General features: G+C 42.5%; 7 protein-coding genes across 8 annotated transcripts; 4 read left to right on the plus strand and 3 right to left on the minus strand.

Moving 5' to 3' along the window:
• Window positions 1-8,423: 8,423 nt before the first annotated feature.
• Window positions 8,424-12,897, plus strand: LOC311165028 (purpurin; the record flags this gene model as incomplete). Its single annotated transcript, XM_084224734.1, has 4 exons — window positions 8,424-8,540; window positions 9,969-10,105; window positions 11,493-11,605; window positions 12,671-12,897. 4 exons carry the CDS (start codon window positions 8,424-8,426, stop codon window positions 12,895-12,897), a joined length of 594 nt encoding a protein of 197 aa, XP_084080860.1.
• A 3,841-nt stretch (window positions 12,898-16,738) lies between these two features.
• On the minus strand, window positions 16,739-61,867 carry IDUA (alpha-L-iduronidase). Of its 2 annotated transcripts, none has more exons than XM_084225965.1 (14): window positions 61,448-61,867; window positions 58,160-58,300; window positions 30,394-30,476; window positions 29,696-29,803; window positions 28,979-29,074; window positions 28,221-28,423; window positions 27,614-27,793; window positions 25,666-25,882; window positions 24,874-25,089; window positions 24,146-24,267; window positions 22,775-22,900; window positions 22,102-22,178; window positions 21,221-21,321; window positions 16,739-19,643 (listed from the first exon to the last, which is right to left on the minus strand). In XM_084225965.1, exons 1-14 carry the CDS (start codon window positions 61,582-61,584, stop codon window positions 19,543-19,545), a joined length of 1,908 nt encoding a protein of 635 aa, XP_084082091.1. In that variant the 5' UTR covers window positions 61,585-61,867; the 3' UTR covers window positions 16,739-19,542. The 2 variants fall into 2 exon arrangements, with proteins under 2 accessions (XP_084082091.1, XP_084082092.1); XM_084225966.1 differs by lacking the exon at window positions 61,448-61,867 and adding an exon at window positions 56,929-57,121 and having other exon boundaries at window positions 58,160-58,270.
• Window positions 43,374-52,592, plus strand: SLC26A1 (solute carrier family 26 member 1; the record flags this gene model as incomplete). The annotated part of the gene is given in 4 exon segments (XM_084225964.1): window positions 43,374-43,463; window positions 49,095-49,103; window positions 49,105-49,746; window positions 51,072-52,592. Coding segments are annotated over 4 exon segments (2,262 nt in total).
• A 21,239-nt stretch (window positions 61,868-83,106) lies between the features above and the next one.
• Window positions 83,107-91,891, plus strand: CHRNA6 (cholinergic receptor nicotinic alpha 6 subunit; the record flags this gene model as incomplete). The annotated part of the gene is made up of 6 exons (XM_084225318.1): window positions 83,107-83,185; window positions 85,275-85,414; window positions 86,545-86,589; window positions 87,635-87,744; window positions 87,888-88,872; window positions 91,769-91,891. 6 exons carry the CDS (start codon window positions 83,107-83,109, stop codon window positions 91,889-91,891), a joined length of 1,482 nt encoding a protein of 493 aa, XP_084081444.1.
• Window positions 91,892-96,646: 4,755 nt separating this feature from the next.
• Window positions 96,647-108,003, minus strand: CHRNB3 (cholinergic receptor nicotinic beta 3 subunit; the record flags this gene model as incomplete). Its single annotated transcript, XM_084225388.1, has 6 exons — window positions 96,647-96,781; window positions 98,048-98,930; window positions 99,144-99,253; window positions 103,725-103,769; window positions 104,810-104,961; window positions 107,961-108,003. The coding sequence occupies 6 exons, from the start codon at window positions 108,001-108,003 to the stop codon at window positions 96,647-96,649; spliced, it is 1,368 nt and encodes a 455-aa protein (XP_084081514.1).
• Window positions 108,004-122,431: 14,428 nt separating this feature from the next.
• Window positions 122,432-129,130, minus strand: THAP1 (THAP domain containing 1). The gene is made up of 3 exons (XM_084225389.1): window positions 128,869-129,130; window positions 128,309-128,504; window positions 122,432-124,370 (listed from the first exon to the last, which is right to left on the minus strand). The coding sequence occupies exons 1-3, from the start codon at window positions 128,937-128,939 to the stop codon at window positions 123,903-123,905; spliced, it is 735 nt and encodes a 244-aa protein (XP_084081515.1). The 5' UTR covers window positions 128,940-129,130; the 3' UTR covers window positions 122,432-123,902.
• Window positions 129,131-132,239: 3,109 nt separating this feature from the next.
• Window positions 132,240-134,337, plus strand: LOC311165218 (transcription factor Jun-like). Its single transcript, XM_084225035.1, has one exon. It carries the CDS (start codon window positions 132,249-132,251, stop codon window positions 133,539-133,541), a length of 1,293 nt encoding a protein of 430 aa, XP_084081161.1. The 5' UTR covers window positions 132,240-132,248; the 3' UTR covers window positions 133,542-134,337.
• The last annotated feature ends 9,842 nt before the right edge of the window (window positions 134,338-144,179 follow it).

The following is a 144,179-nucleotide window of genomic DNA, read 5'->3' on the forward strand; positions in this document are numbered from 1 at the left end:
AAATTTGTGGAATAAAATCATCTGGCTGATGTGGTGCAAAACATAGTGCCCAGGAAAAGCAGCAATGTGAGGGCCATTTATGGGACTGTGTCCAAAGCAGTGGGGGCAAACCCTGCTGGAAAGCAGGAAGAGGGATGGGACATGCTGAGGGTGCTCAGGCTGCTCAGACGCTTTGTGTTCCTTCTACATGGGAACAGTGTTTTTCCTCCTTAGCAAGGAGCTGTGGGGATGGGAGCTGCAAGTGTCTAATCTAATTTGATTAGACATTATCCTTGCAGGGCGCTGTATTGACAGCTATACTCAAACCTTTCTGACTCACTCATCTGCTGGCATTACGAGATTGCAGCTTATCTGATTTACCACATAATATTCTCATGCCACCTGCTTCTGTACAAGAATAAGATTTCCTGCCTGCAGCCATGGGAGCCCAGTGAGGATCAGAGCCATGTCCCTCGCCCCTCCTGGGCCAGGGACTTTTTCTGTCCCCCAAGTCTCACCCCCTCCTTCAGCTGCACATGGATTGTCACATGGAAGACTGGCATGCAAAACCTTATGGTCCTTGCTCATCATCATCCCCCTGTCCTTCCCCTCTGTGGCTCTCCAGGGACCTCTAGGTGCCACAAGAGCCCAACCTTGCCATCTGGGATCTCGCCCTAGACTCTGCTGGGCCCCAGTCCTGGTCTGTGGTCCCAGCTAGTGCAGCCACCAGTGGGTGGGATACTGCCCCAGCTTCCCTGTCCGCACACGTGGTCAGCTGGTTGGGGCTGGAGTGCACCTGGGCCATGGGGATGGCCCAGGCTGGGGTGCAGAGGTCAGGGCTACCCTCCATCCAAGAACCTCCTCCAGCCTGGGCAAGCACCAGGTCCTGCCCCTGGAGCTGCTTGGAGCCTGCCAGAGGCGCAGGTTGGCAGCCATGGGGACAAGTGTCAGTGGGGCACAGCTTGGGACGTATTTATTGTAGTGCAATCTGACTATCACACAGAGACACAGCAATCTGACTCACACAGGAGCACAGCAGCAGACTCTGGCTCTGCAGGAAATGCACTTGAGCAGTAGCTGGTTTTGTTAGAGCTGTATTTCTTTGCTGGCAGGACGGCTGATAGCTGAGTTGTAGCCAGATCATGAAATGTTTGCAATAATGTTGACTCCACCTTGTCATGACAAAGGAACATCAGCCCTCAATTTACTAATTCCTTTGGAGAATTGTCTTAAAAGTAGCATACAACTTTTTGTATTACATTGGTGAATTGCAATTTCGTATTACATTGGTGAATTAGAGATTTCCATCTGGAGGTTCTTGTAGAAGGGACATGGGAGCACACAGGTCAGTTTGGTGTTTGTCAAGTCTGATTGTTACTATTCTGAGAGATATTTCTGAGGAAATGTGTCTCTGCCATGCCAGAAGACTGGAAATGTACCTGACCCTGTAAGTCACCACAGGCTGGATATGCCTTCTTGACTTCCTTCTCCTTCTATATGTTGTAAGTATGCACAGATTCTCTTAATTTGATGGAGAGATGGCTCTGATGAAAAATATAACAATATACCGTAGCAGTGGCAATTTCTGCCCAAGTGTACCTGAGTTTATTGTGTTTCAAAGGACAGATTGTATCCAAAGCTCTTAGCACAAATCGCTGGACCTTGAATAAGAAGATTACTTCATTCATCAAATGTTCTATGAAGATGAAGGACTAAAATGATCTTTAAACTCTTCTCAGACTAAGCCATGTGCACAAAATACTTCCTTCCTAAATTTCTTCCCACAATGCTCTGGGCATGGAATTAAGGGAAGCACAGAGGTGTGGGACAGATGAAGACTCTTAGAAGGAGCATTAATGGCACAAAATATGTGCTCAGATGTACCCAGAAGTAAGTTTGCTTATGCAGTCTCCTGAAAAAACAGTGAAGAAAAGAGAAGATGCTCAAAGATTTGCAGAAGTTTGCAGAACAAGAGGACAGCGTGACAGATGAGGGAAATTAGTTGTGGGAAACAGTGTCACAAGGGGGAAAAAAAGAGAGCAGGATGGTCAGGAGAAAAGGAAGGAAGCATGGAAAATTACTCTAACTTCAAGAGTAATGGAAGAGCAAGTAATGAGGAATTAAAAAGGGCTACTGAGTCTATAAAAGGCTGTGGAACCAGAAGGGTGGGAACAAGCATAGCCACCACGGGTAAGAAGAATTCACACCAAAAACACACAAGAAGAAGCTGGAAGTGTCTGTGTAATCTCCATGCACCTGCCAGAGTAGCATAGAGAGGTTTGCAGCACTGGCAGACACAAGGCAGCAGCAAAGAGGAAGGAAGTACTCATATTCCAGTGACCAGCAGCAGGAGTGGTCATACAGGAGTGGCCAGAGCTCCCCTCCAGGCACAGGATTGCAGGCAGTCCTGCAGAGGTTTTGGTGATGCTGGGCCACACGCTGGCCTGTCTCCTCTTCCTTCTCTTTGGGCAGAGGGATACTTAGTGTCCAGTTCCTACAGCCAAGGTGGCTGCTTGGTGGTATTTTTAATGGGCCTCTCTCTTTGAGGCAACCTCAAAATTCTCAAAGTTTCCAGCTTGTTACTCTGTCTGAAGCAGATGTAAGCTTGATCTTCAGGTTGAACATTCCAGTTGTAAATTTACAGAGTGGTAACGCTGAGATTGTGCTAGAACTTCTGGGCTTATCTGTAAAATAAATAATTTTTCTGTGAAAGTGATGAGAATTGTGCCATGAAAACATGTGAAAACATGTTGATGGAAGGCTGGGGCCTTTCAGCTTTAAAGGTCAGCTGATTAAAACATAAAACATAAAACAAATCCTCCATGAAAAAAAAAAGTCATTCTGTCATTTCTGACAGTTTACAGTACTCTTCTGTTTCCCCACGCTCCGTGCTTCTATCCATTTCTCCTGCAGAAGAAGCAGATATGGAAATCTGAAGTATGTGAAAGCCTTTGCTTATTCTCTTAGCTCTGTGGCTCACTAATCAGCCTCCTGTTCACAGCTGCCCTCCCCCTGGAGCACAGAAAGGTGCTCTGACCTAAACCTTCCCTCCTTGCACCCTCTGTGGCACATGGGAGCTGTGTGCTCTGACCCCTTCTAAGGCCAGGGGCCCGGCCAATGGCTTTTGGCTGCGTGCATGTACAGATTTCCTTGGCTTTTGTAATTTGTGCTTCTGGTTTTAGCTTTTAAATCCATCATCAGGGCTGGCATGGTCATCCTGGCTTACCCATAACTACTCTAGCTCCGTGCCAGCAGTACCACTTTCGTACTGCACCCTGAGATGCGTGCTATGTAAGGAGCTGTATATATCCCATTGGAGTAATCTGATGCAATAATCTGGAGGCAGAATTTACTGTCTGGAACATGTGGACACGTGGTGTCCTGTTACATCACGCTTTGCAACCAGTTAGAGCCTGCTTTTTTTTTTTTTTTTTTTTTTTTTTTTTTTTTTTTAAACTGTTTCTGTTGCAGGAACAGAAAAGAAAAGATAATAATTCACTCATGGTTTATACCTTCAGGGATATTCACATGACCTCTGTGCCTCCTTCTTTTTGGAAGACATCCTGGGAATAACAGCAGGGATTAAATTAACTCTGTTCTGTTACCTCATTTCGAAATATGGGAGAGGGTAGTGCTGCCTGAAGGAAACAACCTCCTTCCTCTTGCCTTCCCCTTGGCTTCCCCCAAGAGAAAAACAGGATCAGGCCACAGAGATATATCAGAGATCTTTTCAAGTGTAAAGACCTTATCTCCAGAGAACTGAGCACCTTTCCTCTTTGAAGGTGCCTCCCTCCTTGTCCATGATGAAATGGCAGGCTCTCCAATCTCCTTGGGCTGAAAGGGCTGGTCTTTGCCCTCCAGGACCTGGCAGCTTGTCATGAAAAAGGCAAACCTTGTATCTTTAAACAAATGTTGCAATTAAAATGAACGAACCCGCGAATGTCTGGAAATGGATCCGTCCAGCAGTAATAAATATTAGATAGGTATAGAGATATGTCAACAGTATGCCTCATGGTAAGTACTGGAAAATTACAAACAAAAAGTTCATTTTTTTTATCTGAGGGCCCCAAATAGTCTCTTTTTCATGAGGATGTCTTAGGCCTGAATTGTCTTTTGGTAGAGATTAGCAACAGGCCATTGGGGAGGAAATCCAGCAGCTCGCTGACCGAGCTGCAGCCACCATCTGCACAGTTGTGCAGAAACCAGCAGATGGCACAAAACCTTAAATTGCTCCTTTGTCCAGCAGATCATCGTGTGGTAAAATCCCGCTGAAAGACAGATTTTAGCCGGCTCTGCATCACCCTGTTCTACCGAGGCAGCAAGATATGGAGGGGTTTGGAAGAGAGACTGGAACTTAATTTTCCTGGCAGGCTCTTGCCAAGGCTCTGAGAAAACCATTCTCTCCAGGCTGACTGCCCATCATGACAGAGAAGTTGAGGCTTCTTGACATCTGTTGCTTTGAGCAGCCCTCCTATTTCAGTTAAAAACACGGTGGAAAGTGTGAAAGCCTTTTTCTGACATGCGTCATGTGCGCAGGAGTGTGCGAGGCCCTGCTGTGTCAATTGTCGGTCAATGCATTCAGCAAGAATTACACTATCATTTTTCTGAAGGGAAAGGTGTATCTCAGTTCCTGTCATTTAAAACGGTGAGGTATTTGAGTATTGCCTTGAAAGTCCTAAGGCAGTGATTTATGACGCCTTCTTAACCTAATTATATAACACACCCAAGAATCTTACCCTTGAACCCCAGAAGAACAAACTTCAAACAATTTCCTCATCTGTATTGCACCACTCACTTCCTTGGAAAAGATCCATATTTCTGAGCAGAAGTCACAGAAACTGAAAACCTCTATGTCTGCAGCCGAAATGTAGTGTTCCACTGTGGGGAGGACTTATTTCTTCCGTGTCCTGTGCCAGCGAAGGAGTGGAGCAGACTATCACTGCTCTCTCAGCCAACCTGGGACTGGGATGTGTGCTCTCCAGCAATGGAGGCACTGCCTTGTCACCTCCCTGAAAAACAGCCCGGCGTCAGCAGCATGAATTAGATGGAAAGTGGGAGGATCAAGTGCCAACAGGTCATGGCACAATAACCACTGCAGAAGCTGTCAGGGGCAACTCAGAATGCACCCGCCTGCTCTCCAGTGCCCTGCAAACAAACCCACAATTTGGTCACCTGCTGGACAGTGGGGAACTTAGTGCCTGATGCAGGAGCATTTTTAGAGCTCTCATCCTCTGGCACTGGCTGCTGAGCTAGCAGCACAAATTACTAAATCTGAGATGGCAGTGCAACTGCAGCGATTCCCAGAGCAGTTTACCCAATGCTTATTCCAATAATAAGGCAAAAGGGGGATCAGCTAGGTGCAGGAAATCTGAAATTGCTGGTGATATACTTCACAGGATAAGGAAGAAGATAAGATTAATCATCTCATCTGCATACCTGTTTTGCTGCATGTCATTAAAACTACCATTAAAAGTTACCCTTGTGCTGAGTTCAGTACACTGAACAGTCAGGCTATCTCTTCTACTAAAAACCAGACAGTTTTGGTGAGCAAGTCTGGAACACGCTCTTGAGTATCTTCTTCGACAACCAAGCATGTCTTCGGGCATCTTTGTTTTATAAAATCTGTTTCATGTTACATCAAATTCAACAAACCCACAAATATGTTTCAATACTTTGATTCCTCCTATTTTTTCCCCTACACCCACTACAAATGGCCATAATACTGCAAAGATGAAGGTAAATTTGATTTTGTTTTCTTCTTGCTCTAAACAGCAAATAATGTAGTGACAGATGTTATGCTCACCAACCAAAATCTTGTGCTGTGATTAGCTATTATTAGCATGTGTCTAATCCCCAGGGGATTAAGTGGTTCATCTAAGCATGGCTTCAAGTGTCACCTATGTCTCACATGGACATAAACTAATCTCTTTTGTTGGAAACAGATGAAGTGATAAGTGTTTGGAAGCCTTCTGATTTCCAGAAAACGGTTTGTTTACAGTTTGTTCTCTGTCAAATCCCCATGTCTTTCATGGGTGATAGAGAGTATTTCACACTCAGTGTCAGTCCCTTTAAAACCTGATGGGCATCTAGCCCTGAAGTGCAGTTTAAGTTACTTTTTATGCGACTCTCTAAGTGGCCCAGCTGTCCCAGTTACCATGATCTCATTCCTGCCTGGGCTTGCCCAGGTTGCCTCTGAAGACACCCAGATGGCACGAACAGGATAGGTTCAGTCACTACCCTGTGTGCAAAGTACCACTGCCTCCTTCTAAAGTGTAAATGGAACCTGCACAGAGACCAAATCCAAGTTGCCTCTGGCAGCAAGTAAGGACAGCTTTTCCCAGGCAATGGGCAGCCCTAGACCGAGCTCACACCAGCTACAAGGCAAAGTTATGTGCTTCTGTTCAAGAAGTGCTGGGCAAGAGGCTGTAAGTGATCACTGGAGCAAGCCCAAAACGTGCAGAAGGCTTTAGCCTCCCTCTGGAAGTCCAGACTGCTGGGTCAGAATCAAAAGCTTCAGGACTTCCTGGGCTGACTCCATAGGAATTAGGGTTGTCCCTAGTGGTTGTGTCCAAGGCTCCCCAGCACTCAGCGCCCCATGTGAGGAATAACTGCTAGTGCCATCAACTCCCACTTGAATGTCTGAAGTCTTAGATCTCCTAGGTGAGTTCAGGAGCAACCTTTGCAGTTAGAGAAATTATTTGGGCACTTGAGAATGGCAGGCATGGTTTGCTGTCAAAAGTACTCTTCTAGTGGTCTCTGCCTTCTTGTCTTTTTCTGATGTATTGTATTCCCGTGAGAGGCTACTAGAAGGAACATTTTGGGAAGGAGAGAGCTGTAGTATTTATGTAACTGGAAATGGTGACAAAATTAGCTAGGAAGAATTTACAAAAAAATGTTTCACTGCACAGGAGAACTGAGGACTCTCAAGATTCTGATATGAACATGAAAGCTAAAGTACATTTTTGCACTTTTTTGTCCCATCCCCGATGTAGGTAATGCATAATGTCTTCCTGCTCTTGAAAGGATCACCTTAATTTGATGATACAGGTATGAGAAAAGCCAATTATGTACCTGCTCCATGCAAGTTGTCAAAACACGTGCCTATGCAGATGCGTGTGTATAGCCCAAGTGTTTCTCTAATTAATGCTCTGTGCTTATTCTCCTAACATGTGTTAGAGGCAGAAAGACTTCAACGAGACAAAGCAGTAAAGCAGTGGTACAATCAAATCATCAGATTTATTAGCTTTCTGGGCAGCTTTTTCCATTATGTAAAAGCTGTGTTTGTATTAGTATAGCAGTCAGACCCACCAGTGTGAGGATTACAGTTGGTTTTTACATAATGGATTATCCAAGATTAAGTGTTTTATTCAGGCACACGAGCAAAAATAACCAATTAGTGACTTTGCAGATTCCTTATTTAAAGGGAGCTGGAGGGCAATTGACACAAAACCCTCCTGCTACCTGAAGTCCAAAGACTGAAGCAGAGTACTCTCAAGGATCTCCAGCATCTCTACTCACCAGGTAGGTCTCCCTTCAGCAGAGGTGGATGAGACTGGCATATCTTGCAGCAGGAAAAAGCAGCTTGCATGGCAGCAGCTAGGAACAGCCTACTGTAGCTGCATGGGTGTTTGGGCTCTGGGGTGGTAGCTCAGCTAGGATGGTGCTGACAAGGGATAACTGTTAGATAACTGTTTTATCTGAGCATCAAGATAGGTGTTCAGTGTCAAATACTCTGCAAGAATGTATAATGAAGGTTCTCTCTTCCTGGAGTCTCAGAAACAAATATGCTGGGATATGGATGAGGTGGGATACCCAAGGAGAAAAACAGCCATGGGCACCTAGTTGTTGTGCTGCAATCACAGATCAAGCCTCTAGAAAATTAATATTATTTGTCATGTTTGTGGAAGGAATGGTCAGAGGACAGCCAAGGTGTATTATGCCATTAGAGTAGGCTCCTAGGAAAGGCCTGTTTTGGTAAGCAGAACTGGAGATAAAGAACACGGCTTTGCTGCCTTGACAGCAAAGTGGACACTCACTGTGAAATAATTGGAAACAACACCTTTACAATGTACAGTGCTTTACCAGAGGTCATCAGAACATTTTTCTTCCTGTGAAAACAAAATTCAAAACATTTCAATTTTTTACCAATTCTTACTGACCTTATCCATAGTCTGGCTTGATTTATAATACAAAAATACAATTAATAGTGTTATCACTTCTGGCAAGCAAAATACTCCTCCAAAATAATTGCCATTGATGTTCAGTTTTGGCTGAATTTAGGCACCGCAATGACTCAGTATCTATGGAAGAACTGGTTGTCAGTACCAATGGAAGAGCTAGTATGGAAAGAAGCTAGTCTTAAAATGATGGAAATGCATCTGTAGCACTAGCTATGTCCATCTACTGCATGAAATAAGCCCCCATGTTTGCTTTTGTCTTGCAGAATGAAATACGCACAGTATGTTTTCCTGGCCTCGGTCTTCTACACTGTTGAATATAGCCTAGCTCAGACCTGTGCAGTGGATTCTTTCTCTGTGAAAGACAATTTCGATCCAAAAAGGGTAATTACAGTTACTTCAGTAGTAAACATGAAGAAAATTTGCATGTAAACTGTTTTTCCAGGTTATGGGTTTTGTTCATCTAAAGGGTTCTTCACCAAAAAGCGAGCTTCTTTTGTATTCTGTCCTGCTGATGCTGTTTCTGTAGTTTTCTCAATACTGTTTAACCTTCTGAACATTACAGTAAAACTGGCCTTGAAAGCCAGGGATGTTACTGGAGCTCATATTTTGTTAGCTTGGCACAACTTTGAGCTTCGAGCAGTTCCGTGAAAGGAACAATTTAGATCCACATCAGAGAGGAAGCTCAAGCTCAAGCCCTAGGGTACTTGCACCCACCACTAGTCATTCTTGGGAGTCATAGCGAACAGAAATCTTAGCTGGTCGGGTATGCTGAACACTGATTCCTGTTTAAACACATCATTTATGCTTCTGAGGAGAAAATGAGGGCTAACCTGCTGTTGGAAAGGTCCAGACGAGTGTCAGTACAGATGTTAACTAATGGTCAGCAAACACCACAACTCTAGGGGCAGCTGGGATGTGGCGAGCACTTCGCCTGTACAAGATTGGCTTTGCAGGAAACAAATCATGTCTGGAGAGCTTTGGGAATATCCCAGTTTAAAAAGTCAAAGTTTTTCTTGGGCTCCTGTATTTGGGAATCACGGCCTTGCAGGCTTAAGCACATAGCTTGCCTAACAGATGTCATTAGCTTCACTGCAGAATCAATTTTAACACAGTTTCTGTTCTTCTCAGCATTTCTACTGCTAATGTTAACTTTTAAGGGTCTTCCTCTCTGTCAGTCATCTGTTAAGATCTTGTTTTCATTTTACTAGATACTTCTTGTACATTTTCTGGGGCCCATTTTTTGCATGGACATATTCTTTCCCTTAATCTCACTCCATTTCTCTCAGCTATTATTATCCCCAAAACACCCTCTTCATGTTTTGAGCATGTAGTCATCATTTTCTGCTTTGCTGGGTAGACCCTTTTCCCCATCAGAGATCAACTGTGGCCTGCAGCAGCCACAAAGACTGTCTCCAGCCAGTCCTTGTCCCTACAAATTGATATTGTTGAACTTGGTATGGTGTTCCATGGAAGAGAAGGGGCTTGAACAGGAACAGGGAAGAACCAGTCTGACTCTCAGTAGATGTGTTAGGATGGGAGATGCTTTTGGTGTGGGGTCACTGTGACAGGAATGTCTCACTTCACAAGGACTACACAGAGCAGCGCAGAGCTGCTAGACACACTTCTTCTGGCACAGAGACAAGGGTTTGTCAGGCAGCACTGCAGCATCTGTGTGCTACATTCCCTCCCAAACTCAGACTGGCATTTAGCAGGCAGTGGGGAGTTAGAAAGGCACTTTGATCACAGAATTGTTTCTGTACTAATCTTGCCATGGTGGCTAATGCAGATATTAATACATTTTCATGACAGTATGCAGGGAAATGGTATGCCCTGGCCAAGAAGGATCCGGAAGGCCTTTTCCTTCAGGACAACATCTCTGCTGAATACACTGTGGAGGAAGACGGCACAATGACGGCATCCTCCAAAGGCCGAGTGAAGCTTTTTGGGTGAGTTCTCTTGACTTTCAGATCTAGCTGCTGTCATGAGGTGCTGGATGAGGGGGACAGGGATGATGATCTACCCTGAACACACAACATGACTGGAGAAAAGCTTTCATCAAAAAGGGAAGCTTAGCCAAAGCATTAGATTAGAAGCTAGAGGTTAGACACTTTTGAGCCCTGAGATTCTTCACAGCCTGGCTCAGGTTTGGGTCCACCACAAAACTACTGCCTAAAGTTAATAATTAAGTCAAATCTTGATTGATGGAATGGTTAGATAAATTAATTGCAATCAAGTAAAGGAGCTAATGAAGGCTGTCAAGATGCAAGATTTCTGAGGAAAACCTGTGGTTAACTCTTAGAGGTAATTGCAATGCCTGAATGGACAGATGGCAGGAAGCTTAGAGTTTTGCCTGTTGATCACGATTACTGCAAGGAATTACAGCATGTAAAGAGATTAAATAGCTTTCTGAGTGCAAAAGAGAAAATCTGCAGCTTCCAATATGCTAGCACTAGCAGGTGGCTATGAACCTTGAACATCTTAACAGTGCAGAACTCCAAGATATTTTGGGAATGGGCAAATGAGGTTTTGCAGGTACGCCGTACTGCGCAAGGGGGGAGATGCCTGAAAGGACTCTTCAGAAAATAAGTGAGGTCTCAAGGCTGCTGCAAATTGTATTTCTGCAAAGTCCCGATAAGGGGAAGCCCAGCCTGAGCTAGGAAGGGAATGAAGACCCTTCACTGTTTAACTAATCCAGGTAATGCTTGACAAACACTGTTGAAATGTGAATAGCATTCAAAGGAAACAAATAGCAAACAGAGAAGGGCATTGTAACAAATGGACACGCACAGGGTTCTCAAAGGCTCTGTGACAGCTTTTCACCAGAGGAGCTGTAAATATTACTGTGCTTGTAACAGACATTCCTGTGCCCATATTGCCAGGAAGGGATAGACAGGGGAGAGCCAAGTCCCTGCCTCTTCCTAGGCCACAGCTACCGACCCCAAAAGAGCCCAAATGCAGGTGAGCTCACCCTGCAGACTGCTAGCAGGGAGCCAAGAAACAGCATCCATTATTGTGCTTGGTGGCTATCTGCTTGTACAGGAATGGATGGCAAAAAGCTTTCTGAACTGAAGGAGGGTCAGGGTACTGCTCCAGGCACAGCATAGCCATGCAGCAGAGTTGGGGGCCAGAGAGCAGCAGCAGTCACTGGCTGTGATTGATGTGTGTTTGGGGGGGTCACAGATTTGCACTACTTGATGACATTACTTAGTGACTTTGCATTAAGAAAGGCCATGCCTGACTGAGGCAGTTGTGCCCAAGCCCTGAGTGAAGGACGCCCATTTGAAGTTCTCATGCTGCCAGGTTTTCCATTGAACTTTATGGATCTCATTGCAGTTTCTGGGTGATCTGTGCTGACATGGCTGCTCAGTACACAGTACCTGACCCAACCACTCCAGCAAAAATGTATATGACCTACCAGGGACTGGCCAGCTACCTCTCCAGTGGTGGTGAGTTAAATTCTCCAGCCCCTTGACACTTGTCAATTGCTTACAGCTGTCCAGATGTGCGTTTCCACATCTAAGCAGGAAAACCAGTTAAGCTCAGATTGTTCCAAGCTCCCCCTGAAATATCCTTTTGGGGGGTGGGGGGGGATGCTTTATCCAAGCAGTGCATTTCATCTCCACAGAACGGGCAGCATCCAGAGACTCCCCACAGATCCTTCTGATACACTATATATGTTAACAAGGAGGCTTACAGGCATTGGGCCACACACCATGGGTTCTGTACAGCCAATTTTGTACAACCTAGGGGAGCCATACTTCCTGGGGCCCACTGTGGGCATTGCGGAAGTGCTGAGGTCAGTCACCCCTAAACTCCTCATAGAGGAGTCTTGTCTCTAAACAGAGACATGTAGACCCACAGCTGCACCCCAGCAACAAGACTAATTTCTCCTCAGAGAGACACAGCTGGACTAAAAGAAATGGAGCTGTTAACTCAAGTGCACCTTTCAGAAACTGCTCATGCTGAACCTTACATGCCCTTCATAGCCCATCCTTTGTGCCCAAGCCTCCCACAGCTGCAGTTTCTCAGCTGTGGAAGTTGGGGAGGACTACTAAGGTGTAAGAAAATACATTCCCTTAGTACTGGCAGATAAGCCACACCAAAAAGAACTAAGTTGAGCAAGGCTAGAAAACAGGAGGAGCGTTTTACTGAGGCTTCCTGTATAGGAAATGTAATCTGTACTGTATGTCCTTCCTTCCACCGAGTTTGAGCAAGCAATGCAAAGAGGTATTTTGTTATTGAAAATCTAGAAAATCCTAGTCCTCCTAATACCTCTAGCCTAAGAAACAAAAGGTGAAAACGCACTGAGCATCACGGAGAAAATCAGTGTCTCAGGACATCCTGTGCTTCTCCCAGTTCTTCCCTTCATGGTGTGGAGATAAGCTGGATGTGTGACATGATTATAGAGCCTTTGGAAAGCTAACCCTGCCATGAGTTTGCCCCCTCCCTGCTGAAGGATCCACCTCCCCTCTGTGCCCACTGTGACAAACCTGTGTGCTCTGTTGTTTCAGGGGACAACTACTGGGTAATTGACACTGACTATGATAACTATGCCATCACCTACGCCTGCCGCAGCCTGAAGGAGGATGGCTCCTGTGATGATGGCTACTCCCTGATCTTCTCGCGCAATCCCCGTGGCCTCCCCCCAGCCATCCAGCGCATAGTGCGCCAAAAACAGGAGGAAATCTGCATGTCTGGCCAGTTCCAGCCTGTGCTCCAGTCAGGTACTTCAGGCTAATTAGCAAACTCACTGAGTTGCACAGTAGGTGACTGCATTTGCTGTTAATGTGACAGAACAGCAAATGTAGTTGTTCTTTTTCAGCAACCTTTTCCTCATGTTAGATCTAAAATGAAAAGAGCTACAAAGGGAAATCCATACAGGAACAAGAGCCTGCTACAGGCTGGTTCTGCAGACTTAAGATTGCTACTTACCAGAATCCTGTGCGTTGAAACTGGTACACTATCAGATGAAGATCAGCCTTGTTACTGCAGTAGACAGTACAGGGATGGATGCAACAAGCTGGTGCTCCTGCACTTCAAAATGCTTGTCTTGGCCACTTGCATAATAGCATCTTACCTTGGGTCTGTGCAGTGTCCTCCAGGAAAAGATGAAAAGGTGCCTCCAGGAAGGACCATTCTCACACTCCATTCCATCATGACCTGTGTCCTGTATGGCAGTGCAAGTCAGCAGTTGCTCCACATACATGCAAACAGACCATGTCTAAAGCCCATTTTGGGAACATTTTTCTGGAGGTACAGGAATTGATCTTCTAGTTCAAATGCTGCCCATGAAATAGGCAAACACAGTTTCAGGGCTCTGCAGAAGGCAGAAATTCTTCTTTGTTGGCAGTTGAGCGCTCACACTCTTCACAACCTCACTACCTAGCCTGGAAGCTGACCCTTTACTAAGCCACATAACACATGTGTTCTGCACTGTGGGACAAGGAATGGCAGCTAAAACCTCCTGAACAGCACATTGTTGTGTCAGCCAGTCTTCCACTAGAGAGCAGGTACTGGCATCACCCAAGGCCATGACATGGGCATCCCTGCCCCATAGCCCTCCCTGTCACACAGGGAAGGCAGCTGGTTGGCAGGGTCATGGCTGGGTCCTCAGGAAAGCCAAAAGCCCATGGCTAGCTAGGAAATGCTGCCTGTGTCTGTGCTAACAGACAGAAATGCAAATAGCAACTTTTGCACCCTAGTCTTGTACTGTGATTCAGAAGTACGCTAGGAAGGTTGTAGTTACAGCTTCAGTGGAGACTTAATGGCTGTTAAAGCACTTTGCAAATTTACTTACATAGACTAAAGTTTACTTTTCTTTCTTTCCAGGGGCCTGCTAAAAGTACGCTTCTGATCCTATCCTTAAGCACAGAAACCAGACCCCTTGGTCTTGAAGTTGCCACTCAACTAATAATTTTAAAAAATCATAGTATGGAATAGTGTGTTTTTCCTGAAAAACACATGAAAATATTGGGGGATCTTTAAACAGTGTGCAATATAATAGTGATATTTGAATTTTCAAGGGAATACTTAATGTGGCATTTGTCAATAAATATTTTGGAAAAAAAGGCACCTCTGATTTTTATTGCCTGGTTTTTATTGCCTGTTGGCCTGTCTGCTGGGGAGCAGACGCACTGAGGATGCTCACCGAGGAGCAGTGAGACAGCAGCCAAGGGTGCTCCCAGCACAGGTGGGGGGCAGTGTCACTCCCCAGCACTGAACGGGGGGGCAGGGCAAGGATGGTGAGAGAGGCACATCCCCTGACAGGGCTGACTGTCAGACAGAAGCATGGTGACAGGGTTAAGTCTGGGATTCCCCTAGAAAGTCGAGCCAGCAAGGGCAGCAAGGCACAGGAGAGTATGCAGGCACATCAGTGAGATGGCTCCAGCTAAAAACAGGACTTAAGAGCACATCTGAGGCAGAGCTACCTGCAGCAAAGTTCCTAAGTGGAGAACCACAAATGCAATAAAACAGATGCTACTTTCAGTAACACTGGACAATGCTTGAAATGAACGGGTGCTTGCATTTCTAATGGCATTAACAGTAATTTGCTCCTCTCTGCCTTCATTATGCAGTTTTTGGTATCTGAAAGGTATAGAACTGGAAGATATCGAATAGACTGGGTTTATGGCAAAGAATTTCACAGACAGAGAAAACTAAAAGAAGAGTACCTGGAAATCTCCATGTAGAAAAAGAGTAACCTGAGTCAGCATTATTGGCATGTATTTCCCAATGCTTTTAGTAAAATCACAGTCACCTTGTGTTTCCCAATAATAAAAATATCAGTCTAGAACCCTGCTGAACCCTGCAGTTTATCAACTACATAAATTTTTACAGGTTATGATTACCAAGCACAAAGGTAAGACCAAGCTGAACAACCCCTACTCCTGAGGTTTCCAAAAGGTGTGTGGAACCTTTGGCTGATGTTGACTGAAGATCTTTAGAGCAATACACTATTAAACAGCTTCTGCAAGATGTTTGTACAATCTTACCCACAGTAACCAGAAAGAGTATAGAAACCAGAGACACTCTCCAGGACCAGACACACTCTCCCAGGGATGCAGTGAAGTCTCTCAAACTTGTATTTCCCAAAATTTCCTAGCAATACTCGTAAGGCTCTCAACCTGCTTGAACAAATGTGTCCTTGCTCTTAAGGTCTAGAGAAAGCTACCCTGACAGAGAACAAGACTGGGCGCTACCACCTAAAGCTAAGGACAGAAACAGAGGAGCACTAGCAGGCACTGCTAACAAAACCCCACACAGACAGAGAACTACTCAGTGTTGAAAAAATATCAGCCTTTTCTGATGGACTAAGTGCAAGGTCAGTGCATTGATTGAATGTTCTCCACTTCCACCCTTCTCCCAGCAGGAAGTATTGGGGTGGAATCTGTGACCTTAGGACTTGTGTAACAACTGATTAGACAGCACTAACCCTTAGCTGAAGTAGCATGGCCTTTGGCCAAAACTGTCAGACCAATACTACCAGTCTTAGAGAAGTGGGATTTTTAATGTCTATGGCTATACTAATTGTATGACCAGAGCAGATGAGAGTTGTAGCAAGAAGATACAACCAATATGCAGGACCTAGTGCATTAGATTCTGCTTGGTGCAGTCTGTCCAGACAAGACAGGCAATGAAATTCCTCTTTAGCCACAAGAGGCAAAGCCTGCAGGATCATAGAAATATAGAGCTGTTTCTGGTTGAATACACCCTGGTTGAGTTCACCTGCCCCAGGAACTGTACCTTGGGGGAGCATGTATCCATCAGGACCACAAGCAAGTCCTCATTGTGTGATGTGGTAAGTTAACGAACAGATGGGAGTTACATCATATCCATTTTTCTGTAATGACTGCAGGAAATGTGAAAGACAAGGTAGGATAGGGCAGGTAGTCATGAGTGTATTATGCTGATGGAGCCTTACGCTTCTCTTGAAATTCTGTTGAGTTCAACATGAAACACCTCAGGTATATCTAGAGGCAGACATCTTCTGTCTGCTGTTTGAGCTGTTTGATGAAAAGCAGACTATTTATCCTGGGTTTTAAGTGTGTGTATAGGTCCCAAGTCATAATCTCTGTCCTGCACAAACTTTCCACTAACAAGACAAAATAAAAAAATTGTTTATTCATTAAAAGGACTGTTGTTTTGTCCTCAGAAGGTCCTTTAGTGCTGGCAGAAAGATGATGACTGCGCAACAGCAGGAGGGACCCTGCAAGGATATTGTCCTTCACACATCAGTGAACCTCCTCCAGCAAGGACACTGCAAGTCCTGATATCAGACACTATGATACCACCTTGAGTTTGATCAGTTTTCCCTGGGCTGTGGTAACTGAGGCAATCTATGCATTTAAGTTTCTACTTCAGCCTCGACATTTTTTATGCTTCAGTTATATGAAATGTTGGAATTTCCACAAGTCGAGCTATTTTACCCCTTGTGCTGGTAGCTATAGTGAGCAGCTGTGTGGTACTTGGTTGCTGGCTGGAGTCAAAACATGACAGTCCTTGAGAATAGTCTTTACAAGATTGAGCTGTAAGCAGTTTCTGCAACACAGTGACCAGATCTTGTTTTTACAGGCTTCATGTGAAAGATTAATAACCAGTTTTATTTGCTCTCACAAAAGATGTTAACAAATGTAGCATATACACAATTAGACAATGTAAAATACTCAGCTGAAAGGTTCTTTCAGTTGCAAAACGGTTATATAGCCTCACAAGCTTTTGTTTGAAGCGCAGGCAAATAATCCCATGTTGCAGTTGCAGTTACATATTTTTATTTGGATTAATGAATAGCAAAAGACATACATGAGCGCTCTGCAGCCTTGCTTTGGTTATGATACTACAGAACTGCTAAGCACCTGCTATTCACACCTGGTGCTATGGATACTTGGCACTTCTGAAAACTCAAACTGTAATGGCTGATCACTACATGTAACAGAGGAGATTAGTTAAACATGCAATTTTGGAAACACTATCAGAGTCAACAACAGATGGTTACAGAAATCTTAAGTTTCAAGTACTAAATAGCGTTTTTCTGTAGATATTAAATGATAAAAGAAAACGCCATTTCAAAAACTTTTATAATTTTTTAGAAATAAACTCATACCTGGTAATACCAACTTCTCTTCTCTCTGTAATTGTTAATACATGCTCATTTCTTAAAGGAATGAGTTTATATCATAGCAGCAAAGAAGATTTTCAGAAGAAATCTTCTATTTTTCATGGTTTGCACATCTATATATTTTCATCCCTGCATAACAAAATCAACACTATTCACTACAGCTATGTTTCTTCTAGTTTTTTTTTTTTCTTTTTTTTTTTTTTAATACACCTGTAACTAGTACATAGTCCTTGGTTTGATAAAGTCTGCTATATTCTGATTGCCAGGGTGGGAAAATTTTAAAGCAGAAGGGCTACTCAGGTAGGACATCTTAACACACTAAACTGTCCATTCAAGCTCCTACATCTTCCCCTGCTCCAGACACACTAAAATCTCTCAAGACCCTATACTTAGTATTTCTCTAAATCATTTTATTTGTTGTTCCACCTCATACTAGCAAAACAATATGTGTTAACTGCTAGATTTTACTTAACTGTGTACACTGGTTCTTCACTCAAGGGAAATTATCACAAGTTTAAAATGTATTTTTACTATCTCCATGCAAGTAGGATGTCTGAGTAACTTTTTTTAAATTGAGAGGGTTTTCAATTCAGTAGGACCTATGACCCTTTTCTGTTCTGCCTGTATGGACAAGGAATTGGAGGAGTAGGATGTGACAAGTGCCCCTTATTAAAACTCAAATGAGGCAAGAACTATTTCATCTGAATTCTGTGACAGAATTAATCTTTAAGGCTAATTTTCAGTAAAAGCACTTCAACAGTAATCAGCAATTACTGAGGAGATACAAGGCCACATTTCACATGCACTGACTTTTTGCATATGTTTCTTTTCTGTGCTGTAAGAGTTGAGGGTATTTGAGGTAGTTCAGCTCTCTCCTACTGTGCAAACTTGGGCACGTCTTTTTTTCTGAGATCTGAATGTTTAATCAAATATGCAGTTTTTGTTGTTATGTTGGTGAGGTGGCTGATGTCAGCAAAGAGAGCAGTAGGGGATTTGTTTGTGTGACAAAGTCACTCCTCTTATGGAAAACACTCCAGCTGTTTTCACTGGCATTATCCTTCTCTCTGCAAGCCTGTTAAAGGCACAGCTCAAACTGTGCCAGTTGTGAAAAGAGAAGAATAAAGCAGCACCCCTGCAATTTCAGGGAACTTTGCTGTTTACATAAAGTGTTTGGCACCTGCAAGCACAGCCAGTGGTGATCTGTAGCCCGTGATCTAGGGCTATCTAGGGCTACAGGCTTGTGCACATGCTTTGCAAAGCACAGGAGCTCAAACTGTTCTTTGTTAATTTCCTAAGTGTCCTAAGTAGTGGCCCTGCTATATTCTAGAGTGTGCTGTGCTACCATATGAAGACACAAAAGGCTCTAACTAGTGTTTCAGCTTTCTCCTGGCCATGCAGAGCTGAGTGACCACTTAGTCTGTGAGGGGAGGTGTTAGCTGTGAGGGCTGAAGGACACAAGGCTAGGTGATGGCAATGGAGAGAAAGAGGGACTTTGAGAGTTAGAGCCTCTACCACAAACAGGCAGCAGCTGATGGCCAAAGTGCAAATAGGTGACTTGGGCAAATGCACAAAAGAGAAAAGGCAGGGAAGTCTGGATGCTAGGGCTTTCTGTGCCTTCTCCCCTCTGAGAATGAGCTGATATCCCTGCCTCTGCCTATGGGAAACAGCTCTGGCATCCATGTAATGGTCACAAATACTGAGAGAGCTGGCTGGAAACCCCTCTGTGAGAGAGTGAAAAACCTCATACACCTGAAGACATGGCAAGTGTTCTGAAATAACCCTCTGTGACTAACCAGCCAAAGGAACTAAGGGATCCTTTACTTCATGTTCTCAATGTGTCTTGTTGCTGTGCACTTTTCCATCAAACCATTAAGTCAAGATAGGCTGGCAGCTAAGGCAACCAGTTCACTCTCAGACAGGCCCTCCATGTGTCTTTGCTACCATCCTTACCCACACAGTGAAGCCATGGTTGTGTTCCTGCTACAGTTTGTGACCTCTACAAATTTTAGCTTGCCCTGGCCATTAGCTCAGTGAAAAAAGGGGAATAATAGTTGTGTTGGCAATTGTGGTTGTGTGATTGTTTCATAATGCTGTCTTTTGTGATGTGAAGAGTTAACAGGGGTAGTTGCTTCTAACTTGCGTTCCTAACTTCATCAGGTCATTTCCATATGCCCTCCTCAGCCTGGGAGGAGTTTATTTTTCTGGGGAGTTGTCATTTGCAAGGAACATACACCACTCTGACACCAAGCCAGGCACCACTCTTCAGCATCACTTGAAAGCTTCAATGTACCCCACAGGAAGAGAGGACAGGCCTGCCTTCCCCCAGTAGTCAATGGCACGCACTCTGTAGAAACCGGAGACTGAGCATCCTGCAAATGAAAAGGTTAGAAATGGTCACTGTGAAAGGCTGACAACTGTGGTACAAGGAGGATGTGAAGCAGGCACTACTCCTGTAAAATGTAGGTTCGTGGAACAGACTGGAGAAATCAGTTCTGTACCCTTTGTAAGTGTGTCTGTGCCTGTCTGATTAAAAATGATAAATTCCTCGTGGCCAAGTACTGACTTTTTTATCTTGTTTCACCAAGGATGTCCTCTTTACTTACTAGGAGTGGCAAGTACAGCTACAGGACTGCTTTCCCAGCAGTTCCTTTGGAAGAAGGCTGTGACATCTGCAACACAAAATTAGTAATTTCCTTTTTTTCCAACTTACTTTTCTGCCTGAATTTTGCCTTTGGAACAGGTTATGTGGGGACAGTTTCAACAAAGAAGCAGAACAAGAAGCACGCAGGCTGATTGAAAACCCTCTGCTCTACCCAAGAAGCAGCACCACTTACTTTAAAGGTATGTGAGCTGATCTTCTGTGGTTTTGCTGCTTTTTATCCTCGATCCAGTTCAAAGAACACAGTTTTCCCTAGCAGAATCTTTGAACACACAAGCAATATAAATTTGGGGGTATTTTATTTATTTAATTGATTTTTATATGTGTTTTAGTGTTTTTATTCTAGAAAAAAAAAGAATGCTAGAAATAATGGGTGAGGAGGAAGTTCCTAGCAATAAGGACTGCTGAGACATGATATTTTTTCAAGCAGTCTTTTTTGTTGCTGTTGGTTTTGAAACAAACTATAAAAACTGGTATATATTATAATAATATAATAACGAATAATAACTTCAGAGATTTGTCATAGCCAAGATTTACAGTCTTTGCTTGCCTGTGCCACCCTAACATTGCAATAATAGCTCTGAACTTTTATTATGCCACCACTGCTGATGTTAAGGCTTTCTCAGGGTAAGATGAGCCCTTCTTTCTGGTAAAGAAAATCTCAACAGCTTTTTAATAGTATCACTATAAGGCAAGGTTTCACTCAGCGCTCATCAATGCTTATCATCAATATTTGCTGGATGGTCATGTTGCAGACTAGACAGCATTTGCTTAAAAAAGAAAAAAACAAAACTAACAAACGAAAAACCAACAACCACCACCCTCCACCTGCAGATAAACAAAAAAAATACCCAAATAAAACATCAGTATCTTCCTTTGCTTGGATATTTCATCTGAGTAAACTTCTGTTGCAAGGTCTGGTCATGGCCTTTTGTGGGGTTTTTTTTATCATTTTTGAATATTTTTACACCAGCTACAAAAGTGCTTCCTAACTTCTCGGGGAACTTGCCAGGCCTGCAGCTCAGCGACTTGTTTTTGTGACAAGGAATTACCCATGGCATACTACTAATAATGTCCTCATGACCACTTGTTGATCTCTGCTTGTCCTTGAGAATAAGCCTCTTACTGAGAATACGAACCTAAAGGAGGGGGATGCGCTTGTATTTGTGAAGGACTGTGTGTTACCAGGAAGTTATCTAACTTCAGTAGTTACTAAACAATGGTTCACACACTCATGAGTGGCAATATCACATGACAGATTACCTAATGTGAGTACTCTTGCCATACCTGGACTGTAGACCCAGAGAGTGAATATTGTGTCTTTGGCATTAATCCGCTGGTACACTTTTCCGTCTGATGAGAATTCCACTTCAAATGTCTTTATACACCTAGAAAAGAGAATCAGAGAGGTTTGTAATTACAACTGATAATGTGAGAACTATCAATACTATGAAAAATCAGGGCTATCTCAACAAGATGGACAAAAATAAGAAATATTTGGTTGATTCATTCCTACCAAATGTAGGATGGAACGAATTGGCACTATTAGGAAAAACCAGGGCTCCAACAGCCTCAGAAAAACACCTACACTGACTTGCTGCTTTGGGTATATGCAGCATCACAAAATGTCATGCATCTTTCACTCAGACATCAGGCTTATCAAGAATGAAGAATCTAGGGAGACTGGCTTCAAAAGGACCTAAGTCCCTGCTTCCTGAGGCAATCTGTTTGTACACTGGATCACCTTTCAGAGTTCACCTACAGAGGGTTCCCAGCTGAGTCCAGCTTGCTGAAGAAAGCAGCTGGAGGTTTTCTCTTCCGGTTTACATCCCTTACAGAGATGTCTAAGATCCCACTTAGGCATCTGCTGATAATCTAACTTTTACCATAACTCTTCCTGTCTGCTATGCTGAATAGAATCCCCTTAGAAATGCCACTGAATGCTGGTGATCAACAGGCAGATTCCTTTGATCAGGCAGCAAATTAGGCAGGGTTGCTCTTCACAGTTTGTGCACACAGGTCCTACAGTTCATTTTTTCAGACAAATGCACCGTATCATCTATCAAGAAGCAACAATTAATTAATTTTTGAACTTGTTTTACTCTGTAGGGCTTGTGGAAACTTAGGGAGTAGTTATGTTGTATCAATTTTATTTTAAAGCTACTTACTTTGACTTAACACAGTTGTCATCCCACAGCACAATGACCTGCCCCTTTGTGAGAGGGATCAAACGAACACCAGTCACCTGTCCAAAGAAACAAGCCCACGTAAAAAAACTGTACAAACCAATCAGCCAGGTCAAATTTCTGATTTCTGTGTTCATCCTTCCTTACTAATTATTTCCTTTGATTTTTTTCCATTGAGATCAGGAGTAAGAACAAAATTCTTGGCTCTATAGCTTTTTGCAGCCTATGTCTCCCACTTGTCAACCCTGCAGAGGACCTTCAGAGGCTCTGGGGACCACTATGAACATGGGTGAGCAGCTACAGACATCTAATATGGCAGCCATGAATCCATTTCAGCTTTAGCTGTCAATTAACTTGTCAATCCTTGTACCATACCATGTGATTTTTAAAGAGATATGCACTTTTCAGTACTGTTTTACTAATTTCCCACCATGGGAACTTCCATTCATCTTAGTGATAGCTCCTATCAGTCACTATGTAACACTTAATCTTGAATTAAATCTTTGAGAGCCTTCCCATCAAAAGAGAGAAGAATGCTTTATTTACTAATTCTTACACTTTTAACAATAAATTAACTCAAATGGTCTTCTTCTAAGATTTAAGCCAGGAAGCAGTTTCAGTTTTGATGTATCTAATGGCAGAATACAACACATACTTGATCAGGAGCTGATCTGGGTCTTGCACAGATGTGGATAAGAAAGACTGAGGGAACGGGGAAGTCTTGCTTCAGCGTCAGGATGCCAGCTTCAGGAAATGGGAATGGACCTGTTACCAGTGGGTCCTGCAGAGCCAAAGAGTAGCGTTGTGAAAAATCTTTCCTTACAGCACCTAAAGACCAACTGTTAAACTAGTGTAAAGTGCTTGTGTATTTACTTTAGGACTCTAGATTTCCAATACAGTTGGTACTTCTAATGCTTGCAGGCATCAAAGTTCTCCACACTGGGAGACTCTATACTCACCTGTTTTCCAGCTCTTCAGGAAACAGAGGGTTTGTCCATCTCACAAATGGGGTTGATCAGAAATGCCCTTAGGCACAATCTGTCACTTCTGTAACCTCCAATGGATGCCTTTCAGGCTAGAGGTCTTTACAAACCATGACCCCATCTCTTCCCAGCATGCAGAGCAAGCTACTGCTAGCTACAACAACTACACAGCTGGTCTCTGGGGATAAGGCTGTACCAGATAGCCAAGAGCATCTAAAATCTTGCTGCTGCCCTTTTTAAGGAAGAGATGATGTCTCCTACAATATCCCACAGGCCTTAGCAATACTTAGTTGGGGTGACTGGGAAGAGAAGACACAGTACTGTTTACTGAAGTCAGAAAGCAAATACTGTCTGTGGGCCATGAAGGGGCTGAAGATGAGCTCTGTTTATAACCTGGGAGTCTGAATGCCTTGGGGAAACTTTGGGAGGGGGAGCTGAAGTGACAGGCTGCTCTCATATGCTCACAGGCAGTATGTAATCTCTGCATGGCTTTCATTCATAGGGATGAGAGGACTTCTCAGAGAAGACTTGACTCCTTAATTATCTCTATGGTGCATTCAGCACTAGTGAGCTTGAGGGAACTATCAGTCTCCCTGTGAGCCCCTCAGTCGTCTGAACTTGCACTAGGCAGTTTTCACCTCAGGGAGGTGTTTGTTTTCTAATATTAAGGGGGTTCATTTTAACTTTCTAATGCAGCAATTTCGCCATTCTGTATTATACAGAGGGCCATGTGACTTACTTGGGGAGATGGAACAAAAAGAGTCTCAAAGCCCACTGAGGATTCAGAGAGAAGGCAGAACTTCCCCAAGAGCAACAGTGCCTCCTTATTTTATGGGTAGACCCAGAGTGAAGAGGTTGTATAACAAACACGAAGGCATAAGTTATGCATGAGTTACACTTTTCTGCAGGACTGCAAGTGAATTTTTGTGTGTATATGAAAAGTCAGTGACTGTGGGCTAAGGAAATTTTTCTTAGAGGCCTGATTTGTTATCTTTTTCACAAGCACTTTACCCATACAACTTCAAGCAAACACATAATCCTACCTCGGCATCCCTTATTTGCTGGAACTGTTCTGGAGAAGGAAAGTCAGGGCTTCCTAGGTTCTTCCACTTCAGATAGGGATTGGTTTGGTTGTTATCCATGTAATATGTCACATACACCATCTCTGTAGGAGATGAGACAAACAAAACAAGTAAATTCTTTACTTGTATTTAAAGATTAATAAGAATACATTTAGCAGGTGTGTAAGTATGCCTTTTCAAAAGTGATTTCAGCACTTTGGAGCCTAACTTCCACTGGAAAGTCCCATGGCTAGCACTCTCATGAGGGCATACAATTTACATTTGCCAAGTTTACCTTTCAAATTATTACTTCCACAACCAGAACTAAAATCCTCTTTTTGCATGCATTTGTTGGGTAACTGCATCAGCTGTGCAATTGTGTGTTCATGTTGGCTGTCTTGGAGTCATCTCATTAAGGGAACTGCTGCCTGGCATTATCCAGCCAAGTAAATTGAGATCAGTAGTTTTCCAAAAAGGTAGCACTTGGCAGTTGCCATTAAAGGCAGCGTCAAAGTGTAAGCATAAGGAATGAACCTTTCAAAGAAGGACAGACACCGTTATATCTCAGAAAATCCAGGAGTGCACTAAAGATGACACAGGAAGTTAGGAAATGAAATTCACTTTTGTAATCTAAAGCAACTCAGTAGAAGTTTTCCAGCTGATATTCTGTCTTAAACTTAACATGAGCTGTCTACATGATATTTGTTTACCTCTTTCTTTAGGGAAGTGGGTGGCATTCACTATGACAGTGCTGATGTTGGATGAAGTCCTGTTGTCCTCACTTGAATACATCAGTACTGTAGCTTGCCAGCTGTCCGAGGGCTGTGTTTCACTTGGGGTGTGCACAGATGCCAGCACACCAACTGTGCTGTTTTGAACACTTTCATCTCCACGGATCTTCACTTCAGCAAAAATCTGCTTTTCTCCTTTAAAAAAAGTGACAACTGTAAGCATCACTGTTAGTCAGTCCTGTGTCAGAAGCTGCAGGGTCAAAGCATGCAAACAGACTGAGCATAGGTGAGCTATGTTCTACCTTATTCTACCAGTTACAGCTTACAGTCAGATTTATTTCACAACAGCAGAGTATGTACATACTACAGCAGTTTTTATGCTTAGCAGTTCAGCTAACAACATGTAAACAGGTGACAGTGAATGAAGTTCTCCCTGTAATATGCTGCATGAGTCTTCCAGCTACAAGGATTTCTTAAAGACACTTGCAGCCTGATGGGATGCACCCCTTGCATCACAAGAGAGAAGTACCAGTCAACAAAAAATGAGTAGTTGGTACACAGAGGGTTGGTACACAAAGCAGTAAGTTAAATCATACAGGTAACAGACTCACAGGAATTTCTTCTGAGCTGTCAATCTGTCTGAGGAAATGAAGTTTCGTTTTCTTAACACAGCTAGTAAACAGTGAGTAGGGGAACTCATGCTTTTATGAATAGCAAGATGGCTGGAACTATCTTAGGCAGGAGGGGTTACTGACGTGGTCTTTACCATACCTAGCAGTGCCAGCAAGCCCATGGCAGTCAGCACTGGTTTCCGCACCATCTGGACGTGAGGTGGCTTTGTGTTGTTCATCTGAAAACGTGCTGTCAGAGTTCGCTGGGTGAAGTAATGGGGGTAGTAGCTCAAGAAGGCATTGTCATTACTCAGCAACGAGTAGTTGATGGTGTTGTTGGCTTTGGAGATGAGCAGGTTCTGGTGCTGGATGATTACCTGCAAAGTCATAGAGAAAATGAACCTTCACCTTGGAGAAAAACCAGCAAACATGCAGTAGTCCCTGTATTTTTTTTTAAATCTTTACAGTATTCTGTAAAGAACTGTCCCTCTGCCTTTTAGAAAAGACTGAAGAAAATAACTGTTTATCATAAGTCTTGGAAAAACTGTACTTTAGGTAATATATTAATCACTGTAAAATCTGAAGTACCTGGATGGTTTTTCCAGTAGTAAGTCTGAAATTATTAATACTAGAGCTCTTCACATATAATGAACACATCTCCCTGTCTATTGCACTACAAATTATGCCTCTCTGTCTTGAATACTTAATTAGTAATCAGGATTTACAATCTGAATTAAATCTAAATGGTTCTCCAAACCTGAGTTACTTTGTACCCACTACATCAGTGTCTGTGAGCTGGTTCTGGATTCTGTTTCTCAATTAGTCATTTTTCCCACTTCATGTTAACTTGGAATTAATTCTTCTGGTGTTTCACTGGTTACTGTGCTGCTCTCCCAAAAACCATCCAAGTTCCCAAGTTCTCTGCTTATTAGATTGTGCCTGAGTATCAGAATTAAGCACAACTTCAGAAGGCTGACAACTGAACATTCTCACAATTGTCTCTCTGAAGGAGAACAGCTTCTATACAACCAAGTTAATTTTCCACTGGATGTGTCTTTCTTTTACCCTTTGTATCACCACATCTTTATAAACACTGCTACTTTGTCTTGCAATGTCTCTGCGATGCAGTCAATGACTTGTTGCCTTAGGCAAAGATGGCTTGTATATGCAGTCCAAAGGAACTGGAAACCTTTGTCTCCTCAGGAGCAGCTGAGAAGATGCATCTTTTATCTGGGTGACATACACGCTCTTGTGTTTGGGAATTATTCCTTTGCACAGGAGCACTTGGCCTCTATGTGCTGTTTAAGGTAGCGGCTCACAAAGCACCAGACCTGCAGTGGAAGTTATTGCTTTGCAGGGGAAGAGCTGAGCTTGCTCTGGGGCCAGGGTACAATTACTGCCGAGGCAAGAATGTTGAGCACTCTCTTCTCCTTCTGCTTTTCTGATCAACATCAGTAATTACTAGCTGTAATTAATAAGATCATGTGTATAGCCAGTATCCCAAACCAAAGAATGGACTATGCTGAGGGCTCAAGGCTCTTCTTTATTATACCTGATGTCTCTAGATGAGATAAAATTCTGAAGGAGCTGGGAAATAATTCTCACATACATGAGGTGACAACCAGCAGTACTAACACCAGAGCAGCAGTATTACATGGAAAGGGCATGTGTGGGAGTAATCTTATCAGACGGATCTAACTGGGGGACTGATTACATTCTCAGTCCTCTAGCACTTCTCTGTCAAGTTCTCAGTTTTGTTCTCGGTTGGATTTTTTTTTTTGTTTTGTTTTTTTAAGGAAAGATGAAGAAAACTAAAATTAAATAAATTTACAAATTATATCAAGTTACTAAAACCAATTAAATTAAATAAATAAAATTATATAAATAAATTAAATAAAAACCAATAAATTAAATAAATTTACAAATTATATCAAGTTACTAAAACCAGACTATTCAGGGAAACCCCCACTGTATCAGCAGGGAGATCTCCTTTCTTAGGATCTACTAGTCTGAGTAGCTGCTTAAAAATTAACTGTTAAGTCTACTTTTTCAACTGTAAAAACACATCAGGGGACACTACTGTGCCAAAACTACCAATGAACTCTTACCTTTACAACCATAGCTGCATAGGTCACATCAGCTCGCCAAAGCTGTGGAATGGACCATCCAACCATTGGATCTGCTTCATCATTATATATGGCAACAGAAGAAAAACTTGGAAACAGCTTCTGAATTTGTTGAACTGCTTCTACTTCTTGTTGCAAGATGTAGAGAGAATTCCCATCACCCTGCAACAATATTTCATATCTGCTTAGTGGTAATGAGAAAAAAGTGGTAAACATACAGACATAACCTAGAGTCATAAACATAAAACATATTCTGAAAACATATTCCTTGGTCACCAAGCTGCTGTGGACCAACAAAATTAGTATTTTTACCTCATCTACTAGAGCATGTGCTACTTGCATGAGCTCCTCCAAGAATATAAAAAGGAAAAGAAACAGACGAGCTGTTTCCCTTTGGAAATTAGGCAAAGACAAATTTGCTTTGAGTTAAAGTCCTGTAACTGAACATCTTCAAAGTTTTGCAAGGATAGGTAGCCTTGTTTCCTGCTATAGGCTGGACACTCATCATCAATTTTGTAAATCAGAATAAAACATAACTTTGATTGAACTGATTGAAAAAAATGGCTTTAAACTGAAATCTTGGACTAACCTTCTTATGGAGAGAGATGTAATCCAGCCTTACACCAGTCTCCCCTGTGAAGAAGTTGGTCCCATTGTAGCAATGACCCAGAAGACTCCAGCACATGGGTGACTTGGGTAAGGGATGGAAGGAATCCCCAGGCCCTCCAAATTTTAGAAAAGGACTGGCTGCTCTTAATCCTTCTGAACAAGCATCATAATAGTTGAGAAACCCTGAAATCCAAGCAGATGGATATATCAAAGATGGTAACTCAAAACAGAAACTGGATCTAAAACTAGAAGGAAATGTTATAACTCTGTTATTTGATTTATTTGCAAGGCCTCACAAATTGGGACTACCCTTTCCTATGCACTGACAACACAAGAAGACATCAAAACTTCACCTGCCTTTGCAAGGTTCTTCTAAAGGTCTTGTATGAGCATGTTTCCAAAGCATGTAGCTTCAGTGAGGAGTTTTCCTCTTACTCCACCCTTCTCCCCCTTACTGCTACTAACTGTACTTTACATACAATGAATGAACTGCATCTTCTCAGTGTAACTCCTGTTTTGTTTTTCTGTGCCACAACCTCTGATACCCAAGTACGGAATAAAGTGTAGCCAGTAACATGATCTTAGCAAAACAGATTTGATGTACCTGTCACATTCCTTATCACTGCTGTTGACCTTACTTCTTTGTCAGTACAACTTGTATCTCACTGTCATCCCTCTGCTCACCCCATACACCTGTCTCACTTCACCACACCGAGAAGTGCTCCAAAATATGCTCACCTTTTACTGTCATAGACACATTGTCGAAGTCGTGATGGTCTGGTTCATTCCACGTTTCAAAATTCCATTTAGCAACATGCTCCAATCCATACCTATCTGTAGGAGAGGCCTCATTTATCAGTGAGCTGCATATCCAGACAATACTATCAATAAATTACTTATACAGACAATACTATTAGTTCAGGCTGCAGATGAGGCTCAGCACCCAGAACTATCACTAGATCATTTCCCTCATTGTTGTAATAATGAGGGAAATATAATTTGTGAGTTTCAAAATGATCTCTCATTTTTGATGAAATGCAGCAATATTTGAAAAAAATGCAAGGTGAGAGGGAGACTTTCTTATTAGGGCACTTACAAAGCCTTCTTGTTAGAAATATTTGAAGCTGGCATAAAAGAAGTGTTCAGGTTATCATGCTCCAGTGAAGGCTGGTAGTTTACCACAACCACAACAATATAACAAGGTTAAAAGTCAGTCCTTCGAGTAGGCCAAATGTGCTACCCAGAACATTCTATTCATTCTGGATGTTGGCCATGGATCAGTAAAAAGAGGGACTATTATCCCATGGTCTCCATGGTCTGTTCTGACATGTTTGTTTTCTGGTTTTGTGTGGAGATCCAGGGTCTCGAAATTGATAACAATACACAGAACTTTTTGAAGTAGATAGAAAGAATTACAATAGAACAAATAACAAGGCTTTTCTTTCTTTAACTTACCTATGTATCTCCTTGCCAGAACAGTAATTAAGTTTCTCCACTGTACTACATGTTCTTTATCTTCAAAATCTAAAAAATATCCTGATGGATTTCCCATCAATTCAAATCCTAAAAAAGACATAAGAAATTGATCTCCTTTTTTTGTAAATGCTACCTCATTTTTATTAAGGAAGGGTTATCACATCATCTGAAACTTGTTAATGAAGAAGCATCATTAAATGGGTTCTCATCTTTTTCCACATGTTCCCACCAGAAATATTTCAGATTTGAAGTTGCTTACTTGTTACTTGTCAGTGACTATAGTAGTCAAAGCTAATAGTTGTCAACATAAATGCAGGGCTCAGAGGAAGCTTAAATCAGTGGATGTTTGCATAAATTTATGGGAAGTTATACCTGGAGTATCTGCTTCTCTGTCCCTTTTAGGTATATGTCAATGGGTACAATATTCTCTTCAAGAGATCTCATTTACAAGTAAAACCATCTGAAACTGCCTTCAAAGGCAACGCAAAACCAATTGTGTTGTCCTAATCACTATAATATCATTTTGCTCACACTGGGACATGATGTAAAGGCAAATAGGTAGATGATGAATCTTTTATCAAAACCAGGTCTGGAAAAGCTTTCTAAGAATGTTCTAAGGGTTGCACAATATGGATGAACAGATATACCAAGCTGTGCAGGCAGGGAGCTGCGCTTACCTGGAATCAGCTTATTTTCCCACAGCTGATCCATAAGGTTATCCAAAGCAGTAAAATCGTAGTTAATTTTGCCATCCACCACTCTGAAGAAAAAATGCAACAAAAAACACAAGTGTAAATATTATAACAAAGACAGGACTTTGATTAGTAGATAAGGAGTCAGATGGCTTCCTTCTCAAAATTTGCATAAGACTTGGGTTCTTGGAATGGTACACAACCTTCCTTCCTCTAAAGTAAAAGGTATTCACCATAAGCAAGTCATGCGTCTTAACTAATCCATGCCCTTTACCCATTGCAGCAGCAATAGAAGCAATATAATATTTGGGTCTGCTAACTGAATTCTGTTTTTTCACAAAATATTCGATTTTTAACTCTCTGCTGAAGTAAAATTTACATAGATTTTCTTTTTTTGCTTAAGCCGTTTATTCACTTTTCATTGGATTACCCACTGCTAGGCCAGCTCTTTTCACACTGCCTCATATGCAGTCTTTCTTAAAGTACTCCTAATCTGCAGTATATAATATAGATTACTTAGTAGCACTCCTTAGGGATTTAGGTTCAGATGAAAAATAACTTTGTATCTTTCGAAGAATGCTGAATTTATGCACAAAATGTCTGTAATTTTTACCTCATTGTAAGCATTTGCTTAATATTTCTCCTGTACTCCCAGGATCTCGGGCTGCAAATCTTTCATCCAGCTTTGAATAAATGCATTCAAAGACTGAGGACCCTATGATGCATTCCTTTGTATCAAGGAATCTTGCAGGAACACAGGTGCCAAAATGTGGACATGCACATGGACAGGAACACTGGAATTCTTTTATTCAAGGGATGAAAAATGGTATTTGCAATTTGTATGTGATACACTAGAAGATTTGCTTTAAATTCCTGAAAGGCTTTTTTTGCATCCAGTAGAAACAAATACAAGGTACTATGCAGGTCAATTTCCCACAACTTCTGAACTTATGGCCTGATTTAACTGAAATCTGAAAGGGATGGAGAAATTTTGCCAGTATGAAGTGCCAAATAAGAATTAACAATGAGCTTCTGTTGAGAACATTCTGTTAGTGTGACTTACTGCTTTCTCGCCTAAGAAACAGCCTTGGCCTGGTGGCCAAGTTCTGGCCTCAGTATGACCTGAGCAAAAGGCTTTTTAAGTACCCTTGACATAAGTCCAGCCCCGGTCACACAGCGGCACTGAGTGAAGCCTTGGCAACCCCTCTCAAAGCTGATTTCTCCAACCATGCCAGGGCACTACAACCAATTTTTCTGGTACAGTGCAGCCTGACCACTTCTCCTGAAGTCTTGCCTGCTCTTTACTAGGCACTTTGCCTTTGCTTGGGTGGAAAGCTATACAAGTGAACTACAGATGCAATGCTGCAGGTATGATGGAAGGGGGAGAGACAATCACAGTTCTTACAATTGATCGGTGCTAGCATAGCATGACAACCAAACAGCATTAGGCATGAGAAGGAAGCCATCAGCAGAGCTCTTAAATCAATGCTGGGCTCTGTGCTCAGAGTGACAACTTGCTTCTTTCTGTACTTCTCCATGCATTTCTGAGCCTCTTTGATGGAGGCTCTTTCTCTGTGCTTTCTTGTCAAGGAAAGGTTTTAGTGAAGAATCTGTAATAGCAGTTCCAAATTCTCAGAGAATTAAATAAGGGAACTGTGGAATATGAAGACAAATCTCTGACCAGGATCTAGAAGAGGAAGACAAGTCAGGCAAAGTAAATGTAACATACGCCATATCCACTATGCCAGCTCCACACGTTATGTGACAAAGCACACAGTCTTAGCACCAGCCTGGTCACACTTTTTCACCAAAGACCTGAAGCAGGCTTTTTGTTTTTAAAGTATGTCCCACCACCATGACAGAAACTGTCATGTATGCAGTCACTGATGGGCTTAGAGTTCCTGCCCAAGTCAAATGGTGCAGCTATAAAAGAAGCAAATAGCAGAAATAAATTTATTTGCTTAGGTACACTTAAAAGTATTTTAAAAGTCACTGTTGAACTAAAGAACAGCCATTTGGAACCTGGGTTTTTATTTTTTTGCTTAGACAGAGGTTTTAAAAAAAAGTCCTATTCCAAAGTTCAAAGACATTTCTTTTTTTTTGCTAAAACTAGCTCTGCTCCCTCAGATCCATTAACTATTTCCAGTTGTACCCAGTGTTCTATTGAATAATTTGCTTACATGCACACTTACAGTCAGTGTACATAAGAATTATTAACTACACTCTCTTGTAAAAAGTTAATAATGCCATACAGATAAAAGCAAAGAAACTAGGGTCTTCCTGGCTTCAGTCAAAGGTCTACACAACATTATTTGAATATATAACCATAAATAAGCATATAAAATATAACCATAAATAAAACCTTCTATTTGATGCCTGTACACTTAAGATCCCAGGACATTTACGTTTTTTCTGACTGCACCAATTAAGTAACACTTTTAAAACAGGATGCCACTGCCAACCATGACTGAGTGATGGTACACAAAATTTTTTGCTATGCATGTAGGTGTAGAGGCACTTCTTATGATCTTTGACTGACCTGTCACTTCATAAGAATCTCTTCTTCCTCCCAAGTGAAACAGACAATATGTTCCCATTAATAAAATTATTACTTGTCTGACAGGATTGACACTTGCTCAGATTTTGACCTTATCCTTACCTATACTACATTCCTGATGTGAGATCGATGCATTTTTTACATATACAGTACTGCTAGAATCTGGGCTGCATGGTTGCCTGCCATTAGTGGCTGGAAGCCATGCTGATTGTTGCACTTGAGGCACAGAAACTCTTAATATTTACAAATGTTCTGCATGGACAAGATTGGATCAGCTGCCAGGCCCTTGCCAGGAGTGCTCTGAAGACAATTTTAGGACACTGTTACGGGCACATGACAAGGTAAATCCATGGTGGAGGATAAATCCTTGGCCAAAGCTGTTCAAAGCATCTTTCTGCATCTAAACTGTTGGTGGAACATCATGTACCTATGATTGGGGTCTTGGTTGCAAGCTCACAGAATTTCACAATCTATTTCTTGCCTGCTCCTCTTTCAGTCTTTCTGTCATGGTTTCTAGACACCACTGCCGTCATTTACAAACACTCAGCAGGTTATGTACTCATCATTTCATCTGAGTGCTTGCAAAACCATGATTGTTTATTGTTTGTTGTCAGGTATTTTGAATGTCAAGCAGCAATCACTGTCCTGTGTGTGCATGGCGTTCAACCGCTCCTCAGATGGGATTTTTCCAGGAAGCTTGTCAGATAGACCTTCTTCATCTTCAGTCATTATAAACAACTAAACTAGAGCACATTTACTGGCATCCTGGCACCAATGCTCATAGAAATATCAGGCCTGAGGCTGCTATATTCAGAGACTGTTGCCTGCTGGTGAGGAACCTTTTTAGTCTGTATCATGGTCTCAGTTCAGACTCATGTGCTGCCTCTTGGGAGCAACAATCATGCTGTGAATATGAAGAGCAGTGATGAGTACAGAGAGGTGTCTGCTGGTTGTCACAAAATCTGGTTGCTCCCTTCCTTGGAAAGGTTTGCTTCATGGGCAATTTTTTGCTGAATCAAAGGCTACAGGCCCATCTTAACAGCTTTCCAATATGTCTTATTACTGAAGTAAAGTTTTTTCAAGTATGGAGAGAAATTCTTTTCAGACGCCTAGGTAGCACTGGACAGCTAGCCAAAGTGTTGTTAAATACTCACGTTGTGCTTCTTATCCATGCCACTTTCAGCCTACTCTCATTCACAAACTTAATCTCTTGGGAAGGCAGAGGCAAGATAGCTTTAGCTGACCTTCCATCCCAGCCAGATTGCTCCAGCTAGCACAGCTGCAGATATTACTCCTTAGCCTACAGCTATTGCTTCCCTCCTGTGCCGAGCATCTGTTGCTTCTCTTCTGCCCTGCACTGATCCTGTCCAGGAATATAGCTGCATGTCCTGGAAAATATGTGCATACACAGACATTGGACCAAATATCTTATCTACAGAAAAGAGAGAACAAAAACCACAGGCAGGGAGTGTTTCCATTCCAGGTGATCTTCAGTCAAGTACTGAATCTCTGATAACACGTCAAGCTAACTTTATCAGACTTTATCGTAATGTACTGAATTAAATCTCCTGGGACAGGAAGACTTGTGGCTGACCCCTGTCAGTAGGTCATAACCTAGGAATAAAAATGTACCATGTAGGGTAACCATCAGCAGAGATACTCCATTGAAGAGAACCTAGGATTAAGGATGGCTGGAAAATACCAATATACTAGAATAGCACTCATCCTCATCCTGACATTCTCATTCAGCTAAGTGTGGTCTCCCTTTTGTGTTTCTGGTAAACTCAGCTACCACACACACCAAAAACTGACATAATCTGGCTTGCTTTCATCAGTATCTGAGAACAGCCTCTCTTTGGGCAGATTTGCCAAAATGGCTGGCTAACATCACTCCCACATCAGTATAGCCTGCTGACATCCTCACTTGGAGCTTCTGCTTGGAAAGATTGCTCATCTAGTGGCAAATGTAGTCAAGAAGCAGGGACAGAAAACTGGCACAAGGTGTTAGTAGAGGAGAGATGCAACTCACACCTGTAAAATTTTTCAGCAGGCTACTGGCAACCTCACACTAGGAAGGTGGGCTCCACGGAGTCACCTAAAAACCCCTTTCTCCATTGAAGGTTTTCTGTGTTACAATCTTAGAAAAACAACAGTGCAGTCTAGGAGACCACCCTGCTATGGCAGTATCTAGTACTTCTGCTGAGATAACAATCATATTACATACCACATATTCATCTGATAAAGATCCTTAGCTGTGTGCCAGAACATCTTGCAGGAAGGGGGTTCCTGCAATCATACACTCTCGTCCACAGTGTCCAGGTCCAGGATGCGGACCAATGGTAACACCATCACCACTGTTCTTGATGAGTGTAAATACTCATGATAATTAAATTCCCCCTCTCAAGACTAAATGAAGTGAAACCAACTCTTGAATTAAGTGACTACTGCAAGGAGTGTCTGTAGATACAGTGTCCCAAGCAATTGTTTACCACCTTTCTGGAATCCATGATGCCATTTTAGGGACTGTAAAACTCCAGAGCACACACAAGTGTCCACCTACCCTGGAAAGGACATTAATGTCCAAAAATCAAGCTGTTGGGGGAATGAACAGTAATCTATGTCATTTCAAATTCTTGCTGCTACAAGGTACTCCAGAAGGAATGGTCTTCAGAAGCACCTGTCATGCTTTCAGCCAGAACAGGCTGTTAAATGGACAAGGAAGCATGTAAGCTTAAGAATAGAGCATCTGTAAGGTGAAGGTCAAATGCTCTGGACAGAAAATGTCAGCAAGTTTATTTTTTTTCAGAGGGGAAATTTGTTGCCCTCCAAAGTGCCTCTTGCAACACAAAAGAACCTTGCCTCCTTAGTTTTTCTAATTACTTCTGCAGCCATGAGGAGTGAAATTAAGCCAGTTTAAAGGTCAGGTTTCAACGAAGACTTTGTCTGCTCCAAACCCACCAATAGTCTACATAAGCTTCTTGTTCTGCTTAGTACTTAAGAAACCTCTGGACATTAAAAGCAGATCCTAAGGGACTGTCGGTGCTACTGAAATGTTACCTCAGAGTATACAAAGGGCTAAATAGCCCTCATTAACATTCACCTTTCCAGAGCCTGAATTCTCAGCAGTTTTCTTCAGGTCGCCTCAGTGTCAACCAAAAACCCTACTAGTCTGGTATTTCAGGTTAAAGTACAAGATCATTAATAACTAAGAGATCAGTAGACTCCTGGGTTATTAATAAAAAACACTTCCCACTCCTGAATTGAGTGGAACCTAACAATATGGTACTCATTCACACTACAACTGCTTCTACCCTGTTCTTGCTCCACTCACTCTCGCTTCCTATGATCATTACAGGTAAGTAAACTCACTCCTGTTCACAAAATACCCATAATTCAAAATAACCATGATAATTTGATAGTTTTCAGGGTGAAGAACACTGATTCTTCCTCCCTGGTGGTCCCCAAGCAAAACACCGCCCGTGTTTTTCACATGCCTTACTGACTAAAAACCCCAATCAGAGGCTTTTTCAAAGGCCAAAGACTACCACACCCACACTAAATAACCCATATATTTTACCACTTCTGTGTCTATTTATTAGCATTAATATTTTTTGCATTTGCTCCCCAGCTCTATCATTTGTGTAAGCAGGGCTGGAAAACCTGCTTGCTTTACAATTATGGCACAGAAGCACAATGCCTCTGCACAGAAACACAATGCCCAACACTTCAGTCGGTGCTGGCCCACCTTTGCACAATTCAGTCACCCTATAACGGGAATGAGTCAGCCCGGCAGTAACGGGAGGATGCGTTACAAAATCACAGAGCCAGGCAGCATCCAGCCTTTGCTGATGTCACAGCTTGTCACAGTTAATCCATCCACACAACCAACCAGCATGGTACATGCGCAGAAAGAAGGATGGGTATGAATTCCTGTGGCTTAGGAATAAACCGTTTCAAAAATGGAGAATACATCAGCCGTTATTTACTGGAAATCACTGCCTCTTCTACAAGCCAGCCAAGAGGCTGTGCATTCAGCTGAATCTTTCTATTTTTTAAAAAACATAAAAACAGAATTGACTTTGATTTATACAGCATCTTAAGAAGCATCTCTGCTCTTTGAAATCAGCAGTGTTTGAGCTTCACCTTGCAAAGCAACTCACAAAATCCTTGCTGTGATCTGGCTGAAATTCACAGGCACAGAATTGCAAGCAAACAATGGATGTTTTCAAGCTGATGCTAATCACGGCCTATGATTTTCCATTTCTTACACAGCCTGCTTTTGTGAGCATAGTCTCAGTCCTTCTTTCAGCAGCGAGCGTGCTGTGTGTGGGGGGAAGAGAGAGGCAGACAAAGCACCAACAGCTTCCTGTGCCGAGGTGAGTTAGCCTCGGAAAATATTGTTAAGACCGTTATGTCTCTTCTCCCTCCTCCCCATCCCTCTTCCCCTTTGAAAAAAATTCCAGATGTAAAAGGGGAAAGAGGCTGTAGAAGCAGTTTAGGCAAAGGTATATGCTATTTTAGTATCTGACATCCCTGGACATGTGAACATAGCCAATCGGATCACCTAGGCATGGACAATTCAGTATCGTGAGACCCTGTGATCCCTTGTTCAGGTTTGTTATGTTCACATTCATTTGCAAAGGGAACTATTAAATAATAAGGTGAAATAGCAGAAAATGCTTTTCAGCTGATTCTTCACTACAAATTTAAAGGCTTTGCAAGTGACTGAAAGATTCAGTCACTGTATGTGACCTGACTACTAGAGGATACCTTTCCGATTGAGTTTGATGTATGAAATTGATTGATTTCCTTCTGCATAACACCTGACTACAAGTAAAATGTCTACTGTGGTTTGATGCTGCCCTTGATGATCAAACTCCAAATAAAGTCACCTATAAGCAAAAGATTTGAAATGAGGTGACAGGGAGACTAAATGAATAATGAAGACTAAAGATGCATGAGGAACAGAAAACATAACCAAATGCTAAAACTAGCTTACTTTAAGCACGTAACTCCTTTTGGCACTGCCTGGGAAAAGTTGTCACTGAACTTTTCTTCCCAAGCAGTGACAGAACAGTCCACTGTATGCATGCAGCATTCTAATTCAAGTACACACAATACTGCACCTTTTGAAACGAGCCTCCATGGTACACATGTGACTTACTGTTTTCCTTTCACAGTTCTGTTATTATCAACTCTTCACATTCACATCTTTAATTGCTGTTTATGCTCCATCTATTATTTGACTGCTAGCTGTACAAGGAAATACAGTCAAAAAGTATGTAACTTCAACTTTATTATGGAAAATAGCTTATTTACTGTTACGTAAATCATAATACTGGGAGGGAATTATTGCCCTCCCTGCTGCCAAATATGCAACAAGAACCAAATTCAGAAGTGATTTACTTAGTGTGCTCTTGCAAGCACTTTGCTTGCTCATGCACATACTGTAATTGGACCTGAAATTTTGCATTAATGCACAATGTACTACTTTTACCAGGTATTTTAACTTTTTCCATTCTCAAAACTTTCTTCCATTTGTCAAGATGTTTACTAAGAAGCACATAAATGGACAAACGAACAGTCTAAGAAAAGAAAAACATGGAGGTAAATACTGAAGGTGTGAAGATTTGCAGCTAGATATCTCAACTGATGTACTTCTTTTACACCTAAAATACAGATAGTACATGGTGTCTGATGAAGTCCCGCAGCTGCATGTCAGATGTAGTTTCAGGTGTGTCTTTCTCTATCAGTCCTTGACTCCCCATGGGCCACATTATATCTAACTTGAATATGTCACTTGTCACTTGTTTGCAAAATGATACCAAGCTTATTTTCTAATTTGCAAGTGTTTAACAACTTCTGATGGTGAAAAGGCACAATGAATATGCCTTCCATGTCTTGTTCTTAATCCTGAAGAATTTTTATGATGTGTGGTTTCTGAGTACTTCAGAACTGACAAACGACCACTACAGGACAATCTGGAGAGTACAGCTTTTTAAATGGCATGCCAGTGTCTGTTCTTCACTCTTGAATATAAAACACATTAAACTTCTTACAATTAAGGAGGTAAAACTAGCCACTTGCATTTATGGATAGTTTTATATGAGATACAAGCCTAAAAGTCTCTACAAACTGAGATCTGATAATTCTTTTTTGACCCTGGATTTGACATTACAATTTAGACTAGTGATGTATTATTAAATACAGTATGGAGAGGTCTTACATTCTATGATCTTCATGCTCATGTATTACCCTTTTTCCTCCATTCCTCCCCCATCCTGAAAAACGTCCACTAATACAAAAAATATCTCCCCTTTCAATATAAAGATGCATTACATTCTGTGTTTATGAAACATGAAAATTACTTCACAAAGCAGTAAGATATCATCTATTTTCTTTGCACCCAGAAACTGGTTTTCAATATCCAGTTAAGATAACATACAATTTCAACGAGAGGGTGAACAAGCTTCAGAATTCCTGAGAGACTATCCTTGCTACATTAAATTTGCCTCTGCGATATACAAATATCAGCAGTAATAGTCATCTCCATCAATAAGCAGACTCTGGTGCTACAGTTCTGGCTGTTTGGAGATGAAACAACAGGAGATTTTCTTAGAAGGCAGAAAAGCTCAGACATTTTACACTCAATATATCAGCTGATGTATGTAAATTCTTCCTATATATAAGACTTATCAGCTAGACCCCCTTCATGATTTAGTTCCATAAAAATGCTTTTTCAAAGGACAAATCTCAATTAGTGACCATTGACAACTAAGCACTAAGTGTAAGGACAGTTCCACATATTTCCTGCCCTAATCTCATTTAACACATTAAGAGTATTTTTTCATCTAACTGAAGTTAGCATATAAAACCCCTGAAAACCACAGGTAAAAAGACCGTAAAAAGTTATATCAGGACTGTAATGCTATTTGAACTCCACACAATGTAGCCAGCTGTGTTACAGCAGAATAACAGAGATGAGTAAGAAGTCAGAGGTTACCAGCTACTGTAATGTAATGATTAAAAGTTTATCTTTTATTGGTGATTACACTCTACAGGACAAAGATTTTTCAAGTGCTAGTGCTTATTTATATTATCTCACTGCAAACATTATGAGAGCAATACCCAATTGGAAAGGCCTGCACAGTATCATGATACAGTTTCTAATCTACTCTTACAGAAAGCTTCTGTCATTCTGAGGTACTGTGCTACTGGGCGCTGATACAAGAACAGTTGTGGAACTACTGCAGCTACTTTGTGCCTTTGGTAAGTGCTAATCCATTGGTTCTGTGTTTGTAGTGGGAAATAGAAAAGCGCTTGCATGCTGAATGACAGCCTTCCTCAATTTTGAGTATACAAACTGAATCTTGCAGATCTCAGTTTCTCCTGGAAACTGTACAACAGGAACTACAGATTTTTTCATTAAAAAAAAAATCAATAACATGACTCTCCGCATATATACACCGTTCTCAGCTGCACCAGGCATTTGTCACAGCTAGAGAAGGAATGTGGACTGCAGTGCATAGCGGATTGGAAGGGAGCAGATGCTTACTTTCAGTGTGCCCATCTTTCCTATTAAAATACAACCAAATGTGTGCTTTTTAGGCACATCACCTCCTTGCTATAATATAAAGGTAAATTACAGAGTAATTGAGGCTTGAGCGCATTTTAAACAACGCAGGCATTAGGCTTAAGAGTTTCTTTAATTCACTGAATTTCTGAACTTCTGACACTTGCACAGAAAGAATAACATGGCTATTACATTTGGACTATGCACTTTTGAAGATTTGATATTACTGACTGTGACCCAGTAAACAAACACATTTAACTATGATTCTGAGATTAACTGTCCGTATTAATAACTGTCCATGACTAATTTAGCATTAATTTTTTTATCAGTTAGGTTACTAGATATGAATTTTACGTAGCAATGCCATGAATTTTTCTGAGATCATCTGAAAATCCTCAAGTAAATGTGTCAACAATGCCAAATATATTTTATGTCTTTACATCATTTATTTCATAAATACTTTTGTTCAATTCTGCTTTTAACCCTTAACAGTTTTTAGACCAATTGAAACTGCGCATCTGTTCATAAATAGCAAGTCATTAAAAAAAAAAATCACCTGTAAACTCAAAATTAATGGTCAATGATCATCATTCTTTTCTACTGTAGTTTCTATCCTAGAGATAGGCGTTTCACAGTAGTACCTCTTTTGGCTGTTTTGGCCAGTTACCACTGTTTCACTACTCAGCAGCTGACAAGGAAAGACAGCACTTTCAGAACTGAGTGTTACTGTCAGTGGAATTCAACTAGAATGCCAGGAGCAGTCTACTCAGAATTATTGCTGGACTGAAGCCTTGATGAACGATTTCATGTAATGGAGTATGAACTCTCCATAATCCATTAATTAATCTTCTGCTGTCAGTATTTTTGTATGTTAAGTAAAATTGTTCATCATAAAACACAGTTCTGTCAAAACCATCTAATTTTCAAAATTTCTACAGACAGAATGAGAGATTGCTTCATTTTGTCCATTTTTTCCCATGTGGAACGGTCCAGAGATATTTAGCCTCAATGGCACTGTGCTGTACCAAAAAAATGTTCAGAATTATTATTTGAAGTTTTTTTCTTTTAGATTTCAAAAAGTGCTATTTTTAGGCTAGCTTGAGACAAAACAAAGTTATAACCAACTTTATATGGAAGGGGTCAAGTGATAATGATACAATAATATCCTCCTTTCTCTTAGGATCCTGATATAGGGAAAAGTGCTGTTGGAGAGAATGCAGAGGGGTCTCAGTCCAAAAAATTGTGAAATGGGCAAATCCCAATTATTCTGCAAATTCCAAGCTTGCAAACAGCAGAAGTAACAGAGTTTCCAAATATTGGACAGGAATTGAAAAGAAGAAAAAGTTTACTTAGTTACTGAAGCAGATGGCACATGCATTTTAGGAGGTCACTAGACAAGATAACTCTTGGTTCTGAGAATTAGATAGTAAAATGGATGAAAGGATGAATTTGAGAGACTTGAGTTTAAGTCACTTTATTTTTAATGAAGAAATACCTCAAGGCTAAAATTAAAATAAAAACAGCAGTGAAATCTTCTATTCTGTAGAGCATAAAACCAAAGAAACACACTATCTTTGTGACCAGTGTGCAAAATGTATTATGCAGATAAGGTATACTACTGCATCCCTTTTTTTCTAGGACGTACTTTAGCAAAGGGGAAAGTGATAGGAGTGGTTGACAAGACCTTCCATAACAGAGAAGCAAACAACAGGATTTTGGTAAGAGTGAAATTATCTTCTTTAAATTTTGGATTTAGAACGTCACAACTACTACTACCAAGTCTAAGCTCCTGGCAGTAGCCAGTAGTTTTAAGAATCCATGAGCAGTTTAACACCACAGAAATTCTATTTCTACTCCTCTCTCACCTAAGTTTTGACTTTTCATTTACATAATTTTTATGTTTCCTTCTCACTTCTAAAGAGCAGCAAACAACTTTTTGCACAGGGATAAAAGACAATGTTGAAACCTGCTCCTCTCTAGTCATGCGTGTGAGCCAACAAGCAAGGTCTTTTTGTGACCTTTCAGCTCCCATCTCATACTTACTGCATGCCAGCTCATGTTCTTCCTTGCCTGAGAAAGAGACACATCTGCTCATCCCTTAGCTTGTAGGCCAGCTGAATACAGTCCCTACAGGTCATGGCCTGTGCCTAACCTGTTAATCCGCACTGCTTAGGAACCATTAAACATTACCTATCACCTTTGTCAAGGGGAGAAGATGGATGTTTATTTATGACTTGGATAGGTCTGCACTTATATGAAGATTTAAGATAACTGAGAGGGAACTTGGTCATTTATATACTTCACAAGAATGAAGTAGACTTTCAACAGAAGTCTATCTTTGTCCTTCTGATCTGCCCACATTATGAAGTCTTTGGTTTACACAGAAGCAAAAAATATTGTGATCTGAATGTGCTGACATGTAGAAAAAGAACTCTGACCTCCAGTTCTCCTATCCTATGCACTGAGCAGAACAGGACTTACTCCAGCCTGCAAAGGACACAAATCTCAAGCAAGACGGAAGTTCTATTCATACACCTTGAACGTGTAAAATCAAAAGCTAATGCTACATGAGGATACATAAACCAGATTAAATCTCAGAGGAGAAGCAGCTTCAAAGGTCAGAGATGTGCTAGCCTGAACTCAGCACAATTTTTGGATCAGTGCTAGTTAATTAATAATCTTATGCATTATTTAAACTCAAATCCTCAGCTAGAGATACATATATATCCAGCTTTACAAAGTGATACAAGTGACAACACACTACCAAACACCAAGCTCAAGATTCCATAAATACCCTTTCTCACCCTGAGAATATCCAGCTAATAATTATCCTTTATGCAAATAGAGCAATGTCTGGCTGAAGACTTCTATTCATTCCAACGTGCAAAACCAGAGCCTGTACATTCCTGTCAAAAAGCTATCCAGGTAAGAGATTTGTCTCCTTTCCAGTGCCTCTGAATTCAGGGTAATTTGTTCTTTGCCTCTTTTCAAAGGTGCAAAACTGCCTCTTTTCACTTACCCTGCTTGCGCTGTTGGTTTTTTTGTTTGTTATTATGTTGTTCATAAATATTGCTTATAAGGTAGACACTGGGCAAAAGTTTGTAAAACATACAATCAGCTGTAAATGGTACAGCAATTATCTTTCCTACAACCCTCATCCAAGAGTTCAACCATTTGGCTAGGTTTTATTTCTATTTAAGAAAATGGCATATACTAGGCTTATCTTTGTTTCTCAAAGTACTACATTGATATTGAAACTGAGAGCAGTGTGTTTCTTAGTGCCTAAGCACAAAAAGTGTTTCCAAAATACTGTCCTTATTGCATGTAGTAAACACAAGATGCCACAGAAAACAACAGGAAAAACCATGAGAATGGACTATTAATTTGGTTTTCTCTGTGACAGCTTAGTGGGGCTAAACAATATCCAGCAAAACCATAGAGCAGAACACAGAGCTTAGTATTTAACTTCATGAATGATGACCAGGGTTTTGAAAAGCTGTCTTGAAAGAGTTCCTTTTTTTTTTTTTTTTTTTTTTTTTTTTTTAATAACAGACTTTCACTTTGAAATAGCTACTTTCCCAAAATCAAGAAATCTGATTTTTAGGAATGTTTTTTGGTTCCACAGGAAATGCCTTTTTAGTGGTCATTCCAGAAGAATAATGCTGTCTTGCCTTCAAGAGCATGTCAATAGCTAAATCAGCATTTTCTGGAATCCTTGCACAAAAACTGTCTCTGCAGAACAACTTGACTATGTATCTGCATGCATGATCATTCCCAGACATGATCTTGATGGCCAGCCTTAACAGCAGGTGCTGGCCAACTGCATGAATTCCACTATAGCCTTCTAATCAGCTCTGGGATTGTTACCTGTCAGTGGCTGTCACCTTACTCACTGGGATATGGAACTGAAAATTCTTGGGAAAACAAGACTTGAATCACAGTTCTTGGTGAATGCAGGCATTTAACAAATAGCCTAACTTGCCTGGAAAATCCTAAACCAATTTACAGTTGAAAATAAAAATTGTGACTTGGAGATTTTAATTAGAAATACACAGATCTGAAAAACTTTCCTTAGTATAGCAGTTTAATTCGTAGAAGACATGATCTGGCTTTCCTGACCTGTAGAGACCACTAAGCTGGAATGCTATTTCCTCTTTCACGTTTGAATTAGCGTAACATTGAAACTCAACATAAAAATGCTTTGAAGCAATAATATTTTACTCCTATATAGTGAAAAAACTAACCAAACCTAACAAGTTGCATATGATCTTCCTCCAAGGCATTGCCATGTACTGAGACTATAGTGTGACAGCTTGCTGGGTCAGCGTATAAATAAATGGTTTTGGTTGCTGGCACCTTGCTTAAGTCTGCTTCCAAGTACATCTTAGTTCTAAAGATGAAAATACAACAGCTGATGCAAGACGGAGACAAACATTCCTCTCACTTGTTCTGTTTTCGTACCTGATGACTTCTAAAACTTTTAGGTGATGCTGACATATCTAAGCAAACCTGCAGAATAAAAGATTAATAAATCAAAGCAACAGGTGCTAAAGCAGTATTGTCTTATATTATATGCAGCTCAGGGGACTCTATTTCAGACTAGTCAGCTCTCACAAACTAAATGTATTCCTCACATCTGTTCAAGTATGTCCAAAGCTGGCTTAGGTTTTTATGCCACTATAAAGGGTCAAAGTGCACTGGGGCATAGATTCTAGGTGCCGTCCTCTGAAAAAAAATCCAGTTTGCAAGAATAACACACCCTGTACACTGAATCTATGCACCATAAATGAGCCTAACCAAGGAGCTCTTTCAAAATCGTGTCATTGCTCAAAACCAGAACAGTAACGTAATCATAGCCATTAGAGCCAAGAAAGGTTTCTATGAGACAGAAAAGGTTTCTGATATGAAAGATGACAACGTGAACAACTTAACATTTGTGTTTCCAATGAAATGTTTAACTAGGCTGATGTCTCTCATGTTTTCCAGTGAGTTATGCAACAAATAAATAGAAAACCCAACCTAGCCACTTAGTTTTTAGTGGATTTTTCATAGTTCAAACATGGAGAAAACAGCAAACATCACTTGGCTTAAACTCTTTAAATGGCTCTATCCTAACTGACACTAGGCTGCATAGGTGTACAGGGTATAGCACACGTCTTGTAGTGGAATCCCACTTCCTTCAGGTGACGCAATGAGTTACAGGCATCACAGCCTTACAATTATTGGATTACACAACTGAAAAATGGGTTGCTGATAACAACACCCCTGCCTTTACTTGGTGTGGCTTTACTGCATTCTAAAAGCAACAAGGAAACTTTAAACATTAACAGTTTCTGGATACCAAACTAGGTTGAGAGCTGACTGCTTAACAGCTACCACATTCATTTGACATGGAATCTGAAAGCATATATAGCAGAATAAACAGTTACTTACAGGAAGGAAACCTTTATTTTCAGGAAAAAAATTGAAGAAAATTACTTGTCAGCTTTAACACAGAAGATTCAAAGGTTACTGTACTACTTTTCTTTTTTTTTTGTGGGTGGGAGAGGCTTGGTTGTTTTTTACAAAAAGCTATTATTCTGATTATCCAGTATGGCAGTATAGTTAATATATATATTAGTAAACTATCATTCAAACACAAGATCTCTTAATAGATTTTCAAAGAAATTATGTTCAAATCATCTTATGTCATAAAAATCACTATTATCCCTCAGGGAGCTGCTCAAATAATATACACATCTGAATTGTAATGGGGTTTTTTGTAAATACCAAATTACTTCCAGGTAAATTGTATGAGATTAGAGAGAGGCAGACAGCAACTATGCAATTAAATATATGAGTCTAGTGAACAGAAGCTGATGTAATCTTTTTTATGTAGCCTATAAAAAGCAGCCATTGGATATTGAACTGCCTACTAGCTTTTAAGAATGCTGAGCAAGGGCACAATACTTATTTCCTGGCTGGCTGAATTCACTTGGCTGTAAGAAGTGAGTGGCATTTAAATAAGGATTTGCTGTCCTGATGCACAAGCGTATCATTCTCCAAACTAATTTAGGTAAGACAGGAAGTATTGGGAATTTGCCTTTTAAAAATGAATGTCTTTATTACACTTGCTAGCATTCTGTATTTGGTAAACTTTATTCATATGCTCTTAAGTACTTCACCTGGTGTTGCAACTTCATTTATATTTTCTGTCATCTTTGCTTTCTAACAAAGACTAGATCCAACCTATTTTCCTGTCCAAGCAGATCTTGGCTAGCATAACTGTGCAGTACATTAGGGTCTAAAGTAAACTTAGCATTGATAAAGAGTGGACAGGGATCTTTATACATAATTGCATTAAATTTTAATTAGTTTTCCATTATGATGGAAATAAACCTTACAAACACAAAGAAATGTATACAATGGGAGATAAAATGGGTTTATGTAATTGGGATGGACAAAACTTACTAATTTTTAAACATATGTTTAGACTACTATGCAGGTTCTTTTCAACTTGGACAATCAGTCCACACCTTCCAGCAAGAAACTCTACTTTGCCTTTTACCAAGTTATAAATTACGTTAAACACCTGAACATCCTGCCTAGAACTGTGGTTAAACTTTGCACAGCCTTAGAAATCATGCTGCATCACTTATCTGTATGCTGTATCATAATACCTGGGAACTTGTTTAAAATTTCTGCTCTAGTTACAGATATATCATAATCTTCTTATTATTTTCAATCTGGTGGCAAAGCATAATTAGTAAAATCTTGAAAACTATTTCTAAGCAGGATAAACAAAAGACTTTCTAATAAGCCACTCTCAATTTGGACTGCTCCAGGACAAAAGCTTACAGGTTATTGCTAATCAGTTCTTTTGCTTTTCTATTATGTTTTGAGTGGGACACTTTAACGCTTTCTCTAAATTCAAAATTCTACACCTTAACAGGCTGTTACCTAACATCAACAAATCAAAATTATCTTCTTAACAAACAAAACCCCCATTTTACACAGAAATTTACAGAGAATTCTGTCAGTAGCATCTAAACTATGTGTTAATTGTTTAAACCACTAAAGTTCACCAACAGAATACTGTGCCAGTAAGTTCATTTCAAGTTTTATGAAAATGATGGGCACAGAGTCTGTTTCTAAACACTGAAAGAGGAAAGAAACAGCTTTCACTTGTAAGTGAAGACAAGCTTTGACACCATGGCAAAGTCACTCCTGGCACCAAACAGCTCTGATGCAGAGATCCTGCCTGTTAAATGATACTGGGAGAGGCTGAGCCTGGAGCAGGTCTGCTTTCTGCAAAGTTCTGCATACTGTTGTATTAGGACATATCTTCATTTAGACCACTACAAGACACTCCTTATCTCCCACTACTCTTACGTGGGTATCCTCACACAGAAGTCTCTTCTTTCTCTCTACTGCTAACCAGAAAAGATTTGCCACTTGGCATAGCCTGTTTAACATCTTCCACCTGTGTGTTCCTATTTCATTTTTTTTCGCTATGTAAGTTAGGACACTTGCATGCTTTGCCTCTTAGTCATGTTCCCACTTACCCCAAAATTACTTATGAATGCACTAAGATTAATTCAATTTAATTTGACAATTGAGTAAAACTGCATTAGTCGAGTTTGGTGAACACAGTTGTGTCCATTGAGGCAAGAGACATCAAAGGCCCCCCATCAGAATACAAATCATCCCAGCCTTCACATACTAGAAAACAAGCAGGAGAATCATAGGAAAGAAACACTGCAGTGTTTGCTCTGCTGTACCCATAATTATTTGTTGTATCTCATTACTGGCAGAACAAAGTTGGGTAACTATGGGTTTAAACCTGAAAATAATAACATGTAGCACTCTTCTAAAGTGGTAAGGTCATGGTGCTTTGTCTGTATGTTGCCAATACAACTTGGTGGTATTTGTGAGAAGGCATTTATTACCAGTACCAGCACACTGAAATAATCTACAAGTTAATGTTCAACAAGTTAATGTTATGTAGCAGCTACAAAGAGTCTATCAATTGCTTATGTACATATCTTTTGTGTAAGACTAAACTGTTGCTCTCCAGAAAACTTTGCTTTACAGGTCCTACCAGCAACATTTTTCTCCTCTGCACTGACAACAACTGCAGTGACAAATCATTATACACCATGAGAGTTACTAAAAAATGATTACAAGATGTACTCACTATACAGAAACACTACAACCTACCTCACCAGAGCATGTTTATTTCACACCATAAAGTCCTACTTCTGGTCACAAAGACCTTTATGATAGAACATTTTGAATAGACAATGGAAACCTCTGTCATAACAAAAAATGGCAAATTTAACCCCATTTTTCTTTATTAGAACAAACTGGACTCAACTGAAAGTACTCCTTAATGTGTGCAAGAAAGGGCAGATTTATTTCTTAGCTTTACGTGTCACTGGAACCCTGTGAGAGTGTTCTTGTTGGGATGATGCTTCCTTAAAAGCAAAATTAGGGGACAAACTTACAGTGTTAAGTGACTGTGTTAAAAAAACCTTCATGAATTGCAACCTGACAGAGATTTTCTTCACTTTGCAGGAACACATTAAATGAAGTAAATACTGGGAAAATGGAAAGACCACTTGAGGCTACCAGAATGGAAAACAACACCTCATCCTGCTTTCTCATGGAAAGAAAGACTCATGTCAAGATTAACAGGAAAGAAATCATGCTAGCTAAGCTGAGAAAGAGCTGCTCCTGCACACCAGAGAAGCTGAAGAATTTTCTTATGGACTTCTTTCCTGTTTTGCGATGGCTTCCCAAGTACCGATGCAAAGAGTACATTTGGGGGGATATTATGTCTGGGTTAGTGATTGGGATCATTTTGGTACCTCAAGCAATTGCATACTCACTGCTGGCAGGTCTGAAGCCCATTTATAGCCTTTACACATCCTTCTTTGCCAACATCATCTATTTCTTAATGGGCACATCCCGTCACGTCTCAGTCGGCATTTTCAGCTTGATAAGCTTAATGGTGGGACAAGTTGTGGACCGAGAACTTCTCTTGGCTGGGTTTGACTTGAACGATGACGCCCCACCAGCCTCAGGCGACGGCTCTCTGCAGAATGACAATCTGTCCAACACAACTGCCTTCAACCTTACCATTGTGGGGATAAATGCCGAGTGTGGGAAAGAGTGCTACGCTATTGGCATTGCTACAGCCTTGACATTCATGGCTGGAGTGTATCAGGTAAGTGGTTGCTGACATCCAGGGGCAAGGTACCAAGTTCCTAAAGTTTTTTTGCATGACCTAAGCTTTGGCTTGACTGTCTTTCAATGAGATACATCATCAGTTCAGTTTATTCAAATATACCTTGGGCTGTTTTCTCCAGGAAGACTAATGGTAGGCAACTCAGAGAGAGCAGGAGGCAGGCAGTTTTTTTAGTTGCTAGCAAACACAGATAAAACAAGAGTCTTCTGAAAGACCATCAACATTCTTCTGCTTCTTGGCCTTGTTGCTTTCATGGGACAGTGAGGCCCAGTACAGATACAGGAAATTCCCATTTAAGTACACAGTAAGCTGTGTACTTAAGAATGAAGAAATAACTTTTTCCCTAGATATTTTAATAGAGGTGTATACCTATTCAAGTACTTCTACAGGTTCAGAATGAGCAGCTCAGTGTTTTGGTAGGCGGTGCTGTGTTCTACCAAACTGCTGTCCAAAAGATAATTCAAAGAAAGGACAAGAGGGGAAATACACTGACTATCCCACTTTTCAGACAATGGCTGTGCTGGACTTGACACTTATCAACAAGGACATCAAGAGAGCACAGAAGGAAGCATCATGAACATACTTCACTATTAACTCTGTGTGTGTATGTATGTATCTGTGTGTATATATCAATGCAGAAAGAGCTAGCTATCTTCCTGTTGTAGTAAGAAATTTCAGGTCACGTATATAAGCAAAAAAATGCCCTTGAGAAGTTGTACTTTCCAAAAGTATCCAAGGAGAATCAACTAGTTAAGGACAGAATGGTGGAGTTTGTGAGCTGTTCTGACAATTCTGATCTTAGGCATGTTACAAAGGCCACCTGCGCTCCATGTTTTCTTCTGTCCACAGGGCTAAAATTAAAAGCAGTTTAGTGCAAAAGCTAAAGTAGGGATCTTATCTGTTGTCATTCAAGTTTTACTTACAAGGAAAAGGCCATACATTTTAACTTTATTTGCTTTAAGACGGAAAAAAGGAAAATTAACTTTGGTATAACATTAGTATTTTGGACCCACTGTTCTTTTGCATGGGGAATAAAAATCAGGCAAGCCACTTCAGACAAACGTCTGATGGACCACCCTGTCTCAAACTCCTCATTTGCCTCTTGGGTTTGCAGCATTCCACAACAGTAAAAGAAATCACATTTTAAAAGCAGACTGGAAACAAAAAAGGGAAAATTCCTGTTTCAAGAATTAAATAGCCAAATACTATTGGCCTCCAGCTAGCTCTCCCCCATCTGTACCTAATTATTTGCAGCAATAGTTACAGCTCATGCTTTGTTTTTTTTCCTTCTTCTGTTTCCTCAGGTTCTAATGGGGATATTCCGCCTAGGTTTCGTATCTATGTACCTATCTGAGTCCGTACTAGATGGCTTTGCAACTGGTGCTTCCTTAACCATTTTAACGGCTCAAGTGAAGTATCTCATTGGAATAAAAATTCCACGTAGCCAAGGGCATGGGATGCTAGTTATTACCTGGATTAACATTTTCCGGAACATTTCTCAGGCTAACCTTTGTGATGTCATCACAAGTGCCATTTGTATCGTGGTGCTGGTCACTGCCAAGGAACTCGGAGATCGGTATAAGCATAAACTGAAATTTCCTCTTCCCACAGAGCTGGTAGTTATTGTTGTGGCAACACTTGTGTCACACTATGGTAAGTTAAATGAAGTATATGCATCCAGTGTTTCTGGAGCTATTCCAACAGGATTTATCCCTCCAAAGGTACCAGAGTTCAACTTAATGCTCCGAGTTGCTCTAGATGCTTTGCCTCTTGCCATAGTCAGTTTTGTCTTCACTGTATCCCTTTCTGAAATGTTTGCAAAGAAATATGCTTACACCATCCGAGCCAATCAGGAAATGTTTGCAGTGGGGTTCTGCAACATCATTCCTTCCTTCTTCCACTCTTTTGCAACCAGCGCAGCTTTGGCAAAAACACTCGTCAAAACATCTACAGGCTGCCAGACTCAAATCTCTGGAGTAATTAGTGCAATGGTGGTTTTGCTGGTGCTGCTCTTCCTGGCACCTCTCTTCTACTCCTTGCAGAAGTGTGTCCTGGCTTGTATTATCATTGTGAGCCTTCGGGGAGCCCTGAGGAAGTTCCGAGATGTGCCAGCACGGTACTGTGTGAATAAGGTAGACACACTTGTTTGGGTAGTTACCATGTCTGCCTCTGCCTTGGTCAGCACAGAAATAGGGCTGTTGGTTGGCATTGTTTTCTCCATGCTATGCATCATTGTTCGGACCCAGCGGCCACGGACAGCCCTGCTTGGTCAGATTCAAGACACAAGCTTTTATGAGGATGACTTAGAATATGAAAATCTGTCTCCTGTTCCAAAGGTCAAAATATTTCGCTTTGAGGCTCCACTTTACTATGCAAATAGAAACTACTTCCTAAAGTCTCTGTACAGATTGACCAATTTAGATCCTAACCTAGAAGCTGCTCGGAGGAAGAAATATGAGAAGAAGGAAAAGCAGCATCTGAAAAAGGGAAATCACAGAACTGCTAATGGACTGAGCATCGGAGAAACCACTTTGCAACTAGTTCCTAAACAAATTGATTTCCAAGCCCTTGTTGTTGATTGCTCTTCCATCTCATTTTTGGACACCACTGGAGTTAATACTTTGAAGGAAATCCTGAAAGACTACAAGAATTTAAACATTTCTGTTCTCCTGGCTTGCTGCAATCCCTCAGTGATAGACTCTCTGAAAAGAGGGGGCTACTTTGGAAAGGATTTTGGATGTATGCAGGAAATGCTATTCTACAGTATACATAATGCTGTGCTGTTTGCAAAAGACCAAAAGCTTCCAGCAGACTGCCCAGTTTAACTCTGTGTCTTCCTTGATGATTAGCCACAAAGTGACCAATAGAGAGGGGTAGTTTGCAACTGTCAGACACACTGTTGGCTGCATAAAGCCATTCCCCCTAAAGAGTTCCACTTTATGTCATAAGCTACATAGGGCAGCCACTGGGGAGGCAGTCCAGGACAAGCATGGAAAGGTCAGACCACCACCTTCACTTTAAAATGCAGGCGATGGCCATTTGAGATTGATTTGTCCATCATACCATGATCATTTATGACCCAACATGGACGTCAGGGAACTGTTGTGGTGGAAGGCCTGCCCAGTGTTGCTCTCCCAGTGATTTAATGGCTGGTTTGTGTTAAGAAGGCTAAGCCACTTCCATGAAAATGCAATCAATATGGTATTCTGAATACATAATTGTTTTAAACACTGGCTTGCAAGGCCCTACTCCTTCTAGTCATTCCAGGTGTACTCCTAGACAAGTCCCCACTGTTTGCATAAAAATAAAATGTATAAAATACTGTGGAATGTAGAATATGTCTTCTCCTTGATCACACAAGCTTAATAACATACTCTGCCAGAGGAGAAGAAACTATGATCCATCACAGGTTCCTCTCAAAATGACCATTTTCAAACATTGCTGGCTTTGGAGTTACAGGAGTCATCCGTTATACTGGACTAAATCTGTCATAATTAGTTACTGAAGGCTGTGATATCCCTAATCATGCTGGAAGAAATATGACTCCGATGCGCAAATTTGTAACTAGTAAGAGGATAAACAGGATTAAGAAAAATGAATGGCTTTAACTGGCAGCTACCCAGATAGTTGTACCATCCCGTAAAAAAAGTTGCCTCTGGTGGGCAGATGCAACTATAATTCAGGGATACATAAGGACCATCAAACATAAAACCTCAGAGCTGTGATGCAGCACCTCACTATCTTCCTACAAATGCCTGCCTGGGTTCAAAGAAAAACAGGAGAAAATAAGGGTAGGGTGGGAAGGTAAATCTGCAAGTTTTCTTGAAGGGGATTGATGGATCAGTCAGAACTGCCTGGCTGGTCTTCTCTGATGCAATGCTAATGAAGTATTACAAGTAACATACATGGGTCAAGTAAACAGAGCAATGCTTTGTAACCTATGTATCCCTCTATGTTGAAAACTTTCACCACTGTTTGTACATACTACAGATGTTGTGGGGGTTTTCTTTGCTTGGTGTTTTTTTCTTATCATATTAATCTTTGATTTGAGGTCTACTAGACTGTTTTCTGGGGCTGGTTACTTTCTATAATAATTTGCATTAACTTTATGCTTTAGTCATCAATTGTATTGTTGTATATGTACGTTCTCTCTTCACAAATAAGAATAGACTTGGATTATGATTGTAACACAGTATGCAGTGTTCTGGCTCATGGCATGGGCAGAATATTCTCAGTATTTCATACTCAAGTTTATAATTACCTGCACAAAAGGTAAGACAGCTGTGCTCACTCTCCTTTTTCATGTCAGGCTCACACACCACCACGCATGGACAAAAATTCTATCACAGCTGTGCCTCTCAAAACGAATAGACTCTAGAAATAGATTCCATATACACAGAAGCCCTTTCTTGGCCATCCCATTTTTAAAAAGTAGTCAACACATCGTATGACTTACTCATTTCAACTTTTTAGGTCACTGAATGAAAGAACAGTCAAACTGAGGTTCTCTGGGCGCTCCAGAGCCTGTCTGGCTTTCAGAAACAAGTATTTTCTTAGAGGAAAAGCAGTGCACTTCCAAAAGACCAAAAATACCTTCACAAGGGCTATGACTAGCACAGTATCAAGTTATATAATGCTGGTGTTTTCACACACTCATTGCGAAGGAAGCGTATCAGCTGCACACTGTTAGTACTGCTAAAGCTGCACAGCCTGACAGAAACATCTGACACGAGATTAAAGGATTGACCATTAGCAGTATTTTCCTGTCATAAAACAATCCACATTATTATTTAAAATGCTGACTTGGTATGATTAGCTTCTTTCTGTTCTAAAAGGAAGTGAGCAGGGCCCAAGGACAAAAACTGCTTAGTACCTGTTTTTGTTTGTAACCATTCTTTGATCAGGGAATATCTCTTTAAGGTCCTGTGTGGGCCTAACAAGGCAAATGGGTTGAAAAGAGTTACTACCAGACAGTATCCATATAGACACTCTTAGGACACTGTGCTAAAACCAGGTGTCACTGGAAGTCAAAAAAAACATCCTACCAACCTACACTTTTTTTAGCTTTATGGATCCAGCTACCAACATAGAACACAAAGGAAAAAAGAAATCAAAGATACCCTTAACTCTAGATTAACATCATTTTAAAAGGAAAAAAAAAAAAAAAAGAAAGAGAAATTCCAGTGGAAGGTGTATCCTTGCAAGAGTCTCTGGAGAATAATGAAGAGGATAAGAAAGTAAGAGTGGCACGTCCCTTTTTCACCATATTTAAGTTGGTACCAAAGGATACCTAAGTAAAGAAACTTGACTACACATAAGAGAAAAGGTAAACTTTTGAATTTATATATGAAGAAAGAAATTATTGATCAGAAGAAACTGTAAGAACAATTTCCTGTTTTAGCTTTACTGGCAGAGCTGGATCACAATCAACTGTGTTGGACATTATCAAACACAGCATAGAAACAGCTTCATTGCTATGATGTAGGGATGCTGGCAGGCTGACAATTATTAAGAAGTATGTAAAAGGTAACTAAAAAAGCAAGCCTTTTTCTAGTATATCTATGTTTGCTATACTGAATTATACTAAGACTAAAGATATGAAGACTGAAAATTAACAAAAACTACTGATTCTCTTCTCTCCTAATTTACCAGAAAATAGCTGTCATGAGTTGGAGAGGAGCTGGGGATAGGCTGGTTAATACTAATATTGAAATAAAAACCATTATATGCCTTTTAAGAAATGTTATATTCTTCATGTAGGTTAACTATATTTTTGTTCACTGTGATGCCTTGTGATTTACCACGTATCATGTATTCAACAGATTGTAGTACTGCTATATAAAAATGGAAAAGGATTCTTATTGTGGACTTGTGTGTCCCTTGGAACTGGGCAAAGAGCCGGAGTCTTCAGCTCAAAGTGTCCTGTCTTGTTGACTAGAGAAGCATGGCCAGAATGTGTGGTCTAGGTGTCAAAATAGCTCCATTTACTGCCACTGGTAACCAACAACCTGGAACTGTCCAGTCCATGAAAGACATCCTGGATTTCCCCACAATCATGAATATTCCTGTGTCACAAGACCAAGAGACAAATGTGTGATACTGGTTGGAAAATAAAACTAGGAATTCTTTTAAAACAGTTTGTCTTGTGTATCCTTTCACAAGTGGCAAAATAATGGGCTGACTCCAAATAAAGACAAAGATGAAGAGGGATGCTTGCTGTACCAGGAAAAATTAAAATAAAGGGATACACTTGGTATGGAGGAGTAAAAAACATAATGAGAAAGACCATTACAGAAGGGAGAAGGGGAAGGTGGCAGTCTTTATTTAAGCACATCTATTTCTTGGCAGAAACATTTATGGCATCTTTTTTACAGATGGTGGCAGCTGTGAAGAAAAGCAAAGCCTCTATGTGCTAGACTTCCACAGAGGTCTTCTGTTTTTCCTAAGTGCTCTTCAGTCAAGTGCCCATCTCTACATTCCAAGGAGTGTTCCCTACTCATCAACCCCATGACATAATACAGTTCTGCACTCAGATGGCTGCACTCTAAGCCTCTTTACATCTTTCTGGAAATCACTGGTTCAGGAAGAGATTTACACATGCACAAAATTAAGCATCAGGACTGAACTTCTCTGCTCAGAATTGCATTCCTGCTCCTGTTGGTTTTTTCAGTCCCAATGATTGTCTGCAGGCTCCCCTCTCCCTCCCTTTCCAAAATTAGTCCACTAGTTGTCCTCCCACAACTTACATGTCTTCTTGTCCTTGACAAATGCACATTGTTTTGCAAAATGAGAAGTTTTAGCTTGGTTCTAAACAGCAGCAGTTTCTAATTTCTACATGTCAGAGGTGAGCTAAAGATTGAGGCTGGTAGGGTAGAATCCTACATTTGAGACACTACAGCTTTTTTGGGGGCTCTTGATTGATTGCTATGTTTCTACAGTCCTAGAATTTTAACTGTGTCAAGGATTGTTATCCTACTTTTTTTAAAAGGCTCAGTGGCTCAGTCCCCACAAAGGCTGAGCAGAATCCATGACAGATGCATTCCTCTCCCTCAGTCATGTGGAAAGCCCAATTCAACACAATGGCACAGCTAAGAGAGGCAGCCAGAAGGGATTCTGGGCTCCAAGTGTAGATGTGGCTACTTTCTTTCCAAAGGTACTCACTGATTTTTCCTAAGTGAATTGGTTACAGAAACCTGAAAGACCCAATCCACCTCCCAGGAGAAATCTCGAAGACAGGGACTCCGGAAGTGGTGAGCAGTGAGGGTTGTCCTTGACACTGGTTTGCTCCAAGAGTACATATTCCACAGCCCAGTGAGAGAGGGAGACACACACAGGAAAAGGTGTTTAGTGGAAACTTCAAGAGGGAAAGAAGAGAGAGAGGAGCCCTGTTACCTGCTATGCTCACAGATGAATTACCAAACAGAGCCACCTTGGGGTACTGATGCAACACTTACCTGTGTGCAGGACTTATGACCACCTTCCCAAAAAATTGACAGACAAAAGCACACTTTAATATCAAGGAAGAAAAATTCTGTTCCTAATGCACACTCTGAAACTCCCTACTCCTCTGCTCACATGACATTTCCGGCATCTGAGCTCTCCTTTCCTGTTGCTTGCCCATAGTGGTAAATTCCCATTCTTCTGTATCTGCGACAGTAGATGCAACAATGATGTGGACTGTAAACATGCTCAGCAAGAGTCTGAGCAAGGCAGAACTTTAAGGAGCTATTACAATTTTTTGTGGGGTTTTTATGGTTTGTCTTTCCTCAATTGCTACTGCTATAGGCATCTGGCTGTTTGGCTGTTCCCACTAGGCATCTTGATATGAGACTGCTCAAGCCGAGTTAAAACGGACTTGAAAGGCAATGAATTACAAGTGTTCTCCGAAAGTCAGACACATATTTCCCTAAAACTAAAAATGCCATTTTGCATATAAAACCATTTGGAAGAGGATATTAATTGGTATTACCCAAATCCAACCTGTTTTAATTCTCATTATTTGTCAATTAATGCAGTGCACAGGTGGCTTCAGCAGGCAAAAAGTAACTTCTAAAACAGGCAGAAGGATTAGTGGCAGCTTTCATTTGGACCTCTCAATAAGTTAGGCTCGTTTCAGCCTTGGTTGGACTTTTTTGCTGTATCACATCTCCTACATTAAAGGACTAAAAAGTAAGCCATCTTTCTAATCCCTCAGCTTCTCAGTATAAACTGTGTATTTCTTCATCTCTTATAATTCCAGAATTATTCCCATCTGTTGGAACTTAGCTGACTTCCACAGAAGCAAAGATATGCCCAGCTTGCAATTCGGCTAAGATAAACATCAAAGTGAGCACCTGTTGGGCCTTTTACTGTGTCACATTTTCCTGGACTTCAGCTTGAGGTGTTTGCTTACCTAAGAGCAACTAATTCCAGTAACCAGTGAATCCGAACTTGTTCAATGCCGCCATGTGGAACAGAAGAAATGTAGGCAAGGTTCAGCTCTTGGTCTTTGCTCAGGTCAAACAGGTCAGCACGGCTGTGAGGTAAAGGAGGGCTTCAGGAAAAGATGGACAGAAAAGAAACACATTGAAATATTAAATAACAGCTCCACTGGGCATGCAAAGATTCCTATGCTACATCCCTACGCCACCTGCATGTTCCTACATGGCAAGAGGAACACTGCTTAACACGAGACGAAAGCAAAACGGAGTTGCAGGTTATTTGGGGCCAACTGGCTATACAAAGTGTTTGGCAAAGAATACAACCTGGGCGCATCTCAGCACATGCTTAAAGGAAAACCTTGCCAGCAGTCACTGCTGCACAGACAGCGATCTCAGGCAACAATGGCCAGAGGAAACCATACAGTGACAGTTGCCTTGTCTCTGAGTAACTAATCATAAAGGAGCTCACTGTCTTTATGGCTTTACAGTGGGAGTCAGATATGCTGACGTCTGATGTAAGAAAAATATGGGCTTGACCTTCTTGATGAAGCTCATGCAATGACATCAATTCTTTCTCTGCTGTGGATGCTACTACACTTTTCTGAAGCAGAATTAGATGCTCAGAACATTCATATTCTTCAGCCATGTTCAGCGAACCTTAAGCATTAGAAAGCACAGGAGTGTGCAGTTTGAGGTTTCTATGTTTGATTCTGCAAGCAGTTTAACAGGCTCAGAGCTATACAGCAACAATCATATCAACTTGACTTTGATATCTACTTATTCCCCTGAAATTAACATTACACTGTGGCAAACTTCTGTTATTACAATCTCCACAGATAAATACTGTAAGATGGAGGTCTCAGCCCCACCCTTCACAAGTCAGCAACTCAGAATGCTACATGGTTCACTGGGTCTGGGCATCCTTAGGGACTTTCATTAAGCCTCCTCATATTGTGCACATTCTGAATGATAAAGCATTTTTATGACAAGAAGGATAAAACAACACTGTCCCCCAGGCTTGGTAAAATACATCCATGTGTCTTCACACTGCAGCAAGAGATGACCTGTGCTCTAACTACACGCTATATACAAACCGTTTAAGTCAAAAACTGTTGTAGTCTATGCCTGTTGTAGTCTGTCTCCTATGATATCGACCAGACTTGTGCTGACTGTAACTCTGCTGGGAAGAGCCATTTAAGTCATCCTTGCCTACTCTGTACCCATCCATATAAACATGCTGCCACCAAGGGCACTACTGAATCAATCTCCTACTGTCTAACCATCTGGGTACAAAGGAAGAAACGCCTGACCCCATCTGGACAAGAACCTGATGCAACAGAGATACTGCCGATCTACCCCATCTCCTGCATCCTTACCTTAAAGTTCAAGTCTTTACACAAACCACATCCATTTATAATGCTTATTACAAATCAGCTAGTATATGCAAGCCCCTCTCTGCAGTTTCGCCAGCATACAAGGCACTTAAAAACCACCTCCATAAGATAGCTTAAAGTCACACAAGTGATAACTGAGAAATTATCAGTTCCATTCTTACTAAAACTGTATCAGCCATTTCGGTCTTTTTAACTGTTCCAGTAAATAAGAACAATGTTAACGATCAGATTCTGATGGAGTGCTTTACTACTACTCTGAAATTCAAACTGGCTTCCATTCAGTAGTGACAAAGACAATTATTTTTGTTTAGTCCATGTTGAATAAACATGCGAAAATTCACACCCTGTTAGAGAGAATCTTGCAGAAACTGGGATACAAAAGAAAGCTGACAGAACAGTGGGTTTTGTTAGTGGTGCTATCAGTATCTGTCCTTTCCTGTTCTGAGTGCAAAGTGCCCATCCAAAAGAACTTCAAGCCTTGCTCCCAGGTTTTCTCAGCTGCTGATCCACAGTTGGGCACTTGCCCAGAAAAGAAGCTTTAGCAGCTGGAACTCACTTGTGCCACTGTGTGAGCTTTCAAGGGATTTTCAGAATACTAGCGTTGGCCAGATATTACAAAAGACTAACTGCCGACCCATGGATAGCCTCTGCCTCTGCTACTGCTACTCTGACTTTCCTTCACACGTCTTTCATGTTTGCAGCTTTCCAAAGTTTTTCACATAATTAAAACCGTAAGTATTTCATAGGCTGCAGTTTAAACGGGCTAAACATATTTTTAGGCTGATTTTCATTAATGTTTTCTAATATTGCAAGAAAAATTAAACAAAACAAAAAAAAAAAAGAAGAAAAAGAAAATAAGAGAAACAATGAAAGCAAAAAAAAATCTTGAAAACCCAAACGTTTCTCTTCATCAGAATGTATTTTACGTCCTTTTCTGTTCCTCCCCCCTTGAGAACCTAAAGAAAACTCTTTTAAGTTTTTTCTTAGGGGACCTTCATGCGTTATACAAAAAAAGTGCACAAAGTCCTTTTTCCAAAGCACATGCTCATTCCACCCCTATTGCAACCCCTTTCCACGTAAGTGCTATTTAACCCAATGTATGCCTAAATGAAGTAGATCATAATCACTTCAGAGTAAGATACAAGCTTGGCAGTGGAATACACCATCTCTTGCTTTCATGCCTGCTAGAAGCTTTTAGTAGTCTCACAAAACTTAAAGGCCGTTCCAATATTACTTAAAGTAGTTCCAATCCCAGTTAGTCGAGCAAGACCAGGCATTCTCTGAGAAGCAAAGCACGACCAGAATACAGGAATTTCAGCATGGTCACCGCCTTCCCCCTAACTCGGGTCAACTTGACCCACTGGCTGCATCTGGTGGTGCATCTGGAAAACGTCTGTCAAGAAGAACAAACTCCCAGAACTATCATTCTTTTGTTTGGCAGTACTAGAACTCTCCGAAGTTTTTCGTGGGGCCCTTTAGGGGCCTTGGCAATGGAAACACTGAAAAGTAAAGGAAAACGAGTTCTGAGTATCAACATATGTACCGTGCTGGGGAAGAAGATGGACTTAACATGTTCGTAGCGGCAAGGAAGCAAGTCAGAGGCTAATTTTTTTGGCCAGTTCACATTAACTGGCCACATCCCACATCCCGCCCTACACTTCGGACCTGGTCCAGCACCAGGCTAAGCAAAAAGGGGCAGCAAGTGCCCTCTGATCCCACAGCAGCAAGCCCGGGAGAGCCTCGTTTCCTCCTGGGAGGCAGCGTCCGCACGCCCTGGGGACTGAGAGGGCGGGATGCGGCCGAGGCGAGGGCCGAAGAGCCTCTGCCCAGCGGCTCGGGGCCCGGAGCCGGGCGGCGCGAGCTTACCAGAAGCCAGTGCTCCTCCAAAAGTGCTGCAGGGGCCGCTCGGCTCGCCGGGCATCCACGTACACCTCGTACGCCGCGGAGCCCGCGCCCAGCGGCACCAGCAGCAGCCACAGCAGCAGCCACAGCAGCGGCCCCATGGCGCCGCGAGGGCCGCGGGGCCGGGGAGCGGGGCCCCACCGCCGCCCGCCGCCGACGCGCCAGGGCACGCCCAGGGGCCCCGAGGCCCCCGCTCCCCGGAGCCCCGCGGCCGGGGGAACTCCTGCCCGCCGCGCCGCTCCCGACTCGCAGCGCTGTGGCCGCCGTCCCGGCGGCGCCGGTTCCCGGGACTCTCCCGCCGGCGGTGCCGCGGGGCGGCCGGCGGCGGCTGCGGCTCACCCGCGCCCCACACGGGGGCGGTGCGCACCGCCACGCCCGCGCTCCCTGTGCCAGCCCGGGAAGGCCGCGGTGACGGGAGCGGAACCGCCCTCCTTCCCCGGAAAAGCGTAGGGGCAGGGTGGGAGCTGTGTCCGCTGGCTACGTGTAAACCAATTTATTGATCTCGGTATGTCAAAGAGCAATGTGCGTTCTCAGACCGGGAAGCCAGCCGCATCCTGGGCTGCCTCCAAAGCAGCGTGGGCAGCAGAGCGAGAGGGGGGATTCTGCTCTTTTGCTCCCCTCTGGTGGGACCCCATCTGGAGTGCTGCATCCGGCTCTGGGATCCACTACAGGAAGGACGTGGACTTGTTGGAGCAAGTCCAGAAAAGGGCCGTGAAGTTTACAAGGAGACTGAAGAACTTCCCCTACAAAGACAGGCTAAGAAAGTCGTGGCTGTTCAGTCGTAGAGAATAAAAGATACAAATTGAAAGAGGAGAAGTATAGCTTGGTTAGGAAGAAATTCTTTACTGTAGACGTGGTGAGATGCTGGAACAGATTGCCCAGGGAGGTTGTGGATGCCCCTTGGCCCTGTTCAAAGCCAGGCTGGACAAGGTCTTGAGCAACCCAGTCTAGTGTCCCTGCCCATGGCTGGGGGATGTTTGGACTAGATGATCCTGAAGGTCCCTTCCAACCCTTAAAATTCTATGATTCCATGATTCTATGAAGAACTTTAAGTGTGCTTTATCATGCACCACCTGCAGCTTGATTCTCTAAATGCCTGTTTGTTACCGTGTATACCCGAGGAGTTCATTTTCCATGAGGCGTGACTCTTGTCTTCAGGATCATTCTCGTTTACCTATAGTGCCTTCTGGAATCTTGTCAAGCCTTCCAGGCAGGGAATCCAGTTCTGTGCTGCTAGCTGCAGCCTGAGCTGGGACAACAGCTGCAGCCTGAGCTGGGACAACAGCTGCCTTGGGGTGAGTGCTGCTCTCTGGGTTTCCGTGAGGGCTGATGGCATTTTGCCAGTAGGAAAGGGTGATCCATGAGAGGAGGGCCTTGGACCCACTTAAGATGGCTCATTTGTTCCCTTCAGAGGGATAGACTGGAGGAGATTAACTCCTGACAACCAAACGCCATACTGTGATTTTTTGCTTATTAACGCCAACCCTGCACCTCTCTGTCTGTAAGTGGGGAAGGTTCATTGTGGGGCCAGGACAAGGTGCCAGTAGTTTGAGCACCTAGCTGTGATGGACATGGAAATGATCCCTTGCAGAGGAACCAACAGCTCCATCCCCAATCAAAGACTTGGACAAAAATTTTAGCAAAAGTTGTTTTCAAGGGAGAAAACCCCTGAAGCCCATGGGTTCTACCACAGACCATTCCTTTTGACATCAGGAAGGCTTGACCCTTGGAGACCAAGCTTACTTTTCCTTAGAGACTACTAAAACAGAATTGTTGCATTCAGTTTGGCTGATTTCGAAGTCTAATCTGGAAGACAAGGTGTCAAACCAATGCTATACTCTTTTTGGCCTGGAAACACTGGCTGTCCTCAGGCTTGTTGTAGAAAGTCCTGAAACGTCACAAAGCCATGGATGTAAAATGGTGCTGTGTTGACATTTTAGAGAAGTCTCTCTCAGAGCTCCAGGAAGCTCTTCCCTGGGAGTCTGACAAGAACATGACCTCCAGAGCATTTCCAGGAAGGTCCTTCTCAGAGATTGGGGTAGGGGCTAAAGAGAATGTCCCCCTTGTTTTCTACAAGTTATCCCAAGGCATGGGCAACCACGCCAGACCTAAACTCGGGTGACAGAAGCAAAGTAAAACCCCTACTAGAGGCTCCATCACCCACAGGTTTCTCTTCCATGTCTAACAAAGCAGCTAATAAGATTCTTTTAAGGTACTTTTGAAGAACTGCAGTTGCCTGCAGGAAATCTTTTCTGCTCCCCACAGCTGTTCCGGTGCCTCCTGCCAGAGAAAGAAAATCCATCAGAATTATCTGCACCCTGTGAAGGAGCCCAGTACACCTCTGTTCATACATACAAACAACATCTGAGGGCTGCTGCAAGGAGAGCAGCTGGGAGCATATGGCTTGTGTTTTCCCAATCACAGTAGTCGACTGAATCAACATGTTCTGGCAGCATTTGCAGGTCAGATGCCAGGCTACACTGGCGAAACTCCCTTGTCTGCTCTGCAATCCTCCCAGTCCTCTTCTTCCAGGGGCAGCACAAATGTCAAGATTACCTCAGATTACCTCCAACACACAGTTTGCCAGGTTTAAAAATCTGATTTATAGCTAGCCCCATATGCTTAGGTGTCTATGAGCATGGTTCTAGAGATGATCAGGCAGAGCCATGATAAAAACCTTGGTCAAGGTGACCACGTGAAAAAGGTTTCCCCTTTTTGCTTTGACTTTCTGCTCCTCCAAGGGCTGGAAAGTGCCCAAGAGCAGTTTTTCTATGTAGCATTTTACCAGTGAGGTTTCCCAAAGTTGGCGCTCCCATCTAAAGTACACTGGGGATTTTACCACAGCCTTCTCCCATCTCACTGCAAAGACTGAGTGAGAGTTCTTCCTGAGGCATTCCTCAGGAGGCACAAAGACATGGGGAATTGAGAGCAGCACTGTTCACTTTCCAGTATATTGAGGCTGACGCTTCCCAGCTGTCTGGCCAGCTTAAAATCCTCCAGTGTCTCAGACTGGGGAGATGAGAGATATAAAACCTCTTACTCCTAAACTGAATCAGTCCTCTGAGAAAGAGTGCTTAAGGCATTTAGATGCAACAGCTCTCCTGGTAGCATCCCTGCAGATGTTCTGAGAACATAGACATTCCGGGCTCCTTCAGACACATGAGGGAGCTGCTAACTTCCTGCTGCATTGTCTTTCTTTGTGAAGAGGTACCTCCACAATGCAAAGGAAATTTGGTTGTATGTGTTGAGGGTGTGTGTGTGTGTCTGTGTGTCTTCTCTGTGAGTTGTGAATGTGTGTGTGTGCTTTTCTGTTCAGATGCCTCCAGCTAATTTAGTACTTAATTGATTTATAAACTTGCTTCAAAGAGCATCCCTGGAAATGTCGAGATGGCTTTGTCACGCAGCCATCTCATACCACATGGCAGGAAAAAGACTTTTGCTGTAGCATATGGAACTTGAAGCCTGGAAAATCATCTGGAGTTACCTGGATATTTTTTTAATAACTAACTACTGTTGTAATTAACTAATTCTTGGTGAGGCCTTCCAAGGTTTATGACAGCCTTTGCTTCTTGGATGACTTCACATGGTGGCACATGGTGGCAGCTGGTCTTTGGACAGATAGACTTGGCTGAATAGTGTCAAATTTCATGTTATATCTAATCCAGTCTAACCAGGACTTCTGTCCTGCTCTTCTTCCCTGCCACAGTTTGCCTGTTGCTGTTTCCCATGTGTCAGGTCCAACACCAAGGAAGGTGAAAGGAGGATAATTCATCCAGCTGACTGCCTGGGAAGCATCTCCTTTTTTGATTCAGTTTATTTTCTTGTGCACAGGTAAGCTGCAGAGACATGACACTGTGTAGCCTGGTAGTACACAACAGAAGAAGCACAGGGACAGAGGTAGGAGAGAATGAGACCAGCCCTGACTGAACTGCCTGCTGGTAGGCTGGAGAAGGCGTAGTATGAAATTGTGCTCCAACTCATGCATCCTCATGGCTTCCATAGCATGGTCAGCCTTGTAAAATCTAACGCTGAACTGATGCTGTTCCTTGCAGGAGTCTGGCAGTTCTGTACAGCCATGTCAATCACCAAACTGCCACTGCACTCATAGTGTCTCTGCAACATCCTAAAGGTATCAGACATGCATATCTCACATCAGGAGTCTTATCAGCAGCACAGCATGGATCTTAGTTCTGCTTTTCTTATGGATGGCTTGTTTACAAAGCTCAGCTTTAACGATGTTGCAGCTTTTACCCATGATTTGGTGGGCTTTGTGAGCCTCAAGATTTCCGTCTTCCTCAATTTATTTCCAGCCTTTGGGATGAGTAGTTGAACTGGATGTGGCCTGAACCTATCTGTTGCCTTTCCCCTCAGTGGGACAGCGCTATGCTACCTCCAGACATGCAGTACCTCTAGCACTAAGTTTCTGCCACAGGCTGTGCAGGTTGCAGACAAACATAATACCTTCTCCCTGGTGGTGATTGTCTGTGCTGGACTTGCTTTTCTTGCAGTGATCAGCCCCAGACAGAAGTTGCACATGGTGCAGGAACATGGGTGCACTCCTGAAGGAGCTTAAAGCTTGAAGGTGCCTGGGACGTATCATGCTAGAGTTGTATGGGATTTTGAGGGTTGGTGATTTGTATAGGAGAGAACAGGGTGAGTTACTCTGCTGTAGGGTGGGATGTGCTGTTTCCTCCCAAGGGCTTCAGATTTTTAGTTTCTGCTTCTTTCCTGGTGTGATGGCATACTTTTTTTTCCATCTCCCACTTTTGGTCTGGATACAATTCTGACAAGTTCAGAAGTGTTTCATGGTTTTTCCAGTGGACTTTCTGGACTTCAGAGATAAGGTGGAGGTGTTCTGTGCCCTGAGGAGACTAACTGCTAGTATAAAACACAGGTCTGTGTTGATACAAACAGACTCAGAGTGATGAAAATATTTCTCAGCCCTTTACAAGTGCTTTCCTCATCATTACTTAGTTTACCTAAGAGGTGAGTAGGAAGTCTTCATATCACCTCTGCTGAATACAACAAATTTAACAAGTATTATGTGAATGCTTGAAATTCTAGACACCGTGTGCATATCTGTAATATCCCAAAGCTGGCTACATTCAAGGCCAGAATTTGACATCTCCCTACCTTTGTGATACCTCGGTATATTTCATCCAGTGCATGTAGCCTAGGTTTATTTCTTAAATGCTCTCTCATTTTTCCAGGGTCATGGACTTTATCACCCAGATGTTGCATTCCATTCCACCATGATTGAATGTGACTCAAGGGGATTGTTTTGATGGAGTTCACTACTGTACAACTATTTTTGTCACCAGATGTAACCTGGTACATCTAATTCTGTCATTATGACTCTTAGGCTGAGGTCTTCACATCGGCTTGACAGTGCCTGAGATTGTTTTAGCTATGGTAGAGGCTGTTTGATAGTTGTGTGACTGCTAAATTTTGTGTGACTTCCTAAATTTTTTTAGCATAGCTCTGTGAATAGCATCCAGGGTAAAATGTGACAGGCCTCAGCAAGGGCCAGCTTATCCCCAAGGAAACTGGCATCCTCATCACCAGCCCTGTTCACTGCTTCTGAACTGAGGAGCAAGGCAGGTGCTGAGTGCAAATATGGTCAGCCCAGGGTCAAGGTCATTAAATTGTACCAGGCAAGTATCGTGACAGGACAACTCTGGGGCCAAACTGGGACATCAGTCTATGAATCAGAGTTTATGTCAAAGGTCTGTGGCCAGATGTAGGCAGTGCTGAGATCAACGTTCATGCAAGATAGCTTGGGTAAGTTGAAGCCCCTCTGAAATGGGGCTCCTGGGCTGAAAGGGGAAAGTTGTGTTGCAAACAATGACAGTATTTAGTTCTCATAGATAGAAGGGACTACTGTAAAGATGCAGTGTTCTTCCTAAGCTGGGTTAAGTACCAGTTCCTCCACTTCAGGAGGATTGGGGTGTTGGGCCTGAGGTTAGTATGTATTCCATCTGCACTTAACTTGGTGGGGAAATAAATCTGAAATATTACTGCCAGTTATAAAATTCTGCATTTGCTCCACTGTCCCTAAGGAAAGAGGGACCCTATGGCTCAGTGTCAAAGTTTAGATGGGAACTACTGAAAGCAAAACAGATTTTATTAACAAAACATGCAAAATAGCCTCAAATGGGGCTCAGGCAACCACACTACAATAACCAAGAGCCTACATTTGATGAAGAAATTGGCATGCCAAGGACTTAGTGTGATATCCACTTCCTGCCTGGGGAGAGCTTGTGTCCTCCCTGAGCCTTAATACTCAGAAGGACAATGGCAGGCTAATCTTAAGGACAGAGTAGAGGGATAGTTAGTAGGAATTTAATATGCATCAGTCTCACTCTTATTTTCAGAGTGTTGATTTTATCGTAACTGAACTGAAGATAGTGACTTCCTCTATTTTAGTTAGACTGTGGAGACCCTAATTAGACTAACAATTAATTCTGAGCTCCACATATAATCTGTATTCCCTTTTGCCCATAGCAAAATTTATTTTACAATGCAGGAAGTGTGTTGTAGAGCTACCAGAGAGAATGGCATTGCTGGTTATGGCAGTCACACCTGTTATGACTGGAGTCAGGTAGAAGAGAGGGAGCACTATGTTGGTTAGCTGAGGATGATACACTGCCTTGCATCCTTCTAACAAGCCACCTTTTCTCCTCAGTTCTCTCTTTGACTGCATCAGCTCCTCAAGGTAAAAATTACCATCTATTTGTGTGGCACCCCACATAGTCATTTCTCTTACAACTCCTTTAGATCCCTTGGTGGAATGAGGATTTGCATATGTTTATTTACCTATGGCCAGAGCATGTTCCACCATTTGCCTTGAGGAAGGGAGGCTGAGTGTGGAGGAAAGAACAGATTTATCCCTCAAACCCCAACAGTTTTTGGTACTGTCTTTGCTCTGAGAACTGGCATCAGTACACAGGGGGGACAGAGCACGGCAAGTTGATTTCCACACCTTGCTCTGCCTAGCTCATTGGAAAAGAAATCAGGGTAGACAACATCAACTGCTCTTCCCGTCTTCACCCAGGTCTTTGTTTCATTGTTGAAGGCAGTCAGGTTGGTCAAGCATGGTTTCCCTGCAGTGAATCCAGGCTGACCACTCCTGACCACGTTGTCATCCATGTGGATGGCCTCATTTCAGAATGAGGTGCTCCATCACCTTTCCAGCAACTGAGGTTAGGCTGACTGGCTAGTAGTTCCCTGAGTCCTTATTCTTCCTCTCTTGAAGACTGGGGTGAGATTTTCTGTCTTCCAGTCCTCAGACACCTCTCCTGACCACTGTGATTTCTCAAAGATATGGGGTATAATTGTAGGGGAAGATCACACTGCAACTCTCTGCTACCCTATGCACTGAGTCTGGATGAGAAGGGGTGGTAGATGTATTTTATCCACCGTCAGCACCTTTCTTCTGCATGATTTGGGATAGCTGAACACCAGAAGGGAAAGTTTCAAATTCTGTAGTTCAGCAGCGGCAGTGCTGTGTGCTACCATGCAAGGAACATTGACAAGTGGACCTTTCTCAGCACTGGGTTGCACTTCACAGTACTAAACAAGTCGTAGCTCAGCATCTGTGGCTACAGTTTCCAGGTACTCCCAAATGCTACAAGTCATGGAAGCCATGCAGCTTTTATTTTGCAGCTGAGCCAGATGGAAATATTTATTATTTATATATCTGGTTTTAATTGATCAGTTAACTTACCATTTTACCATTTGAATAATGCTCTCTAAACAGAATCCAAGAGACTTTTTCTTTTTTTTCTTTTTTTTTCTTTTTTTTTTCTTTTTTTTTTTTTTTTTGTGAATTAGAATTAAAATCCTCTGTGTTCGGTCTGAAAGCAAGTTTTGGAAATCTGTAATGCTGTAGTACATAGGATGACTTATGGATGGAACTTTAGGTTCATGTTAGATGCCAGTCAACAATTAATAAATAAATGTTTGGAAGTCTGCCCCCAAAATGGAAAGGCAAGGATGTACACATCCTCCCTTGTTTGTTCCAAGGACATGAATTGTAACTGATGTTTTGTGTGGGCTGTGGAGAGGCAGAGGCAAAAATAATAACAAATCAAAGAGTCCTCTAGAAAAATCAGAATAGTCACTCTGTGAGTCCTCTGGAAAGCTTACATTGGCATTTTTGTCTAAACAAGTCAACCCAGATGTGCTCAGTTAAAAATATATCTCCTTTACAAAGCTATTTGCTGCTTCGACACCAAGTGTAGCCATAATTTCTGTGTTAGACTTCCTGTGGCTATCACATGAGCTTGTGAGTCAACCCATTAGAAGCTTTTCCAGTTATTAACCACATCAATAACTGAGAACGTAAGTACTCTCACAGCACTATGCTTGTGAAGCAAGTAAAGAAAACTAAAGACATTGGGCCACTACCCCTTTCAAAACAAAGAATAAAGATGTTTTCCTCTGCCTTCTCAGCTTTATTGCTTTTAATCAGTCAACCAAAGTTCAAAAAGAAATGCTCTTTCATTCTACTGTTGCTACAGCAAACCTGTGGTTTGTCTCTAATCCCTTTTATGTCTATCTCATATAAGTCCTAATTAATGTTTAATTCCTTACTAAAGTCTTCCATTAAGGATTCACTTTATTTCTGGGAGACACGGGGCCATCACAACTAACATGTATCATTTGTTTGACAGTTTTATGGTTCAGCTGGAACAATTTGCAGAGCTGTCCATCAGTATCTTCCCTGTAGCTTTGCAGCCTTTCTATTTTAGTCATGAACTGCAGAACAGAGCAGAGTAACAGGCCACTAAGTGATACTTAGAAACTGAAGGAATAAAGTTCAGAAAAGCCACTGGAAATACTTTGCCTAATAATTTATTAAGTTGTTTTAGTAGTTTTGCAAGGTTTAAAGATGGTACATTGGAAGAGGAGCTGTGCTTCAAAGATATCTTCCCAGTAGTGCAGGACTTGCAATATTTTTATTTCATAGGTTTACACAGTTCTGTCCATCAAGAAGTCATATTGTCAGTTCTCTGATATGTAGAGGGGATGACAGATACCTCTGCTGTCTTAGCATGGCCTTGGCAGTGTGCTGTGAAAGGCTGGTAAAAGCCTTTCTGTGCTCTCCCAGTGTTTGGGCATCATCTGGTAAGGCACCAGAAGGGAGGAAGGAAGAGATGTCAACAACTTCAGCTGTTGGGCAACTCTGCAGGTGTATTGCCTTGCAGGACCAGAACAAATCTATGCCCTAAGCCCTCCAGAGCTGGGCAATCTCAACCTGTCTGTGATATGGCTGTGCATCTCCTTTAGGTACTTGCATATAAGTCTTTGGCATATATCCTCCCCTGCACTACCTGTCTGAGACTCATAACAGACCTTGTATCTTGACAGATTTACCTGTGGTCACAGTTGTACACGAGCCATTAATAAATGGTGACAGTTTGTCATAACATTCCTATTTCGCTGTGATTGCAAATGATGGTGCAGAATATTCATGAAAAGCATTTCATACAGCTTCTCTGTGAAGCCCATTCTTCTACAGAAGCAATGACCAGTCTCAGGGCAACAGCCTCTTGCCAGCTGCTTCATCATTTTATACAGTGCTCTCTACAGGCTTTTTGTAATGGCAGGAGTCTGCTAAAACACACAGCACTATCATGTGAAAATGCCAGGGTTTGCACCTCAGGCTTATGGCCATACTTAGCCTAATGCACAGTGAGAAAACAAGTAATCCTGAAATTATGTGGGCACAGTGGTACCCAAGCTAAAGTAAGGTGGACTTGTTGTATGGCTTGAAAGATTGTTCCTGTGCTTGCCCACGGGTTTCCATTCAAAGAGGAGGTGTAGGTTACAACTGTGGGTAGAAATGAATGGGAAATCTTCTGATGTAAGGTTTTCTCATTTGCACAGTGGAGGAGTGGGTGTGCTCAAGTTAACTGAGTACTTTTTTTCAGGGAAAAGAACACTTAAAATAATGCATGTTAAAATGGAGATAACATAACATATTAACAGAGAGCACAAGGTCATTCAGCTTCAGGGGTTTGCAGCTGCTTCCCACACAGAACATGTGAATACATGTGAGTACACAAGTTAGAATTCCCAGTTTTACCTCCTTTTGAAAATGGACTAGTAAACTCATTGAACTGGAGCATAACTGCTTTCCTCTAGAGCCCAAAGCTCAGCAGATATGAGCATTGCACACTCATCTGAGATTTTATGGCTATGTGCATCTGTACCATTGCACTCTGAGGTGCAGCCTAATCTGGACAGAACAGCACTATTGGAGGGATGAGATTAACACAGTGCATCCATTTCAAGTAGTCCTTGCACTCATCCTTCCCTGTCTATCTACATGATTAGTAAAAATGTATATGCATGCACAGACACAAACACACAGATAGATCCTCCTCTTACCAAGAGAGTCAACTCTCAATTTCTTGTCAATCAGTGGTTACTGTCTGCAAATGGGTCTCCTTAGAGTGATGATATCCAAAATTATCCTTTTTCTACATGGTGGCTTAATTTTTCTTCATGGGTCATATTTTGCTGCTTCCAGGTTTCCATCTGACTAAACCTTGTATTTTCCAAACCAAATCCTCTTCTTTGGCTTGTATTTTGCAAACTTCAACCATACTGACAAAAAGTTCTTCACAGTTGTTGGACTTTTTTGGTTGAAGGTGGAAGGATGAAACAAGCTGTAGTAAGAAGAGAAACAAAATGGAACAGACAAATATCTTTGATAGCTACTTATGTAAGAAGTAACAAAGTATTCTGTGTGTACAGGGTAGGAGGGCAGTAAAATTTAGAAGTGTTTATGAAACTGACTTTGAATTTTAATAGTTTACCATTCCTAAAACTAATGATTTTCTTTTCAAGAGCTCTCTCTTCAAGAAACCACACAAATTAGAATTTAAACATCCATTATTTTACGTGAAAAATTTCTGCTGGCAACAGAGGTGACTAATAAAAATGAAGTGCTCATTGCAAAAAATGTTTTTCATTTAATTTTTTGCCTTCTTGCAAACTTTGACCTTTTCTGAATTACAAGGCTGCTAGCCATCTTTAAACAAGGGAATCGTATTGGCTGAGCCAGCAACACTTTAGTTCCAGCAGACGTTAGCTGTCATTGTTGCTCACTTCTCATGGGTCTGCTCAGGGAATTTCACCTTTTGCTCTTCCTTGTCAAGCTGCAGCTCATTGACAACGCAAAATATGTCAGACATTCACTGACACATTCTTGCTTGTCTTGGTGCTGACGTTTTATCTGGCACCAACACACTGTGATGCCCAGTTGATGCTGTGTGTCAGTTTTTCCTCTTCATCATGTCTTCCTCCTGTTGTTTGCATTTGTGGCCCTGGAACATTTTAACTGAATTTGCGCCCTGAATCCAGGGGGTATTCTGCCAATTTATATTTACCTTCTTCACCTTTAATTCAAAAGTGCTGCATCTTCTGTAGTATAAATGAATGACAGTTGAAATTTGCCCTTTTATGCACATTCCATCTCAACACATGCTCTGACTTTGATTATATCTTCATATTTACATTCCTCCTTAAGCAGGTAATGCAGGATGATTTAAGATGCTTTTAATAATGTGTTACTGGATGCTCTGACAAAAAACAAAGCACAATACTTAGTTACAGCACTCAGTTGCCCAACTGTATTGGTGATTGTTATCATATGTTTTGCACCAATTTTTACTTCATTAGATACTAGTATAGATGAGTCAGGACCTCAAATACCATAGATGTACAATATTACTTGTACAATGGCTCAAGGTGTCTGTCATATAAAATTGACATAGGACTTGCTGCACAGCCTCTGGAAGCCTGCAAAGGAATTGTCATTTTTTTCCTCACTTGTGTCACCCAATTTTGTCCATAAAAACAAGCAAATTATTCTCATTATTCATGTAAGTCTACCCTGATTATTATCCATCTGAATGTCTTCCTCGTTACTGCCTATGTTTCAAATTTTAGAGGATGTTTGGTGATAGAAGCATACAGCAAATGGATTCTGTGCCAGACTCAGAGCCCAGAGAAGATCTGAGATGCAAAACTTTTTTATCTTAATTTGCCAGATGAAACAATGGGAGGTAAAAGGATGGGATCTAGCTAGCCCAAACTAAACCACACAGAAGGCAGAGTCAGCTAGTCCCTGCAGAACAGGCTCTTTCATGTCTCTGTCTGAAGTCTCTGCAGCAGCAAATCTTCTACTGATAGCAGAGAAAGCCTTGAAAGGGATGCCTCATTTCTGTGTAGCTAGAGCTAGATGGAATGAATCCCCATTAATCAGATTATCTACTTCTGCCTGAAGCAAAGACAGGAATATCTCAGCACTACCTAAACATAAAATTTCATCACAAAGACTGTGGCACTGGCAACAGATCACCAAACATTCCTGGTCTAATCCTAAGGCTGTGTACAAAACTTGAAGCCTTTCCCCTTTAGACACTGCCATTTGGGATAATAGCCAGTGGCAATACTTTTTTAACTAAAGCAGATGATGTTTTAAATTAATTTTTCCACCTCCTCCCTCTCTCAGTCACAATGCCCATTATGAGGTTGCTGATATTCCTTCCAAAAGCTTTTTAAAACAGAGCACAAAAGAAAAGATGGTTTCTGACCATAATGACATCAGACTTTCTCTTAGACTTTTTGCCCAGAGGCACAAGAGGTATTGATGGCTCAGCCTGTCCTAGAAATGTCAGAATGCATGAGGTTCACAAAGACATGCATTAAATGAAGTGTACAGGACTCTGTAGCTGTCAGACATTAATTTAACAAAAATAAAACTTTGCTATATAAAGAAGAGTCAGTCAACTTTCCTGAGGCCTCCTGCCTCCTCAACTAATACAAAGTTATCCATAAGGAGAGATTGACAAGTCCACTGACCTACCAAAAATAGCACCTTGCCACTTTAGTTCTTGTTCACCTAAATGCTTCCATTTGTGCCTTCAGTTACAAAATAACTGTTTTCTTAGCAGGATTGCTCTTCACATAACAGAGGATAGATAGGTGTTACTTTTTTCTTTCTGAATTACCACAATATTTAGATCTTACTTCATTATACATTTAACTGGAATGGGCTGATAGTCTCCTTTGGCAGACTTGAAGTGCTCTCCTTCCAGATGCAAACTTAAGCCAGCACCAAAAAGGTTAAAAACTCTAAGAACCTCTGTAGCTTCGGTCACTTACACTTTGATGTGTTCATTCTTTATGCTGCTGCTAATTTAAATTCTGTAGTCCCACAGCAGTCTTTTTCTCAGCACACTTCATTTGAGAGCCATCAATTAAGTAAAGAATTACGGAGTTCAGAAATTAGTTTTTAAAAGGTTAAAAAATATTCTGTGCTAAGAAAATGGATTTTTGTCTGAGTGGTTCTGCTTATAGAAGGATGGCTTCATTTTCTAAGGATAAAAGAGTCCTCTCCCTGTCGCTCATATAAATCAACTGGCAGTTGAAATATTTTGCAGAGGAGATATGTCATGATGAGATTTCATGGGAAATGTCACTTGGCTGCTTGCTCTTCTGAGAATGTTGTATGTCACTGCAGCTATTGCATGCTTCCCCTTACCAGGATCTCTGGTAGGGAGGTTTAGTTTTGGCCAAATACTCCTTTAGTTAATTTTTTGCAATTTGCCTAAAAGGAAATTAAAATTTCTTGTGAGAATCTGCATGATTTTCTGATAAACTGTAGGAATGGTTCAGGTCAATAGCTTCGGGCTATTTAAAACAGCACTACTAAGGCGTGTCAACACAATCTGAGTGCAAGTTCTATGCCACAGTGCAGACTTAGTTTTAGCACTGGGATAACAAGCTTCTCTTTCAAATAGATCAAAATTCTTCAGACAATTGCACCAGTTCCTTCTGGAGGGGAAGAATGTCCTCTCTGAAGAATACTGACGAAAGTCTAACCTGGTGGGAAATCCAAGCACACTTAATGTGCTTTATTGCATGTTAAGGACATCAGTGTGCTCTAAATCTTTGTGTTTTGACTGGTTTTCATGGAGTCTGTAGAAAAACATTTACACAGTTTCTCAGTTCTGCATGGAATCTTTACAGGACTGTTGAGGTCTGACTAAGTGCCTGCCTGTTTCTGTTGTTGATTTTCCTCTACAATTTTTCAAGAACTTGTATCTATAATTTTTGCCAGAAGGGCTCCTCCTGACAAATTTTCAGTGAAGTCTGATGAAAAAGAGAAAAATAGGCTTATTTTCAGATGAAATTATGACTGTGAGCATGTCTTCTTTTCCAGAAAGTATCTTTTACCGGTTAGTGCATTAAAGCCCACATTTTCATGTTCAATTTTTGTTGACTCCCTTAATTGCTCAGTGCTTTGGCTGTTCCAGTTGTTCATGTGACCACTGAGCTCCTCCTTTTCCTCCTTGCCTTGCCTCCCCTGCCAGTTTAGAAATTGATGCCTCTGAAGATTGTCTGCCTGTCAGTGTGTTTGTGCAGAGCTCTTGCAAATTAAATCTTTTTGACACTGGAACCTTTCTGATGCTGAAATTTGGCTGCCCATGCATTGCATGACTGCATTTCCCACTGGCATTAAGGAACTCCAGAAACCTTTAGTAATGGGTTGGGAAAACAGGCAGAGAGGGAAATACTGGATTCTCTCAGACTGAAACATTTTTACTACTACTTTTGTTGTTACAGGGTGGTGATATGGTCTTTAGGAACAAAAAGGGAATAAGCTAAGTTAGTAACATTCTCACCTGTTGTGTGGGAGGGACATTGCTCACAAAACCAAGCACAGGTAGATAGTCCTAGACAAGACTGTTTCTTCAAAATCTGCAGGACGCTAAAGATAAAAGTATCTCACAGGCTCTGAAATGACCAGGATTACTTAACTTCCAGCCCCAGTTCAGAATTTTTTTCTATTCATTTGCATTTAATAAGGCAAGTTCCCACACAAAATTTTGAGTATGTCATGAACATATTGAGCCCTTGTTGCCATGTGCAAACATCCTTGCAGTGTCCATAAAATGTTGTAGTATCCTGGGAAATGCTGGAGAGTTGAACATGAAGAATTTTTAAGAGAAACATTAATAGACCATTTCAATGTTCCAAAATAAGGAGTAAGGATTGAAGTCTTTAGAACTTTCAAACAAAGCTTGCCAACCTCTTTTTGATATGTGTAGAAGCTGTGTCCTTCAACTTTTTCATCATCTGGGAAAGTGTTTCAGATTTCAGGCCAAGGTACCACAGATATTTTCAAAGGGACATTGATAAGTTTTTTTACAGGGAAATCCGACAAGTGAATGGTAGAGTTCCTACAGACATGGATTATTTACATCATATATTTACAAGTTCTCTCAAATTGCACCTTTTTTTTTTTTTAATTGGATGAGGTGCTTGCTCTGAGCTCAACTTTCAGATTACCAGAACATTGTTAAGGCTTTCCTCCAACCTGACAAAACCTTTCCTCTTACCTAGCTTTTCCTAAGTTCTGTCCTCTGGCAGAAGATTAGTGCCAGAGGAAGGTTGTTTCCTGGTCTAGACATGGTGTTTTTCTGAGGTTTTTATCCCAGGTAGACGTTTAGTTATATAAATGGATGCAGTGTTCATCACCAGGCAGTAAAGTATCTGTTATTTCTGCTTCACTTGGATATGTTTGGGCCCAAATATTCCACGAGATAAACCTTATATGAGGTAATTTATCCTTCATCTTCAAACTGGTGCTGGTATTCTTTCTACTCCAGATTTTGGATGAAAAATAGGACAGGTGCTTAATTTATTTCCCATCTGATGGTTTTGTTTTCTATATGTGTTGGTAATGGTTAAAGTAAGAAAAAAACTGTTCTTTATTTCACACCTGCTTCCTGCTCAAACAATATTTTTTCATTACACATTTTTCTGTCTACTCACTGACCCTTCCAAAACTCAATTTTTAATGATTTTTAAAGAAAATTAAGTTTTTGTAAATTTGTTGTGAATCAAAAACTGCATTAAGGGAAAAACGCAAATGAGATTTTTCCCATCTGAAGAAACAACAGACAGACTATATATCTCATTTGGAAAAAGTCACATGGTTAGTCAACACATATATGTTAGTTCACTAATCACCATTCATACACAAAGCTCCTACCTAGCTTCTACACATGCTCCTTTGTACCCCTTAGGGATCTAAAAGTGAGCAAGAGGAGTGGTCATGGCTGTTGACATACTGGAAATTTGGAGGGAAAATATGTGTGCACAAAAAAAAAGATTCCATCACTCCTCCAGCTCATTGACTAGCCCATTTCCCTAATGACAACTTGGTTCTTCTTGCTCAATTGTTAGGGGATTTTTTTTCCACACTGATTAGTTTAAATACTCTTTCCACTCCACCTCCCTTTTTTTTCCTTCCCCAACCACCAAGTTCTCCATTAATTTTATTACTTCTTTGGAAAACACCCACAAACCTCAGTGGGTGAAATCCACTATACCACAGCCTCAGAGTAGTTATTCAGCTAGCATATAACCACAACCATGAATTGTTGGATCAACAAGAGCACTGTTAGGTGTGCTCTGTTCACATGGTGCTTGAGTTACTTGCTCTTTCCAATGGTCTATTATTTCATCACTTTGTGAGGGCTAAAACTGGGCATTTGCATCTTAATCCCTTTTAGGCTAGGTGATTTCAGGCATTCAGTCTGGAACTCTTTATTGCAGTCATATTCCCATCATTCGCTAGCTCAATCTGGCCCTTTTGTTAAAGACCCCTACCCTTTCCATTCACCACACGCATTGCTATTGTATTTTCCCTAACAATATTGCTCCTATATCCATTTTCCTTGCTACAGGGAAAAGACATGAGGAGACCCCCACCCACAGTCACTGAATCCAACATTTTCAGGATGTTACATCATAGCATCCCTTTGAGCATTCCCATTTACGCTTCTGCTTGATTTGGTTTTCTCCCTACTTAAGAAATGCTAAATTTCTTAGAAATAAAATGTTGGCTATACTAGCATCCCTAGAGGCAATGCATATGTCAGTATAAAATTTGGTTGCTTCCACAAGATCCTATTCAAACTTGTGTAGTCTTCATGTTATTTCAATAACTATTGCAACTGTGTGCATAAAGCTAGAGATTTCTGCTGGCCTCTCTCTGTTACAGCTCTTTAGAATTACTTCAAAACATTTTGTGATTTCCATATTGGGATTGGAGGAGAAATGGCATCCATGGTGAAGAGCTCAAAAGAGGGTACAGAGATATCCAATGCACCCTCTCTATAAGGTTCAAAGTATGCTTGCAGCAAAGAAGGGTATTTAAATTAGGGACGTGTAGAAACATATGTATTACCTGTTCAAAACCTACTCTTATGAACTGTTGCTTTAGTAGTGAATTCTTAAAAAGCTGAACAGAGGTGATTGGTTTGAAGTTCAGTTCCTTGAAATGGATCAGATTTTACCAGCCTATATATATAATCTCCATCAAGTTACAAGAAGAGTTGGTCCAAGTGGAAGGTCAGTGAATAGAATTCTGGTTTTGCCTCCAGTAGGTGTAAATCTTTGTGACCCTTTTTGCCCAAGTACTTGTGTGAGAAATGTCTCATGGGGAGTCCTACTTTGAGCCCAGTGCTTGCTGAGATCAAATACTTCCCTCAGAGGGTTGTCAAAGGTGGCCTTTGCCTCCCTGCCTAATGTCTGCAAAGCCTTGAATGGTTGAAAAGTCTGCTTTATTTCTACAGTCAACTGTCTTGAAAGATCTGGAAAGTGATGGTGTCCAAATGCCATGAATCAGAACAGAGCATTTTAAGGTAAAATATCAGTGCTCACATGCTGATGAATTGCCCATGCAGCACAGACATGGAAAAAGCACTAGTCCATGTAAGTTTTTCAAGCTAAACAATTCCTTCATCACTCAGAACCTAAGAAGCTTCATGTTCCAGTCTTTAGAGATTGTTCTTCAATTGCCTGCTCAATTTAAGTACCTCCCTTTCTCAGAAATCTCTCCTCTGTGAGCTTTAGTGAGTTTCCTGTTTACCTTCATTTTTAGCTAATGCCCAAGATATTGAAGGCTGATTACAGAACTATCAGTCAGATGGCAGGATTTGGCTGATTCTTTCACTAATCCATTAAAGTTCTCTTCTGCTGGCATCCCTTTTTACTAGCAGTAGGTGTGCCGTGCCAGAGGAAGCACTGTGTGTGAATATGCAAAGAGGACCAGGCTCTATATGAGCTGGTTGAGTCCCTAACAGCAGTCTGCTTGTGAAAGCAGTAAGTAGCAGACAAGACATAAAATTAAATGCTGCTGAGATCCCACTCAGTTGTTTCAGGGCAGGTATCACAAGCAAATGTATAGGTAGACCTGAGCAAGAAGCCAGTGAGAAGTGGCTCAGATCCCCACAGTGCTTCCAGAGCAGCAAAGGGTGAAAAGCATCCCTGTTGCAAACTCACCTGGCTGGTGGTAGTTAGCAAAGAGTTGACATACTGTGAACTTCTCCATTGGATGCAGGGGCTTCTCAGCAGATGATCAGGACATGAGTATCTCATGATGGAAAAGGTGTTTGTCACAGAGCTGTTTGTCACTGTCCCATTGGAGGTTAATCCATTGTATTATCAAATCCTTACAAACAACTTGCATACAGCTGTCCAAGAAAGGACTGCTTGCCTCTAGAGGAGGAAATCAGCCATTCAGACCTGAGCCTGACTCCAAATGGATCTGTCATTAGGATTGCAAATAGCACCAGGGAGCATGCCTTCAGCTCCTGGGTGCATAGGCAACCCTCCAAATGGGTCCTCTCATTGTTGGTTTTTTTCACTGTCAATACCATTCAGCTTTTACAACATCATGTTCCAGTTAAGAAGTGCATCTGTGTCTTAGAAACTTTTTTGATGTGTAGATTTTGTGCATCCCTGCAAGCCGCTTGCCCTCATTTTCCTGAGCTGCCATACCTGAAGAAAAGAAACCAGAGATTTTTTTTCTGAGTGAATATATGCTTGGAAGGAAAACTACATGTGAAAGGACTACATCAACCTCTTCTTCTACACCTAGAGGGCAAAAGAAAAATGAAAGCCTGTCAATATATGCTTTCTGTTTGAGCTTTCTGTTTGAGCCTGATGCCTCTTTTGGCCAGCTCATGTTAGATTAAATTAGGTACCTTCCCAAGCAGCAATGATTCACAACTTTTTGCTCTGCTTCCAGCTGGCATCCTTGTGCTGAGGCAGTACGTCAGCTGGTCTCTCTGCATTCTCCATCTGGATGCCTCATTGGCCGCTTGTCATGGCTCGGTTTGAACTTTGTCTTCCTCTTCAGCCTTCCCCAAAGGCAGCCCCAACTCCAGCAGGGTCTCAGCAGCGCAATCCCTCCTAGCAGCTGCTCCCTGAATAACTGGTATTGCCCCCAAATTCAGCCTGCTTCCCCAGTCCCTTGCTCCCCCTAACAAAGCAGTTCTTTCCCTCAAGTGTGGCAGCAAGGACCTTCTTTGCCAGCTGGCCTTGCACTGCTCTCCTTCTCTCTGGAGAGGAAGCACACTCATTACCCTCGCCTCTGAAGACCTTTCAGTCTCCAGACATGCATGTGCTGATCTGTTTGCTTCTCCCACCTGATTCCCTGGTCTGTTACATTTTTGGAAAGAGCACGAAGTTTGAAAATGTCAAAACATTTTAAGTTGGGGTGAATTTGTTTTCAAATTTTATCTGTCTTACCATATGTCATCCTTCTAGAAGCACTGGACTTTAGCAGGAGTGCATATGCCATGACTACAGCCAGCCTCAGGCATCCTGTGATGCCACATGGCTGTGTAATTCTGTTAGCCACAGTGCACCACAGGCACATCAATTCAAGAAGAAACTATGAACTTCATTTGGTAAGGTGAGGAAACTGCAAGTTTATGGACCTGGACTGTTAACACCATTCTAATAAACATTGCAACTTGGGAAAATTTGGAATAAAGCAGAAATTTTTTGTGGTTTTTAATATTTTCCTAGAAAAATGTTCACAAAATGGAAACAAAATGGAAAGACAAATCACCATGCTGAAACTCACTTTTTCATCTTAAAATTATTTGCAAGGAGAATTTATATCTAACTTCAGCTTAGAGACGCCTCATAGCCGTGCCTTGGGATCTACACTTACACTGTCGCTTTTGAGAGGGCAAAATTACTCCCAGATTTCCAAACACTCATAGTTTTGTTTCTTTTGCTTTCTCATCTCTCTGCAGAAGGCTCCCTTTCTCTAATGAGCTCTGGAGTAAGCTGGTGCCTGTAATCTTAAAAGATTTACTTTTCATCCCTCAAACCTTGTCATTGGCAGCCACTTCAGGGATCCACATGGGTCCACTTCAGGGATCTTCTTTATGCAGTCAACTCATTCCTAAGTCTTTTTCTTCCAGACAGTCCTCTTCCTTTCTATCCATGCTTAAACAATTTGTATAAATGACAAACTACTTTCTTATTTGGCCTCTGTATTTTGTGGTATGAAGGGCATCCTTTTTTCATTTTCTGGCCTTTTTTTTCCTTCTCTTACACTCATACAACAATGTAAGTGCCTGAAAATGCAGCAGCATTTCTGTTTTGATCAAATCATTCATCCAGTCACTCGGACTTGTTCATGCCAGATTGAGCACACATAAAGGAGATTCCCTGTCTGAGCTGCTTTCTGGGAGGCTGCATGGCACCAAGTAACCTGTGATGCCTTTCACCCTTCCTGAGAAACAGGACCCTCACTTTCTCAGATCCTTTTCTTACAGATTCTTTTCAGGCATTCCTGTTGCAAGGACATGTGTACTGAACACCTGAGGAGGGAACATGCATCAGCCTCTAAAGGATTGTGAGATCAATTCTTTTTAGCTTCTGTGATTAAGAGTAACACTCTGTTGCAGAGAACTTGGCCTATAACAGCACCTGGTGGGGTTTTTTTCTTTATTTTGCCTCTCCATTTTCTCACTAGCATACTGGCACAGCAGACTGCACACAAGAGGGAAAAAAGGTTAGAAGAATTGACGTTGTAAGCTGACTGGACTGTCAGGAAATAACTTAGCATGCTTAGTTGCTCCTGTCAGATGGCAATAATAAGTCCACTTGCCTTGGATTTATTCACTGAGAATACTGTCAAGCAATTCTATCACTTGATGCTGTGCTTATTTCAAAGTTCGTATGGCTTCTGGTAGACATGCTAAAAACATGTAACATCCATTTCTATCACCTGAAGAATCAATCCTCAGCTAAGAAACTGAAGCTCTTTCACCTCTGTGTATTGTGACGGACTCACTCAGGTGATCATCAGGCAATAGCTAAAGCAGCTGCTTCAGCATGATGAGAATTCTTAACCCTTGGGTGAGGGGCTGAGTGAATGCTCCCCCTGCTCCATGATGGCTGTCCTGTGTCTTGCCTTCCCTCTCTCTCCTGCACTCTTACACACTCCCCGAGGCAGGGGTGCGAGTGACTGGAAATGTGAAGTCACCTGATAGGATGCTGCCTGACTCCCTTCACTCTGCACGGCATAAGCTCTCCTTGCCTAGTGGTAGGGAAAGCAACTCTGCAAGGCTTTGCTCTGCTCAGCAGGCTGCAGAGTTTGCTGCAGATGCAAAACAGAAATCCATCCTTCTACTGCCTACTTACCATCAGGAGGGTTATATGTCTTCTTGCCTCTTGTTCCTTCCCCCAGACCTGTGTTCTCAAAAGGAAGCTCTGTTCTGCTGCTAGCAATGCATCCTGAGACGCGGCTGTGTTGGTGTTGCCCTGCTTTCTGTGCGTGGGCAATCGTGTTCACATCCTTGATTAAAGGTAGGCTCTCTTTGATACCAGTTTCTAGAATATTTTCTAGTTAGTCTCTGCTTCTGTTTTCTTGAATAAATTCAATGTAAAGCTTCCGCCAGCTATTTCTAACCTGAAATCTGTAACATTTCAACAGTATTTGAAAAGAGCTAAAGCAATACTGGTTTTCCAATGTAAAACTCTTCATTTTTGTTTGATAATTAATGGAAGAACTGTTTCTAGAAAACAATGGAAATGGATTAAAGTTTCTAGTAGTTTCATTTGCTGCTTGAATTTGCAAGTGCTTAAATAATGCAGGCTGTGGATGCACGGTCAGTAGTCACACTTTCAAAAGTGAGAACTTTATCTATTGTTGTTCACTATTGTTTGTGATCTGTGTTTTAAATATGCTGCAGTCATTTCTGATCACAACTCTCATAGAGTTTAGCAAGATTTTTTGCTTTTAGGGCACATTTATTTAGAAAGTTTTCCTTCTGCAGGTTACCAAGATGTGTATTAAATATACTGCTTGTCTTAGCAAGGCATAAGAAACTGTTTTATAGCAGCACCATGGGATAAAACCTAAATACTTGTCTGGTTTCATAACTTTATTTTAAAGCATGTGTCTATTTAGAAGTCAGTGGGAAGATTTCAAATGAAACATGATTTTAGATGCATTTACTTTAGTCATGAGACTTCACAGTGCTATGGGTGGTGATGATGAAATCTGAAAAGAAAAATTTTAGTTCTTTTTTGAATTAAACAATACATGATATAAAAGAATCCAAACTTCATGACACATTCATGTGTCTTCTCTGAATGACGCAGAAAGGATGAAATAAAACAAGTGTCTTCCTGCAGGACATCTGCACATCCACAGGCCCTTGTATTCCCTGAAGGATATGTAAATTGCAAATTTATGTGCCAGAGACCATGTTGCCTGGCACAAACCCCTTCTATGTTTAATCTTTGCAATCAAAAAGGCTTATCATGGTTACTTGTCTGATGTGTTCTAGTGCAATCTGGGACTAATGCAAAAAACTTATGACAATGAGTCTGAAAACAAATTTTTCCTCAGTTGTATCAGTAATATCTTTGGGATCATCATATAGCTTTGATAACACTGCTGTGCATGAGACAGAAATTCTAAATCTTGAGCTTATAAAGTGTTTTTATTTTAGGTGCTGACTTACAGTAATGTATTGTAATAGCAAAGTTATTCAAGAAAATCATTCTTCTGTTGTTGCCAGAGCCAATAAAATTTAATATTTTCCTTTTGAAATCAAAGTGTAAATCGTTTAACACTGTTAAAATAACTGTTTCAGGTTTGGACTATGTGTAACAGGTTAGGAGCATTCTTTTTAACTCTGCAGTGAGTCAGCTCAGTGCCTGTCACATACCTTGTTTCTTCTAAGCCATCTGGTCTGTTCTTCATTAATGAGGGGTTACAGCTGTGATCTGCTTGTTCCCACAGAACAGTAATTTATTACATAGAAGCATGCTATTCTATAAGAAATATTAATATTTCAACTTTTTTCTTGTTCTTAGAACTTAATAAATGAACTTTCTGCAAAGAAAAATTGTGCTATCTAAAGAGTGGAAAGATAAATTGTGAGGACAAAATGCAGTCATAATGTTTAAGATTAGGAGGCATCATTGTAGTTGCCTAATCACCTGACAGAGATTTTGATATGGTAGTTGCAGCCTCAAGTTTTTAATTTCTAAGTAGCTATGCTTTTCATAAACACCCTGTTTTACCAGGGAGACTGACAAAGATTAAATCTGTCACATTTCTACTTCTTATATTTCACACCACCTTACTTTGGTGTGATACCAGGGTGGCCCAAATGGAGGCTCATAGACTACATCCAGCTTAGGAGACAAAACCACTGAAGCCATTACCTTACTATTTGAGGAAACAAGGAGTAGTCAACATTCTGCAGGAGGATGCTTTCAACTGACACCATACTGGCAACCTCTCCTCTTTGTGCTCTGTGGCTTTAAAGATGGTCACAAGCACAAGGTCCAGAAATATAGCACAGACTAGTACGTTATCCAGCACCTTCTTCCCCCTTTTTCCTCTCTCTGGCTTAGCTGTTCTTTATCTTTACCAATACAGATACCACAGCCTGCGAATCAGAGGAACGGTTATTTCACAAACTCTTCTCCCAGTACAACCAGTTCATTAGGCCGGTGGAAAATGTGTCTGATCCTGTCACAGTGTATTTTGAACTGGCCATTACCCAGCTTACAAATGTGGTAAGACTCACTACACAATACTGCTGAGCTTTGGGGATGGTTGCAAACACATGCAAATCGCTGAAGCAGGAGATGTAATTGTGATGGCTGCACACACCCACAACTCTCCTAGCTTTCATTTCGTGTGTGTCTACATGCACGTGCTGAAACCTTTGCTGTTCTTGCAGTCAGATGAGTTGTTCCAGTTGCTTGAAGAAGTGGTTTGAATGACACAGATTTATTTCCTTGCTCCGTAGCATCAAACCCCTCTGCTTCAGGTAGCAGCCTCCAGAGCCCAGGGTAGAAGTACTAAATATTCAAGCCCAGGCTAGCCCTCTTCACAGGGCTAGCCCACTCCAGAGACATCTAGTGTGTCCACATTGTGTGTAGAATGTGACCAGCTCTCCTTTGGGTCTACTGTCATTTCCCTGTAGTCCTGAGGGGGAAAAATCTTCTCCTTTTTTGCAATCAGTTTCAAAATGATGTAAGGAAAAAGAGCAAGTGGAAAAGTGGTGTTTTAAAGTGTGGAGGGGATGAATGGTGCATGTTTTGGAATGCAAATGGCTGTGGGGCAAACATGCTCGGGCAGGACAGAGGCAATGTGGAAGAAGCAAAGCATCACCTTTCTGATTCATGACTGATTGGCAATTGCAATAAGTGACTAAAAAGAAGGTCTCTGTGTGACAGTTACCGAATTTAGTGCTGGTCAAGTGCATCTGCTCTAGAGGCCTGCATGGAAATTCTAAACACTCTGATACAGATGTCATTTTCCTTGAATCTCAACCAATTCTCTACTGTATAATCAGAGTTTTTTAAACATTGAATGCAACAAAAAACACAGCCAAAAAAGAACTTATTCTTTTGGTACAGGTCAGAGCAACTCTAGGTGGGTGCTCCCCACATACTCAAATGTCTGGAAAAACAGCGCAGCTTTCTGTATATCTGATATTTATGGAGCATGATTTTCAGTAAAGTTTTATTCATTTTTCACTAGGGTTGCACACAACAATGTACAATGTGTAAACCTCTTGAAAGATGCTAGAAAAAAAATTGGCTACCAGTTAATGTGAAATTCTATTTTCTAGTTTTATGGGCTAAGTTCTTGGCCATCTCAGGATACTAAAACTATTTATGCCTGTGTTTCTTTATAGGATGAAGTCAATCAGATTATGGAAACAAATTTGTGGCTAAGACATGTAAGTGACTGTGTTGCATTTCTCATGCATTTTGCATCGAAATGATGAAATGCGTGTTACTTGTAAGTCACATCTACAAAATAAATTTTTGTTTTGTAACAAGGATTTTAAAAAATTAATAAGGAGAAGCTCCACAACTGAAAAAGTAATTTCTTCATTCTTTTTACCTAGAAGCTACATCTTCTTTCTTTCCTGTGGGATATATTCTTCTCCAACTTCATGATGATTGGTTTTCTGCTGGAAAATCAAGCTGGATGTACTCCTTAAAGAGTGATTAAATATGCCACTGTGCAGTCCTAGGTCATCCCCAACAAAATATTTATTGGAAAAAGGAACAGGCCTACATTGTTCCTGATAGTTTTGAGTATTTTTACATAGATAAGGATCCTTAGGGGACCTAAACTGCTGAGAAAATATAGCTAACTTGCACCATTGTTTTCAGGCACTGATTGTGGTCCACGGAAAGGTTTTTGTAAAAGATACCATAGTTACGATAGGTAAGAAAGCGTGGAGCATGGCCACATGACAGGGCAATAGACAGCAGTGCAAGAGAGCTGCTGTGCATCCCTCGCTGCCCTGACCTGGTGTGTCAGTACTCCTGTGCAACCAGTGCTGTCTTCTGGCAGCAGCTGCCTGTTTGTGTGCAGGTGGGTCAAACATGGGGGTGCTGGTCTCCTCTGGTGCTGTCCTCCTCTCAACTGTGGGGTGCTGCTGCAAGGTCCCTATTTTCTCTTGGCTGTGGGGAGGTAACCTTTCACAGACAAGGCTCTCTACTGACGTCGCACCACAGAGGAGAGATCTCAGCATGCCAGCAGTTCATAGCAATTGGCACCCCATCCCCTCATGGAGAAGAGTCACAATCAATGGGAGCAGTATTCACACATGTCCAGTGTTTCTCCAGGTCATGGCCTTCCTGTGTTTTGGACCACTGTTCCCTTCTCCACATGCTACACTTTATTATAGTCTGTATTTTACAGGAAGATCTGAGAAACAGGTATTTGTTGATAATTTAAAGTTTCATAATCCTTGTCCATTCTTCTTTCAGATTTGGAATGACTACAAACTGCGATGGGATCCCAGACAATATGACGGCATTGAATTTGTTCGGGTACCAGCAGATAAAATTTGGAAACCAGATATTGTCTTGTACAATAAGTATGATGATTCATTTTACCCATTTTTTTTTTTATTCAATTGAATCTTTCTCTCAAAAATATCCTCTTGCAGCTCCTATAAAACACCCATTACATTTTACTTTCATGGTAATTTTTTTGGTTTTGCCTCATTTGTCTTTCCAGTGCTGTGGGAGATTTTCAAGTTGAAGGCAAGACCAAAGCCCTTCTTCGCTATGACGGAATGATCACCTGGACTCCACCAGCTATTTTTAAAAGCTCCTGTCCTATGGATATTACTTTTTTCCCATTTGATCATCAGAACTGTTCACTCAAATTTGGCTCATGGACCTATGACAAAGCCAAAATTGATCTTCTGATCATTGGATCCAAAGTAGATATGAATGACTTTTGGGAAAATAGTGAATGGGAAATAGTTGATGCTTCTGGCTACAAACACGATATCAAATATAACTGCTGTGAAGAGATCTACACAGACATAACATATTCTTTTTATATTCGAAGGTTGCCAATGTTCTACACCATAAATCTGATCATTCCCTGTCTTTTCATCTCATTCCTGACTGTGTTAGTTTTTTACCTGCCATCTGACTGTGGTGAGAAAGTTAATCTTTGCATCTCAGTGCTTCTTTCTTTGACTGTATTTTTACTGGTGATCACAGAAACAATCCCATCCACCTCTTTAGTAATTCCCCTAGTCGGTGAATATTTACTCTTCACAATGATATTTGTGACTCTGTCAATTGTCATCACAGTGTTTGTCCTCAATATACATTACAGGACTCCCATGACACACACAATGCCCGAATGGGTAAAAACTGTCTTTCTTAGCCTGCTCCCCAAAGTCCTGCTGATGCAGAGGCCGCTAGAACAGCAGAAAAAAAACACCTCCAGAAAAACCAAGAAAGTATCAGACAGTAATTTGGGCAAGTCAAAGCACAGCAAACACAAAGATACCAAATTGCACAAGGAGCAGCGGTGCAGTCACTGTGATCAGGCAACTGAACTCCCTAGCACCCAAAGACGGCTGAGCCATCAGTCACTGAGATGGATGGCAGAGCACATGGAGTACTCTCCAGAGGTGAGGGATGTCATTAGCAACGTCCAGTTCATCGCAGAGAACATGAGGTCTCAAAACAAAACCAAAGAGGTAAGGGAGGTAACCATCCCTTTAGGGCTTGTTTTGATTGTATTGAAATCAATGGTGATGACAAGGTGGAGTGCTTGTGTGTAAAGATCAGGGGCTAGGTCAGCAGGGCACACATCCTGGTGAAGTCTGTTACAGACCACCTAGGCAGGATGAACAGGGAGGTGATGTATTCTACAGGAGTCTAGAAGAAGTATGATGATCATCAGCCCTTGTTTTCGTGAGGGACTTCAGCTTGCCAGGAAGTTGCTGGAAGTGTAACACAGCAGAGAAGAATCAATCTAGGAGGTTCCTGAAGTGCATGGAAGATAATTTCCTGACACAGGAAGCAAGCCAACCAGGCTTGTGTGCCCCACTGGACTCATTGTGAACAGAGAAGGACTAGTGGTAGATGTGACAGTTGGAGGCCATGGGCACCACAGAAGAATAGTTTTCAGTCTGGGGTTAAGTTGTGAGGGGTGCCAGCAGAACTGGATCCCCAGCAGCTAGACTTTGGCCTGTTTAGGAAATTGATTTCCAGAGTCCCTTTGGAGTGAGTCCTGAAGGTCAAAGGCTGGGCGTGGTCTAAAAAGGAAATCCTAAAAGTACAGGAGCAGTAGGACAAGTTGCTGGGGAAGAAGACCATCTAATGGGTTGTTTGTGTGAGGTCATAATTTTTCTTATTTGGGATTACTGTCTTTGAAAATTGTGCACACTGGAATTTAAAGGATTCTGGGGCCCCATCCTCCTGTGTAAACACAATCTAAAAGAAGCTGCAAAAAGGATTTTCTGATGCCAAGAACTTATAAGGAGCAGAAATTCTCTGACACTTCAAGATATTTATAGAAGTGTTTAGAACCTAATGAAACATATATCTTTGATCTGTCATGGAATTTTTGCTTTTGGTTTTGAAGTGTTTTAGATCTCTATGATGGTAAAATCCATTTCAAAGCTAAATACTGCTATATTTATATTGAAAATCACAACTTTATTAGGGAAATGTTGCTATGCATTATTTCTATTAGAATATTTTGTTGAAATTCATACAACTTCAGTGTAACCTAAAGATTATCTTTATTCCCCCCTTCCTTTATGCCCTGCAGAAGAAGTTTCATCTGAAAGCAAAATCTATTAATTTCTGAATAAAGGAGTAGAGTTAAGCCAGTGACTGAATTCATAGAGTGAGAATTTAGGACATGCCAGCCTGAAGCAAAAGACTTCTTTCACCATAGAGGAGGATGGGGATTGAGCTGAGCTTAGTACCTATGGCCTTAGTGCTTTGCTTAACCAACACGTTTCAGCCCTGCTTTTATTATCACACCAGCTGCATAAAACATATCCATATACTGATTCAGCTACTTTCTCTGATGATCTCCCAAAAAGAAGTTTTCCATGCAGTCATCCAAATAACTTACTGTCTTGATTATACAGCTCAGGAGAAATTCTCCTTTGCTAGTTCCGCTGATTTCCATTCTGCAAATCTCTCCTGCAACCTGAAATTTTATTCTTAGTCCAGTGTGTTCATGAGCAGCTTTGTATCTTACCTTTCAGAACATAGTAGAGATGGGAAGCACAATTTTTCATTTAGAAAAAATCCCCTTTTCAGGGAAAAATCGGGATTTGTTCTCAGGCAAGCACTGAGAAAGAATTATTCTGGAGGCTGTTTCTGCTTCAGCCAGATATACAAAGCAATATGGGTGGTGTTATGTACTAGTCCTAAATAAATGAAAGCCCTTTAAAATTGCAGAAACATTTACAGCTGTTGGAGTTCTTCCTGAGTGCTCTTTTATACAAAGTACAGCTTCCATGTCTGATTTTCAGAATTCCTCCAGGGTTCTTCCCTGACTACCAGCCTGTTTCTATCCATGGTCATGTTACTACTGTCATGGCCACCCTCTTTTTCATGACATCCCTATCACTCAACCCAACACTAATGACTATCATAGCTATCCTCTCAGCAGCCCTGAGAGGTTGGATAGGATTAAACAAAATACAAACTTGAAAAGTCTTACATTATTTATCTGTTTCTCACCTGGGCTGAATTGCCATTATCAGAGTCTACAACTTCAAACTAATCCTACTTAAATTTTACTTATAAGTAAATACCTTGTGCTGTATTCCTCACTCTCAACATGATCAAAATCCTAAATCCAGTATTTTCTTGGAGGCAAATATAATAAAATTGGAAAAACACATGGAAAATCCCTCAGCAGAAAGCTCTTAACTAGTCATTAGTTTATATGTGTGAATGTGATGCAGCGTTTCTTGTGCAGTACAAGTTTAAAGGTACGGTTTAAAGGACAGCAAGCTGAATGTGGTTCTAAGGTCTGTCTCTCAGCCATGCAAAATCCGCTCTGTCCTGCTCAGCACACGACACTGCAGTTGGCTGGAACCCTTGCTTTGCCATAGTCCATGAGTCCAAGTGTCCAGTTTCCTGAAATCATGGGGCTTGATTGGTGAGACAATGTTTCAAATCAGACCAGAACAGCAAACTGCATCATGTGTGGGCTGTCAGGATAAATCCTTCAACAGGGTTTAGTGATGTGCAGCTGTGGTGGCTGTGTCTGCTGTTAAACCATCCCACTCTGCACCCACCACATGATCAGGTCCTATTTGTTAATATCAGCATCACAACCATGGATGGACTGCCCTCAGACTCGAATTTTTAGAACAATTCAGCAGACTAGGACAGTGTTGTATGTTCTCAGCCAAAACTGGTAAAATACCATTAGAAAATCAGTCCCCTCTGAAGAGATATGAAAACTGCAGCAACTATAAGCACAACAAGTAACATTCCTGACTTGCATGTGTGTTCTTCTTTACATTCAAAAGCACAAATGGCACTTCTACTGCATGTCAACTCACAATTGTATGTAACATTGCATGTAGTTTATCCTTCTCTTTTTTTATTCTCTTGCAGGTGGAAGATGATTGGAAATACGTAGCTATGGTGATAGACAGAGTATTTCTCTGGGTATTTATAATCCTCTGTGTGTTTGGGACTGTAGGGCTCTTTATCCAGCCACTAATAGCAGAAACGTAATTCAATCCACTGCTTTTTATCCACTTTTGCTCTTGTTTCATTTTCAGTTCAGAAATTCACCTTCTATTTCTCTCCTCTAACATAACGCCTCTGCTCACCACCTCGTCAGCACCCAGCCACAGAGGCTCCCAAAACAATGAAGTATGTGTTTACATTTATGTTTGAAATCAGACAGATCTTAACCATTTAATCATATTTGAAAACAAATAGACTTAATGTTAGAATGTGGTTACCACGTGAGGCATATACATTTGAAAACTTTGTGCTTCTAAAATCTTTTAAAATTAGTTTGATCTGCCACTTACTTTTCCATGTGACCAAAGTCTCCTTTACTTCCTGATAGTGAGTACCAAGACCTTGATGAGCTTCAGTAGGATTTCCAAGCCACATATCTCACCAGGTTAGCAGTGGTCCTAGTCCACAAGTTCTGCTCTGAAAACTGTTGCTTGCTCAGGTTCAGACATAAACCCAACAGAGAAGGGTTTGTCCCTGACTAGCTAGCTGTCATAGACCAGAATTGGTTTGACAGCACTGGGTTGATCTGAGGTTTTGTGGCAGGAGAAGGATGGATACCATGAATCCTATGCAAATCTGAGCACCCTGTTTCAAACAGCTGTGCAGCAGTGTTCTGTTTCCTGACTCCTCATGGGTCTGTGCTGTGTGTGCAAACCTGAAATTTAGGGCCATGTCCTTTAGGGCTGAGGGTGCTGCTCTGTAACCAGGTCTCAATCCTAGTGTGCTTCCTCCTGAAACACTTAGTAGATATGTGGGTGCTTTACCCTTAAGTCCCTGGTTTGTTTATATGCCTGTAAGTTTTGTGGTGAAAGGTTCTTCTTTAAAAGGCACCACTACAATTAAACCAAATGGCTCCAAGAATACAAAACCCTTCTCTCTTACAAGACCCTCTAAATTTAACTGTAACAGTGTCAATGCAGTGCTTTCAGTGTCTGCCATGCATCAGTCTCCACTCTGAACATCACCAATCCTTGGAAAGTAAGACTCCCTGTTTATGAAGTCACTGACTGGCCTTTTACTCTTTTGTGTGATGTTTCATAATAAAGAGAATAGGAATGAATCAGTGTATATGTTAGAGATAAAGGCAGAATGACAAGAATATAACTGTCTTAATTCACCCAGTCATGATTGTAGAAGAACAAGTAGAAGAAAACTATTATTTTCTGTAATACTCCCGAATGTTGTTCAATTATGTAGCAACTGACAGACAGATGTATTAAAAAGCATGTTTTATTTTGTCAACCTGTCAATTAAATGTCACTCCTGAGATACACCTTCTTGAAGAATTTGTGGTTTGAGGTTTTTTATAATGTAAATATGTTTATAGATGCTACTACTGGCTCTTTATACAGAAAGTAAGTTAGGGAAAAGAAAGGAAATTTGAAGAGGAGAGCTGAATTCTGAACCTAAAAACTTCATTTCTACAGAAAAGACATCTGACTGCCAGCATTCACTTTTACACTCTATGACCATTCAAACCATGAAAACATTGTGGCCAAAGGTGCATTGCATTGGTATCTTAAGCATGACAGCTACAACCCCACAGTGAATAATCTGACTTCAGCAAAATCCCTGATTTACAAAGTCATCTTCTGTCTATTTTTAGTGTACTATTTACCCTTCCTTTCTCCAGCTCACGAACTTTTGGAGCCATCTTTTGCAATTCTCAGCTGTGTTTGACACCTTCTATACTGGCAGCCTAATGTACTGCTGCCAGCTTTGTGAAAGTACTTGAGAGGGGAGATGGGGGATACAAGAAGTATGTCAGCATGAAGGAGGCTGCAGTAGATATGCCCCTGCAAGCAGACACGGAAGAGCCCACATAAAAATGAGAGTTTTACTTGCCCAACTCTTGTTGAAGGTTGGGAGACCTTCTCAATGAAATAACAAGTTTTACTAGAGCTGGTGCCATCCCAATGTTGACTTGGGTCACACATTATGCACAGCCACAGAAAAGGTCTATTCTCACCCCATCAGCTCCAAAGTCATGTTAGCAACATCCCTTATTAATATGCCTCAGTGATGAGTGTACCAGCAAGAATTCTCCTCCCCTTGGGAATGATGACATCTATGAATTAATTTTAAAAGCACAGAAGCAATTCAACAGCTCAACATCTCTTTCCATTCTCTTCTCAAGGGAGACCATTTTTCCAGTTAGCCTCCACTAAAAGGCCCAGAAGAGTTTTTCATATTTATCTTTTGGTGATTGGGTCATATATATGAGTGCCAAAAGCAGTGCCAATGTCTCAGCAAACTAGTTCCCAGAAACTGAGGCAGCACAGGTTGAGACAGTATTAAGGCAGAAGGTTACTGGTTTTTTGTTAAGACTTGTCATTTGCAATATTGTCATCCACAGGCAGAGTAGGTAGAGCAGAGGGAAGGCCCCACTGGAGGACTGTTTCCCTAGCTGTGTTTTTAGTGGCAGACCTTTGTAGGGAGCATGTTGAATGCTTTTGTGGGCCAGCAGCAAAGAGATTTAGAGAAGCTCAGGATCAGGCAGCACAAGGGAATAAGTAGTGACACTACAGATGTAGCAGCACCAGATGCAATGCTAGGAAGACTCAAGGCCAGAAGCCATACCTGTGCAATTTTCATACATCTTCAACACAGGAGCTCTGCTGATCTTCACCAGCATAAGCCAGAAAAAGCAGCTTGGCATCAGACACAGACGTGTGAGACAGAGCCATGTGTTGCCTGCGGGTGGGCAACAAAAGTGTTGCATGGTGGAGACAGGACCATCTGTCAGATGGACACCTGAGGCAGATTCCCAGGAGAGGAGGTTGTCATCTGGCATGGCTAACAGGCAGCCTCCTGGCCACGGTGCTCATAGGGAATATGTATCACTACTGGACCTCAAAACCTGGAAACACTGGAAAGAAGAGCTTCCTGGATCTTTTCCTACAGACATTTCACAGTACTTACTAGGGGAACAAACGCACTTTATGCAAGAAGAGAGGAGAAATTATAGAATAGTCAATGTGTATGAGTTTTGCACTTTTAATGGTCAAGTTTTATGGCATTATCTTATACTATCTCTCTCTATATGCCGAACTAAATGAGTTTATTCCAGCAATATAATAACCACATCTGACTGCTTCTTGCTCAAATTCACAGAGAGAGCTAAAAAGTAATAAGGGCTTTCCAAGAACCTGAAAACCCCTCTGTTTGAATACATTTGGGACAAAACTTTTAAAATTGGCTATAGTCTAGCTTTGTTGATAACAAATCAACAGCAAACCCCAATGTATGGACACCCCAGGAATCATTTACTAAATACATCTTTATTAATAATAATTGCACAATTGAACAGAAGTTTCTACATTGACACAACATGATGGGATTACATTAACTCATGAAGGTCTGATGTGCATGCACAATCCAAGCACAAGAACACCTCTGTGTATTTTTAACAGTTTCTAACTTCCATCTCTATTGAAACAGTTTCAAGGCTAGCTAAAATTAACATATATTTAGATTGTCAAAAATTGGATCTCCAAATCCCTTGCTAACCCTGAATATATTTGCAAGTTCTGAATGGGATTTTCTAAAGCATGCCATGTTAGAAAACACTGCCCTAGCAAAAGTAGTGACAGCTTCATTCTTGTGTTCAAGAGTTTCACCTGGATGTTTTCTGCCACATCTCACTTATTTAACACTTTTAAGAGCTGTTTCTCATAATGCAAAAGGATCCCACAATAAATTAATCAAAGGAATGAAATTCTGAATCGCGAAGGAAACATGGACAAGCCAACATCTAAAAATCTGTCTTCCTGGTGACCAGCCCACCCCATAGCTCTCAAGAGAAACCCCACTCCCGCAACAACCAAAACTTTCATCTGCCAAAAGAGATGTCTGCACTTCCCTCCAGCTGAACATTTCAGGAATATCACTGTCACCTTATGGAATAGCACAGCCACCTTCACTTAGGTAATCTTCCACTTGTGAACAAGCAGGTGAAGGAATAATAGTTTCTACATGTGGAGCATGGGGGAAAATCCTCACTTTGTCAGCCTTCTGGTATGCTACAGAGCAGCAAGCAAAATTGCAAATAATACTGAAAAGTGGGCAATACCTTGTAGCTTCCTGATGGCTGAGGTGAGAGACAAAGTGTGCATGCCATAAAGGCTGGTAGCAGGTGGGCAGTGGTAGGTTCTGCCCCTGTCAAGCTAATCCTACAGCAAGGTGAGGCTAGACAGTCAAGGTTTTGAGCATCTCATCTAAGAAGAATTTATATTTTTTCTGATGAACATGCTATGCAATTTCCAGTTCTGGCACATGCATAAAGCAATCTGTAGACATTTACACTGCTTTTTAATTGGAAACACAGATAGAGTAGAGATTTGTGTTCCTACTGTAACTTCTTTTACAATGTAGCATTTTAACTGGTAGATCTGCCTTTTAAATATAATGATTGTGCAACATCTTTTATTTCCAATTTTAAATAATAATCTCGGCTTTTATAGTAATACAACCAAGCTAACAATAAAATAATGATAACCTAGTTGTGCAACCCCAGTTAATTTTAGGCCTTGGCTGTGCACCAAGCTCTTCTCTGATTGCAGCAAAATCTGTAACTGGTAGAGTTATAATTAAGACTGAAAGCACGAATAAATGCCCACTGTTACCATCACTTTCCGTCATTCTTGCTGCTGCTTCCCCACTTGTACAGCAAATACCAAGCTCCAAGGCACCACCATCCCTTGGCACCATACTTCTTGTATGTTACTGAGGAAGTGTTTTCTACAAAGTGTTGTTCAACCACATCCGTAATGCAGGAGTAAAGATGAGAACTGAACCCGTCACTGACACCACCAAAAATAACCACAGGAAGATCCGATCCAGGACTTGAGCTACAAACTTCCAGTCTTGTACAACCTGGGAAGGACAGAGGGAGGATAAACATAAATAGGAACAAGCCTGGTACTGTGTTGATACTGCTACATACATTTCAGCTCCCCAAATCTGGTTTTAGAATTAGATGTTTGTAGTATGTGGTAGCCTAAAACTAACAGAGATCACCTTTTCAGCACTCATAGTTGCAAATCACTCAAACCCCCAAAGCAATTCCATGGTTCTATGCACATGGTGATGAGACTTCCTCAGCCTGCACAAAAGCTTTTAGTTAAATGCATATATGAAAATTTACAGACTTAGCCTTGAGGATGGCCTTCCAGTGAAATGGATTTCTTTTTACAGACCTGCATGTCCCAGTAAATGCCAAGATGAGACTCTGGCGCAGCACTTGGACACAGGCATTGATTCCAGTACAAGCAGTTCAATTTATTTGTGTTTGCTCAAGTCATTTGTTGACTCAGATTGGGTACACTCAGGAGGGGAATTTCGAATAGTGAGTGCTGGCACAACTATGCATACAGAAAAGTGCTATTTATTAAGGTGATTCAAGGAACCTTTTTATTAAAATTATTTTAGCTCCAAACAGGTACTATTCAAGGACAGTACGTGTTCACATACTACATGTTTGATTTACTGCTCTTCTTTCTGCTGTAGTCCTCTCAGCACAGTTCAAACAAAGCCCTAGCTCTTGCTAGGAGGATGCTAACAGAAGTTTTTCCAAATGCTGCCAGCTGCATTGCTCTGCTGTCCTACCCTTGCATGAGATTCATTGTTTGCAAGAATGAAAATTGCTATTTTAAAAGCCAGGAGGCTTATTGAAAGGTGAAAAATAGTAGTTGGGAGCTAATCTAAACAGGTGTTAGCGAAAATCTAGAAAATCTTCACTCAAAAAAGAGTGCAGTGCATAGTATATGCTGGGAGGCCAGGACTGACACCTAGCAAATGTCATAGAGCTTGCCTGTAAGCATAAAAGTTACATTTTTGAGCATTTGAGTTTAGAGGTTTCCAGATTTGTGTGTACCCCAGACTTACACAGGACAAGGTTATTCAAATAACCCCAAACCAGGAATTCCTCCAGGAGAGGCTCCTAGAATCTCTTGCATCTTTGAACAGCAGGGACTCTCACAGAACAATACGCTCCTCCTTAAAGCTATGTGTTGTCTCCAAAAACATATCTATCAAGATCTGAGGAAGAATATGTCTCAGAGGAGAGCAGAAGGAAGAAGCAAAGGGAAAAGCATGCAGAAAAGGAAAGAGTTTGGAAGCCATTGCCGTCCCTCCACCTACCTGTCTGATGAAATGCTCCTTTTTAACGTGTCTGGAAATGTATCGAATGGAGTCAGCTGCCTTTTCCAGAAAGGCAATAACAATTTTTTCTCCATCTTTTGCTTGCTTGTATTTGTGCTTCCCCAGAAACTTTGATTTCGAGGTGGTTCCCTTTTCTTCAGTCTCTGAGAACGAGTAGCGATCTACATGGGCCCTCATGCAGAGCAGACGAGGCAACTTCTGGAGAAAGAGCCTTTTAACCCAGGGTGCCATGGGATGGTAAGTTGCTGAGGATCGGTGGTGGACATTGATAACAAACACAGTCACGATGATAGAGAGGGTCACAAAAATCATGATGAAGAGCAGATACTCACCAATCAGAGGGATGACTTTGGAAGAAGAAGGGATTATTTCCTCAATCACTAAAAGGAAAACAGTGAGGGAGACTAGAACTGATGTTGACAATGAAAGCTTTTCACCTTCATCTGAAGGTAGGTAAAACACCAGGACAGTTAGAAAAGACAATCCCAGGCAAGGGATTATTAAGAAAAGAGTGTAAAACAACGGAAGGCGCCTCAATACAAAGGAGTAAGTGACAAATGGGTAAGAGTACAGCCCATCCTTCCTGTTGCCTTTCATACCTTTGGCGTTTAAGATCTCCCACTCCCCATTATCAAAGAAGTCTTTCCTGTCTACATTTTCATCCACTAAAATCAAGTCCACCATATTGCCATCATATGTCCACGACCCAAACTTCATGGAGCAGTTCTGCCTGTCGAAGGGGAAGAAGGTCACATCCATTGTGCAGGAGCTCTTATAACTGGCTGGTGGTGTCCAGGTCACCACTCCATTGTACTTCACTATGGCTTTGGTCATCAGGGATCCCTCAAAACGTCCATCAGCACTGGGAGTTGGACAGGAAGAAACAGTACAAAGTTCAGGACTATGTTTGCCCCATTTGAGCTCTGCTTTCTATCCCTCACCTGGAACACAAGGTGCAAAACATTCACACAGCCTAAAGAAGCAGCCTTCTGACAGCACACACAAGCCTCACGGTAGCTGACATGCCTTGCCCAAGCTCTGGCCCAAGCCCAGAGCAAGGAGCCACACTACTCACTTTTCAAATAAAACGATGTCAGGAAGCCACAGAGACTCAGAGGGGACCCGGATAGCAGTGATCCCACCATATTCATCTGGATTCCAGGAGAGCTTGTGGTCGATCCATTCCTATAACAAAACAGCAAAATTCTCTGCCCACTCATATGCAGTAGCTTCTTTCCTCACCCCTACACGTGCTTTAACAACTGCACAGCACAGCAGGCAGAACCTGCTATGAGGCTGCTCAGCTGTAGAGAGGAAGCGAGACAGGCATGGCTGGGAGCTGTTGATCCCCAGAAGCACTGCTCCTCCAGACACAGGTGAGACCCAAAAACCCATCCCTAGGCTAGCAGCCTCAAAGCCAGCACTCTTGGAGAGCGCTTGACTGTCACTTCACTCACCACCCTGCACAGCCCACCTGAAAGTAGTCTAGAACGAAGGAGCCACTTCCTCTTAGTGCAGCAGCTTTCCTTCCCTCTGAAACCTAAGCTGGTTTTGGCTGGCACCAAAACCAGCTTAGACCCCATGGACCCTAGGTGGTGTGGGTACTAGCACTCAAAAGAGTAGAGGTGGCCTTAATTCACTTTTGAGTGGAGACCTGGCTTTTTAAATGAATGGAATACAACGACTAATATCTGTACACTGTCCTTGAAAAAAAAAAATTTGGTCTTTCATCAGAAAGACCTGCAGACTATTGCAGGAAAAATAATATGACGATATTGGAAAGTATTTGGTTACAAAAGCAGGGACAGTTTCTCCATTTTCAGCATGTTGAACTCTAGAATAATTTTTCTCTCCTTTTTTGGATTTTCAGACAGGGATGTCCTAACAAAGTGGCTCCAACAACCTGGAGATTTCCACAGAAAGGCAATGGAAAATCAGCTCTCTGATCCTTGTTCATTATTGATGAGCATATTCATTTGCCCACAGAAATAGCAGCAATGTCATGCAAGAGCTGTAGACTGTGGTCAATACCAAGAATGGAAAATGAACAAGTTTCCATTAAGCTGCAGCACTAAGAGATCTCCAGGGATGTGGAGGTCTCAGCCTTCACTGGGTAATTTCCTCCATGACTTAAGGATGAACCAAAAAAGCAATATTGTCTATCAATTCTCCATATGGTTCCCGTCTTATTTCTTTGATTCCACATGCTTTTCACAGATATACTAGAGAGATTCGTTATTGTTCAGGTGTGGAAAGAGAGGAGGGGCCATTGCTGCTCATAGCCTCAGAATGGGGGAGAGAGTACACCACTTTTAGCATTATCTTTTCTCTGAGGATGGTTACCTAACAGATGTCTCCAGAAGCCTAGGCTGTTAAGTGGTTACAGTCTCACCTATGTCCTGGACACTTCCTGTAATAGGTACAACAGGGCTTAGGCTGGAAACATGCATGCAAGAGGACAGTCAGGGCCGAGCAGCAACCAACACAGTCATCTTGTAGCCTCCTAACACAAGAGCAGCAAATACCCCGGAGATAGAATCATCCCTCTGGAGTTGAACTGGAGCAGCCTCTTGGCCTGGGTGATTTGCTCCATCTGCAATACTCCTCACTTTGTCCCTGCCCTGCATTGATTTCTCTACCAGCTAAAGTGCTCTTTCGTGTCTGCAAGGCAAATGGTTGTTTCTTCTTACTAGAGCAGAAAATAGGCTATGTGCAGACTTGGAAGAGGAGCAGTTTAAAACAGGAATCTCCCTGTGGGCTATGCTGACACAAACCATAGCAGCAGATGCGTAAAGCTCTTTCCTCTCTTCTCCATTTTTTCCAGGCTGCTCCAGACATTGCAACCACTCTCTCCTTCCTCCTGTTCTACCAAATTTCCATTTCTGTGCTATCATTGAAGAGTTCAACTCACCACTAGTGGAACAAAACCTACTAGACTCAGATTCCTGACCCTTGCTAGTTGCCCCCATCCATAGCTTGCCTGAATCCAGACACTTTCTCAGCAACCACTAAAGGCTCCTCTGAACTTTGTGTGTCAGCCTGCTTGTGTATCAAGTCCCACCATCTTGAGCAGTAGGATGTTTGAGGTTAACAAAAAAAGGAAAAGAAAATACTTGTGTTTTAGGTTTGCTTACCCAAGAAAATTCTCTTGCTGAGAAATTATGAAGGTGATCAGGAGCAATCAGCATGGATTCACTAAAAGTAAATCATGCTTGACCAACCTCATTGTCCTCTATGATGAAACAACTCCCTGGATGGACAAGGAGAGAGCACGGGATACTGTCTACCTTGATTACAGGAAGGCTTTCAACACTGTCTGTCTCAGAACATCCTTGTAGGCAAACTCAGGATGTTTGGACTAGATGAGTGAACAGTGAGGTGGGCTGAGACCTGGCAGAATGGCAGATCCCAAAGAGCTGGTAATCAGTGCCACAGGGTCTGGTTGGAATCTTATTCCCCAAGGTTCCATACTGGGCCCAGTGTTGTTTAATTTATTCACCAAGGACTTCGATGAAGGGCCAGATGCCTTCTCAGCATGACACAAAGTTCAGAGGAGTAGTGGCCAATACCCCAGAGGGATGTGCAGCCCTTCAGAAGTACCATGACAAGCTGAAGGGATGGGAAGAGAAGAAACATCTGAAATTCAACAGAGGCAAGTTCAGGGTCCTGCACCTGGGGAGGAACAACCCCAGGCAGCAGCACAGGCTGGGGGTGACCTGCTGGGAAGCAGCTCTGCGGTGAAGGACCTGGGGGTTCTGGTGGACAACAAGCTGCCCATGAGCCAGCAGTGTGTCCTGCGGGCCAAGAAGGCCAATGGGATCCTGGAGTGCATTAGGAAGAGCATTGCCGGAGGTCAAGAAAGGTGATCCTGTCCCTCTGCTCAGCACATCTGGAGGCACATCTGGAGTTCTACTCAGCACATCTGGTGAGGCACATCAGGAGTCCAGTTCTGGACTCCTCAGGACAGAAAAAACATGGACCAAGCAAGTCCAGTAGAGGGGGACAAAGATGATGAGGGCACTGGATCATCCCTCTTACAAGGAAAAACTGAGGGAGCTGGGCCTACATGAACACACAACTTCCACAGCACAACACCTGGGTCAGGCACAGGTATTTAGTGCTCAGCCTGAGCTCCTGAGGGCACTTATATGTGTGAAAACCACAGCCTGTGCCTCATTTTCCACTCCCTTTGCATTACTTTGGGTCTTGATGTTCTCAGCTCATTAGATGGAGATGTGGTATTAGAAATGTTAACAACTCCAGAGAGCCCAGTCTGGGAAATCGCATTCCTGAGTTTCCCTGAGCTGCCCTGGCTAAAATCTGAGGATTCCAAAGGCTTCCAGAGAAATCAGTATGTCTACAGTGCACAGGGCTTGGACCTGCAGGTGAAGGTGGGTGCTACAGCCTGCAAGGAGAGTGGATTGGAAAGGGGAGAGGACAGATGAGAGCAGATGAGGGCCCTTTACAAAAGGGTTCTGCCGTCTGCCCAAATTGATACTCAAAGTAAGGGAGCCAAGATGTGGCCTTGTGCACAAAAGGGGCTCTACAATTGCAGCTAAAGGTGGGGAAATCGTAATACTGCTGATAATTTAGGGCAGGTTTCCAGCAGTTGTATTTGGACCAGAGAGAAATTTCTCCAGCAAAAGGGGAAAATCCTGTCTTCCCCACGGAGAGGGGAAGGCTGAGCTTCTCCCTCTTCAAGGGAGAGATCATCTTTACATGCAATATCCATATTGCTTTTAGGGGTCTTGCTCCAGCCAGAATCTCACACTCACTGCAGCAGTACAGTACCCAGACTGAGACAAAAATTGAGTCACATTTCTCATCCACCAGCCCAGCGACCCCCAAGCACTTTTCCTCATGGCATGATTTCAAGTACAGTTTGTTTTCTATGTCCTCTGCCCAGGATCAGCTGACATCTTTACAGATACTCACAAGGCTGAGAGACTTAAAATAATTGTCACAAGGTCAATAAACTGGTGCAATGTAACCTAAACCAAAAACACTGTTCTTCAGGAGTGAAGAAGAAAGGAGAACTAACAGTTCAACTTGCGCCTTTCCCTCATTTGTATAAATCACTGTCAGCTCCAGAAGCAATTATGATAGAAAGATCTGATTGATTTGCTACAGCTTTTAATGGGAAAAGGTCTGTGCGGGGTGTGTGGGTGCGTGTGCGTGAGTGTGTGCGTGTGTATGTGTGTGTATGTGTGTGTGTAACATACTGGACTCTTCTTCCTCTTTACATATGCTGAGGAATGAAGAAATCTATCCAAGGCACCACTCTTGGCTCAGGCAAGGGAGACAGTACTTGTGTGACCTCTAAGTATGAGACAGGATAGTCCCTCAGGGCACATACAACATCCCAGGGACAGCCACTGCAGTACCAGCCGTGTGGCTTCCTTGAAATAAATACTGGCTTGAGCACACAGCTGGGGCGCAGGTACTCTATGTCCTAAAGGCCTGCTTGCCTGCCTTTCTGTCTCTATACATAGGCTGAAGTGAGAAGAGTGAAGAAAAACTTCAGGTTAGGTATCTTGGTGCTGGCCACTCAGCAACATGAAATGGGATGGATGGCACAGTGGGTAGCAAACTGAGATGGCTACTCAGCTCAGCAGTTCCCATGGGGAAAAGGGAGGTCTGATCTGGTCTAATTTACCTGTTTCAGCCATACGTTGGTTGTCATCAGCTGATTCTTCTCATCCTAGAGTGACACAAGGGAGAGAGGATTGTAATACCAAAGCAGCCATTAGAAGCAGACCCTGTGCCTGCTGAGTCCAACCCTGTGCCAAGATGAGGAGATCCCTATGATCCTGTTTTCCCATGGGCTTGGGCCTTTCAGTCACCGCTGAGGGAAACTGACTGACTTTCTAGGTGCTGTCCCTGCTATTGCTGGGAACCTCTGAGGCTGGAAAACTGAGGTCCAGCATTTCACAGGAGCTCAAAGGAATCATACGCTAAAGACCCAGGATGCAGCCAGGGCTCAGCCAGCAAGTGGTATCAGGTCACACATGCTTGTAGGCTCATAGGATGGCTCATCTCCCTGCACTGTTCAGCCTGGAGGGAGTTTGGGAAGATAGAAGCTGAAACATTGTCCTAAATATGTAAATAAAGCACAAAATTAGAGTGTGCCTTCCACAGCACAAGGGGACATTACCAGGGGATGTAAGGAGCACATCGTTGTGTGGGTACCTCTGGGCATTGTGCAAATTCCACCGTGCATTGCAGCAGAAAGAGAAGGGAAAACTTCCAGAAGGGCAGAAACACAGGATTAGCTATGCTGCATCCAGAGTTTTATCGTAGTGACCAGATGGGTTAAGACTTGAACTATCTTTGGCACCAATGCAAGCTCGCTTGGAGTGAATAATATCCAACCAGCTCTTACTCTTCCTCAGTCCTCTTCTGTAGCTGTCTTGTCATTAAATTGCAACATAGATGTCAAGGACTGTCTGGCATGGGTTGTTTGATCAAAACCTTATGGAAATTAGCCATATTCCCTAAGAACAGGGGGGGAAAAAGGACCTTTAGGTTTCCTTCAAAACAAATGAGTCCTATAGTCCATGCTGTGGGTGGATGGGAGCGGGGTGGGGAAGAAGGCTGTATCACCTCACGCTCAGTGTTTTGCTGCCCAACCACCACTGTGCATTTCTTGTGTCAGAAGGCAAAAGCTAATTACATTACTAGTCCTCCCAGGTGGAGGCATAACTATCTATAAAAGTGTTGTTTTACTAACACAACACTTACCACATCCACAAGCTGTGATATCTTTAACCCGAAAAGGACTTTGATGGTGTCGTTGGAGTTTTCCACAGGACGAACCCATTTCTGATAGCCTTCAAATAAGTGCTTGAGGAGCGCATCCTCATTTTCCGCAACTGAACTGAAGGCATTCACATCTGGAAGAGAGCAACACAGAGTGGAGGCATTTCCAGAAAGCCCACATGGAGAATGCCCTGACCTGAAAAAGTGAGACAGGGCAATGATGTGAGGAAAATTCACCTCTGGACAGGTCTTGTCTTGTACAGCAAATTCTGCAGGAATTCAGATGCACAGACCCTCAGCAAAACAGAGCAAGTGAATGGAAAGGCAAGATAGCCCAAGCCCAACTCACGTTAAAAAAAAATAAATTATCAGACCAGAGCAGTGATGACTTTGTACCAGGTTTATGTTTTCTATGGACTTTTCGCCAAAGCAAAAAGAGCCCATTGGGCAGCAGTAGGAGCTGGATGATGCAGTCAGAGCTAGGTCTGCCAGGCAAGCATAGAGACGTCATGGCCTGGACCTGCATTACTTGTGACTCCCACAATTATTGACACCATGCTCCCCCTTCCCCTTGCTACCATGAACGGGGAAGGGCAGACCCTCCATCCTTTCCCAAACTTCAGCCCACTCCCCATGTTGTTGAGGTTATGACATGACTTCCATCTCTTCCCTTGTGCACACACACAGCAACCAAGGGTGAGAAGGATTTTATCTCTCTTCAAAGCCACCACAGAGGAAAAAAGACTGGCCCCACACAACAGGCATCAAAGCCAATATTGCTGTGTCAGCAGTCAAAAGGGACCTCACAGGACACTGTCCAGGGCCCAGCTTGTGCCTTGCAAGCCCCAGAATGGGCAGAACATCTATGCCTGGATTGCCAAGCATTAGGTGCAGGAGGGGTCTGCAGGCCCATGGATCTGCAGTGCCAGGATCTGACAGTGGGAAAGCCCCAGAGGGCACAGTCAATATGCTCCCACACCGTGTGCATCAACGATCAGAGTTAAGGCAGCCCCCAGCAGGGTCCCTGAGCCAAATGGAGAGAAAGGGCATTCAAACACAGCAGCCTTTCCAGAGAGAAAACTGCAGGCAGAAGGTCTTGCTCTGCCTCTGCATGGAGGAAAGGATGTCACCACAGACCACTATCTCTGCCCATGTCCCCTTCCCCAGCAGCTGCTGCCCATCTCCTGAGCACGACACACAGCCTTCTCCACCTCGGTCAGTGTCTGTCTGAAGGTGCAGACAGGGCTACACCTCACAGCAAGCAATACAGCTGAAGAGCTGCCCAAAGCAAAAACCTGATCTCACAACAGAGTTTTCCATGGGAGAAAATCATTCTTTAATGCTCTCTGGATCCTCTCAGGATAGCACAAGGCCCAAGCAATACCGTCATCCCCACTTCCAGACAGAGCAAGATACCATATCTCTTTGAGGAGCTATAAACTCTGAAACCTAGTGCTTGTACTCACAGAATAACAACTTTACTGTCAGATGCTCTAGCACAAGCTGTGTTTGTCCTCTGTATCTGCAATACAGGTGTGGTGGGGTTACCAAGCCCTGGGCAGGCAGAGGCTGGCTGATCAGAGGGACCTTTCACACTCATTTCTACCTGCTCCATCCCAGAGCCAGCATGCTCACGAAGCTGTCAGCACAGTTTAGAGCAGTCCTCTACAGGGCTACACTCTGTCTTGTCACTTTGTCACAAGCCCTTGAGGTCCGCTATTTCCAGAAATGCTCCTTCTGCTTGTTCCAGGGTTTATTCTCATGCCAGTGCTGACCCTAGCTCCTCCACAGCAAACAAAGGACACAGTCTGCAGTCTGTCCTAGGAAACTAGATTGGTCACCCAAACATGGCAGACAGGTATTGCATCTGCAACCAAAGGAAGAGAAAGAACACATTTCTCCCCCCTCACTACCCACAGCCTCAGAGGTTCAACCCCTTGACTATAAGAGTCTTTACAGAGACTTCATCTCCTAGACATTTTGCTGTCGCTTTAGTAGATTCATAGGGGCGTATGGTTGTTAAAAACAAGAAATTTAACAGAAAGGCCCTTAAATAGAAAAATCCATAACCCCAAAATATGCACAATCAAAACCAGCTCTATCTTACTGCCAGAATACATTGCTCTGTTTTCATTTGAGTATGACATCCTGCATACATATATGCAGCCACACACCTTCTGTGTCTGCGAGTGCGTATGACCCTCCCTCAAAAGAAAATGGTGCCATTTCACAGCCCACATCTCACATAAAGTTCAGGTACCTAATGCACCAAGTGGGTATAGAAGACAGGTGGTAAAGCTGGGTTTGGGGCTGGATATGTTGAATCGCATCTGCTGAGGAAGCCACAAAAAAGTGAAAAATACTTGAGGAGTTTCACAAGGAAGAAAGTCAGAAGGAAGAAGATTGCTGCCTCTGTAAGACAGCCTCAGTACTTGCACAAAAACAGTTTAAAAGCAGAAGCTATTAATGAGAAATAAGAAATACCATGTGGGAATATAGCCTTATTAAAAAAAAAAAAGAGAAGCAGCCATAGGACAGATACATCCCTGAATCTACCATATGATACACCGAGAGGCAAAAACTGGGGAGTTCTCTGGCAGGTTAACATACGTTCAAGTACTCAAGCACTGTCTTCCATCTCCCCCCTCCCCCAGTTTCCTGTCTCTCTCTGTGATCTGTCCAAGTAGCAGTTCCCCATGGATGCAGGACAGGAGTTCTGGGACAGAAAGTCTGCTAAACAAATGCGCAAAACACCCCAATAAGTACAGACAAGACACTTAGCCTTTTATCAGTTTGCCTGAATCAAATTGTTTTAGTTTTTCTCTTGGTGACAGAAATTCCCCCTTAATTCCCTTTAGCAGTCAGAAGCTAAGCTTAGGATTTTTTTTGTTAATTTCTAGCCAGCAACTGCCCCACCACCAGTTATTAAAACCTAGTTGTCAAACTGACCGTGGTTGTAACACAAAGGCAACAACTGACAAAACCCTCTTCTGCTACACACACGGTGTTTAAGGATGGCCAAGGGAAGCCTGCATTCACCGTATCCCAGAAAGCAGCAGCTAACTAGCCAACAGAAAAAAAAGCTTGAACACCTGCAGCTCAGCTTGGAAGAAGAAGAAGAAATCACACCTACCTGAGCGACTCAGACACAGCGCAATGAGCACTAGGCAAAGCATGGGCACCACCGTGGCTTTTCCTTTAAATCCGATCTTCTGTTTTCATTAGCAAATCGGTCTCATCTTTGCAGGGGATTTAAACAATCTAGCTAAAAATCAAAGCAGACAGTTGAGTCGGCAAGGCAAGGCAGCACCTTTCTAGCCTTATCTTGCCCTCATTATGACGCTTGGTAAATCACACTTCATTGATTTTCAGTCAGCTGTCACATCCCGTAAGCCTTAAACGGGGCTCTGGGTCCTAAACTCTGACTGATCTCTTTGTGGCAGTATTTACATGGCCATAAGCACTGCGGTCTAGGAGTGAGCATGCAAGAGGAAAATCTTTTAAGGAGGAAAAATATCTTTTATGCTACTGCTGATTACAGCTGGGGAAAAAAAAAAACCAAACTAAAAACCAAACAGACTGCAGTTCAGACCCAAAGATAAATCAGATGCCTTAAAGATTATCTGTTCATTCCAGCTGTATTGGTTGTGGAGGCAGACTCCCTACAGACATAATTTAGCTTATTCCATGCTACACTTGCTGTTCTGGAGCTACAAAATGGATTTGGGGGTCAAAAACATCCAGTAAGAAGTAAGTGGGAAAACGATGCTGATTTCTAAATTTATATCTCATACACAAAACATCACAGGCAGCAGCATGGAAGTCCTTGCACTGTACTATCCACTTGCACAGCTTAACAGAGAATGTTGCCCGGGGGTCTTGTGTTTAGCAATGGAAGTGAGGATTATTTAGCCAGTTTCTCTGTAGTCAGACCTCTGTCAGTCCCCCCCAGTGACACCTCACACAAGGCTCCTTTCAGAAACCACCCGAAATGGGTGGTAATCACCAGAAATTGCTGATAATCAAAAGAGATGCAGGTTCCTCTTTTCCCATCCCCCTGACACTCCTCTGCTGAAGGATTATCAGGATCTTCTCTGTTTTACTCTCAAATGAGAATTACTTTGGCATATCTCTTAAAAGAGGAGGTTTTCTCCTGAACTTTTCAAGTTTAAGGAAGAGGCATGCAAAATTATTTTAGCTTGTCCCCAAACCCAAAACTTCTCCTGCTTTGATTATTTCTTACTGGCTATTAAATTGCTTGCTGCCTTTTATATGGGAAGCCTGGGGGCTTTTCAGCAATATGGGGTACACTTCTTGCAGTGGCCCAGATTTTGGTACAGTCACAGGTTTTATGATTCAGATTTGCCTTATCTAAGGTCCTCACAGAGGACTGATACTGGCAGCTATAATCTTACCAGATTATTCATCTTGCTGTAATGAAAAAGTTGCCATATAAGTGTGGTTCAAAGTCACATTGCTGATGCAAGAAACATTCTTGCAGTGTCCTATCAACTTATTCATGCTTCTGTGGCCTTGCAGCCTACCATATCCCCAGCTCATAGGCAGGCCACCGGCAGCAACTCAGTGAGTTTGCTTTTTCCACTACAGTACTACACACAAGAAATCTGCAAGAGCCCTTCCTAGCTCCTCAGTTCTGCCCCTGGTCACCCAGCCCAACTAGAGGAGCAGCTGGCTTCTTCTGCACCTTTCCTCATCTCAGATGCAGAAAGCTATGCAAAAACAAGAGTGCTACCAAAAGACCGTCTTCAATGAAGTGTACTTTCAACACCAGCTGCTGTAACTTCTCAGTTTCCCTGTTAGATCGACACTAGGCACTAGCACACAACTTCTTGAGGTACACAGGAAAGCTCCTTTTTTATGCTGTCTTCAAGTGAACAGCAGTCATTTGGCTAGAGTGGTGGGGACAGACAGCACCACAGACCGCCACAAAGTTGAGTCTGGACTAAACACAATCATTCTGCCTGATACAAATTTTTCTGCAGCCAGGTTACCACTTTAAAATGCTCTCTGCAGATTACCCCATACTTTCCATCATGTTTGTGATTCTCTACAGGACTCAGCACCCTCAGATCATCCATGCTTTAGCTTAATGACTGCAAGCCCCAGCCTTTGCCCATTGACACCTCTGATTGTAGTTACTCCTGAAATTGCATTCAGGCATTGCTGTGTTAGGCAACATGAGAGACACTTGTTTCTCGCAGGACTTTAACATGCTGCCTAGTGGCAATGGAGTTAATTTATTATCTACCTACAGGAGTAGGCTTTTTGCTACTACATGACAGTTGCTTGGAGGGAAATACAAAGTACGATTGCAAAGTATCATTGCCCCCACTCACTGCCTAGACTGTGACAAGAGGTAAGGACCAAGGTTGCCTGGTCATTGGCTTCCCGAGTTACCAGACAGCCAGAGGAGAGTATTAGAGACAGAAATTCTGTTTGCCTGTTGTTTTCTGTTCACAAGTCTTTATGCAGCCATGCACTCCAACATTTTGGAAAGGAAGTTTTGCATTAATACTCCATTTTGCCAGATGGGCCGTGAAGCATGAGGTGCATCCACCCTGAGACAGCAAATTAATTCTTGGGCAGAACTCTGCTTGTGGCAGTACCTGAGTAGCTAGTCTCTGTTGAGATAATGTCTTTGCTTTTCCACAGCTTTCATGGGATTTGTAACTAATAGGAGGCTGCAACCCCACACTGCAGAGAGCCAGGTACTGCCTAGACACAAGCAATACTGGAGCTGGGCCTCACCTTCCAGGCAGCAAAAATGCCAAGAAAAAGAAAAAGAGAAATCTACCTAGAGGCACACATCCATCTGTTTGAGCACACATGGTTAATACTAGCAGCAACTGAAAACTCAAGGTTATGACGGACAGTCCTAAGCCATGTTACCTGAAAGCACCATGCAGTCAAGCATGGAAAACACAGATTCCAGGGGAAGGTGGCAGTGCTGGCTGGCAATCAGAGGGTGGGAAACCTGGACTAAAGTGAGAAGGATGGTGAAGAGGAAGGACATAGATGGGAGATACTCTGAACCAGAACTGTGAGGCTTTGTTTCAAAAAGAGCCAAAGTAGAGTTTGCTGCACCCCTAGGTTTGTCAGGTCCAGGCAGGAGAAAAGACAGATAAGGCAGCACTATGGAACAAGAACTAAAAACAACTTTTTAGGTAGACATGTCTTCTCCCTCCCAAACCCATCACAGCTTCCATGGTTCCTGTAGGTGACATGGCAGAAGCCAAGGAAGGCGCACCTGGAATGCTAGGACTTGCGATGGAGCCAGGCTCCCTGGAGCTCCCAAGGAGCTGAAGGACTGAATCCATCTTGTACCATTTGTCATGAACACCTGCCCGTAGGAGGTGAGGGACAGTTTCCAGAGCAAAAACGGGGTGGGAAAGGGTAGAACTCCCAGAATCTCATCTTTGCCCTGACACTTCTCAGGTTCTTCCCAATCTCAGTTCTGGCCAGCAGCAGACACCTCTCCCCACCTAGCAGCTTCTCAAATGTTTTCAATGGGCAAGAACAGAGCTGGTTTAATTTTTGCAGCACCAAACATTTCCATGTGCCAGGTGGAACAGTTTGGAGCCCACAGTCCATACATCCTGTCTACTCTCCTCCAGATTTCTGTCCCTCCAAACACCCTCCTCCTTTCTCTGGGCTTGCCCACCAGCCCCACCAAGCAAACCGCACGCAGTCTCTCCCTGCTGCCCTTTTCCCCTCTAATCCACCCTTCCTCCTCCAGACGCCCTTTTCCGACAGGAGCTGCACCACATCCCCCCGCCCTCATCTCCCCCGCAGTTCCTCAGCACAGTCGCCACTTTCCTCCTCCACCTTCCCCTCCGCCTTTCCCCCCTCGCTCACGCCGAGCGAAGGCGCCCGGGCCCGCTCCGAGCCCTTCCGCAGCGCCGTGGCCGCTGTCCCAGCTCCCCGCCGTGGCAGGCCGCGGGCAGCGCAGGCCGCGCCGCAGTGCCCGGCTGCTCCCAGGACTCCAGCCCTTCCGAGGGAATGAATGCACGCCATTACACGCTGCGGGAGCTCTGTTTGGGAGACCAGGGTAACGTGAAGTGCTAGGAACTCATGGATGAGAATGTATGCGTCTGTCTGTGTGTCAGCCAAGGAGCACGCACCAGTCAGCACAGCGGGCTCGGGAAGGGCTGAGGGGAGCCTTGAGGAGGTGCCTGAACTAACTCGGAAAAGTTGCACCCACGCAGTTGTTTCTCCGGTGCTGAGGCTCTGCACGTACAGGGGCCAGGTTTTGCAGAACAAGAGTCGTTTCAGTCCTTGGTTTCCTTGGCACCTTCCTACCATGAGGGAAACCCTCCCTGCCCTCTTTCCCGTTTCTTCCACATCCATGTGAATGCAGACTTGAGACGGAGCTCAAGTCTCCGGGTGCCTGTGCCTTCTGACAGTGCAGAGTGCACACAGCCGCGCATTGCTCTGTGAAAACCTCCCGGTGCTTCACCCGGAGTGGGACACGGGTCTGGGAGGTGCAGAGACTCTTCATCACTATATGCACATTAATATTTCTAATAGGTGGTGCATCGCCTCCTGCATTAGAATCGTTGTTTTCCTTTTTCAGTTCTAACTTTACAGTGAGGTCTCATTTAGGAGTGTCTTGCAGCGCTGTGATCACTTCTTGCATTTTGGTGACACTACCTAGCCTTGAATATGATCATTTTCAAATCCATTTGTTCTGAGTTAATGATTGTAAATAAAGACGTGGCTCAGCTCTGCCATTTTCTCAGTTTTTCTTACTATTTCATCAAGCTCACCTCTGCTTTCACCTCAGCTCAAATTTTATCTGCAGCATCATGGACTTGCAGTTCAGATATCAGGCTTGGAAGATTTCAGGGGTAAGCAAACAACTAGCAAGGATCAAGACTTTGCAAGATGTCAGAGAAAAATCTGCTTAAATGACAACTGCTTCAGGAATGACAGAGGAACTTGGTTCATGCCTGACTGCATGAGCCTCTCAGCCCCTCATTTTCAATGGTTACACCTGCTGTCTAGAAGCCTTTATCCCAACACATGCAGTGCTCTATGACAAGAGGTTCTGCTTTTGCATTCTGATCGAATACAGGCTTTTTATCCCCAAGGCAATCACAAAATTTAAAGGGCAATTCCTGCCACGTCCCATGGCCTCAGTAAGCTCCATGACTCCTTCCACAGCTTTGTCCATTTCATACACTTCTCTTTGGATGTGACAGCTCCAGCACACAACCAGAATGGTGGTAGCTGACAAATTTTCTTTTTGGAGCTGCTCCATCTGGCATGGGAGGATGAGGGGCTCCCTTGGAGATATAGCAAAATTAAATGCTTTGTCAGAAATTGGATGAACTCTACAAGCTCTGTTCCTGCCTGCGTTTGAAGGCATTTCTCTTTATGATCATTTTCTGAGTCAACTGAGATGGTTGTCCTGTGGGGCCACATAGTCCATGCAATCCAAATAAGGGGGATTTTTTTAGCTGTAGAAACTTATCTTGACAGAGGTAAGAATTCTGGACTGTCTAAAAGATTAAAGCAATTATCACATTTCATTAGAAATGTTTGGAAGCCAATACTTCTTTGTGTCTTTCTTCATTATATTACTGTAAGCTGTTGTGGTGTTGCTGGAAGCTACTATTTTTACAGAAAATGCAGCAGTACTAATTGTTTCAACCATATTCAGCCTCACAAAACTCAGAGTCCTATACATGCATTTTACTTCAGATCATCCCTGGCTAAAGAGTAGAAACTGCTCTGGCAGCAGACCAGTCAACAGACCAGACCTCACCTCTGTCAAAGTATCATAAAACCACCTTGTCCATAGGAAAACAGTGGTGAGAGGTTTTGCAAGGGGTTATTCATGTAAGACCACCTGCCAGCTCCTACCTGTCCTTCTCTAGGATGTCACAGCAGGGCTCAAGTCAGCCCTCTGCTGTTCTGAAGACTCCTGCCTGAGAGTTTGAATTGGGATGTGAGCCTTCTATCCAGAGATGCCTGCTTGCCATGCTGAGTCTTATATTGTTGGGATTATTGCCAAATACTTCATAAAGAAAAATATTTATTCATTCTAGAGGTTTCTTAAGATTAGATAGAAATATTTACAGGTAGGAACCAAAGATAGTATATGCAGCACCATCATTTTGATCATCAGTGACATTCTATTTTCCCTGATTCATAAACCAAGATAGTACATTTAAATGTAGACCTAGAAACCAACATTCACATAATTTCCAGAATATTCTATCTATAATGACTTATTATATGAAGCATTATATTCTTCTTGAATGTCTACCTATATGCTTAAAATTCCATGTTGTCTACCTCTAGGCATTTGCTTGCTATGTCATGCTCATGAATATGTACAAGCAAAACCCCATCAGACTTCATGCCTGAGAGTCCTGAGTGTAGAAGAAATAAAGGTATTTGGCATGCATGCATGATAGCCTATATCCCCAATAGAGCAGTTCTGAGTAATATCAACTAGCCTGGAACTATAGAAGCAATTGATGTTAAACATGAGTGTAAACATAACATAGCGTACCAGATGCTTTCACAGTTTCTGAATGGAGTCAGACTATGCTTTTCATGTAATTTGCAAAAATTAACCTTTGGGCAATAGATAATCATTACAAAGTGATGTGAAAGTAATGTTAGGTAGTAGGATGTCCTGTAATTATTTGCTAATAATGGTTTTGTAATTATTTGATATAATTTTGTAATTTTTTAGTATAACCCATGCATATATCTTAAAACAGTGTAAGTTCATCAATTAGTTTAAAGTTATGAAACAACAAACTGGAAGGTTTTGATACCTCAACAGCTGTCTCTACTGGATGACATCTTTGATATCTGTCATTTGTCCTGCTTCTTACAAGCCAGAGAAGCTGAATACAAAACCAAACATTTACATCTTCATCTCACTAGAAAGCATAATTTATATTACCTATAAAACATGAAATAACTAGTTTTTTCTATCATGTCAGAATATCCTATTTCCTCTAACTTTTAATGGCCTTCCTGTGTCAGAAGAATTAACCTAAAGGTATTTAGGTAACTTCACCTATTAGTAAACTGATGCTGGCTTGGAATAACTCCCTGAACTGGAAGCAGAGTCTGACAATTTGTATATATTAGGAGGAAGAGGAAAATAGGGAATAACAGCCAAAATGCTCTGCTGACTACTCCCATGGTGCAGGAAAAACGGGCTGGGAAGATGTCCAGTTCTCCAACAGAAGGCTGGTAAGTGTAGTGCCAGTCCCTGGCAAGATGATGGGGCAGAGTGCCAGGAGACAACTTGGCATGGTCCTGATAGAGCTTACAGAACAAGTGCCACGTCCGCTAAACTTCACAAAGGCTCAAAACCACCTTTTAACTACCTCAGACCAAACTGGGCTGCTGTCCTCCTTCTCCACATCCTCATCCTTGCATCTCTGCACTGGGGAAACTCTTCACATTCACTTTCAATGCAACTCAGCCAATAGACGTGGTTTAATATGGTTTGTAATGTTTTCAGGCCTTCAGTAAGCCCAGAGAGCTTGATGCATTAATGCCAGGTGCAAACAACGTGATAATCAGTGAAATCAAAAGGAGCAAGAAAAAGACTGCAGAGTTTAATTCCTCTATGGGTAATGAGGATGACTGTTTGCATAGGAATGCTATCAGGCACCTTACTCAGCCCAGTAAATAACCATTTATCATTGCAGCTGGATTTTACCTTTCCATGATCTCACATTAGCACAGGAGACTGCCACACTGCTGTGAGCTCATCTCCTGTTGTGACATCATGAGCAAGCATTTGGCAGCCGAAGCTACATATGACTTCATGACTTTGTTCCAAAAGAACAATGCTGCTTAGTCTTGTCTGAGACAATGAGGCTGCCACAGAATCTCTCTTCTACACAAAGCTGAGAAAAGTCCATGGTGGACTTCCTAATGATACAATACCATTTTCAGAAATTCAAAGAAGAAATGATGGTTTCACAGAATTCAGCAAAGCTTTGCCCAAAATGTTTTATTAGGCTTTTAACATTTCAGCACTAGCAGGTCTTTTGCAGTTGATTTTTTTTGAGGGGTGGAAGGGAAAAGCTACATCAGTGGTGAGGACATTGCTCAGAAAACCCTCCCATACCTTGGGATTTGCTAAGCTCACTTTTATACCTCTTATGTATAGGAATCAAGAGGCAAGCAGAACAAAAGCAAAACTCAGCTTGAAAGCACAGAGTGAAATCCATTGAAATATTAAGCAAGCATCCTCTTTCCTCAGTTTGGGTTAATGGATGAGTTTCCTCAGGCCAAACTCATCCATTAACCCAAAGCAGTCTTCAGAGACATGCTTTTCATTCCAATGCTGTTTCCAAGAGCCTTTTCCATTTTCATCTCTGTGGTAATTTTTATAGTATGAATCAGCAAAAAGTTGCCAGTCCATAAGAAAAGGTTACTGCCTCACCGTTTGAATTCAATTCCCTCTTCAGTTGCTCTGTAACTGAGTAGGTCAGTGTCTCATCATGCACAAAAGATCAGAAAATGTGTTGGAAAAACACAGATGTTGAAATTCTGATAGTAATAGTAGAAAAAAATAGATTAATTTTTGTTAAGAGAGAAGAGTGATGCTGTAGATGAGCAAAGCGAGACAAACAAGGAACAGTCAGAGAAAATGATATACTATTTGATATTATAAAAGATTTCTGTCAGGGAGAATAGTCTTCTACACTCATATCTCATCACAGAGATGATGGATTTACCAGGCAGCAAGATTTTATGGCAGTCCAAGCAAGGACAATGCCATCTCCTGTATGGGTAAACTTTTGATTTCTTCTGTGTGAAGGAGTAAAAGGTGTTGAAGAATGCTGGGCTTTATTTGATGTAGGAATCCAGGCAGCACTGTGAACAACACAAGAAAGCACCATTTGCAGATATTTATTTAATTTCATTACATCTTATCACTGAAGTCCTATACATGTCAATTACCTGGTGGCTATTATATGAATCAAAAAGTCCAAGTTCTAGCAACCTTAGTAGACCGGTCAAGAGGTAAATATCAATATTGATGGAAGGATGGTTATGACCATAGTGAATCTATTAGGTTAAGCTTGCTTGAACATTTGAGTGTAAAATTTATTACGTATGTATTTACAGTTTTTTTCAGTCATATGAAGATTTACCATGAGGTAAATCTTGAGTTTGTCAGCTGATGGCAGTATCAAAGAAAGGTAACTCCACTGATCCTATAACTGTGGTTCATGGATACCTATAATTTGACATAGGTAATTTCCAAACAAGCTGAGTTCTTTAAGCTGAAACAGCTACATAAACATTCACTTGGGGGAATAGATATTTCCTGTTATACACAGCCAAGAGATTTCCATGTTTTATTATCCGTACTAAAGAACTTGCCCAGTTCCTCACCATGCTAAACTCTGAGCAATTTCAGTCCCTTGTCATATTAAAAAAAAAAAACAAACTAGTAAAAATATTTTCCTGTCTGAACTTAGAGAGAAAAAAAATTAAGATAAGAGCTGAAAGTATATACATACAATAGGATTTGAGGTTATTGTTAGATAAATTATTTTTCAGTCCCTCAACATAATACCACAAATATTCTTCTGACAGCAGCTCCTATCATTCCTCAGATTAAAACCACCACCACAAAATCCTTTGATGTAACGTTGTATCAGCTCAGGACATCAATGAGACAAGCCTGCATGTTCAAGCTTAAAACTTCTAGAATGAAACATTTATTAGAAAGGCCATCTTCTGTGGCCTGAGCCTACACAACCTCCTGTGAGAGCTGTAAGACTCTACCTTGCTGCTTCACAACCAGCTTGGGAATAACTCTTCCTTTATATTTTCTTTACGTGCAGGCAGTATTCTTCTGGACCTGACAGCATCAGCATCACTGAAGTGATGCATGAAGAGTCAATACAAAATAAAGAAAAAAAAAAAAAAAAGCCACACCAAAAAAGGGCAAGAAATTTGGACTGAGCTGTAAAAATGCTTCCTTCTTTCAGAGTGAGCAGCTGTGGTTATTATGACAAACCTGTAAGTACAAGTGGAAGTCTAGGGATTCCTTAAGCCTTCCTCTTAATATAGTAAAAGTATCACCCCGAAAATGTCTTCCTTTCTGAAGACAAAAAAAAAAAAAAAAAAAAAAAAAAAACCCAAACCAAACCAAAAAAACCAACAACTTTTTCTGCAAAATACATATGTGAGGTTCCTGAAAAGTATGAAACTGGGTGACTGACCCCTACAAAGGAGGAATGTCCAGAGGAGGTGGGCAAGAATGATGTGCTGAAGGAAGAATGTAAAGAAAAACAATGAATTGTCATAAAGAAAGATGAAATTATTTCAGCACAAGAGGGACTGGACAGAAGATTTTGCTTTAGGAATACAGCTGCATCATTCAGTCCTAAGAGCCAATAAACAGCCTTCCCTGAAATAATTAGTTGAGAGTAATGTTTTCCTGAGCTAACCAGGCCAATGTGGGAGGGTAGTGTTTATGTGACTCAGCCCAATATAAGGTAGGGAAAATAGATAACTCAAAAAATCAGCTTGGAAAACAGTAACTGGCCTGAGCTGGGTGTAACCTGCATATTTCTTCCCAGTAACTGTGAGGATACAGTGTCATGACACCAAGCATTTAGAGACTAGCAGTGGGAATTTGAACAGTATATTTGAATTGTGATTCCACTGATATTGCAGCTGCTATGTTGTGGTTGTGCTGCAATTCCAGTATATTGCTGTAACATTCTGCTACATCAAAGTCGTGTATATATCTAGAAGAACTTGGTTAGAGAGTATTGGACTATGGCTGCAGAGTACTAAATGAGCCCAACACAAAAGAAGACACAATTACTGGAGGCAAGATCTCTTCCTTTTTCTGGATTACCTGTCCCAGGTCATTGAAGTGAAGAGCTTGCAGTAGAAAGTCACACATCTTTCATAGCCCCAAATACTGGAGCATTGTTTCTTCTAGAGATGACAAGCACAGCCTCAGACTCTGCATTTTTAATGGTCACATCCAGTGAAACCTGAAAGGAAGTGGGAAGCCTGCCTGATTTCCTCAAGTTATCTAGGAATTTTAAAAAATCAAATCAAACCAAACCAACAAACAAAACAAACCACAACAAAGAAAAAACCACCATCACCACTGCCCCCAGCAGCACCACCACCACAACAACCACAATCAAACCAAACAAACAAACAGCCCAGTGACTGGTCTGATAGCATTCCCCATACTCATCCCTAACTAAAAGACACCTGGAACCAATTAAGAGGCGGAGTACAATCACTTTTCACAAGTTCTCATATGTGTCAGTGCAGACTCTACAATCTATTTGCCTCCTTTACAATAGGAGGAAGCATCTACATAATTATCAATAGCTAATTTTGCATAACAGAAAGCCTGATACTCAATGTTAAATGAACTAAGAGTGGCAAGACTGTGGACAGACTTAATCAATTATTTAATTATGACAATGTAACTATTCTCAAGAGAGGTACTTGAACCTTTCCTTCTCAGTAACTGATTTAAATGTGTTCTTTAATTTAGGAATATTTAAGATAACTTTCTTTGGCAACTGTTTCAAGTGAGTCATACTGGATTAAACAGCAGCTTTGCAACACATTTTTTTTGCCCAGTTTTAAATTCTTTCAGTCTATATAACACTGTAAGATCTTCTGCCAATTTTGTGCAATAAAATGTTGCAGTTCTATCAAATATCTCTATATAAAGATAAAATTTGCATTGAACAAGCACAAAGGGAACCCTCTAAGAGTAACTGCTGTAATATTTTTGAGTCAGGTACCCTGTTTTTCTCTTTCTCATTTTTAAATAAATCCCTATTGTGGCAGAATATGGTAAATTAACTGCTGTGCTTAAAACAGCAGGAGTTAGATACCTGAACTTGCAGTCATCAACATGCTTCAGCAGATTGTGTTTTGATGGTTAAAATTAGACTATAGCTCACCCCATTCCACCCTGCCAAAGCCACCTGATGAAGGTGTAAGCTGTCAGGAAACAGATAAAGCTACAGACTAAAACCTAAAACAGACTTCATGAAAGAAAGAAAGCAAGAAAGCAAAAGAGCAACTAGAAATAACTGCCTGGATCCAGAAAAGCAAGTTACAGGAGGAGTCCCTTGGAAAGCATTCAGAAGCTGCTGAGGTTTTAGTTTTACCCAATCAACTATCTTCTTTTCCTTCTTCCTACATTCAGAGTGGGATTTGCTTTGCGCTTTCTTCAGCTGCAAGAGAACTCCTTCACGATTCACACAGGACACCAAGGCCTTAAATCCTAACAGAGCTGAAGGAAAATTAAATGTCAGCAAGACAGACAGTTTTTAAGACCACATCAGTGACAATATAGACAAGATGGTAACTGGAAATGCAGGAGTAAACAGAGTGGTGACAAAGAACTGCCTCAGCATGACAAGAAGTAATTCAAGTATTTAGCTATTCATTTTTTCCCCATAAAACATACCCCTTGAGCTTGAAAAGTCCCAGTTAAGACAGGGAAATCTAATACTTTAGAGGTCTAAGAAGAAAAAGAGCAAACATTGCACATAGATCAGATACCCTGCTGCAGCAAAAGGGGAATTGGGGCAACAGGGAGAGGTAAGAGAAGTGGCATAGAGGCAGCGAAGGAGTACCCTAGATTTTGACTCAATCTGTAGTAGCTGTATTTTATAAGCATGTTCTTGTTTCAGATGTAACTGACTTCTGCAAATTCTCTCCTCTTTTATCTCATATTCTTCACTTCTCTTCCCACAAGTTTTCTTTCAATACAATTGCTACTCAGCAATACAACTTCTGCTTAGAAGTGGCTCCAATTCCTATCTGTTGAGGCATCTGCCCATTTCAAAATAAATATTTCTATAATTTAATGATGGAATTTTTTTGCCAATTTTACTATTTTCTAACTTGCTTGAATTAGTCAATTTATAAAATTGGCTTCAGTGAAGTGCATTTAAACAAATATCAGCTACTTCACATACACTTGAACAACCTCATGTCATTCTACAATTACAACCTCTGCTTTTTAACTCCTAATCACATCTTTTGAGAGATGTTTATGAAATTGGTGCTGATGCAGGTACCAGTTGTGGCCAATGCAAACAGTAACTGTTGCAAACCTTTTTAACAGATGATTGCGTGGATGTACCAGATCCCAAAAGGAGAGGAAATTTTAACACATGCTAGTGGAACATACTGTGCTTATTAGCTAGAATGCTTTTCCTAGGCTCACCAGTAGCAGAGAGCCTTCATCTTCTCCTTCTATACTGCTACCACAGAAAAGAGATTGTGAAAGAGTGAGGGACAGGGTGCAGTTCACAAAAAGTCAATTGGTAAAAGACAATCAATCAGTTGATTCTATGCCAGTCTTCTCTCCCCACTTCAGAGCTCTGTGGTACTGAGAGCCCTCATATATCTACTAAAGTCCACACTTAGCCCAGACATGACTACATCAGGAGTTAACAACACTTTTTTTTTTGGACAGGGAAAAAAAATAGCTGCTGCAGGAGAAATTCAAGCCTGTTATCACAATAGGCTTCATTTCTTCTTTGTAATATCGTCTGCTAAGAGGAAAGGAAGACAACCAAGCAGCAGTCCCCTCTTCAGCATGTTACTTCTGAAACTGTCCAGACAAGGAATAATCAACCCCCTCAACAGAAGAAACATTTAATGAGTCAGCTGTTAAATCAAGTTCACCAATACAAACAGCTTAAAGACACAAGGACTCCACACACCAACCATGTATCAGCCATCTACCAGTGTACCTAAAATTTAACTTGCATACTTAGTTTTGTTCAGCTGTTTCCCTGAAGGGTTATGAAGTTAAAACACCCAAAGGAAGGGCCCAACAAGCACACCAGCCAGAGCATAAGGTGGTGGGGGAAACAGGGAAGCATGGCCCAGGTGGAAGAAAAAGGTGCTCAACATTCAGAGTAGGAAGCTACGCACGTATTTTCAGAAGAAGCTGACATAATGCTCATTGCACTCAGAGGAGATGCCCTCCTCTCCTCATGCCCTGCTTTTGGCCCTGTCTTTAACTTGTATCAGGTGTGGTACTTTTGGCCCTCTGCTGCCTGTCCACAACAAGCCAAACCTGCTGCTTTAGTGAGCTGAAGTGCCACACAGAAGGGTGCAGCCAGCACCTCAGTCACCTCCAGAGAACGGGAGGACATAAGAAGGGTGGTGGTGGGAATACACAACCAAGCGCTGGGGTACAGAGGTGGGTGGCGGGGGGTGTGGTATTGCAGTAATCCACTGGGCTTCAGGAAGTCACACTTGAAATTCCTGCACAGTAAGAAGAGAGGGTTTTCTGCAGAGAAAACAGACACAATCTGCTATCTGGCACACATGCCAACAGCATAGCAACAGTTTTTTAAATGTCTTTTCCTTGTCACTTTTGAATTTTACCAATTTTAAACACTAAGCGTAACAGCAACAAGGCTTGGGAACCCAACTTCTAAACAAGGAAACTAGCAGAAAATAAAAATTTTAAATGTCAAGACAATTTTGGCAAAATCCTGGGAAAAGAGAAGAGAGAGTAATTAAAAATCTAACACATCATTTGCTTTTCAAATTTTTAATTAGGTATAATAAATGTACACAAAAGGAAGCATTGGCATTTTTGTTCATTTTAAGTGTATGAAATGGTAGGGAAAGTAGACACATGGCATGAGTGAGGTCAGAAGTATCAAGACTGGTTTGAAATATTTCAAAATGTCATGCTAACAGGATATTAAGGGAAGCTTTTAAAGCCATCATGAACAAGGCTTTTTTAACATCAGAGCTAGAACCCACATCACACACAAGTTTGACATAGACTGAGAAAAGCAATTTTCCTCATGTATGTCTCGTATATCCAGGAATTTCAGCTGTGAAGCCTACATTAGGGTTAGCCATTTTCTCTCATTTTCAATGAGTTTGTTGACTAAATAAATTTTTAGAAAGTAAGTGCAAACTGCTGCACTACTTTGTCGTGCTAAATCTACTAAAAAGAGTCTTAATAAGGCTGAAGAGGCAGCAGCATTTGAGATATTATAAACCAGTCTAGCACCAAGCAACTCCAAAGTCTAGTTCCCTATCTGCCCTTTGGTGGATGCCCTTTGGGGGAGTGAAAAAAGGAAATAAAACCACTGTAGCCATACATGTCTGACTCCCTACACATGGTTGACATGCGAGAATTTCAAAACCAAGGACAACACTCTACCAGTTACAGTGTTTATGGGAAGATGACCCTACAACATACTGGAACTGTGTATTACCAGTGTCCTTTTGCAAGCAGTCACTGTGAACAGTTCATTGTCTTAATGATCCTGCCAACAGTACAATAACATATGTGTTCAGTTCAGCCCTGCACTTCAGGATTATTTTTAAGTGCCCTCAAAACAAAAGCTGCTTCTACTGTTCTCGTTAGCTATGCTAATGAATTCTCCTCATCGCCCTCAAAACACTCATGTGGTGAACAGTTACTCCAAAAGAAGAGGTTCATTTACATATCTCACCCAAAGGGATCCAGGAATTACTTTTTGCAGTTCTTCAAATGCATAGCAAACTGAAGTTGGAAGTTTTCCCAGACTGAAATGTGCATCTTAGCTATCTTTCTGCGGCACTTGCAGATGTTAGCTGACCTAATTCTGTTCTTTCTAAAATCAGTGAACACTACCTACTGGGGATTACCAAAGCCAACATTAGAAGTCTTGACAAAGCACTAGGTGTACAACCACCTAACCTTCACTCTCACCCCGATTCAGTTCCCAACCCCTGTAAGCATAAGACAGACATTGTAAAAAAAGTAAATTTCTATGTGTCTTCAATCTTGCATCCTTTCCTTCTGGAAGCAAATAATATTTTGTAAATTCATTGCATATTCTAATTCTGAGATACTTGCATCTTCAATATATTAAAAGTATATCAAACTGAAAAGACAATGAAGAAAAAATATTATCTTATTTGTATGACTGCTTAATTACTGTTTTAGAATTCTGGACAGTCTTACAGAATTAGAAAGAATTTAGTTTTTAAACTAAATTTCTTGGCCTACCAAAGTGAAAACTGATGTTCGTAACTCCTAGGCAGGTACTTCTACGACTTCAAAATAGTCATTAGGCAGAATCACATAGCCTTTTCCTGCCAATATGTCTTTTTCTTTCTGAAACTGAACAATCTCTCTTAGTTTCTCAATTTGTCTTTCCTGACGCCGGCACCGCTGTTGCGCTGTCTTGAGCTTCTTCCGCAGCTTTTCAACTTGTTCCTCCAGCTGTTGAATTCTTTTTCGCTGATGGACTGTATCCTCAACGGTGTAGTTATGATCGCAAAAAACAGCAAGATTGCTGGGGGTCTGGAGAGGGGGCATCAATAATCCAATACTTGGATCTACAAATCTGGCATCTATTTGAGACAAATGAAAAGAAGGAGTTGATGGAGACTGTGGTAGTACTGGAGCTGCTGGTGGTGGTGGTGGTGGTGGAGGCGGTGGCGGCGGTGGCAGTGGAGGAGGTGGCAGTGGATCTTCTGGCTGCTCTGCAAATTCTTCAGACTAAAAAGAACAAGACAAAAAATGTACATTTTCATGCTTAACATTGTTTACAACACAAATCCCTTATTACAGCCCTAGAATAACCTAAACAACCAGGATTTAAACAAACAAAATAAATTTCAAAGACATGATTTTCAAAACTGGCAAACATTTCTGGGCCTGCTCTGTTCAGCTTCTCACCTGGACATATTTTTAAGCAGCTTCATTTTAAGGGCTCTTTGAAACTCAAGCCCTTATGTCTAAATAAGGTTTTTGAATTATCTAAGAAGCAAGAACACAGACTGCAGTTCCAAAATGGAGTTCAGATGACCTAGCAACTCACTGCTGCCATCCTATTTCCCTTTGTCCCTCCTCCTTTCTGCTGCATCATACCACTACGTAATTGAACCTACCAGCTAACCTAATCAAAACCACATCAGTAGTGGACAAACTTCTGCTAAGGTAGAATGAGGGTTAACTACTGAGTGGGTTTATAGGCTGACAGAGCAGAGAGACAGACACAGTAAGACCAGTCTTCCCAACAACTGAGAGTGACTCTTACTGGTTTGGGGCTGCAGTGTAAGGGTTTGGTTAAAAGAGACATCGTGAACCAAAATAAACAGCTCTTCAACAGCAAAGCAGCCTTCTCATCCTTGGTATTTACTTTTTGCTCAAATATAATTGCTAAAATGACAGAAAGCTCTTTGATCTCCAACCATCACTGCATAAATTTTCTGTCCATTATTAAATGTCAAAGCAATGCAACAAAGGTATGACATATACCTGCCCTGATATGTGGAAAAAATGAGAATCATAGATTTATAGAATGGTTTAGGTTGGAAGGGACCTTAAAGGATCATCCAGTGTCAACACCCCTCTGCCATGGGCAGGGACACCTTTCACTAAACCACACTGCCAACCATTGAACACTTCTGAGGATGGGGCATTCACAGCTTCTCCAGGCAACCTGTTCCAGCACCTCACCACCCTCACAGTGGAGAATTTTTACCTAATATCTAATCTCAACCTGCCCTTCTGCAGCTTAAGGCCATACCCTCTTGACCTGTCACTACCTGCCCTTATAAAAAAGTCCCTTTCCAGCCTTCTTGTAGGCCCCCTTTAGATTCTGGAAAGTTGCTATGAGGTTTCCACACCACCTTCTCTTCTCCAGACTGACTATCCCCAACTTTTTCAACCTGTGTCTCTAAGATGGGTGCACCATGCCGCTTGTCATCTTAGTGGCCTCCTCTGGACTCACTCCAGCAGTTCCATGTCCCTCCTGTGCTGGGACCCCAGAGCTGGATGCAGGGGTCCAGGTAGGCTCTCACCAAAGTAGAGCAAAGGGGAAGAATTCCCTCCCTCGCCCTGCTTTGGATCCAGCCCAGGACATTAGTAGCTTTCTGGGCTGTGAGGTCACACTGCCAGGTCACATTAAGAAACAGGACTACATAACTGGCAGATGGAATGGACAGGGGAGAAACACAGTTCTCCCTTTTGGCAGCAGCAAAATACCAATTGGCTCAGCTCCACTGCAGGGTTTTTTTGCAGATAAAACTGCAGGTTTGGTCACATTGCTCCTGGTAGGTCCACTTGTACAGGTCAAGACAACACAGATTCCAAGCCATTTGAGTATAGGCCAGAGCAGAGAATCAGATTCTTCCCCAAAGGAATCCAGTATAAATCAGAAATGCTTCTGTGCACACGTCGATTGAAAAAGCACTGTTGAGACCAAAGAGCTTGCATATTGCCTACTGAAAAGAAAACTTAAAATATTCTCAGTAAAAGAAGCACTGATTTTTTTTCCTACCCACCTGCTGCCAACACAATTAGTACAAAGAAAAGTATAAGGACTGGGAAAACATTGATTTTAAGAACAGCCAGCAGTCCTCAGCATCAACATATCAAGCTCATCAGATCTGAAGGTCATATCATCAACTTCACCGACTTAACATACAAGCAAGATAAATGTGTGGGTGTCTACCTGTCCCCCGTACAAACTACAACACTTGGCAGACAGTAACTGAAAAGGCAGTTTGATTATCGGTATTGAAGAAAAGTGATGATTGGCATTAAAGGGAACTTTAATATGCACTCAAATATTACTGATCACATGAAAGTACAAAATCAGCCAAGTACCAGTCTTATTTCTCATTATAAAAAGCTGCTGCTGTTAGCATACCTAATTCACATATGAATATTCTAAAGAGCTTGACCCTATCAGCTGTCACTATCAAATTTTTCTACTTAAAAAACCCTACAAGGCTTTGTACAAAGGTAGAGCTAGCAAAAAGAAAGTCTTTATTGCTAGAAACAAAAGCAAAAATCAGATCACTGCTGGACTGCTGAATTCACAGAGACTTCTATTTGAAGCTAGAGAGCATAAGCTACCTCTATATAGAAATTATTATTGTCACAACGTATCACAGAGAACAGACCTTTGATATCTCTGTGACATCATCAATTATTTCTTCTAGCCAATAAATATGTCTCCTAAGACATAAATAAAGAAAAATAAAGTATACCAAATTACAGCGCAAAAGATAAAAACCTGTATGTCAAAATCCGCATGGATTCAACTCCTAAACAACCACAATTATTCTTTGTTATTACATTGTTACTTGAAGATATGTGGCAGTTTATTCAAAAGTGCCATGGAACAAATAAAAATAGAACTGAATCCTTCAGAATTAAAAGGCACTCACTCTTCTGTGTTTTTGTAGATCCAGGTATGACAGCGAAATTGGGAACGTGGCTCACTACTAATCCTGCTGCACCAACAGTACTTTTGCAGACTACCCTATACACCCATTCAGCTTTCAGACTGTAAAAAAATTTGCAAGTATTTTACACACAACAAAGAAAATGTGTATTTCACAGATAAGCAAGGAAGTGTAATCAAACAAAAAACACAGCCGTATTTCCCTGTAACTTGTCTGTCTCCTTGTTTACATTCTGTTTATATTCTCTTCTGCGTTATTAGCGACTTTTCATTTTTCAAATGTGTAGCCTTTTTTATTTCTGCAGCATTCCAGTATTGTATATAAAGAGAAAAAACTGAACAAGAAAAACGTGAGTTTTCTTCTGTGCACTTCATCCCATTTAGGTCTTTTGCTCCCCAGACCTACTCTATCTACCACTGTCTCCTTTGCGACTTTCTCTATGGCAGAGCATTAAGAAGTCAAGTATTTTATATCCTTTAAAAGAGTTAAAAATCAATCTTTTCCATTCTTGTCTTGAACTTATTACATCAAGAAGTAAGAACTCAAAAATGACTTGCATCTCACAGTAAATTGTTCTAGTGGCACAGTGAAGGGAATACCTCACTCAGAAGACTCTACCATCAGAAGTCAGGGACCAGTATGGCTTTTAAAAACAATGTTAAGGCAAGACAGAGGTGCCCTCAGGATAGACAGATAGCAGATGCAGGTAAGGTTCTGCCACTCACTTTAACTTTGCAAAGCTAAAGCGCAGAGCTCTCTTAAAGAAGCCAGTTAAAGTTTCACAGTTAACATCCACCACGTCTTCAATGCTAGCAGTAGCCATCAGCCATGGGAAGACAGTAAGTGCCATTTGCAAGCATTAATGAAGGCTCTCTCAGACTCTGAATATGGAGGAATTGCTGTGGAACAGTTTAACTACAGGGCAATACCTTCTTACTTTGCTGCTATTCCATTTAATTCAGCACATGGACACTGAATTAAATGGACACATAAACAGGTCAGAGGGAGTGCTTGCCTGTACAACACTTTGTGCTCCAAAGCCTCAGAGAGCCTCAGAGAAAACAAGCACAGCTGTTGGAGGTATTTTCAGTCACCACAGTCCTCCTGGTGACCTCAGGGATACAGGCTCAGCATCCTTCCCAGCCTGCATCCTCTCCCTGCTTGCTGCCCTTCCACTCTGCAACCAGTGACATGCACGACACGTTCTGGCACCTGCAGCCATGGGTGGTTTGGGGTTACCTTTTCACCAGGTTCAGTGTAACAGAATATTGTGGGCACAGCATTCTCTTTTAGGAGCTTGTTATTGCATTCCCTCTTAAAGCAATCGGGGGTAAAGTGTTCTGAGCAAATGCTGCTGTACTTGGTCGGCTTGAAGTTTTTCCTCTTAACAGCAGCTTCCCACTTCTTGCAAAGATCGGGTCTTGTAAGAGGAAACCTGCAAGCAAGAGGCACTTTCAGCTTTTCTAATAAACTTTAAAACCGGAGCCAAAACCTTAACCTTCCACCTTCCTGCCCTCCTTCGGGGAGGGGGGGACAGGGGTGAGATTTAGTTTCAGCCCGCTCCCGCTCTGCAACAGGCGGCTCAGAGGGTCCCGTCCCTCGGCTTTCTCCAGGGAGACGCCGGGACGAGCGGGCTAACAGACACGTCCATCTCTGCCCGTCCGTCCGTCCGTCCGCCCGTTGGTACCCGCCCGCCCGCGCGCGCTCTCCCTCCCGGCTCCCCGCGATCCTCGCGCGCGCCGTCCCGCGCTGGCCCCACCCCCCGGCGCGACCCCGCCCCGGCGCCCGCGCGCGCTCACTTGTGGAAGGAGATGGGCTTCTCTTTGTCGTATCGGTTCCGGCAGCGGTAGGCGGAACAGGACTGCACCATCCCGCCCAACCCCACGCCCGCCGCGGCGCGGCCTTCGTGGGGACGGACGAGCCGGCGGGACGCTGCGAACTCACCGCCGGGCGCCCATGCTTCCTCCGCCTCCCGCGGCCCCCCCCCGCGCCCGTGGCCCTCCGGAGAGGGACGGGAACGGGACGCGCGGCCTCTCCCAACTCCAAGATGGCGGCGCCAGCTTCAACGGAACCTCTCGCGGTAGCGGCGCGCACCGCGCTCCGCCCATTGGGCGCGTCGGCGCGCAGGGCGGGGGCGGGGCCTTGTTCAGCGGGCTCGCCAATCCGGCCGCCTCCTTTCTCCCGCTCCGCCCCCTCTTCGGGGCCATGCTCCGCCCACACCCCGCACCCACGGCTGGGCAGCGCCGCCCACACCCCGCACCCACGGCTGGGCAGCGCCGCCCACACCCCGCACCCACGGCTGGGCAGCGCCGCCCACACCCCGCACCCACGGCTGGGCAGCGCCGCCCACCCCGTCCGGCAGCCTCCGGGGAACGGCGCTCCCCTCCACATCCACAGCAAGGCAGCGCCTCCGACTCTGGGACCGAGGGCTGCGCTGCGGCCGTTCCTTCACCGAGGGGAGCCCGTCAGGGCCTACTCCGGCCGCGCCATGCCCGAAGGCCTGGCCGAGGATGGTTGCCCCAGCCGGCAGGCAGGACTGCCGTCGGACGGACGGGTGTGCACGACGCGGCTGTCACAGGCACAGGAAGAAGCTGGCGCTGTGAGCCCCGCGGGAGGTTCTGGCTTTATTCGGGGAGAAAAAAAAAAAATTAAAAAAGGAGGGGCGGGGGAAAGGCAAAAGAAAACAACGGGAAGACCACATTGCCGTAACACAGTTGCATGAAGGACTGAAGGACGGGTAAAACAACTCCGTGACACTCGCCTAAACGGAGTTTCAGGTACATCATCAAACAGTAGATAGATGTCTCAACAAATCAATTTGTGTTATGAATAAGTTTATTTTGAGCAGTTTTGACATGTTCCCATTCTGTGGGCTCACTTTTGAACTCTGCATTTGATCAACAACTAAAACTGTCCTACATAAGTGACAGTTTTTGTCCTACACTTATAGGAATGACACAGGAACCTACCTTTAGGGTCACCCCAGCCACGTGTAACATTATATCTAGAAATTCACTGACAACAACCCCAGACCCAAGTGAACCTCCATGGCTTTTTCTCTGACCCCACACAGATCATAATTTTCTCCTCAGCCTACATTCCCCCCTCTACACTTGCTTTAAGAGGGAAAGAAAAGAAGATTTGCCTTAGCTTGGATGCTGTGGCTTCTCTTCCTAGACAGCTCTTTGCCCCGCTGATAGAAGGTACCAGTCACTGCCATTTGCTTGCCCAGGAATATGACAGAAAAGCCTGTATAGCAGCTTCAGCAATACTTCCACAAAGCCACTTGCATGAGCTGTTTTCAGTACTCAGTGTTGGCTGAGCACTGTTAGCTCTGCTCCCTCTCCTGCTAGGTCAGCCAAGAGACAAGGAAACAAAAATAAGCTCTTTCTAGCACTACCTTCCTCACCAAGAAAAACATGCTTACTCCTCTCCTATGCATGTGAATGTCTCTGTCCCTGGCCTTTGCCTGATGATGTTCTTCTCCCTCACGTCCTCCTGCTGCCAGTTTTCTGGGCAGCAATTCTGCCACAGCCTAGGGACCAGAAGAGCTAGGCTGTCGCATGGCAAGATGAGCAAGGGGTGACCAGAGCCAAAGCCCATGCTCATCAGCCTGGACAGAGTCCTGCAGCACAAGAGCAGGGCAGAGACTAATAGACGCCCACACCCACAAGGTGAGGTGATGAACCAGGTACAAGGTCCGCCCAGGTAATTCAGTCAGGAGCAGCAGGAGATGGTGCCAGGAACAGAACTGGAAACACAGGTCCAAGGTTCACCCAGGAGATAGAGCCGAAGAGACTGACACCTGTGACACAGCCAGGCAGGGACAGAAAGTGCTGGGCTGTGAAAAGCAGCTCTTGCTCCATACACGAGATTTGGGGGCCCCAAAGTACTTGAGTCAAGGTCATCAAGTCAGTGCACCTAGACTACTGTTCTCCTATGGACCTGAAGAAGGATTCTGAGTCCAAGTCCTGCACTTGATACCACTATCCATCTCCTCCTCCACTGCTGGTTTTGGAATGAACCTAGGCACAGGGGGGCACAGCATGGCCATATAGATTGTGACACTAAGAGCAGAACTCAGCAATTTCACCAGACACTGTGAGAAGAGGCACATGGTCTTGATATATAGGAAGGAAATGCCTGGGGAGAAAGCATGAAAGCCTGAGTAGGTTGTAGAAGGTGACACCTAACTGAGGGGGTCCATCACAGATGAGGAGATCTGGTGAATGTATTGATGAACCACTGAGACCACCCAGTCACCAAGCTGATTTTAAAGACTTAAAAGGAGAGCTTTCAGCAGCTCTGTCAGGATCACATTGGTATCCTGAAGCAAAAGGCATTTTTAAAGGATTGTGTGGAAATTTCCTCATCCCATAAAAATTTCACAAACTTGGAGAAGAGCAGAGGCAATTGTCTTGACTAAAGATAACAAATAAATACAACCCCCAAACTGAAAAATGCTGTTCACATTTCAGTAATTTTGAAAAGGTTGGAAATATGTCTAGGATGTTTCAAATCCTTTTTCTTAACTTCCCCCTGCTTCCCCCCCAAGAAAAAAAAGGCCACATCAAATTCATGTCCATCTTTTGAGTGACTTTTAGTTTGACTAGTTGGCGTGTTTCCTGATAGCCAAGCACTTCCCATAAGATTCCCAGCACTGTGTTGTCGAGAATCAGTAGTCTTTGACACCTGCATTATCCTCTGCCCATCTATCACAGACTGAAGGCACCAGCACCTGCCCCAGCAGCCGCCACGAGATGCCCTTGCTCGCTTTCCTCCTGAGGACTCCCAGTCCCCGGGCCGAAGTGATGGCCCCGAGAAAACCCCTCCGTTCCCGGACGAAGGCCACGGCACTGCCTTCTTACCAACACTGCAGTCGCGGGGCGAGTTTCCGAGGGGGAGGAGCAGCGCGGGTTCCCCACGGACACCCCACCGGGAAGCCGTTCCGCGCAAGCCCGGCGGGCGGGGGAAGGAGCGAGCGAGGGGGAACCGGCGGCGGCAGCAGGGAGGTGGCGACGGCGGGGCGGGCAGCGGGCCCGGGGCGTGGCGCGGGTCCGGCGGCGCCGGGAGGCGGCTCAGTCCCCGCTGCCAGCCGAGGGCGGCCGGCCCCGCGGAGCAGCCGCCCAGCCCGGCCCGCCCCGCGCCGGAGCCGCCGCCGGCCGGCGAGGGCGGCAGCATGAGCGGCGGGCGTAGCGGGCGATCCGCTGTGAAGATGGAGGCGCCGTTTTACCCCGAGGAAGGACTGGAGCTGCTGCCCGACTTCGTACCGCTGCCGGGTTTCGGTACTGCCGGCGGACCTGGAGCCGATGCGGCGGCGGGGCAGAAGCTGCTGCTGGGCGCCGGGAAGAAGCGGGACCTGCCGGCTGCCGCCCCCGCGCCGCTCCCGGGGCCCTTCGCCCTTCGCCCGCCTGCCGGCGCCCGCGGCAGCGCGGCGGCTCTGCGCCTGCTGCCGCCGCCGCCTGCCGCCGCCGCCGCCCCGCCGCCCACCGCGGGCTCCGCGGAGACGGGGAGCGGCGGCGGGGCGGCGGCGGCCCGCGGCGGCCCGGAGGCCGCGCTGGGGTCGGCTGCGGAGCTGCCGCTGCTGAAGCTGCCACCGGCCGCCGACCTGGAGCAGCTGCTAATCCAGGGGGGCGCGGGTCTGGGCGCGGGCAGCCCGGGGCCGACGGCCCCCGGGGCGGGGAGCGGCGGGGCGGCGGCGGGGCCGTTCCTCTACCGGCAGCCGGTGACGCAGGAACAGGAGGGTTTCGCCGACGGCTTCGTCAAGGCCCTGGCCGACCTGCACAAGCAGAACCAGCTTCTGACGGCGCCGCCGCCGCTCTCCGCGCCGGGACCCTGCTGCACCGCCCGCCCGGGGCCACCGGGAGCCCCCGCCGCTGCCGCCGCCGACCCTCCGGCCGTCTACACCAACTTGAGCGGCTTCAACCCCGCGGGGCCGCTTAGCCCCTCGGGCAGCGCCTACCCCTCCGCTTCCGCCCCGCCACCGCCGCCGGGCCTGGCCTTCGGGGCCGCGGGTCTCGGGAGCGGCCGGCTGCCGGCGGCGCGGTCCTTGGAGGAGCCGCAGACGGTGCCCGAGGTGCCTCCATCAGCGGGCGGGGAGGGCGGCAGCAGCGCGCCGACGCCGCCGTCGCTGTCGCCGCTGGACGCGGAGAGCCAGGAGCGGCTGAAGGCAGAGCGCAAGCGGCTGCGAAACCGCATCGCCGCCTCCAAGTGCCGCCGGCGGAAGCTGGAGCGCATCGCCCGGCTGGAGGAGAAGGTGAAGGCGCTCAAGGGGCAGAACGCCGAGCTGGCCGCCACCGCCAACCTCCTCCGCGCCCAGGTCACCCAGCTGCAGGGTCGCGTCCGCAGCCACCTCTCCTCCGGCTGCCACATCAACGCCGCCGGGCATCCTCCTCCTCCTCACGCCGCCGCCCAGCCGCGGGAGACTCCCCCCGAGGCGGCCGCTGCCGCGCCGGAGACCAGCGCCTGCTGAGGAGGGACACCCCGCCGGCCCCGGCCCCAAGTCCGCCCAGGGGCACCGCGGGGCCAAGGTGCGCGCCTGCTGCCGCCCTTCTGCTATTATTATTATTATTTTTATTTTTATTATTAATTATTATTATTAATTATTTATTTCCGCCCGGAGAAGGCGTTTTTTGCGGGAGCCGGGTGTTGCTAAGCGTTTCCCGAGTTCTGTCGATGTCACATTCAGCAGCGAGGGTCTCCGTGGGTGGTTCTGGGGCAGGTAGTTGTTAATTTTTCAGTGAAGTACTTGAGGTCTGTAGAGATTTCCGAAAATAAGAAAATTACTGTTTACAGAAAGATTCAACTTTATTTTCATGGGGGATATAAAACGTGTGTTTCCTAATACACCTTACTGAACTGTATAGAAATGGATAAGCTTTTCAGACTTAAAAAAAAATAGCCAAGCCAGAATCATACCTTTTGAAAAGATGTGCGTGTATATATATATTTAAAACACAATATGGCTATGTATATTTTCTTGGTATTGATAAAGAACCTTTTTTAAAATACTGTCTTTCTCTAGAGCTTTAATTTGCCATTGAGAGTTAAGACAGCTGTGTGGGTGCTCTTGTGCTTACATGGCTTTGATTTTCAAATTGAACCCTGGAGGGAAATGATTTTTGTTGTAAATCTTAAAGCAGATTGAAATGCATTGCTGACTCAGTCATAGGAAAATAGTTTTCTAAACCTGTATGCTCCATATTTCTTGTGCCAGTGCAAACTTGGGGCATTGATAGTTATTTATTGAAACTTGAACACTTTTTGGACGTTGCCTAGACCTTATTTTTCTAGATAACATGTTAGTAGAGAAAATGGTTACTTTGGCAAAAAGAGCTTTACTTTTTTTTCCTTCACTGTGTACATTCCAGTAGTGCGTGCTCTTTCCGTAGTATAGTAACAATTCAGTGCTATACAGAAAAGGGCTCAGATTTGGGGTGGGTTAGCTGTAAAGGTGATAATTCCATTGTATTCTGTTTGAATAAATCACAGAAATATTATGGAGAACTAGATTTATTTTTCAGTAGAAATCTGTGTATCTTGCTTCTTGGTCTACTTTGTTCTAAAGAAACTTTCTGCAATACTCTAGAGACAGAGTCAATGCTAGAATATGAAGTGTTTTTCTGATTGGGAAGATTCAGTGTGATTTATTTCTTTGTCGAGAATTTACTAGTAGAAGAGTATAGCAAAGGAACTATTTCTTCTGATTAGACATAATCCTCAATAAGTTTTTGAAAGCTTTAGGTCCCTTGCTCGGTGCCACTGCCTTCCATGCTTCTGCTGCACCTGTGTTTTTTGAGCATAGCCGCTAGCGCAGCGCTGCCGAGCCCTGTGGCAATGGTGCGGTGGGAAGGGTCTGTCAGAGTGTGACGGTCACCTCACCAGAAGCCCCTCTGTGCAGAGGCCGCGGGCCGGCCCTGCCGCTGGGGGAAGGCAGGGCTTCTCCTGAGCAGATCCAGCTGCAGTGTGGGGCCCTCTTCCCTCGTTGAAACTGTGCTAAAAACTCTGCTTGAACTCAGAGGCAAATCTTTCATGGGGATATGTGGCTGTGTCAGCTGGTGAAAAGGGGTAATCACATGAGGAGCCAAGAGGGCATAGACATCTCTATGTGTACAGCAATTGCTCAGATCTGTTAAAGCCACTCAGGAGCTGGTAAACATCTCTTACCTCTTCTGAAGGCTACAGCTGAAATCCAATAAGAATGGGATAGACTCACGGTTTTTCATGCTTTTATTGGGGATATGTGAGTGCTATCTGTTCAGAAGTTGAGCTGCAGCAATCAAGTGTATGAGCTTTTCCTTTTAGTGCAGTCATTCCTGGCACATGTATGAAGTTATATGAGAATGCGTAGTTATGCTGTTACTGTAGCTGAGATGGCTCCGAGGATATTTCTTTTCTTAATGCATATGCAAATTAGGTAGAAGCCATATTAATCATTGTATAACTGTTTGATCATGTCACCAGAGCCTTTTTGGGTGGTTGAAATGATTGCCTGTAACAGTACATTCTGCTGTTAGAATTACTAATGAGCAGATAAAAAAAATTTTGATCTTAACGCAGGTTCAAAGACTTCTTAGGGGCATTCTCAACCATACTGCATACAATCTGTAGCACTGCCTGTTACATAATAACTGGGTGAAAAATATGGTTTTTTCTTTGGTAGTCATCATCCATCTGCAAAGATGCTGCAAGTCTGGAGAAACTGATAAAAAACTTCTTTCCCCCCACACTTAATGCTTTTCCCTAGTGAGAAAGGTAATGCTGCCGGGTAGATGTGAGATACTTTGCTGCATATGCAATGAGGTGGGGATTTTTTAAGGAATCCTGGAAAAAAATTGTAAGAGGTTTTGGGGTGAGCACCTCTACTTTGGTCCTTGTCTTTGTAAATGAGTGTGTGAGTGAAGGGCTAGGTAAAGATCTTGTGGTAGAGCACAGGAAAACGATAAATGCAGCTGTGCTATACTTCTTTACTTACTTGGTAATTTCTGCTCATAATAAATTAGCAATATCCAAGCAACATGGGGGATCCATAAGGCATGGGAAATCACTGCAAGTCCCCTTCCCAGGCTCTAATGGGCTATAGTCAAGCAGGGTTATAATGAGCTCCCCCTTTCCAGTATGGTAATGTTAAAGCTGAAAACCACCCCACATTACCTCACTTGAGTTTGAACTTTCTGCAAGAGCAGTCTTACACCTAGCATCTCAAAGACCTCATGTGGTAATTTCTTTGATAGCCTGCTTTCTGTTCTAGCTGACATCTGTTCAGTGGTAGAAGTGGTGACAGGTCATCTCTCTTACCCTGACGACCGATGAGAGATTACTAGTGAGGTTGGCAGCTCTAGCTCTCTGCCAGAGGCTACTGTTCTGGTAGTGGAGTTGTCCAAAAGAAATGTGATTTCTGTAGAGTGATCAGTTACCTTCATAAATGCCTTTTTAATCTGGTATTTAGGCTGAGAAACAGGATCTGACAGTGACATGACCAAAATTTGAGAATAGTGTTGGGGTGGTTGGATTTTTTTTCCTGCTTGGACTGGTTCTGCTAGAGGTTGCTGCATTTTTTGCAGATATTTGAGTGGAAAGCCTAAGCACCTAACACTTTAAACCAGTATAAAAAGACTCAGGAGTACTTACTTGCTGCAGCTGTCAGACTTGATTGTTCCCGTCTTCTAAAACGTGTCAATACTCTTTGACTTTTAGCCCTGCAGTGTTCCTAAGCCTTTAAATAACGGCTTCTCTATTTTATCTGCCTTTTTTCCTCAGTTTGTTGCTAAACATATGTGTCTTTTAGGTTTTTTGGTGTTCTACCAAAAACTTTGGTCACTGTGAGACATTAAAAGATAGATACTGGGTAAAAAATATTCAGACTGTTTATATGATTTGCATTCATGTAGCTCCTCTTCAGTAACTCCAAGCAAGTTGGTTGTCTGTTGCTGCAAGGAAAAAAAAAAAAAAGAAAACTACCAAAACCCCTCAAAAACAACCCCCCCCCCAAAAAAAAAAAACAAACAAAAAATTAAAATCCCCAAAAAAACCAGTTATGTTCACTGTTAGCTCAGTGTTTTTTAGCATGTTATTTTTTAGTCCTTGCAAAAACTCATGTTCTGTGACTTGATTTGCAGACTACCCTCACGTCCTTCCAATCTCATTTTCAGTCCAGATGTGAACCCATGACAAACATCCCTCTTTGTTTCTTTGCCCTAGGTGTAATCTGGTCTGGAGACTAAATTGTCTCCTCCTTTGTCTGTTTTGGTTGCTGGATGCTTGCTCCTGTGCATATCATTTTTTGCCCAGCAATTTTTGAATGTGCTTGAACCAATATCTTGGTTTAGATGTGAAGTGCCTTCTTATTTAGGTGCTACAGCAAAAGAGTTTGATTCATATATGGAGTTGATTTATTTGACTTGTTATCAGATCGTTTCTGTCTTGGGAAGTAGGAGGGGGAATGTTTTTGGTAAGAGAAGACTTGTTCACTCCTTCATTTGGGCAGAGGGTGGAGCCCCCATCAGATCTGGCCCTGCTTGATGTGAGTGCAAGGAAGCCACTCTGGTAATGCTGACTCAAATAATGCTATTGCTAGGAAGGTTGATTGGTTTGGTCTCCAGTGTAGTGAAGTCTGTTGGAATCACAAGGTCTCCAGAGAGGTCCAAGTAGCTGGTGAGTTGTTCTTAAAACTTTTAATGTGATTCCAGGTTGAGCCCATTTCATATGCTTAGAGAGCCTTTCCAAAAGCAGATACTTTGAAAATCACAGGTGTTTGGCCATGATAAGTCCTGATCATGGTGGGGAGCAGTTTTGGTGGTGATTGTCATGTTTTCTGTCATAAGACTTTGATGGTCTTCCAAAAGGTAAATATCTCAACATATGGACTCTTCACTGTATGTCAGTAGTCACTGCTGGCTATCATGCTCTGTTTGAGATCAAGGGTCACTCTATCACCGTTCTCTGTCATCTTGGTTTGTATTTATATCTTTACAGAAGAAAGAGTCATGAGGCATCCTTCATTCCCTTAAATATCTGATTGATTCTCTGTCTCACCTTTGACAAAGGAGTGACCTCCCCAGGTTAAGCCCTGAGGCATTCTGCAGTTTGCAGCTGTTAAAGTGGAAATTGATTTGGCAACTAATTTTTAATCAGTTATTTAAGTAATTGATGCTTCCCAAAATACTGAATAGTATTGTTTGATAGTGTCTGAAGTACAGGTGCATGCCAGGTCTGCATTACTAGTTGTGCTGAAAATAACATCTTGGCTGCCATAACTGGAGTCTTAACTATTTGCATCCAGCAGCTTCTTAGAGAAAATTTATCTATATCTGAGATTATTATGCAAGAGGAAAAAACCCATCTGCTTGTAACATAGGTCATTCTTTGATGCATTTTATGTGTCCTGCTTTTGGAGTGCAAGTTAAAAAAGGAAAATCAATGAGTAACATTTTTGTTTATTCATATGTGCAGCTGTAACTGCTGCTGGATAATTTTGCTCTTTGCTTACTTCATTCTCCAAGTTTCTATGTTTAGCAAGTAGACAAATTGGGGTATGACATATCTGTGTACATATTGGATTTGTACAAAATCGCTTCCATTTTTCCAGTTTTTTGTTTGAAGTTTTACTGTAAAAATATCTATGTTGAAGTGTTGAAGAGTTCTTATTCTGTTTTGATGCTCATTGGTCACTTCTTTTGATCAGTAGTGACTGCTGTAGTGACTCTGTAGTCACTGCTCATCTTCCAGCAGAGGTGGACAGTAAAGTCTGTCAGGGATTCACCCCTTTAGTATTTGGCAAGACCTGTATCAGCAGAAAAATCTTGTACAGAAAGCTTTCACAGTGCATGATATTCCTGCAGATGTTAACTCATCCTTCTCACACCACAGTCCCTTGCATCAGGGTTTAGTGTATATGATGAAGAATGATAAGTGTTCCTGTGACAAAGTGCAGCATCTGAAGTTTGTAAGAACCTTGTTAATCTTGCCACATGTGGTGCAACTTTACTATGAAGATGTTTAATTAAATCTGAATATATGGAGACTCAGGCCTTTATGGTAAATTATGGGGGGGCAAGAGGTTTTAGTAATTCATGATTACTCCTCTCCAGTGTTTCAGAGATCTGTCTCTCTTTATCCTATGGAGTTTCTTGCAGCTGTTTGTGAAACTTCTCTCTTCATAACGACTCAGTAGCTTGGAGGCGGGACAGAAGCAACTTCTCCATGAACTGGTCATGTGTGACAGGCTAAATGTAGGTTTCTGAGAAATGCTGCAACAGTTAGTGCACAGTGGAGAACCTGCTGTTGTTTGTGTGCTGCTAAGAGTCTAGAAACGTATTCATATAAATCATAAGGAGAGGAGATTTCCGAGGCACCATCCTGTTGCCTTGCTACAGGCATTGATCCTTGCTGTTTGCCTTAGTCTGGGAGCACTTTTTCCTAAGCTACTGCATACCTGAAGGCTTACTTTCTGCATCACCATAGCCACAATCCAGATCTCTGCTTGGATGCTGAAACAGCTGGCTTCAAGTGGGTCAGTCAGAATGCCTTGCTCTGTTGTCTTTGAAGGGTCCCACTGGGGAAACAGTGGTGGGGAGGAAGGACACCAATGTAGGATCTGTATCTTCACACCAGTGCTGTGTATTGAAATGCAACTTTTGGTTGAGTAGTCTTGACAAAAGTGTGTTACTGATGTAAAAACTCTGAATCTTGATCCTGTGTCTGCAGGAGACATGAGTTCTTGTGCTGGAGTCCTGCTTGGGGAGTATCCTCTCAAGTCAGTGAGGACTAACTGAAGAAACAGCAAATCCAGCCTTTATGAACTAATTCTTCTGAAGCACAGATACCTGGAAATGCATGTTGAGGTGTTGTGTGTAGACACCAGCATGCGTAGAGAAGGAAATGGCCAAAGGAAGGAACTGGGATTTTCTTAGTGGCAACAGTAGACGGTGGGGTTTTTCATATGCTTTTGTTGTGGTAAAATTCTTCCAGAAGAAGACTAAGCTGCACTTCTCTGTGTGATCACAAGGTGATTTTTCAGATTTCCAGTCAAATTGGAGGACTGTCAAGCCTTGCAATGCTTAATTAACACAAAAAGAGAACTTACTTTGAAGTCACATTTAGCCTTAATGTTATCTGAAATGCTGCAGTTCATGTGTAGTCGTTTACTACGAGGTGAAATGATGATTATCATAAATAATGTTTTAAAGTAGTCACCCTAAATAATTGCTCATGTGATGTTTGCTTTTTTGTCTGCTGCCAAAAAGTGTTTATCCATAGCATAGCTAGCTGTAAATTGAGCTTTGCTCTCAATTTCTAGTACTTGTAACAAACAGGGTCTTGTAATGGTTTCAGGAGTAAATGTTCTGGCTAAAGAATGAACATTTCTGTAGGAGTGCTTTGAAGTGATGGTTGGGTTTGAAGCCTTGCTGACATGGAGATAATAGATATGACCAGTTCACTGTGCACTAATAGACTAGTAGCTTCTGATATTTAGCACACTGCTGATAAAATTTACTGCTACTGTTACTTACTGGTTAAGAACAAGTATTGGTGGAATTGTAAGTCACCTAAATTGGGTCCATGCAGCTGTGGAGAGCTGTCTTGCTGGAGATCAGTAACAGACTCCCATCGCATACAAGGGGGAAGAGAAAAATCATTGGTTGCAGTCTCTGTTTTGGTTTTGCAAGTTCAATTACTTTTTTAGGTTGAGTCCTGTTTTACTCTTATCTCAAAATTTATTTGAATAAATTTGAAAACCTTGCTAATAACTACCTTGAAGCATGTCTTGCAACTGTTCAATTTCGATCAGTGGTTGTCCAATTACTGTATTACTTCTGTCATAGAAGAAGAAAGCTTTTAAAGAAGTCAGGCTTCTCACTGCATTCCAGTTCTTAAACAATGGTCTGAATAGGTGAAAAATTATGACCAATAGCTTGAACTCTTAGGAGTTGTTTGATACCATTTTCTTGTCCTCTTCAGAGATCTTCCCACTGCCCCAATGGATGTGTCCCTCCTGCCTCATATGGAAAATTGACCTTTAAGAACTACCTGTTTTAAAATAACTAATAACTAACTGACTAACTAAGGATAGTCTTCTGGTATATGCTGAGTAATTTGAAAGATAACATACTGAACCTGACAGTCTTTCCCACACCTCTGTTTCATAAATCTTCAGAATTTCTTGGAAGCAGGACACAAGCAATGGAGTAGTCTCAAGAGAATGTATTTTGGATAGTCTCCTTCTTTTTCCCTAGTGACAGCTGTGGAAAGAAAGCAGTAGAAGACAATGATGTATAGCTTGCTGTTCTTCACAAGTAAAGACAGAGTTTGAATTCTTGTATTTTTCCAACTTTTACCATTCTGTCTTTTAACATCCTTCATGGGAGGGTGACAGCAATAGTGAGGAAATACTATTAGGGAGTTAAATGTTCTTGTTATATCTAATGTCGTGTAAGTTATGGCCATAAGTAGCTAGGACACCTATTTATGGTCTGCAAGGTGACACCTTCAGAATAGGGATTCCTAAAATGCCGCCAAAGTGTTTTCATCAATCCAAACCATTTTATGCCAGTTGCTAAAATGGTATTGTAAATCCTTGTGATTTTTCTGATTTTGTGTGCACCCTATAAATGAAATCACCGCACAAGCTGGTATGTCCACATGGTATGATACCAGGTTCCCAGCAGGCCAGTCGTGTCTAATGAAGTTTACGTCTTTTTTCCTTTTCCCCACTGGTAGTGGTTAGAGATGATGGTAGAAGTTATCGGCACCAGGAAGGAGGAAAAAAAAAATAGAATCCAAAGGAAAAACAATATTTATCTCTGAAACAGTATTTGATAGTAGTATTTCTTGTATGTTTAAGTAGCAGATAATTAGGACTGCTCTTCAGAGTGCTTTTTAACTTAGTTTGTTTTGTTATTACTGCATAAGTGTCTTCTAAATGTCTCTTCTTTAGAAACAGTGCCCCTGCCTGTTTGGCCTGATGACTAGTGATTTCACACTTACCCTTATTTATTTAAAGCCATGGCAACCACCATACTGAAATGTCATCAAGTAAAGCCCAGGTCTGCATGCTGACTGGTGATGCAAAGGTTTGCTCTCTAATAAAATGCAGCCCATGAAGGACGAGCTCCAAAAGGCAGCTACGCCCTGTCTTCAAGCATTTGGTCCAATTTCAAGGCTTTGCCATGTGGTGTTGCTCAATGTGGAGCAAAACAAGTTCTTGCGAGCCCCTTGAGCATTCCTCCACGTGTAACAGATTAAATATTCAGGCTTTGTTAACTCTCCTACATGCCCCCCAAGAAAAAAAAAAAAAACCAAAACCAGCAGAATCAAACCCAAACCCGAAATAAAAGGCCCAACACAAGTATATATTGGAGAATTGTTTTGCTTTGTTGCAAAGTGCTGTTAATTACAGAGACGCTTAGTGCAGTTCTGACATGTGAGCCATCAATCTAAGCACTCCCAGCAGTGATTTTTCTTTGGTTGTGCTTTGCTACTTTGTACAGGACAAGGAGAAGGGAGTAAGTGTTGCAATATAGTATTGTGCAATTCCTGACTTTTAAATAGAAAATGATAGGCAAGTCTGCATAGTCTTGCACACCAAAATTTAGCCACTGATTTTTGCCACTCCCACTCTTCCTAATCAAGAATACTGGCTAATGAGGAATACTGGCTTCTTAAGGTCAAAAAGAGAGAAGGGGGAGAAGGGTAGAGAGATTAAGAGGTGGCAGTACCAGGGGTATCTTGCTGTGAAGGGCCTTGAGCCTCCTTGGCCTTAAAACTCAATCTGTAAGGTTACCTCTAGTTTATGATATCTGAAGGCAATTCTTAGACTCCCAGTGCAGCATCTTACCAGGAAAGGCAGCTGGGTCTGTATTGCTGCATAAGTCTTTTTGTGAAGTAGCTCTTCAGCTTTCTGTGTTTTTTCCATCTGTGGAGTTGTAGCACATTCTTCCAGGGCAGTTTCTCTTTCCTGTAGTGTCTCATCTAAAACTGGCTTGTTGTTCCTGCAGTTTCTGCCTACACTGAAAAATCTTTCTGAGGTTTGGGGGACCACACATGTGCCCTCACTGTGTGGTGTGTGTAGGACTTAAAAGAGATCCCCTTAGAAAAAAATAGCTCCAGTTAGGTACAGACTGGGAAAGATTAAATTAGTCATTCTTCGTGCAGTATGTCTTTCTGTCAGTTCAACAGAGGAACTAACTCTCATCAGATAAAGGAGAGGTCTTGGGCAATAGGATCCAGCTTTGAAAACCCTTGGTGGTTTCTGGTTCTTACTGAGCTTCTGTGATGCAGAAAACACTTAATGATCTGCATTACTATAATCACAATAACTTGCAATGTCATGGGCTGGGCTGCTGGTAGTATCACGCTGGTAGTTCTGTGGTCCTTATTGGGATTCATGCCGCATGCTGATTAACAGAATAAGGGATTTCCTGTAAAGGGCAAGAATTGCCCCCCGCCCCCGCTGTGTCACCACCAGCATTTCCAAGCTCTCTTTTTGTCCAAAAGAGGTGTGAGCAAACTGCTGCTTCCTACAGTTCTTCAATCCAAGCTGGTCCTTCGTAGGCCTTCAGGCATGGCGCTGAAACTTTCTCCTTCAGGGTAGCTCTTCAAAATCAAACGTGGAAGCAGAGCAGTTCAAACTGGGCTTTGCTCTTCCAGCAACTTACCTGCAGCTAGTTGGTAGGTGGGTTGGTGGGTGTCTGTCTACATCCTTTCTTGTTTTTTTTTAAAGTTGGGTTTATGTGTACCTTCTTATTCTGCCTTACTAAATTAGCTGGCACAGAGGAAGCCTCTGAGAAACCCTTTAAAAATCCCTGCTTTTGGTAGAATTTTATAAAATTGCAGCACGTGAATAAATTAAAAAACCCCAATGAAACAAAAAAACCCAACAAAACAAAACAAAAAAACCCCAAAACAACCAAACAAAAAAAACCCAAAAACCCCAAAAACCCACACAAAAGCAACCTGAAACAGACAATAAAACAAATAACTCTGTATGGATATCATAGACCTGATTGATTTTGGGAAGTCTTCAAACACGTATGCTGGCAAGGGCATTGCACACAGATGGAAATAATAGTGAAACAAAATTGAGTAGCTACTCATTTGCTGGATTTGGTCA

Source organism: Fringilla coelebs, assembly GCF_963513975.1.
Source record: "Fringilla coelebs genome assembly, chromosome: Z".
Classification (NCBI taxonomy): Eukaryota; Metazoa; Chordata; class Aves; order Passeriformes; family Fringillidae; genus Fringilla; species Fringilla coelebs.

Bases quoted from the DNA above. Each gene is read 5' to 3' on its own strand.
- IDUA (XM_084225965.1), bottom strand. From the start codon at position 61,584: ATGGGGCCGCTGCTGTGGCTGCTGCTGTGGCTGCTGCTGGTGCCGCTG. The intron at 29,804-30,393 runs GTAAGCGCAGCT...TGTCTTTTTTAG, and splicing joins GGAAAATAAGCTGATTCCAG to GATTTGAATTGATGGGAAAT. The intron at 25,883-27,613 runs GTAAGAGTTCAT...ATGACTTTGCAG, and splicing joins ATGCAGCTATGGTTGTAAAG to GTAATCATCCAGCACCAGAA.
- THAP1 (XM_084225389.1), bottom strand. From the start codon at position 128,939: ATGGTGCAGTCCTGTTCCGCCTACCGCTGCCGGAACCGATACGACAAA. The intron at 128,505-128,868 runs GTGAGCGCGCGC...TCTTGCTTGCAG, and splicing joins AAGCCCATCTCCTTCCACAA to GTTTCCTCTTACAAGACCCG. The intron at 124,371-128,308 runs GTAACCCCAAAC...TGTTCTTTTTAG, and splicing joins ACACTGAACCTGGTGAAAAG to TCTGAAGAATTTGCAGAGCA.
- LOC311165218 (XM_084225035.1), top strand. From the start codon at position 132,249: ATGAGCGGCGGGCGTAGCGGGCGATCCGCTGTGAAGATGGAGGCGCCG.